The sequence below is a fragment of the Pinus tabuliformis genome, chromosome J (genome assembly GCF_031772625.1).
Source record: "Pinus tabuliformis cultivar Carrire ecotype Pingquan chromosome J, CPIR1, whole genome shotgun sequence".
Taxonomy (NCBI): domain Eukaryota; kingdom Viridiplantae; phylum Streptophyta; class Pinopsida; order Pinales; family Pinaceae; genus Pinus; species Pinus tabuliformis.
In genome coordinates, this window is record NC_142295.1 from 428,848,356 (window position 1) to 428,992,534 (window position 144,179).

The following is a 144,179-nucleotide window of genomic DNA, read 5'->3' on the forward strand; positions in this document are numbered from 1 at the left end:
TATGTGTATCTACCATTACATCTTCCATGCATTATTAAGAGTCTATTTGCAAAAATTAATTTTACATGATTAAAACCTATAGTTCCTTTCATTTAGGGTATTTTTTAAGGATTTACTATTTTGCCTATATATAGTATTGTAGGCAACTATTGTGGTTTGAAAATTCATACATATAGAATGTAGGTGAATATTCAATAAAAAACATATAATTTAATATTAAAATCGGTAAGCTTTTGGAAAGTTTCATCCATTTAATCATATATATGTAAATATTATCATATATGTATGTAAAAATAAGAGAATTTTGAATGAAAATGGCGAATTTTTTTTTCAAAAAATGTCCTAAAAATAGCCCATTTGTGAAATTTTGCTCCTAAAATTTTCCCTGTTTTCACTATAAAGGAGAACATATAGTTAACTAGGTATTTATTTCTACACTCCTAATTTCATTTCAATTTTGCATCTCAACCCTAGGGAAAGATAAGTAGGATTATTTTTCTTTCTCTATTGGTGAGCTCAACCCACTAGCAATGGTGGTTTGCATTAATATATTTAGATATCCCTCTAATAAGGTGGGTGAAGTTGGTAGTAGCACTTTTTGATTCAAATATTTTTCTTAATATTTTGGTTGCAAAAATATCGATTATTAAGGCCATGGTTTCATTCAAGTTTAATTTTAACCACCCCCAAAAAAGATGCTACTAGTAGCACCACTTTTCAATTTAGGGGTTAATATTAAGGTATTTCTTAATAACATTATAAGTATTTAAGGCCATGGTTGCAAAATGTTGTAATTTTAACCTAAAAAAAGGATGATTATGGGAGCACCACTTTTCAATTTGAGGATTGTTAGTTAATAATTTTTGACTTGAAAATATGAGTTTTTATTGCTATAGTTCTCATTTTGGGGTCATGTTGATAGTGTTGGACTGCCAATAGCCAAAGGATATCCCCAATATGAAGTTCCAATTAGACCTCACACCATTTGGTTTAGGAGTCCCATCCAAAATACGGCTCAGTTTTTGATGAAGTGAATTTTAATGATGTGCCTTGGCTACAATAACACATAGAGTGGTGTATGGTGACTTTAGTGGGAACAAGTGTGTGACTCTATGGAAATTCAAGTGCAGTGCATGAAGGTTCTAACACACAAAGGGAAAATGAATGAGTCCCTTAGAAGCCTATAATATTACACATCTTGGAAGGAACACGTGAGCATAAATATATCACAAGCTAATATGTGAAATACCTCACAAGTTAACAATGACGGAATTAAACAACATCACACATTCAACAAGATTCATACCAATGCAAACAAAAATATTTCATAAGCATAAGTGTAAGTTAAATAACATACATTGAAAACATAACAAGAATATTCCTACTATATTCACAACATATGCATTAAAACATGTCAGCTCTAAGCCTTGATTAGGTGAAAGTTCCAATCATGCATATACCATTGATGGACCACCAGCCACAATAGTGGAACATGAAGTCAACACCTGGTCATCCAAATAAAGATACTCCCTCTATGCTACGGAGAAACAAAGTCTCTCATAAACTCCCAAGGTCTTGATTCTAAGCCTAAGCCTGGCCAAAATCTTGGCTCCTTGAAAGCCCTTTACATGAGCTATGAGGGTCTATTTATAAAAAAAAGGGTGACTATTCACTTTCCCTTGTGGCTCTTGGACTTTCCTCATGACTCTTCAACTTCCTTACAAAATGACTTTTTACATTCATTACATCATGACTCTTCGCATTCCAATATTGACACTTGGAATTTCACGTACAAATTAATTACAAAAGAATATTATAATACACTCGTACTCATATAAGAAAAAAAATTGGGTAGAGACAACTAAACATCCTAATAAGAAAAAATAGTTAAGCTTGTTTGGGGAAACTCTAGCTCAATAAATTCCACTTGATGTTTCTCGGTTACGTAAAGGTGCCAAGCTTTGTAATGCATGATGACATCCCCAAAATGTGAGATGGTGTCATATTGGAAGCAGACTATAGACTCCATGGCATCCAAGTATACTCACTTGGAACTGGTTTGTGTTTCCTTCTTGAGCAGGAACAACATTTTGTTATTTGGACAGGGCTACCAATGTACTTATGCATATTCTTCTTGTTTACTTCAATATTTTCCTTGATGACTACATGTCTTAACTATTCCAAGTATTCTTTAATCTCTTGCGTGACTTGATTCCTGTGCTTGATCTTTGTGAGTGCGCTGACTGATGGGATCCCATGCGATTTCACCAAGAAGTATAGGTTGATGTACAAACGTGCATATTAGGCCTAAGTGTTGGAAATGAACGAGGAAAGTTGTTTTTTATTCTAGATGAGAACCCGAACCTTTTCCTTATCCAACTCTACCTCTTGCCTTGTCTTCTTTCCCAATTTAAGCAGTGCCCCTTTGTATTGCATTGACCATTCATGCATGACAAAAATAGATGATTGCAAAGCCTTGAGAGTTTTGACATAATATTTACACTTCTACTACAACCCATGCAAGTGGATAGCTGCCTTATGCATGGTAACAAGCTCCTCATAAATATTCTTCATGGTCTCTCCCAATGTTGATACTTCATCAAGTATCGTTGCCTTTAGTTCTTATATATAGACTTGTGCAGGAGCTTCATTTTGTAACTTTGCTCGGATTTTTTCAACCTCTTTCCTAGAAGCCTGCAGTTGCTTTGTGGGTTGTTTGTTCTCAACCATCAAATACTCTTTGTTTGACTTTGAAGCAACTGTGAAGGCCAAGTTGGTTGCAGCAATGGCACCTAGATTTATTCTTGTGTCTACCATGATCACTCTTTCTCTAATGAATGCAGGAGATGCGAAGTTATCCAAAAAATGATTATTCCTTGCTGGTACAATATTTTTCAGAAGCTTGTGATAAGTTATATTGTATGTGTACATAACCAAACCATCATCAAGAGGAACAATTTTTGCTTCCTCGTTTGAAGCTTGCTTTGCCAGAGGATGGGGAGACTGAATAGTGATCTGCTATGTACTTGGAATTAGGTCAACATATTGATTTTGTGTCTATGGTTCCCCCTCCATGTCTTGGGTTTCAATCAATTCCTCAATTTCTTGAGCAAGCTCTTTTTCCAACATCTATTTTCTCTCCTCTAGTTGTCGGTTATGTTCTTTTTCTTTAGCTTTTCTTCGTGTTGTTTCTTTTTCTATTACTTTTCACCTTTCCTCTCTTCCTACTTCTACATTTATTCCTCCAATCACTTCTTCTCTCGTTCTTCCCTCTTCTTTCATTCTACTTCCTGCACCCTCTATTTCTTCCTCTTCTCTATGGTTATGGTCACTCTCATAATGACTGAATTTTCTTTCATCATGCAAATTTTCTCTCGTCCTGGACTGTGCACAACCTTCCTCTTTCCATTCTCATGCATTGGGTTGCACTCTTCCATTGGTGCTGCATATGGAGTGACTTCTTGCTGTGGAGAAACCTATGAAGTTCCTACAAAACTGACCAACTCGCAGGATTTGGAGCCATTGTAACAATTCATTCATGGTTCCTCTTCCGACCAGTGAAAGGTATCACTTAGCCATTGGAAATGGATCCTCGCACAGTGGTCTCTATAAAAATTTTGAGGATCGTATGGATTGAAGTCTAGAGTAAAGAATATAAATTTTTCTACTCCCTTCCCTTCGGTATCCATGACTTTCATATTTTTGATCTCGTATAATCTTATTTGCATAGGAAGAGTTCACCAATATGTTTTATTCTTCTTGTGAAAAGCTACTGAAAACCATGTGGAGAGTTGATGCACAACCTCTTGCATGACTAACTTATCAGTGGCACACTTCAGTAAAAGATGTAGAGACTTTTGTCCACCAAACTCCCTGAGTAAAGTGCCATCTGATGAGGCAAACCAATCCACTATCTCTGACACTACTTCCATTTCCCTACGTGACATTCAAGGTGGCACTTCCTCAAAGATAAACTTATACAAAAAAATAAGGAAGTGGTTAGTTGGCTTCTCCATTACTCTTCTATGGTTGCACTCTGAAAGAATATTGCAATAAACATACAAGGTAGTCTCTCATGGTGTCCAAGTCCAATTCATATGAGGGAATGCATTGTGTGCAAATTGCATCCAATAGATATGCAGAAATGTAAAATATAGCTTGCCCGCCCTTGGGGGGACTAAGAGTGTTATATACATGGATCCATAGCTACTAATACAATAAATATAACTAGCTGAATGGTTTACCTTTGTTCACAACCTAATCCAGTAAGAAAGCCCACCCTTCATGAAAGGTCTCAGTGTTGGAAATAATACTAAGAGAAGGGGGGGGGGGGGGGGGGGGGTGAATCAGTATTAGCAAGTCAATAATATTTCATTTCCATAATCAGATTCATATATGCTACTTTAGTTAATTAAACTTGTGTGTTTACGCAACTGTATGTAAGGAAACTAGCGTATACTCTTCAAACTTATAACTCAGTTAATTCATCATATGTTGATCTTTAATCTGTGCATCAGAACCATATAAACAGTAACCAGGTACAGTAAAACAGAATAGACAATCACATACATGAACACAAGATATAAGGTGGAAACCCAATGTGGGTGAAAACCACCTGCTGCAATCGTCTCTATCTTCTTTTAATAAGAATCTTATTTTTACAATTTTTGTACTAGTATAGACTTATACTAGTACGTAGGCTTCTACACGCAGAAGGCTACAACCTTGTCTCGTTCTCCAAATTCTCCTGGAAGGAAGCTATAACCCCCCTAGCTCTTGTAATAATTGTTGTGTTTACTAGTACGTAGGTGCAGGCCTACAGAAGGCTACAACCTTCTCTTTTCTTCCAGGGACCATGTTTCATAAATTTTCAGAATGGATCCATCAATAACATCAGTCAACCATGAATTATATCTGCATCAACCAATCTCCTTTGCACCAACCAAAACTGAATCAATCAATCACTTCTCAGAATGTTGTAACTAGAATATAGTAACATTAACCAGAACCCAAGCTAGAACCAAGAACACTGCAACAACAAACAGAAGTAGCTAAAGCATATTTTATTAGGTATATGCTACTTCAATGTGTCGAACCTGCGTAGATATTTCGTTATCTCAAGGCGAACCTGCGTATATGCTGTTTTGATATGCAGAACCAACGTGTATATGCACCTTTGATAAAGTGAAGCTGCGTACAGATCTATAAATGATGACTTAAACTTTACAACAATTCCAGACGTCGTTATACCCAGATCATCATATTTACAGATTCTATACATACATCATACATGACCTTCCTAGCACTAATGACTCATACATACATCCATCTCCCAACCAAGTGGGGATATACCAAGTTTGACTCATCCATCCAACCAAGTGGGTATATACCAAATGATTATACATGTCAAAACAAGAGCATTACATCATCCATCCCATGCATAGTGGGGAAACAAAATAGGTCATTTCATGACCTTGACAATAAAAGATATACATGACATAGAGACCAAATATCTAAAACAAGACTATGATAGTTATGAACAACTATCATCAACAACATCTGTCAATCACCATGATCTCCCCCTGAACCTGTGCCGAATGATCACTGTCAGATCCATATCAGACTCCTTTCATCCATTGTTTTTCTTCAAACCAAAATATACGCGACTGCATCCACAGCAATCAATGTATGTACACGGATACGCTTCATGAAACTCGCGTACAACCACTTTTCTCTGAAATAGATGAGTTTTAACAGCAAGATGATGCATCAACTACTCCCAGATTTTGTTTGAGATATTCAAATGTCTCTCTGGGCAGTGGTTTGGTAAATATATCAACAACATGTTCTTTGGAGGGAACATACTCTAAGTTTACCTTTTGTTCAAGCACTTTGTTCACGTAGAAAATGATATTTGACGGGTATGTGTTTGGTCTTGGAATGCATGACTGGATTCTTTGAAATACTGACTGCACTTGTATTATCACATAGAATGGAGATGGGTGGAGTACATGTGATCTGAATGTCTTGCAACATTTGCATCATCCAAAGGAGTTGTGTGTAGCAAGATGCAGTAGCCACATATTCTATTTCAGCTGTTGATAATGCTATTGAACTTTGTTTCTTGTTGAACCAAGACATTAATCTGGAACCCATATAGAATGCACCACCACTAGTGCTTTTTCTTTCATCCACGCTTCCTTCCCAATCTACATCATTATATGCATGAAGTGTAAGATATGTATCCCTAGGATACCATAAACCAAAATTCTGAGTTCCTTGAAGATATTTGAAGGTCCTTTTGATTGCCTGAAGCCATGATTCCTTTGGATTTTCTTGGAATCTTCCAACTATTCCCACTGCATGCATGATGTCTGGTTCGGTACCTATTAGATAAAGCAAACTGCTAATAATGGATCTACAGGTTGGTTGATGTACTGTTGTTGATTCATCATTTGAACTGAGACTACATCCTGCTACCATGGGGGTACATACTGGTTTAGAATCTTCCATGCTGTATTTTTTCAAGATCTGCTTGAGATACTTGGTTTGTGATAGAAAAATAACATCTTTATTTTGTTGAACTTGTAGGCCGAGAAAATATGTGATCTCACCAAGCAGGGACATTTCAAATTTTTGCCGCATTACCAAAGCAAAGTTTTGACTCATGGCTTCTTCATTGCTACCAAAAATGTTATCATCAACATACACAACAAGTATTATCAATTTTTTCATATAGATTGCTATCAACTGATCCTTTTGAAAAACCTTGTTGATAGAGGTATTTGTCAAGATGGTAATACCAAGCTCTTGGAGCTTGTTTTAGACCATAGAGAGCCTTTCTGAGTCAGCATAAAAGTTTTGGATCATTTCCAAGGATGAATCCGTTTAGTTTCTCAATATATACTTCTTCTTCTAAGTCTCCATTAAGAAAGGCATATTGTACATCCATTTGGTATACTTTGAATTTCTGAAAGCTAGAAAGAGCAAGGAACATTCTTATGGCTTCAAGTCTAGGAACAGGTGAAAAAGTTTCTTCAAAATCTATACCTTCTTTTTGAACATATCCTTTACAAACAAGTCTAGCCTTGTTTCTGATAACTTCACCATTTTCATTCAGCTTGTTTTTGAATATCCATTTGGTTCCTATGATATTCTTATCATGAGGTCTAGGAACTAATTCCCAAGTATTATTATTTTCAATTTGCTCAAGTTCTACACTCATGGCCTTGACCCAACATTCATCTTTGCATGCTTCATTTAAATTTTGAGGTTCAATGGAGGAAAGCAATGCTAGATAGCTTGAAGCTTCTGTAATAGTTCTTCTTGTCTACACGCCTACCTCTTTCTGTCCCAAAATTTGAGTCTCTAGATGATTTTTCTGAACATACTTGTATGGAGTCTTTTCTTCTACCGTTATCTATTCTTCTGGTGCTTCATTGGTTTCTTCTTCTTCTTCTTCAGAATTAGTCTGATTTGATGTGGAAGGATAATCCTCATCTTCTTCACACTCTTCGGTTTTTACCTGCTTTGGATTTTTGCCTACTTCATCAACCACAACATCAATACTTTCAATAATTTTCCCAAGTCTTTTATTATAACACTTATATCCTTTACTTCAGGAAGAGTAACCAAGGAGAATGCCTTCATCTGCTCTAGGTTCAAACTTGCCAAGTTTTTCATCATCCCTTTTGATGTGACATTTGCTTCCAAAAACTTTGAAGTATTTTACAGTTGGAGTCTTATCATACCAAAGTTCATGTGGAGTTTGAGTGCTATTTACCCGAACGTTTTCTTTGTTGAGGATAATGATGGAAATAAATGCAGCTTCACCCTAGAAGGTTGTAGGAGTTCCAGACTCATCTAGCATGGCATGAGCCATTTGTTGAACAATTTTGTTCATCCTTTATACCACTCCTTTTGGCTGAGGAGTCCTTGTGGTGGAGAATTCTCTTTTTATTCCATGTTCTTCACAGAAGTCGAAGAATTCATCCAAGGTAAATTCCCCTCCTCGATCAGATCTGTGGCATTTGATTTTGCGATATGATTCATTTTCAACCAAAGCTTTGAAGGCTTTGAACTTTTCAAATGCTTCATCTTTATGCTTTAGAAGTCCTATCCAACACAATCTAGAAAAATCATCAATGAACAATATAAAGTATTCTTCTCCATGAGGTGACTTTTTCCTTGATGGACCACATAAATCAGTATGAACAAGTTCAAGAGGCTTGCTAGCTGATCCTTCCTTCTTAGGGAAATGTGCTCTGGTTTTCTTACCAAATTGACATGATTTGCATATTGTATTTTCTGGAACGTTGATATCAAGAAGATCACGAACAACCTGGAATTTGCATGCTTTCCTTAGTTGAGGGAAGCTCAAATGCCCCAATCTTTTGTGCCATAGCCATTGTTCATCATTTTTGCTCAGATAGCACTATTGTTGTCCTCACTTGAGTATGTATAAATTATTTGGAGTTCTTATGCCTTTAATCATGGTTTCTCCTGTATCAAGCTCACGAAAAACACATCCATTTGATCAAAATACTACTTCGTTTCCTTGATCACACATTTGACTGACACTCAATAGGTTATGCTTTAGACCATCAATATACATAACATTCCAAACTTTAACCTTTTCTTTTAAGAGAACAAAACCTTTACCTTTTACGACAGCAAGAGTGTCATCTCCAAATGAGACCTTCTTTTGCTTTTCTAAGGCATTGTATGTCTGAAGTTTTTCTTTATCACCTATCATGTGTTTTGAGCATCCACTGTCAATGTACCATTGATTTTCTTGTCCTTCTACATACAAGGGTATACCACATCTTTCTGTTTGCGGTTCTTTCTTTCTCCATATTTTGGGACTCAATGAAGTTTGCTCCTTTTGAGATGTTCGCCGAAACTTACTCCTCCATTCAGAATCTTCATGAGTGAAGTTGTTACAGATAGAGCATTCTATTTCATTTTCAAGAAGTGAAAAGTTAGTGTAGGTCCTTTTTATGATCCCTATCACATTCCTTTGATTTCGTGCTTCTGTAGTCATGATGGTCCTGTAAGCAACACATTGAGCAGCTTTGTGTCCAAAGTTATGACATGAAAAACATTGGCCATTAAAGAAGTTCTTGCGATTATCGAATTTACTGACCTGGTGATTCATTCTTGAAGCAAATTGAGTATGATTTACCTGAGGTTGGTTGTAACTTCTTTTCATCCTTGAAGTAGATTGAACCCGATTTACTTGGTGAACTGCTTTATGCATTTGCTGACAATTGTCAAACTGTTCACTGCGCTTTGCTGTGTCAAGATAGCTTTTAGTAGAGGTTGATGACTTCTGTGCTTGATATGCTTCTTCAGTATATCCAAGACCTATATTTATTAGAGGAGAACGCTGCACTTTGATAATTTCATCTAAAGTTTCTTATCCTTTAGCAAATTTGAGATTGAGAGCTTTTGTTTTCTCAATATCTTTTCTTAGACCCACAATTTCACATTCTAGTTTTTCATTGTGTTTTTCTCTTTCAGCAAGTTGGAATGTCAAAGTATATATAATCATACTCTTTTCTTCTAAACAAGTTTTGAGTTTATAAATTTCTTCATAAATATTATCTTCATATAAAGCATCCAAGAAATCATCATCTTCAAAATCCATCAAAAGTGTATAGTCATTATTATATTCATCACTGTTTGATAAACCATCACTATCTTCATGCATATAGTAGCTCTTCTTACTTACACTTTGTTTTCTATTCCATTTTGTTGTTTCCTTACCTTTATCGAGCTTATCTTTATGCAAAAATTTGGTAGCATAGTGACCGAATCTTCCACAAGCAAAACATTTGAAAGGTAGTTTACCTCTGAATCTTCCAAAACCCCATCGAAGGTTTTTGACAAAGTTTGCTTCTTCTTCTTCTTCTTCTAAAATATGTCCTAATTCATTGAGTTATTTTCTTCCTGAAGCTTTGAATGTGGCTTCTCTCATGTTTGATGGACCTCCTTTTCTCATTTCAAAAGCAGTTAAGATCCCGTGCAGCTGTGTCATAGTGATACTTTGAAGATCCTGCTTTTCTTCTATGGTAGAAACTTTTGATTCAAACTTAGAAGACAAGGATCTTAAAACCTTTTCAACTAAGGTAACTTCATTTATCTCTTCACCCAAGTTCTTCATGCAATTAACAATCTCATCTATACGTAAGAAGTAATTAGCTATACTTTCATCATTATGCATTTTGAGAGTTTCATATTGAATTCTGAGAGATTGCAGTTTTGCACATTTTACCTGATTGTCTCCTTCATAGCTTAGAACAATCTTGTCCCATATTTCTTTGGTGGTTTTGAGCTGCATAAATTTGACAAATTCTGATTGTGACAGACTCCCCAATAATGTATTGAAAACCTTGGCATTGGTTTCATATTGCTTTTTACCTGCCGTATCTGTAGGAATTGCTGATGGAAATGTATATCCTCCTTCCATGATTTCCCATACATCTATTCCAAGAGATTGAAGATAGGTTGTAGTTCTTACATTCCAATAAACGAAGTTTCTCCCATCAAAGATTGGTGGTCTAATGGATCCCCCTCTTTTGTAGTTACTCATGATGATAGATCTTCCTTCAAACGATTAAGCTTCTTCTGAAGGACCTACTTTGCTACCAATTGTTGGAAATAATACTGAGAAGGGGGGGTGAATCAGTATTAGCAAGTCAATAATATTTCATTTCCATAATTAGATTCATATACGCTACTTCAGTTAATTAAACTTGCGTGTATATGTAGCTGTATCTATGGCAACTAGCGTATACTCTTCAAACTTATAACTTAGCTAATTCATCATATGTTGATCTTTAATCTGTGCATCAGAACCATATAAACAGTAACCAGGTGCAGTAAAATAGAACAGACAATCACACACATGAACACAAGATATAAGGTGGAAACCCAATGTGGGTGAAAACCACCTGCTGCAATCATCTCCATCTTCTTTTAATAAGAAACTTCTTTTTACAATTTTTGTACTAGTGCAGACTTATACCAGTACATAGGCTTCTACTTGCAGAAGGCTACAACCTTGTGTCGTTCTCCAGCGTCTTCTGGAAGGGAGCTACAACCTCCTTAGCTCTTGTACTAGATGTTGTGTTTACTAGTACATAGGTGCAGGCCTACAGAAGGCTACAACCTTCTCTTTTCTTCTAGGGACCATGTTTCATAAATTTTCAGACTGGATCCATCAATAACATCAATCAACCATCAATTATATCTGCATCAACTAATATCCTTTGCACCAACCAAAACTGAATCAATCAATCACTTCTCAGAATGCTGTAACCAGAATATAGTAACAGTAACCAGAACCCAAGCCAGAACCCAAAAGACTACAATAGCAAATATAAGTAGCTAAAGCATATTTTATTAGGTATACGCTACTTCAATGTGTCGAACTTGTGTAGATACATCGTTATCTCAAGGAGAACCTGCGTATACATTGTTTTTATATGTAGAACCAACGTGTATATGCGCCTTTGCTAAAGTGAACCTACGTATAGATCTATAAATGATGATTTAAACTTTACAACAATTCCAGATGTCAGTTATACCCAGATCATCATATTTACAGATTACAACATGTGCTAGTTATTCAGATAAAAAAAACCACACAAAGATACTTCTCTTCAAGCCTTAAGATCTTGACCCATCAATAGAACTTATCCTTCATCAAGCACTAAGCTTCATCCTTGATTCAGATCCAATTGTGCACCATAACCCAATGCCCTATATTCTATATCTTGCTCTTCATTAGATATTCAATGCTTGAGTGCCTTTGCCTAATGATCTTCTCCTCCTTTTATAGTCTTAGGCCTTACTGAATACCATGGTCCAAAACCACTTAGAACCAATACCTTGGACCAAATACCTAGGGTCAACACTTCAGACAAGATACCTTGGACCAATACCATGGATCAAAATACCATGGACCAAATACCACGGACCAAAACTAAGTTTTCCAACATGTATGCAACTTTCATTCAGTGAAAGTGCATGTGTATTCTATACGCACCTTTTGGTATGTGAACTCATGTGTACACGTGGCTTTGTCAATGGGGAACCTACATATACCTCTCTTTCTTCATTCTGTGAGCCTGAACTGTGATCTGTCATTTTTGTGAGTTGCCATCAAGGACAACAACTTTGTCATAGTGCCAAATCTGTATCATAATGCCAACACTCAGTGCACTACTGGCTGTAGATTCCGCAACATAAAAATATCAAGAATTGATAGTCCCTCTTGAGAGATTTTGTCTTGTATGTGTTGGTGGGTGCCCAGTGGAACTTTTTTGGCTCTTTCACCCAACCTTTAACAATCTACTTGGTGCTCAAGTAGGTAGTTTTTGCATAGAACTACAAATCCATGACAAATTCTGGCTCAGGAAAATTGTACATGAGATGATAGTCTACTGCTAAAAAAGAAGTAAGCCTTTGTCCGATGGCACTATTGAGAATCATAGTCTTTGGATTTTCATGGGATATTATTCATCTGAAAACGTATGTGCATGGAAAATCTAAATATTTTCATGCAAGCCTGTTTAAACCTGACTTCTACACATTGGCATACACCTGTCAGTCTTCTATATCTACTTTGAAGGTTCTTGCTGAGAAAATTTCGTTCACCTTTTGTCATGTCATATTTGATTCCTTTTCTAAAAATAATTGAGTGTCTGAGTAAACTAGAAAGTAAACTAGTATAATCTCAACTTCCTCCCCGATGCTGCTCTTTGTGGTCTCCTTTGAAGCAGTTCTCTTGTGTGCCATGATAATAGTGACTGATGAAGGGAAGTGCTCAACACCTGCAATACCTATGGGAGGAAAAGGAACTCATGTAAAACATAAATTAGCTTCAACAAATCAACTTACAAAGCAAGATCAAAAAACAAATCAGTGAATTGATGAGGAGGATTGCACAATTCTTGAGGTCAAGGGAGGGAGACTGGTTGGAGGAAATGCACATTGCATAGTCTCAGCAGCCTATGGATAGAGACCATGCAATGCGTAGTTATTCCTGGGAAAAATGAGGTTGAGACTACTCATTGTGTAGTATCAATGGACAAGGGTGAGGGTTTGAGCCCTAGAACTTTGCAATGCATAGTTGGGTCAGCCTAGTACTCTGCATTGTGTAGTCTCGAAGGCCAAGCTAAGATCTTCAATGTTAGACTTGTGCAATGTCCAACTAGAAACGATGATGCATGGCCAAGGGATGAGCAGATTTTCTTTGCAAGTGTGTGGAAAATAAACATATCTAAGTGATAGTGCATGTTAAAGTGTATATCTAACTAAGTATGGATAGATCAGTGTAAAACAAGTGCGTAATATCAACATGAAAAAGGGAAAACAAACATGCATGGATAGTCTCCGCAACATCAACCACTAATGGGAAAAAACAAGAAAACTAATGTGACACTTGTGAAAGGAAAATGACAGACCGAAACAACACTTGTACAAGCTAGTATATATTAAAAATCCAACAACCATGAAAAGAAACAAGAAAAAAAGCACTCACAGAAGCCGAACAACAAAAAACGATGGAAAAAGCTACAAAAGATGACAAAGGAAAAACTCACCTAGAAAGCATCACAAACTCCACCAAACTCTCCTTAATATCCTTGGGAATACTAGAGATCCATGATCAAATGTACAAATGAGATATAGGGGAATCCATTATATAGATCTAGATCGATTAGTGTTTATGACGCACATGCATAAATCAAGGAAAAGGTGATACTTGGTAGATAGTTCCAAAAATAGTAAGTGCGGCACCTTTGGGAAACTAATTAATGAATCCCTATTTTCTTGGGATGCTGTTTTATTTTTTAGGAAACTTGCATGCACACTGCCAAGAAGGATTGTGCAATTCCTGAGGACTGGGCAACTTCTTGACTCAATGCATTGCATAGTTTCTAAGCTCAAGGGATGCTTTGCACAGTTTCCATCAACAAGGCTAGGCTGCTATATAGAATTACATAGTTTTCATGCTCAAGGTTTGGATGCCAAGAAGAATTGTGCATTTTTTAGAGGAAAGGATGGCGTGCCTTCCAAGATTGCATAGTTTTTGGAGGCAAGCCCAACAATGCTGCAAGGTCAAGTTAGAAGTTATCTTGTGTTTGAAAGATGTCAAGTCGGGATCATTACATGACAAGCAAAGCACCAAAATATAAGTCTTGATCACAACATGAATACTTGATGATAGTAAATTTAAGTTCCCGTGGACAAAAGGAAGGCTCCAAAATCAAACCATAGGCAAAATTTTGGAGGGTGGTTGTAGCAGCTACAACACTTGGTGACACACTGGTAGAACTCCAACTCTCTGTATGGATCTTGTCTCATGCAAAATAGGTCTAACTCTTTAGGAAGTATCATTCAGTTCATTGATCATCATAACTTCTTCACTTATCTTGCATTAAAGATATAGTCCCTACCATTGACTCCATCAGCAACACACTTAACCAAGCCAAGTCAAACTAATTCTTTTCGATTGGGGATGAGGAGTATATAGATACACAAGTGAAAAGAATTGTGAGAGTCTTAGTTTTCATCTCTGGTGTTGTTTTGCTACCAAGAGGCCTGGACAGTGTTGTTGGGAAAAGTATCCAATACGGAATGACCCTATCCCACTCTAAGGGTGATAGTACCTCAGCAACAACCGAATGCAGAGCTATTTGAAATTACTTCTTTATGAGATGTGAGAGAGGGGAGAAAGAGATCCACTAACCGTTGTCTTCTGCTAATGATTGATCCAATCTTCTCTCTTTACTGCTTGCTCCCAGCTCCTTGCTCTTTCACTAGCCCAGCTACACCAAGATCCTGTAAAACGACAAGAGAGGGAAACTACAAGAAGCATACATTCATAATTGATTCAAGGATTAGAATAAATCAAATATACAAGTATCAATACGCCATTGAGACACATGCATATAGAAGAACTTCAAATTCTTTATTAATGGAAGAAGTAAAGTTCTGAGAGTGTTACAACCATAAGAGGCCCAATCCAGCAACACCTCCCAGTAGAAAGAAATCTCCTCTTCACCTCCTTCAAGCAAATCACCCAATAGTTCTATACTCAAACCAACAGCACTTCCTTACATTCACAAGATTCCAGCCTCCCTAGACCTCATGAGAGAGTTCTATATATAGGAGTTTTGGAGAAAGGATGAGTCAGCTTGAGGCTGGCATGAAGCTGACTAGTGTCCTCTCCCACTTCAGTTATTCTTTAGTTCTTGAGTCCACTTGGAGGTTCTTGCTTCCACTTGGAGATCTAGATCCTCTTACTCATCACAAGGCGAATTCCCTGATCCAAGTGTCATTTTGGAAGCTTCCTGGGCATTGACACATTGAGGAATCACTGTGCCACTTGGCCAATCTCGCACAGTGCAGGTAGCCTTCATTGGAGTTGACATTCAGCGCAGGTACAGAGTGGAGTAGTTGACATTCAGCGCAGATGCTCAGTGGAGCAGTTGACATGATCCAGAATTAGCTTGTTTTTGAGTGTTTTCAGGTGGAGAACTGATATTTAGTGCTGTGGTTTGCTGACCTTGTTCCTCTAGGGGTAGGAACAACATGTTTAGGGACTTTGGATCCCTTGGATTATTGACATTTCATGCTTCATGCTGTAAGGCACAAAAATGTCTATAACAGTTGCCCCCTAAAGTATGAGGTCATTTATCGGGTGAAATGCTTTATCAGGAGGATCCGAAGTTCATTCAATCGCTGAGAGGTGACCTGTAATAAAATACAATACAATACATTATTTTTCATTCTGCTTTCGTGATCTAGCTGAGGCGGGCATTCCCATGCCCAGCTTTATAAATTCATTTGGGTACATATAACAGACGATCATCTGATGGTAGACTGATAATTCTCTGCTGAAATTATCATCCTTTGAGTAGGATGATCATCTGCTGCAATAATGTACATATCAAATGTCTTTATATTTCCTGAATATATATCGCAGCCCGGATGGATGAAACTAGATCCGGGGTCTTCAAACTCGTTCAATCTTCACTCTAAGTACAAGTCGATCCATGTGAGAATTACGCTGAAGTCGAACATGGAAAGACATCGCTTGATTACCGGCCAATAATGTAAACCGTTAACAAGCGCGAGAGGAATCACCGATAATGATAATGACCCTCAAGGTATTGCAGTACAATTCATGTGGTGTGAATAAAAGACTTGGCGTCGAACACCACGCAAAATCTTCTGGTCGAAGGTCATTGATGTATACCTGTCGCCGGAAGTGAGAAACTTGCCATTGAGGCATGCAAGCTTCAAAGTACTGAGGGGGGTGTTCCTAGATCAACTTCTTGGATAATGAGCTGAAGTCAACAAGAAGCGATCCGTCAAAGGAGGGCCTTAATGAATCCCACATCAGTGACACAGAACAGAGCTAATGATTTTAGTGGAGGTGAAAACAATCTGTGAGATATGATTCAGGGTGGCGATCATGGGTGGATGAAGGATAATGTATGGCAGTGGATGGGACACGGTTGACTCTTTCTAAACAACATCTCTTGAACATATAACGACACTGATGCGATGGATCGGTAGCATTACCCCAAATGTGGATGGTTTGGCGAAGACCATGGTGATGAGACCGGTGAATGAAACAACCCAACCCGATGTGATACGGAGGAAAAGTGTCATGTTCAAGAGCGACTTGCTACCATTAAAGCTTTGAGGTTCTCCCAATTTTTCCCCAGTCATTTCTGACCAGTACCTCTTTATTTTTGTCAAGCTTGAGGAGGATAACATATGCTTGTTCTATAACCTGCCCTTCGGGCAAGCCCATCGCTATGTTTTAACGAGCCTAGCGATAGGGAAACTCGTTCTCATCTAAAGACAAGTTTGTCGCTATTTAATCATTTTAATGAGTCTAACGACAAAGAAAACTCGGTCCTTTTCATTTTTAGAGAGTCTGAAAAGGTACAGAAAGTTAACTCCAAAATTCCTTTTTCGTCATCTAATCCCTTAAGTCCAAAAAAGTATAAAACAATACAGAAGGGATGAGTTTTCGATAATTTTAATGAGCCGAATAAAACAACCGCTCGACCTTTTTGTGTAATAATCCCTCAGGTCCAAAAAGATTAAAATCTAGAGGAGGGATAGCTCTTCCGGTCACTTTAACGAGCTGGAAGGCCAAAACTCGGCAAACTTTTCATATTTTACGAGTCAGGAGAAAAGAGCTCAAAGAAGACTCGTCTTTTGAGGAACGAGTGATAAACAGGGATAGCAGCAGATTCCAGGTACAGGTTGGAATTTTCCAATCACGGCAGTGTCATAAGGATGGCTAAGTAAAATCACTCTTCGCAGCTGTTCCTCAAAATGGGTAAACAATCATATGGGGGTGAACGATCGGCCAAATGGAATGGAGGTGGCAGGTGCAAACACGACCAAGGCTTTTATGGCTAATAAATTTACAATCACAATGGTTATTTACCGGAATAGGTTCATTTTTTAATGAGCTTAAACTCTGGAGGAAACTCTTGCTCAATCTTATGTTTATTTTTTAACGAGCATGAACTATGTGCTAAAACTGCTCGGATCTTCGCTTTTCTATTTTTTAACAAGCATAAATTCCGCGGTAAAACTGCTCGATTATATGGTCAAATTTTGATTTTTTACCATTACTAGCTTTTCTCTTTTCAAGTATAGTACTGCATTTTCAATTGCTGCAACAAACTTTGTTAGAAATGAATAATATTTGCATGAAAATGAGATTATAACCCTAATATTTCACTTTAAACTGCGTAAAAAGCTATTAAAAGGTGTTTTTACCTCTCATTTACCATTTCATTTGCATTTGGTTTGTTGGAGCTTTGGAGGTGCCTCTTCCCCTTTGATTTTCACCAGCTGATTCCGGGAGATTCTGCGGACGATTTTCGGCGCCGTCTGGACCAGGTAGGAGCTAAACCCTAGCTCTTTCTTTTCACGGTTTGCGCTGCGGAACTGTGGCCTGCTGAAGTTCTTCCGTATCTCTAGCATGAGAGCACAGATTTCTTTACTGCAGTATATGCTTGATGCTTGGGATCCTGTTAACCAAGTATTCCAGATTAGGGGAAAGTCCATCCCCTTGACCATGGAGGACATGTACTTCTTGACTGGGTTGTCAAGACGAGGTGCCCCCATTTCCTTGTCGGGTACGGCTCGGGGGACCGATTCCACCAGAGATTATGTCCGCCAGTATTGTAGGGAAGGTTCTCAGCCGAGCAGAGACGGCAAGATTGTTATCCGTGAGATTACTGATCAGGCTCTCAGGTGCATTCTGTACACTATTGGTAGGATGGCCGGTAGCGCAGCTCTACATGTTGCCAATAGATCTTATATTCAGTACGCCTTGGAGTGTCTCCAACCGAAATTATTCAACTGGTGTGATGCAGTACTTGTTCAGATGAAAAGTCAATTGACCAAGGTAAAGGACGGGAAGCTGAAAAACTTTGGATTTGGTTCTATTCTGACTGCCTTTGCCTTGGAGAAAATCCCACTGATGCAGCCTCAGTACATCATACTCGACTTGCCTTCTCCGACCGAGCCACGCATGCAGAGGTGGGTTGATCACATGTCTAGGCATGCTGGTCAACCTCAGATTACTTTTACTGAGGCCTTCTTCAGGTGGTTCGAGTGCCAGGAGATGGCGTTTTCCGAGTATCCATATGTGGGTATGGATTTCCGAGGTGATCCGGATTTAGTGCTACCGGATGGCGAACAGTGGGGCGCCATTGGTAAACTCTTTGACCATATTACTGTTTACTGTTCTTATTTATAATGTTGTTGTGCTTTATTCTATCAAGACTTTTAATCGTACTCTTGGGTGCATGCAGATATTGGTCCTGTTCGTCCAGCAGTTCGTCTAAGATCGCCAGTTGCTACCCCGGCAGTGGAGCCTGCTAGGAGAGCTGTTATTCGCGATCTTGACGATACTGAGACCCTTACAGCTGTGCAGGAGCAGGTTGAGAGCCTTACTCTCGGCATTCGCGATGTGAGGATTGATGAGTTACCTTTACAGCTGCAGCGACACACCACTGGTGTACCTAGACGATGGACTCGTCTCTTGCGCATGATTGCACAGGCCGTGACGTGCTATCACGAGCACCACTAGGCTAGGGTGCCCCCTAGCATCTTTTTGAGTTTTAGGTCACATGACCAATTTTGTCTTGGTTACAGAACATTATGTATGAACTTATATAAACAGCTTATATATTTTGATTTTTGAGTTTTATTCTGTTTGAGTTATATGATCCATATGTACAATATTTGATGATGTGTCCTTTTTATAAATGTTGCAAATGTCTATCTAACACATAGTTTGCTAATGAGTCGGTTAATGTGTTTAAGTTTCTCGAAATATGCTGATATTGAATTGAATCAAATCGTCTTTCCAAGATCTTAACCCTTAGGAACATGCGATAAATAGCTAGATTGTGAACAGAATATATACCATTGAGTTGTAGTATTACGAGCTGTGAGTCTAGCCTGACAATTAGTCGGCGTATGCCACGTGTGATGGCATCAGAGAGTAGTTCTATCAACGCGCTATACTCAGCGATGTTATTCGTTGATTGCCCAATACATACACCTCTGAAACTTACTAACTCGCCGCTTGGATCAAAAATGACCCAGGCTGCGGAGGATAGGTTCCGCGAACTACGACTCGCTCCGTCGGCATATCCAACACATGTCTCCAAAAGGTTCGACATCTGCAACAAATGTAAAAGGTGGATCACTCGACCAGAACAAATACTTTAGCGAAAACAAAATACAACAAAAGCATGCAGGTTACTATTCAAGCATAGTAACGCTTGAGGTACAGCCCGTTGCGGGGCTGCGCCAGTGGAATTCCGTCGTAATCCATTAACTCGTAGGCTCCTTTTGCTAACACCCTTTTAACAATATAGGGGCCCATCCATAAGGACTTGAATTTACCTGCTCCCAATTTATCGGATTCTTGGTCATAAAGCAAGACCAAATCAGCTTCTGAGAAGACACGGGGTTTGACATTTTTGTCGAACTGAGCCTTGACTCGTTTCTTATGGGCCTCGTTAGCCAAAGCGGCATCACGACGGGTTTCATCCAACTGGATTAATTCCAAGAAACGAGCCTCTTCTTCTGAAGTTCCGGGGAGGAGATCGATTGCGAGTTTAAGCAACGAAATTTCGCACTGGATTGGTAAGACTGCTTCTAGGCCATACACCAGTTGAAAAGGTGTGAACGCGGTTGCGTTCTTTACCGAGGTTCGGTAAGCCCACAAAGCTGAGTACAGGATTAGGTGCCATCTTCTTTTATGAACCCCGATCATCCTTTGCAACATACGCTTCAGGACCTTGTTGATTGCCTCAACTTGTCCATTGGCTTGCGGATAATATGGGGTAGAGCTGTCGTGAGATAGCCCTAGCTTGGCAGCTAATTTGACCATCATGTGATTGCGAAAATGCGACCCATGATCTGTAACTATAGCCTGTGGTACGCCGAACCTGGCGACTACATGATTGAAAAAGAAAAGGGCAGCTTTTTCACCAGTGTTATCCAATGTAGGCATCGCCTCGGCCCATTTGGTAAAATAGTCAACAGCGACTATAATATACCCATACCCCCCGGTCGAGGTGGGGTTACATTGCATGAAATCGATGCCCCACTTGGTGAAGGGCCCAATAGCAATTATCGGCTGTAAAGGTGCGGGTGGTCGTCTGGTTTTCCTATCAAAAATTTGACAAGCATGGCAACTTCTGACTGCGGTTATGCAATCTTTGAACATGGTTGGCCAGAAGTATCATGCTCGTAAGATTTTTTGTGCTGTTGCATATCCAGATTGATGCCCCCCACACGCGCCTGAATGACATTCATTCAGGGCTTTTTCGGCCTCCTCATGGGTAAGGCACCTCCTCAGAACTGTATCGATACCACGACGGTAAAGTGTATCACCGACGATCATGTAGTCTTTTGCTTGGTATCGTATACGTTTTTGTTCGGAGCGAGAGCTGTTTGGCCTGAAATTTTGGGTTTGGAGATAAACTATGATATCTCCATACCACTCATCGCTTACAGATATCAGAAACAAACTTTCGTCCACGATTGACTCTTCCGATGTTTCATCGTTGGACGACGACGTGAGATCGCACAATAATTCTGCGAAAACTAGAGCTTTCTTTGATTTGGACTTTACAAATTCCAGATCAAACTCTTGAAGGATCGCTATCCACTTCGAATATTTGCCCCCTAGCAACTGTCGCGACAGTATATAAGTCATGGGGTTGCAATCTGACAAAATGGTAGTTTTCCGAAAGAGGACATAATGTCGAAATCTTTGAATCGCTTGAACAGCTGCAAGCGCTAGTTTTTCAACATACGAATATTTACTTTCTGTATCATTTAAGTTTTTACTTAAATAATAGATAGGATGTTCAATTCCATCGACTTCTTGAACTAAAACCATCGCAATGGTTGTATCCGCTGCAGCCAGATACAGGTTAAAATCTCTTTGATAGTCCGGGGCGTACATTAATGACGCTTTTACTAGATAATCTTTCAGAGCATCAAAGGAAGCTTGCGCCACCTGGTCCCAGACAAAAGGTACATCCTTTTTCAAAAGACGAGTATAACCTTTAGCAAGTTCTGCGTAATTTGGAATGAACCTCCTCAGGAAGTTCGCTTTCCCTTGGAGTTTCTGAATCTGAAGCAAATTTGAAGGTGGAGGAAAATTAATGATTGCCTGAACCTTGCAGGGGTCGAGATGAATCCCATCCTTAGAGACTACAAAGCCAAGTAAACGACCAGAACCGACGCAAAACACACATTTGTGTGGATTGAGTCTTATCTTGTAGTGTCGGCAACGTAGAAATATCTCTCTTAAATGCTGCGGATGATCAGTCCGCTTTTGCGAATGAGCCGGAAGATCGTCAAGATAAGGTTGAACAATGTTCTTGATGTCATGGAAGGCATAATTCATCGCCCTCTGAAACGTCGCCCCTACGTTGTTTAAACCAAAGGGTAATTTTCGATAAGCGAATGTGCCCCACGGACAAATAAATGCAGTCTTTGACTGGTCCTGTGGGCGGATATTTATTTGATTATACCCGGAAAATCCATCCATAAATGAAAAGATTTCACATCCGGCGCATTCATCAATTATCTGGTCGATGAAGGGTGTAGGGTAGTTGTCCTTCGGACAAGCTTGGTTTACATCCCTATAATCGACACACACTCTAATCGTCCCTTGTTTCTTCATAACAGGGACAATATTCGATACCCAATCGGTTAGAGGAACTGGGTAGATGAATCCAGCATGGAGGAGTTTTTCAACTTCCGCCTTAATGGCAGCGGCTTTCTTGGGGTGCACCTGCCGAAGCCGTTGTCTTACTGGTTTGACATCAGGATACATTTTAATTTCATGTTCAACGATACTCGAGTCGATGCCTGGCATTTCATCATATGACCAAGCAAAGACATCTCTAAATTCGCGAAAAAGAGCGTTATATATTTCCAGTTCTGAAGGGGAACAACCTTTTCCGACATAAATATTCTCTACAACATCTGTTTTAGTCGAGATATTTATGGCTATGGTCTCTTCAATATTGGATAGGTTTCGCTCGAAATCCACCGTGTTTACAGTATTTGTTAGGAATTCAAAAACTGAAGGGTGATAAAGGTCACTTTGAGTATCTTCTTCATATTCTGGAAGAAGGGAACGATGGTGGTGATCATTCCATGGTGCCCCCTCAATCATCATTGATTGTAAGATTCCTTCGTCAGTCCCATGTACTTTCGACCAAGGATCTAATGGGGTTCCATATTCTCTAGACCTATCTACCCAAACGCTTGATGAGCGTTGATTTGGGTTCGCCTCCCATGCTTGAAACATTGATTGCTACAATATTTCTAAAGGGCTTAGGGGCAAAACCATTGAATGATCCATGTTGACCTTCGTGGAAGATATCATGTTGCAGGTTGCTACAAACGGTATATTTCCCATATTAATAGGAGGTGGTAGCGCGAAAGTTCCCATCAATGTGGGGTCTTTCAATAATCCTACTCCGATATCTTGAATTGAATGGTTGCTCTCATGGATCATGGGAATGCTTCCTGTAACTTGTGAACCATTAGGGAGGAAATTCTGTTGGTCGACGATCGTAATCCCTCCTTCAAACGGGAATGCGATCTTCCTAAAATAAGTCGACACAACAGCTGCCATGGCATATATCCATGGTCTACCCAGTAGGATGTTATAGTCAAGATTCCCATCAATGACCTCAACATCAATTTCTACTGTCTTTCCTCCTAGTTCAACTTTCAAGTTATTAAGGATACCGTATGGGGTATAAGTCCTTCCATCGAAAGCTTTTAATGTCGTCGAAGATTGCGACAAGGTCGGAGATCCTAAAGTTTTCCAGCAACTCATCGACATAATACATGTTGATGCTCCCTCATCAATAATTGTTCTGTGAATAGTTTTGTTGAGGGCTTTCACTTGAATAAGGAAAGCTAATTGAGCTGGTAACTGAGGATTATATCCCTTGTGATCAAAGGATACAAGATTGGAATCCTTAGGATCAACCCCACCAATTGCTGATAACAAGGCCTGCCTTTGGGTTGGACAATTTTGTAGCACCTCAAGAGTCGACATAGCGGATGGCGATTGTGCCAAATCTTCCACTATGTTATAATGCTGCGCCGCTCTGGCGCGAGGATTAAATGTCGACTTGTGTACTACACCCTTTGGCGGTTTTATTGTTAATTCAGGAATGATGGGTGGTACAACTTCTGTCGAAGTTGTTGTCGAACTACTTGGTTGATCTTTACCTTTTTCGTTCGACAGCTGAGGATTCCCATAATCTTTGTTCCTTGTCGAAATCAAAGCATCATTCTGCTATTTTGAAACCGACAACATAAGGACTTGCGACGGGGAAGCATTTCCACTATCAACCAGATTTTGACCTGGGTTGGGAAATGGATCAGTTAGCACAGTTGAGGTTTGGGAACTTTTAAAGAACCTCTTTAACTCAGCTTTGAATGGGAAATTCTTTGTGCCATGATCCTTATCATCACATATTAGACATGGATAATTTTGTTTCCCTTTCCCAGGAGGGTTTGAAGAATTTTTCCCAGGGGATGACTCACCCTGTTTTTTCTTCTTCCCTTTGTTTTTCTTTTTCTTGCTTCCTGGTTGATTGGTTTCTTTGCCCTTATCTTCTGATACGGCATTTACTTCCGAAGCAAGAATTTCTTCTTTTGCATTTTGATCCGAATTCTTACGGGCTTTCTTGGACGAAGCCTTTATCGATTTCGTGTTTGCCGTGCCAATCACGCCATCACCAGCATGAGAGTCACTATTCGATTTAGGAGGGGGAGGAATTGAAAATTCCGGTCTAGGGGCGTCAGGTATTTTGTCGTAGAGCATGCCGGACTGGGTATAAACTAAGTCCAAATACTGTGCACGAGCAATGACTTGCTCCTCTGTTACGACTCCCCCCCTTGGCCACATCTTTTGTAATAGCCGGAAGTAACGACTTTATAAACCATTCAGCTAATAGCTGATCGGGAACGTATGTTTTCACCATCCTACGACGACGACGCCACTCATGTATATGATCAGATATACGGGTGGTAGTTGTCTGCTTGAAGTTGGTTAATATTTCTGTTCCCGTTTCATACCTTATCGGTAATTGAAAATGGGTTAAGAAAGTCGTGGCTAGGGAACTAAAATTGTCGAAAGAGGCTCTTGATAATTCAACATACCATTTAGCCGCTGGACCTGTCAATGTCCTCTGAAAAAGGCGAAGCCTTATCGAATCGTCGTTTAGGGTGTTCGACTAACACCATAGATGAAAAGTCATCACGTGATTCGATGGGTCTTCACCTGGATTTCCATTGAATTTAGGAATGTCAGATGGAAGTTTATGAGGAATCGCTGGCCACCAAGGGGCATAAGCAATCGGATCGTTGGTTAACCGGTGAAGGTCGGGTAACTCTAAAGTTGCCACGAATGGTAACTGTTGATTCAGGTTAGGCGAAGCGTAACCAGGGTATGATGGAATCGCTTGAGCAGTGGGCCTTTGCATACCAGCATAATGTAATTGATGTTGGTATGACTGATACGGTTGGTGGACTTGACCACTGTAAAGTGGTTGGTTTTGACCGTTTTGGATATACGGTTGTCCACTGTTCGCAAAGATCTACTGCTCGGAACCTTGATACACTTGCTGGAATTGCGGTTGTTGGTATTGCACAAGCCATGGTTGTGAAGCCATGTTCTGTTGTGCCATGCTAACCATTGGACCGAGGTGTGGGGTAATTGTACCCGTTTGGACCTGTGTCGCCCCACCAGTTGGCGATTGTGGTTGTGACCCATGATCAAGTGGCTGTTGCATTACAACCTGAGAAATCTGAGGTTGGCATGCAACAGGTATCGCTTGAACTTGTGACACTGTTACAATAGCCGGCGTGGTTGGGATGTTTTTCATAGGTACACACTGTTGCATAGAATATACAACCCTTGGTTGTTGAGGTAGCATAGGTACCCAACTACTTGATGCAATTCCAGTATAACCTGAATACTGTTGTGAACTCACGTATGGGTACCCTCCCGGAGGGGGTGATGAAAGGGCATATTGCCCCCCATACGGTATCAATCCTGAACTCAAGGGGATTGATTTCCCAGATTGACCTCCAAATGGATCAATTTGGCGAGTTTCAACATAAGAGTTGCCGGGTATTACTCCGGATGAACAAACTGGAACAGACCACACTGTCGAAATAGTCCCCTAGTGGACTCCTTCTAGCGGTTGAGAGCTAGTTGGGACAGTTGGTATGCCGGCAAACATCGTCGGAGTGACGGCAGGGACTTCTGCTGTCGCCGTGTCGTTTGACACAGTCCTAGATGATGACGGTTGTTCAGACATCTTAAGTCTATCCAATAGATTTCCTAGCGATTCTACAGGGACTTCTACTTGTGGTGGATTAACTTCTGATGAAGGAAATAGAGTGACCTCGACTCCAAAATGAGTTGGAGTACTTGCTTGCGGATCCTCTGCAATTTCCTCTATCGCAATCAAACCCGGTGGAAGAGGAAGACCGTCAGGTCCGTAAAATATTTCTGGTGCCGAAGAAGTGGTCGTTTCGACAGCGACAGTTGTTTGAGGAACAAAACTCTCTGGACCGGTTACAGATGGAACAGGTTCAGTTATACAAGTATTTTCCCCCAGACTAGGATCAGTATTACTGTCCTTTTGTGGCTGTTGAACTTCTTCTATAGAGGCAGGGTTTCCAGAAATGTTAGGAGTAACCGGAACCTCAGATGCAGTTGGAACACTTGTTCTAACTTTTATAGGAGATTTTGAACAGGTTAAACGAGTTCGCTTTGTCCGTACTGTTTTCGATTCCGGAGACAAAGACGGTTGACTCGTAAGCCTCCGCGAACGACGGGGTTTCAATTGACTTTCTTCCACGATTGCGGATTACTCGATCAACCAAAATATTAAAAGGGGAAATTTGTGTTTCCAAATTGAATGAATTTTATTAGACGCTTTTAGACACAACTTGCTTTTTCACTTTTTAAGAGTCGAGAAAAAGCTAAAGATGACTCTAGTCTCCTTCGATGTATTAACGAGCCCGAAGTGACAAATGCTCGGTTGGACTTTTTCAGTTATAGAGTTTGAAAAAGGCCAAAATAAACTGCTCTGGAGATCTAGGCAGAGGGTGTGCCAAACCTTTCGCAAAACCACAGAATACGTTTTACGGTACGGGTGGTCGATCTTCGTGAATGCTGTGTTCACTGCATTGCGATCAGTAGGGCGGCCGACACGGTTTCCTATGGATAAAAGATATATGCCTATAGGGGTCTCCCAATATATACGCGACGATACGTGGGAGCACAAATCCGTATTAGTGCCACCGACTCTCAGGAGGAATCACCCACCTTCGTCGAGATCGACAGTCACTATGTTTAACGACGCCGGAACACGTCTCTAGCTTAGACCTCTATGTGTTTGCGTTATGTTTCAAAGCGTTGTTAGGTTCATTCAATATATTTTAAGTTGATCTTTTTAAAGTTTGCCTTTCAAGGTTCACCACGAGATGTTTTTGATACAAATTCCTAAATGCAGTCTAAGATGAGAAGCAAGCTTTTTCAATCTTTTCGACTTATGAAAATCTTAACTACTGAGGGAAAAGAAAGACAACATCTTTTCACACAGATCAAAGAGCATACACTAATGCACTTTTTCCCTAAATCAACATACAAACTTATATGCAAAATGCAAAATGCAGGTATTTCTTTTCTCTTTCTTAATGTTGGTGCGATACAAAAAGAAAGCTGTTGTATAATTTCGAATTCAATTTCAAGTGAAAGCAAACAAGCTTGTCCAAAATCAAAAGACACCTTAAGATTTACTTGTTTCGACACTAGAAATATATAAATTCAAACCATATGATGAAAGCAAAAGCTCAATCAGCTATGAACAACAAATAAACTAACTCTTAAGATCAAAACGACACTTAATCACAGGTCTAGATCTAAGAGGCCACAGCAAGACTAGTTCACTTTTGTTATGGGAAACTGTAAATGATACAAGAAATACAAAAAGAACAAACACAGTTTCTTTATACAACCGAGGTGGAATAGTGGCAAGGAAAGTTGGTTTCAGATAGGTACATTGACTGGTAACAGGCTGCAAAAACAAGAGTGAAAACATGGCAAGAAACAGCAGGAAACCCTAGTAGCACAAGGCAAGACTGGTTCAGTGTAGGTGGTACACTGTTAGTTTGACCTTCAGCGCAGGTAGCCCCTTCGGGAACTGCACTGAAATGCAGACAACCTTCACACAGCCTGCACTGAAGAACGAAACTTTCGTTTCTCTCAGTTTCCGGGTCACAGATTGCTCAAAAATTCACAGTTTTTGGCCAAATCAGAAGCTATTAGTCAAGTACACACTAAGGGATGAAAAGGAGGATGAAAAGCTATCACTAAGAGCTATTTAGAGTCCTTGTGGATCAGCTCTTTAAATCATAAACTTGCCCAGAAACTGAGCTAGAGTAGTTGCCCTCTACTTTGCATTTGAAAGATCCGAATGCAGTTCGATTCGGTACTCCCTCGGTACTTGGCCAATCTCACACAGCGCAGGTAGCCTTCATTGGAGTTGACATTCAGCGCAGGTACAGAGTGGAGCAGTTGACATTCAGCGCAGATGCTTAGTGGAGCAGTTGACATGATCCAGAATTAGCTTGTTTTTGAGTGTTTTCAGGTGGAGAACTGATATTTAGTGCTGTGGTTTGCTGACCTTGTTCCTCTAGGGGTAGGAACAACATGTTTAGGGACTTTGGATCCCTTGGATTATCGACATTTCATGCTTCATGCTGTAAGGCACAAAAATGTCTATAACAGACAGTACCTTGACATAGTCACTTCGGGAACACAAACATTTCTTCGTTTCCAGCAAGCCTGGATAGTACCCTGGTGGAGTTTCTTGCTTCACCTCTCTACGCAGGACTCCTTTCTCTTCTTTTTCCTTTTATTATATTTCTTTTATTTTTCATTTTGTTCAAAGAACTATGCATGGGTGCTTATTGATTAAATGAGGTGGAAGAGGGATCTCAACTTATTGAGAGAAAAAGAGGTTGTCCCTTCAGAGAAGGATATTTATATACCTCTAACATACTTGTTAAGGTTTCCTCCCCTCCTTACTCTACTTGAATTAGTCGACATGGAACCAAACATTATAAAATACTAATTAGAGTAGATGGTACTAGTTATATATTCAAGCATCATGATTCCACTACAGGTTTCTCTTAAAATAACATATTTTCCATCAGGGTATCATCGAATGAAAGATGCAATATTCATGCAAAGAGAGGGAATAAATAGGTAACCAAGCGTTGACAGTATCACAACTTCCTCGTGAAATTCACCATGCTTTCTTTGAAAACCAAATGTGGTAGCATGCGAAAGATATCCTACAACTAAAAGAAATGAAAAAAAGAAAGGAGGAAAGTAAATCAAAACAAAGAAAACAAAAAAGTACCCCTACTCCTACACTAACCTAGAATAGGCCAAACCTACGTAAGATGAAACTTCTAGTGTAACCATTGGTGCATTAGATGACCTATATAGGCAAGGGAATATATGTCAAGAAAGTTATTAAACCATATAAAAAAACCAGAAAGATAAAGCGATGCATAGCGTAACATTCAAAGTTTAAAACTACACACAAAGAAATACAAAAGACAAGCAGAAGCAAGACAATTTGTAGAAGAATTATAGTGTTTGAACACATTACAACAGTCTGACACACAAGAAAAATCTTTTGAACTTATAAATTGGAAAAACATAAAGAAAGAAGAAAAATTATGTTTCACAACAAAGCTCACCACGTATGACTCCTCCAAATATTGAGCCACATGATCATACAAAACTTATGGAGGATGAGAAACTTTAGATACAGGCTGATTTTTAGTTTGTGTGGAGGAGTGATGGGGAGCCTTGAAAGATACATCGTTATTTTGATCAGAATTAGAACTGGCCTCAAGATTGTGAGAACCTGACATAACCATCAACTCGAGCTGAAGTGCCTTGACAACTTGTGGAAGTTCTAAGACATCAGAAGATAGATAATAAAAGTTCAGTGGCTTAGAAATATCAAACATTGCAATATTGAGGTCATGGCGAGATGAGTCAATGAAGAGATCATGATAGCCATGATTAGAAAGTTCAAGGTCAAAAATAGAGGCATCCTCATGATTTGATGAATCATAAAGAGGGGAAGATTGAAAACAAGAAATTTCACCCTCTAATTCTTCACAAAGATCAGATGATGGATTGGAGAGATCAAGAAGAGAATATTTTTCCTCTCCACATTCATATGTAAAAATGAAATTTTGCAAGTTATGAGGGCGATCGGAAATAACATCATCAGAAACTGATTCTTTGAAAGATTCAATAAGAATGAAAAATTTTTGGAATGTGTCAGGATAATGAGGGAGAGGCGTAGAAGGAGAAAAATCAAACTACATCACAAATTCTTGTTTAGAGATAGACTCCCACAGATAGTCATCATAAATGATATCACATGTTGGCTTCCCAACATTAACTCCATCCTGAAATTGATCCTCATGAAAACCAACAACTATTGAAACAAATGAACTAGGCAATTCACAATCAAGAGGACAAAATGAATCAATGGATAAAGGAAGAAGAGATAACACACCATCACAAACATCAAATTAACAGTCCAAACATGTGCTGAAATTTAGAGTATGTGGGGTAGGAGAAGATGGAGGTAAATTAGCGAATGAACTCTCAAGTTATCCCACATCAACTTGCGGAAATGGAGCTGTTAGATGAGGAGAAGATCAAGAGTCACTTGGAACAATAACTTCATTTGTCATAGATTTACGAGCTCTATAACCGAGGTATGTTGGGAGATTTTTGAAAGAATGATATGCTTATGGATTCATTGAAATGAAAACAAGAAATTTGAATTTGTATTTCATTAAATTCGAATCGATATCATCTTCAAAAAATTCAAAACAAAAATGAACGAAACGATCGTGAAAATTATCAAGAGATTCATTAGGTTCTTTTCGCAATCACATGATTTTCTTGAAAATAGATTTATAATCATACATGTCAAATGCACGGTAAAGATACTTGACAAGATGGTCAAAAGAGCGTATGGAGGTGGTTGGAATTGTGTAACACCAGTCCTTTACGTGCGCTTCAAATGTGAGGAAGAACAACCTTCACACAGTATCCTCACAATGAATATTGTGTTTAGTGAAAATTTCAAAAAAAACAAGCGGTGTGCTCGAGAATGGTTGTTCCACCCTCACCATTGAATTTTAGATTTGACAAGTCATTGATTATTCCCACTCGCACTTTCAGATTAGTGGTTATGGAAAAATATGTCGAGGTTAAGATTTGGGAAGAAGCCATTAAAGATGCAAAAATGTAAAACAAATTTCATGGGATCAACTTTTTATTTGGACCACCTTCTAGCACTAGAAATGTTGACAGTTGATGAGCCCCAAATTTGGTAACATTTTGGGCTCATTTGGCCTAATTATCCTTGTTCAATCCTTCATTTTTCATAGCTTATGCATTATTTTCCAGTATGTTTATGCCATTTGTACGAATAAGGATAGTCACTCTTCCTAGGTGGCTAACACGTGCTCATTTCAGGTTTTTTGACACATGTTGGAGCAAAACCGAGCAATCATGGGCTAGACGACAGCCAAGCTTGGGTTGAGGATTCGTAGGGGGGTTGTCTATGGCATTAAATAGCCTTTCTTGGGATCCTCACCCCCAACTCCGAGCTCCAAAGGCCACCAAAATCGGATCTAGAAGGCAGCCAAACAGATTTTGGAAGGAGCTGTTCACTCACAGTTTGGGCAGCCAAGTCCCATAGATTTAGGAGTCCAGCTAGGGCCTCGTGGTGTATAAATGCTAAGTCCTCAGCCTTCGTGAGGGACTTTTGGAAACTCTTTCATATTTTGCACTTAGTGCTGCTAGCTTTATTTTGTTCTCTTGTAGCCATTTTTGGCATAACTCTTGACTTATGATTATTTTTTGATAATGAGAAGAAGTCCGATTTGATATCAGCTCTGAGTTTTCTATAGGAGCCATAGCTCTCGGGGTTGGGCCCAACCTGAGAGCCTAGGGCCTCCTTCTTTTTACTGTTATCTTTTCTTTATGCATCGTGATTTTCCTTTTATGCATTTGAAACATGTTTCTGTTGAGCAGATTTAGTTGTGTTGGTTAAATAGGTCACTGGTGATAAATAGAATTGTTGTAGATGTGTAGAATAGATTGGTAGGATAGTAATAGATAAAGCTCCAAGAAAAGGGTCGACAACACTCTCAGTTTCACCTCATCCTTATTGGATCAGGGGCTGGAATTGCAGAAATAGTGCTGCCCCAACAAAAACACTAGTTTGCTTGACCATGCAATCCTTGGTGTAATGTTTTCATTTGTAGAAGTTAGTTATTCGTTCAGACCTCTAAAATGTTTCTTTTCTTGAGTGATGTACATGGTTCTCTTTACAAATAAAGCTGTTGTTCATTTTTTTCATTGACAATTAGAGTAGATTAGCCAAGACTTTGATTGTGTGCAGGACTTTGTTGATTCGGTTAAATGTACACCGTGCAGGGCATCTCCACCACTCTCTCATCCGACTAAGCTTCGTCATGGCCAGCTGCTCCATCTCCTAGTTAGGTTCCTCGTCTCACAACTGTTATTTTGCCCACGTAACCCTACCTTCTTGGTCCTCCATTGTCTTAGCCTTCTTTAAGCCAAGACAACCTTCTACACCCTCTCACCACTCCATCCATTAGCCCCTGGGTCACTTCAGACCCCTATCCTACCTCCATATCCATCCATGCATCTTCCTTCACTCACCCCTCCTCCAAAATCCAATTCTTAAACATCCTGTAGAAATTTCTGAACATCCTGGAAAATTCCTGAAACATCCTGTAGAATCCCTGTAGACTTCCTGTAGAAGCTCATGAACGAGGTTTCTTGATAGCCAAACTTTGTGGGACTCCCTGGAAGGGTGTTAGGGACTCCTTAGACCCTCTCTGAACCTTCCCAACCTTTCCCAAGCATTTCTCCTCCTTGATCCACCCCTGCACAGCAAAAATCCAGTTAAAAACACATGCATGATAATTCTGAGAACTTATTCAAAAATACAAAAAGATGTTTTCTTCAGATAGAGGTAGTCTAGAAACATGCATTTTACCTTCATAGAAGTAATGGCATCTCTTTTAATAGTTTGCATCCTCTCCTTTGCATCAATAGGAATAGCTGGTAGAATTATGGTTTGCTAGGGTTTGCATTACTTTTTGGCTTTCAGTTTCTTTCCGCAAGTAGATTAGCTTCCTTTGAGTTAACTTTCATCCATCAGTTAAAAAGCTTCTTCTAAGAGCTCATAGAAGTTGGCTTAAGCCCCTAGCAGACTTGTGCCAGCTGACAAGTGACAGCTGCAGCAAGAGCTAGTACTTGTGCATACAGCACCGTCGCTTCCAAGTTTGTTACAAACTACCGGGTTGATAAAAGTAAAGACGTGAGTCCCAGGAGTTGCAATATTATTGCTGCAATACTGAAGCCCACCATATTTTTGGTGCCGTTGCCGGGGAAGCGTCAGAGTATTGGTGATTGTTTCTTTTCTTCTATTTTCCTACTCTCGCCTTCTGCTAAATAGTTTATTTCATTTCCATTCTGCAATTTCTTTTCCGCAAAAGTAGAGTAGATATTTCTTGCTTTCATAGAATAGAATTTCAATTCTGCAAGCGTAGATTAGCATTTCAATTCTGCAATTTCAATTCTGCAAGCGTAGACTAGCATTTCATTCCTGTAATTTCATTTGAGCAACATAGATTAGTCCTTTCCTGCTTTCATTTCAATTCCGCATTTTCATTTTAGCAAGATAGCTAGTTGCAGTTCAATCTATTTCAGTTTTGCAGGTGCCAGAAGAAAAAAAAACAAAAGCAATCAAAATCCTTTCCATTTCATGCCTCGTAGGAACAGAGATAAAACCGACAAATTCTTACCCAACACCCCCACCACTTCACTGAGTCACCCTTCTCTCTTCTTTGGTGACAGGGATCCAGAAGAACCTATAGGTGAACCTCCCGAGATATACAAAGATCCTATAATAGAAGAAGAGATAGAGAACACTCCATCTGAAGCCATGGCTAAAAACCGAAACGGTAGAAGAGAAGATGAGAGAATAGAAGGTGCCTTTCCCATCCGAGAGACCAATGGAGACATGAAAATGAAAAGCATAAGCCCCTCCGCTTTACCTCACTTCCATGGATTGACTACTGAAGACCCTGATACCTTCCTATTTGAGTTTGTTGTCCTTTGTCGAACCTATGACTATACAGAAGATGAGCTAAAATTGAAACTCTTTCCCTCTACCCTCAAGGATGCAACATTACGCTGGTTCATGGGGTTACCTGGAAACAGTATCATCACTTGGGCTCAGATGCAGCAAGCTTCCAATACCAAATACCGAGACTACTGTAGGTCTAAGGAAGCCAAGGGAGAAATCTTTCAGATGGCCATGGGAAACGATGAGTCTTTAGAAGATTACGAGGAAAGGTTCCAACTTAGCTATAAACGGGCCAGGTACACACTTGACCCCAAATCTCTAAAGTTGGTCCTGCTCCAAGGAGTCCCTAAAGATCTTCTAGATACCCTTCACATGCTAGCTGGAGGAGATATTTACCAACTACCTTATGAGGATATAAAGACTGTGTTTAGAAACCACTCTAGGGCAGCCCAGAAAAGAGGTAGGGGAAACCCACTTTCAGCTAGTACTATCTTCTCCAAGCATGAGTTTGCTAATCAGCTGGAGGACCTCAAAAGTGAGGTGAGACAGACCATTGCCATGCAACTAGATACCTTCCGAATCCAGCAGAAGAAAGAGGAAGCTGAGAGGGCTTTGGCCATCTTCTGTCCTAGGTGTATGAGGAAGCACCCTAAGAACGAGTGTCCATTACACTCGGTAGAGGTATGTTTCGTTTGTGAGGAGGACCACCCCACAAATCAATGCCCAACCTTACCTGGATTTAAAGCCATATACCAAGGGACTGAGGCACCCACTGAACCTCTCTACTTCCTCAACCAAAGGAGGCCGCATGGACCTAGACCTTACCAGCAGGGGATGCAAGGGACATCCCAAGCTTATTATAGCCCCAACCAATCTGCTCCTATGCCTTCTTGGGGTCCCCCTGCTCATCCTTCCTGGTCTGTGCCTCCTCCATGGTCTTACCCACCTCAATACCATACTCAGCCCACTACTCATTCGTTTCACTCACATGTCCAGCCACAGCCTCAGTGGAATGCACCTCAACCAAGGTGGAGGCCCCAGTACAACACTCCACCCGCCATTTTTCCTCCACCACCGGATCAACCACAACCATTACCTCCTGCTCCTCCTAGACAACCCCAAATGTCTGCTCAACCAAACCCGAACCCCAATAACCGACAGGCCCAGCAGGTATATACCGGGGAAACAACATGCCCTACCTATGCTGTGGAGATCCAGGAGATCAACCTGCGATCCGGGAAGACTCTTCTAGATCGCCAACCTCCTCCTCCAGAGGACGAGGAAGACAAACAGGAAAGTGAACCAAAAGCCATTCCACCCTCTCCTGAGAGACTAACAGTAACCACACAACCCAACCCAGAAGAGAATGAGCTTCTGGGAGAACTCAAACAGTTGTGTGTGAGCATACCACTTCTCCAGGCCATCAAAGATGTACCGATATACAACAAATTGGTTAAGGAAAAGTGTTTCAGGCACCCAGGTAGGCGAAAAAGGGATGCCTCAACTATCAATGTCATAGGACAACTGTCTGATCTTATGTTGGGGCAAGTAATCTGTCCAAAGTATTTGGATCCTGGGAGTCCTGTAGTTGATGTCCACATCAATGGAACCATCATACCCCACACCTTGATTGACTTAGGGGCTGCCATTAACGTGATGACCAGGGACACCATGCTCAAAATCAACCTTCAGGTTCCTTAAGGAAGACCTCGACAGTCCTGCAATTGGCAGATCGCTCCACCGTGACTCCCGAAGGGATTGTGGAGGATGTCTTGGTCTTTGTTGACTCTTGGGAGTATCCTACGGACTTCTTGGTTCTTCAACCAAAGGCAAAGCTTACTGGATACCCCCTCATTTTGGGAAGGCCTTGGTTAGCCACTGCGGATGCTTACATAAGCTGTCGAGCAGGAAACATGGCCATAAAAAATGGTCCTATGTCCAAGCAGCTAGTCCTATACCCTCCTACCCAACCTCTATTAGAGCATGACTTACCACTTTGGTTGGGAGAGGAAGAAGAGGATGAGGGGTACTCTGCACCCTTGTGCACCTTAGAAACCACCAGGGGAGGTCCTCAAACCGAGGATTATTTGATTGAGACCTTGATTCAGAATCCGCCTCCTAGTGCATTGTCCTTCGAGGAATTGGTGGAGGATACTCAAGCCAGTACCTTAGTGGACCTCTGTGTGACTGATCCTACCTCTCCCAGAGTTAAGAATGTGGAGTTTGGTCCTGAGAGAACTTTAAAGATCAGCTCCTCCCTATCTCCTTCCCAGGAAAAGGAGCCGTGTAGCTTGCTGGCCAGTCATCTAGATGTTTTTGCTTGGAGCTATAAGGAGATGAAAGGAGTCCATCCTTCGGTCTGTACCCATCACATGTACATTAAAGAAGATTTTAAACAGTTAGGCAACCTCAGAGGAGAATGAATCCAGCCCTTAAGGACATTGTCAAAGAAGAATTGCAAAAACTGTTGGATGCAGGATTCATCTACCCCATTTCGGATAGCGAATGGGTTTCCCCTTTCGTGTTGGTTCCCAAGAAAAATGGGAAGTGGAGAATCTGTGTGGACTACAGAGAACTGAACAAAGCCACCAAGAAAGACCACTTCCCTCTGCCTTCCATAGATCAAGTGTTGGATGGACTAGCGGGAAAGAAGTTTTTCTCTTTCCTAGATGGGTTCAGTGGGTATAACCAGATCCAAATCAGCCCGGAGGACCAAGATAAGACCACCTTCACTTGTCCTTGGGGTACCTTTTCTTACCGAGTCCTTCCCTTTGGGCTATGCAATGCTCTTGCCACTTTCCAGAGAGCAGTATTGAGCATCTTTTCTGAGCTGGTCCATGATTTGGTGGAAATCTATATGGATGACTTCACTCCTTATGGGTCCAACTTCCAGGAAGCATTGTCCAATCCGAGAAAAGTTCTAACCAAGTGCATTGAGATGAACCTGTCCCTTAGTCCTGAAAAATGTGAATTCCTGATGACTGAAGGGACCATGCTAGGACATACCATTTCTCGCCAGGGATTACAGGTGGATCCTAATAAAATTGCTCTCATCAAAAAGGTTCCACCTCCTCAGAAGGTAAGAGATGTTTGAAGTTTCTTAGGCTTAGCAGGATATTATAGAAGATTCATTAAAGACTTCAATAAGCTAGCCTCACCATTGTTTGGCCTCTTAGTAAAATATGTTGAGTTCAAATGGGCGGACGACTGTCAGAGGGCTCTGAATGAATTAAAGGATAAGTTGGTGTCCGCCCCGATCTTGAGAGGTCCAAACTGGGCCCTACCTTTCCACATCCACATTGATGCCTCGAACAAAGCCATAGGGGCAGCCTTAGGAAAACTTGAACAAAAACTTCCATATGCCATATACTTTGTCAGCAAAAACTTATCCAAGGAAGAAATGAATTATACTGTAACTGAGAAGGAATTCTTGGCCGTGGTCCATGCCCTGAACAAGTTCCGACACTACATCACTGGCTATCAAACATTTGTACATACTGATCATGCTGCAATTAGATATTTAATGAATAAACAGGATGTGAATGCTCGTATTATTAGATGGTTACTTTTGTTGCAGCAGTTTGATTTGACTATCGTTCACAAACCAGGCAAAGAAAATGTTGTTGCTAACTTCTTGTCTAGATTGGATTTACCTGCAGGTGAAGAAGGAACAGTGGATGACCAAATGCCAGATGAACATCTGTTCACTATCTCAGTACTCTCTCCCTGGTTTGCTGACATAGCAAACTACCTGGTCTCAGCACAGTTCCCTCCGCATCTATCCTCCAAAGAGAAGAGCAGAATCGTGAGGAAAAGTGCCTCATTCACTTCGATCGGGGGTAACCTATTCAAACTTGGCCTCGATCAGATCTTAAGGCATTGTGTAAGGGAGGAGGAATTCTTTGACATCCTCCTAACCTGTCATGATGGGCCTTGTGGAGGAAATTTTGCAGCCAAGAAGACTGCCTTCAAAATTCTACAGGGAGGCTACTATTGGCCCACGCTTCATCAGGATGTCAAAAGATATATCAAGACTGCCTTCAAAATTCTACAGGGAGGCTACTATTGGCCCATGCTTCATCAGGATGTCAAAAGATATATCAAGACTACCTTCAAAATTCTACAGGGAGGCTACTATTGGCCCACGCTTCATCAGGATGTCAAAAGATATATCATCCAATGTGATCGATGCCAAAGGATGGAGAAGCCGACTCCAAGGGACGAAATGCCTCTCCAACCTCAAGTGACTCTTGAACCATTTGAGAAGTGGGGTATGGATTTTGTGGGTCCTATCAATCCTCCTTCAAGGCAAAGGTCTTACATCATTGTGTGCATAGACTATCTGACAAAGTGGGCAGAAACCAAGGCAATCAAAGCAGCAACAGAAGAAAAGGTGGTTGAGCTTTTAAGAGAAAACATCTTCTACAAATTTGGCTACCCAAGAGAGTTAGTCACCGATCAAGGAAGCCCGTTCATCTCCAACTTAATTGAAGACTTGCTCGCTCATCACAAGATCAAGCATAGGACTTCCACCCCATATCATCCTCAAGCAAATGGGCAGGTGGAAGTCACCAATAGAGAATTAGAGGGGATTTTGACTAAGGTGGTGAGCAGCAGCAGAAAGGATTGGACAGATCGCCTGGTTGAGGCCACTTGGGCTTACAACACCACTTGGAAGACCACAACCAGCTTCACACCTTATGAGTTGGTCTATGGGAAGAGAGCTTTGTTGTCCATTGAGTTCGAATACAACACATTGAGGATGGCAGCCCTGCTAGACCTAGATCTCAGCCATGCTCAACAAGAAAGGTTATTGCAACTGAATGGGTTAGATGAACACCGAATGCATGCCCTCCTTCACTCAGAAGTGGTTCAAGTTCAAAGGAATATATGGCATGACTGGCACCTCAATGACAAACAGTTCCAGCCGGGAGATTGGGCGTCGCTATATGATTCCAGACATAAAGATTTCAAGGGGAAGCTGATAACAAGATGGCTAGGACCATATGTAGTGGGGAAGTGTAATGACAAGGGTTCTGTCCTTATCTGGACCATTGATGAAGAAGCCATCCCCATGCTCGTCAATGGGCATCGACTAAAGATCTACAGGAAACCTCTCTCGAGGCAAGAGTTCATCAAAACTGTGGAAAAATCAGTGCTGGTAATAGAGAAGGGTTCTGCCTCTGTTTTGGGCATACCCTAAGCATCATAAAAAAAAAAAATGCAAATAAAAAAGATCCTTGGGTGAAAACCTTTCTGAGGCACCCAAGGCAGATGGTAGGGGTGAAAACCTCATTGAGGTGCCCCTGCCGTCTCTCTGAAAAAGAATTGGAATAAAAATACCCTTGGGTGAAAACCTCTTTGAGGCGCCCAAGGCAGATAGTAGGGGTGAAAACCTCATTGAGGCACCCCTGCTGTCTCTTAAAAAAAAAAAAAAAAAAAAAGAGAGAAAAAAAAAAAGAGAAAAAAAAAAGAAAAAGAGAGAGAAAAAGAAAAAAGAAAAAGAGAAAGAGGCAGAAATAGAAAAAACAGGCTTAATCTTTGGAAATTGTTGCAGGTTGCAGGTATTCGATGCAAAAAGGAGGCCTCTCAACTCAAGGACAAGGGTCCCTACCATGCTACCAAGCAACCTCACAAACACTCCCTCCATAAACACTCATCTCTTCCAAGGTTTGGACGCAATCTGGTCATAGTTTAGCCTTCTACAGGAAGCTACAGGACTTTCTACAGGAAGTTCTGTATTTCTACAAGAAACATCCTGTAGAGCCTTTGGACGGGCCAGCACTGATTATGAAGAAGAATTTGAAGCTCGAAGTCCGATGAGGAGGCGTGCAACCACTCTTTTTTTTCCATCCTCCACTTGTGTCGCCTCCTTTCACCACCATTGCTGCCATATGATCGAAATACCTGCACAGTCATACCAGAACGTTGGTTTCTCAGAAAAAAATATATTTTTTAAGTGGGAAATAAAGCATGCAGAGGCTCAACGCTTTACCTGTCAAGGCAATCTCAGGACGCTACACCTGTGAATGCGACTCAATTATTTCAGCATGCACCCCAGGAGGAGAAACAACTACAGGATGTCCTACAGGAATCCTGTAGCAGCTGATCCAGCTATAGCACATCCCATGGAGACACCAGTAGCTCATGAAGCCAGTGCATGCAATATTCACCACTAGGAAATCGAGTCTCAAGGTCTCGTAGCCACCAACAGCCAAGGAAGAGGAGCTCCAGCGCCCGTGCACGAAGCAGCAGCAAGCAGATCCAGTATTCCTCGTCCTGAAGCCTGAGAAAACCACGTCCACGGCCGCACAGGTAAGTGCCTAACCTTATTTCGTCAAATTACATGAGCTATACTCTAAAATGTGCATAACTACGAAAATGAACGGATTTAACAAGTCGGATAGCCATTCAACTGGCCACCACAACCAGTCCGATGGCCTCGTCTGATCCGAAAGGCTTTGGTTATGTCGAAAAGATAGGAAATGGACATGTGGGAAGCATCCAGTCGGAGAGAAGCGGCAGTCTAACAGGAATGGTGGCGGTAGATACAAAGGGAAGGATTCGACGGTCAGGAATACATGCAGCGGAATGATAGCGGTGACGTCGGCCAACGGGTCGACGAGGACAGCTCACCCCTGCGCCATGAATTCCGCAGCAATTCAAATTGGCCAGCTAAATCACTTATGATGCACTGCAGTCATTTATTCACAACCGTTTTGCAGCCGAGTACGCGTCCTCAATTCTCTGAAGGCTATTAGCCCGAGTTCTCGGCCTATTCCAACGTCCTGTTGCTGCACAGAGAGTCCAGAACCACTGAAGCATTCCCCAGAACTCGTGCACGACTCCTACAGGGAGCTGTGCTACAGGAAGCCCAACATTATGAAGGGATTTGGACTGTTCACGTTGAAGGTGGCAATTCTGGAATAAGGTAAGCCTGAACATAATTCTCCCATGCAATCGATTCAAAAGGTGGTGAAGTCGACGTGTTGAAGGGGTAGGAAAATGTGAATAAAAGTCTGTTCATGAATTTACAAGCCGTTTTCTTATCGCTGCATGAGACTTGTTGTCATAGTATGTATGCAGGATTTTTCTTTGGGGTTTTGAATTACAATTGAGCCACTGTCAAGGCTCACTGGTAGAAAGTTGTGAATTTTATATAATTGTGTGCATAACAGAGACATAGCTCTACACTCTGTAGAAAAACCCCGAAGTTCTCCTTCTGTACACGAGCAGGCAAGCTCAGAACAACCAAAAACAATTTTTTACCATGCTGGGAGGGTTCATTAGAAAAAAGCCTTCGGACTCCAAGAAATTACGGGAAAACCCTGAGGTGGTGGACTTGTTTTCCCGTACACAATGGATGTCATTCTGTGACAAGCTACAAGGTCACAATGACGAAATTACAGAAGAATTCCTGAGGTCTTTAAAGCCGAAGTCATAGACATTGGCCGTTGTTAACTTCAGAGGATTGACCCTCAGACTCACCCCACAGCTCATTAGCAGAGTAACTGATCTACCGATGGGGGTACCCTGGGATAAGGAGGAGAGAAAACTCGGTCAGAAAGCTAAGAAGGAGTTCTTCTTGCCAGAGGAACAATTTTCAGAGGACAAGAATGGAGTTCGAAGAACTAGCCTACAGCCGCTCTGGAGTGAAGTTAGCCTCCATATTATGAAGTATATTACATGTGAGGGGCGATTTAGCATCGTGTATGGCTATCATTTTCAGTTGCTCATAGAACGCAGGCACCAAATGGACCTACCCTCAGAGCAAAAGTTGAGCATTCCTTACTTCCTCCTGCAATCCATGATTGAGTGTGCCACCAAACTGAGAGAGGGGACACCAGACCAGCTAGCCCATCATGGGCTTGTCAAGCTCCTCGTGGAAGATGCACTCCACACTTACACCGTCCCTCTCTCCTGAGAAACTTTTTGGAATCTGTCTAAGGATGATGACATTCGAATTTTGGCCGAGGAGCTCACTTCCTCCAGCAGCGAGGAGAAGGAGCACACTCAAGCAGAGAAGAAAGTTAAAGGACAAGAAACCCTGGGAAAAACACCAAAGAAAGAACAGAAGGGAACATAAGAAAAAAACCAAGCTGCCAAAATAGGGGGTGGTAAAATTACACCAACACCTAGGGAGAAAAGACTATAGAGCAGGGTAGAAAGGACTGAGAAATTCCAAGCCAGTGAGGGCACCTCTAAGGCAGCCTCAGCCAAGTTAAAAGAAAAAGCACCCTCAGCCAAACAGGCTAAAACGGTGCCATTTGTTTCTACAGGAAGTTTAAAAATGGCTTCTACAGGAAGCCATAAATCAGCCACTACAGGACTTTCTACAGGAAGTCCTGAAAAAGGGAAGTAGAAGGAGAAATCGGCCGAAATTCTAGCTAGGGAGGCAGCAGCTGTGCTGACCACCCTAGGTACCTCTCCCAAGCCAAAGGAAAAACGAAAGAGGGAGACTCCTCTATATTTCAAAGCGAGAAGAAGTGTAAGAATTAAAACCGGCAGGCCCCAACCTCCATCCAAAGATCCAATTACCATTGAAGACACCCCTACCTCGCCAAAGGAGAAGTGCCCCTCCAAAGTATTAGTCACTTATGAGTGGGGGAGCCTGAAGACATCTACCTGGAGGGAGAGAATGGAAATATTGAGTTCACAAGCCTCTCTACAGGATGCTGAAGCCGTTCTACAGGAAACATTAGCTAGGCTCAAGGAGACCGAAAGAATGGAAGGGGAGGCAGCCAAATCACCACAAAGGGAAGAAGAGGTAGAGCACATCATGGAACCTAGCCCCTAGCCCAGCTTTGGCTCTTATTATAACTTTTTGGAGGCCAGAAAAATCATCCCACAGAAATTCACAGTGCTGCTTTTCATTGCACTAGAGGAAGAAAGAGTGAGGACCCACACATGGATGAGAATAGCCAAGTCTAAAGGAGTAGCAGATATAGGCCCTTTGGAGGAACAACTTAAGGAAGCAAGAAGAGAATTGGCTATGGAAAAACATGTGGGAAACTGCCAGCGAGTATTTCTACAGGAAGAAAATGAGAAGCTCAAACTATAGCTACTAGGACAGAGGAAAGGAGGGGACACAGCACCAGAGGACACCACAGCATAACCTCAAGAAAAAGAAGGAATGCAAGCTGGTCTTGAGGAACTAAACCAACAACTACAGGAAAGAGAATTGCAGGCAAGCATAGAGATGCAAGCTCTAAAACAACAGGTGCAAGAAAAGGAGGCACAAGTGTCCTGCATGGCCAGTTGGGCAATGGACGCTCTGCAATGTAGGCAGCCGGCCAAATCCTATGGCCTATACCTCAGGGATCAGTTGTTGCAATTCCAAATTAATACATTGGCACAAAGGGGTATCTCCCAAATCCAAAACCCCCAGCAGTTCATGGATTTATGTAACAACAGGTCATTAGAGGACAAGGCCAAGCTATCAAAGTTCTACCTTCATAATTTGGCCCTTCCAAATGTAACCTCATGGGACCCCAACACAGCAGTAGGGGATATGCAGCTGATGGCAATGACCTCATGGTTAAACCATGAAGAAAAGAGAGTGGCAGAGGTAAAAAATGTCATGAACCGAGAACTCCATGAACCACTGCTGATTAGACCAAAGCCAGGGGACCCCACAACATTGATATCAGCCCACCAGCACTTAGCGACCAACTCTCAGGCTTTATTAGAATACATGGATCGGCAGGCTCAAGCCATAACACACTTCGAGGATATGGAGCAGTTGTTAGGGGACAATTGTGTTCATGCTTGCACCCGTAGGTGGAACACATTGTCCCACAGCCTCAAAATCAGGGAATATCATACTCCAACTAGAATGAGGGAGGCCTTGGCACGGGTGCCTCTCTACAAGAAGTCTATGCAGAACCTCCAGGCAAGCTGGATCGGCCTCAAGCTAAGTCCACCTTTGCTTTTGGGATTGTTAGAAGGAACCATAGAAAAAGAAGAGCATAAGCAGTGGGAAGAGGTGGAAAGGAAGGCCGGATTCCATGACAGTGAGGAGGATACTACTTCAGAAGCCTGGGATGTGAGGGTGGTGATTAAAGCAATGAAAGATGAGGAGATGGACTAGTTTCTCAGGGATGAGCAATCATTTTAGCAGGGGGGTGATGATGAGCCCCAAATTTGGTAACATTTTGGGCTCATTTGGCCTAATTATCCTTGTTCAATCCTTCATTTTTCATAGCTTATGCATTATTTTCCAGTATGTTTATGTCATTTGTACGAATAAAGGTAGTCACTCTTCCTAGGTGGCTAACACGTGCTCATTTCAGGTTTTTTTACACATGTTGGAGTAAAACCGAGCAATCATGGGCTAGAAGATAGCCAAGCTTGGGTTGAGGATTCGTAGGGGGGTTGTCTATGGCATTAAATATCCTTCCTCGGGATCCTCACCCCCAACTCCGAGCTCCAAAGGCCACCAAAACCGGATCTAGAAGGCAGCCAAACAGATTTTGGAAGGAGCTGTTCACTCACAGTTTGGGTAGCCAAGTCCCATAGATTTAGGAGGCCAGCTAGGGCCTCGTGGTGTATAAATGCTAAGGCCTCAGCCTTCGTGAGCGACTTTTGGAAACTCTTGCATATTTTGCACTCAATGCTGCTAGCTTTATTTTGTTCTCTTGTAGTCATTTTTGGCATAACTCTTGACTTATGATTATTTTTTGATAATGAGAAGTAGTCCGATTTGATATCAGCTCTGAGTTTTCTATAGAAGCCATAGCTCTCGGGGTTGGGCCCAACCTGAGAGCCTAGGGCCTCCTTCTTTGTACTGTTATCTTTTCTTTATGCATCGTGATTTTCCTTTTATGCATTTGAAACGTGTTTCTGTTGAGAAGATTTAGTTGTGTTGGTTAAATAGGTCACTGGTGATAAATAGAATTGCTGCAGATGTGTAGAATAGATTGGTAGGATAATAATAGATAAAGCTCCAAGAAAAGGGTCGACAACACTCTCAGTTTCACCTCATCCTTATTGGATCAGGGGCTGGAATTGCAGAAACAGTGTTGCCCCAACAAAAACACTAGTTTGCTTGACCATGCAATCCTTGGTGTAATGTTTTCATTTGTAGAAGTTAGTTATGCATTCAGACCTCTGAAATGTTTCTTTGCTTGAGTGATGTACATGGTTCTCTTTACAAATAAAGCTGTTGTTCATTTTTTTCATTGACAGTTAGAGTAGATTAGCTAAGACTTTGATTATGTGCAGGACTTTGTTGATTCGGTTAAATGTACACCGTGCAGGGCATATCCACCACTCTCTCATCTGCCTAAGCTTCATCCAGGCTAGCTTCTCCATCTCCTAGTTAGGTTCCTCGTCTCACAAATATTCTTTTGCCCACGTAACCCTACCTTCTTGCTCCTCCATTGTCTTAGCCTTCTTTAAGCCAAGACAACTTTCTACACCCTCTCACCACTCCATCCATCAGCCCCTGGGTCACTTCAGACCCCTATCCTACCTCCATATCCATCCATGCATCTTCCTTCACTCACCCATCCTCCAAAATCCAATTCTTAAACATCTTGTAGAAATTTTTGAACATCCTGGAGAAATTCCTAAAACATCCTGTAGAACCCCTGCAGACTTCCTGTAGAAGCTCACGAACGAGGTTTCTTGATAGCCAAACTTTGTGGGACTCCATGGAAGGGTGTTAGGGACTCCTTAGACCCTCTCTGAACCTTCCCAACCTTTCCCAAGCATTTCTCCTCCTTGATCCACCCCTGCACAGCAAAAAGCCAGTTAAAAACACATGCATGATAATTCTGAGAACTTATTCAAAAATACAAAAAGATGTTTTCTTCAGATAGAGGTAGTCTAGACACATGCATTTTACCTTCATAGAAGTAATGGCATCTCTTTTAATAGTTTGCATCCTCTCCTTTGCATCAGTAGGACTAGCTGGTAGAATTAGGGTTTGCTAGGGTTTGCATTACTTTTTGGCTTTCAGTTTCTTTCTGCAAGTAGATTAGCTTCCTTTGAGTTAGCTTTCATCCATTAGTTAAAAAGCTTCTTCTAAGAGCTCATAGAAGTTGGCTTAAACCCCTAGCGGACTTGTGCCAGCTGACCAAGTGACAGCTGCGGCAAGAGCTAGTACTTGTGCATACAACACTGTCGCTTCCAAGTTTGTTACGAACTACCGGGTTGATAAAAGTAAAGACGGGAGTCCCAGGAGTTGTAGCATTATTGCTGCAATACTGGAGCCCACCAACAGTGCTAGACTCGCCAAAATTTAGGGGATCTTCCTGATATGAAGTCCCAATTAGATGTCACATCATTTGGTGTAGGAGTCTCATCCGGAATACAAACTAGTTGCTGATGAAGTTTGTTTTAATGATGTGCCTTGGCTACAATAACGCATAGAATGGTGTATGGTGAATTTTGTGGGAACAAGTGTGTGACTTTGTGGAAATTGACGTGCAATGCATGGAGGTTCTAACATGTGAAGGTAAAATGAGTGAGTCCCTTAGAATCCTATAATAGTACATAGCTTGGAAGGAACACATGAGAATAAAGTCATCACAAACTAATGTGTGAAATAGTTCACAAGTTAAAAGTGATGGACTTAAACAAAACACACATTCAACAAGATTCATTCAAATACAAACAAATTAGTTCATAAGCATAAGCTTAAGTTAAATAACATACATTGAAAAAATAACAAGAATAATCCTATTGTATTCACAACATATGCGTGAAAACATGTGAGCTTTGAGATTTTATTAAGTGAAAGTTCCAATCATACATATACCATTGATAGACCACTAGCCCCAATAGTGGAACATGGAGTCAACACCTACTCCTCCAAAGAAAGATGCTCCCTCTATGCTCTCACAAGCCCCTGATTCTAAGCCTAAGCCTATCCAAAAGCTTGGCTCCCCAAAATCCCTTTACATGAGTTATGAGGGTCTATTTATAGCAAAAGGGGTGACTATTAACTTCCCCTTGTGACTCTCAAACTTCCCTCATGACCCTTCAACTTCTTTACAAAATGACTCTTTACATTCATTACATCATGATGCTTCACATTCCAATATTGACACTTGGAATTCCACTTACAAATTAATTACAAAATAATATTATAATACACTCGCACCCATATAATACAAAATTGGGTAGAGCCAACTAGACAACCTAATAAGACAAAATGATTTAGCTTGAGTTTGGGGAAACTCCAACTCAACAACTTCCACTTTATATCTCTCATTTACCTAACGGTTCCAAGCTTTGTACTACACGATGAAATCCCAAATTATGCGATGGTGTTAGGCTAGAAGCGGACTCTAGCTTCCATGGCATTTGGGTATACTGACTTGGAATCGGTTTGTGATTCTTTCTTGAGTAGGAGCAACATTCTATTGATTTGTACAAGGCCACCAATGCACTTATACATATTTTTCCTATTTACTTCAAGATTTGCCTTGATGGATACATGTCTCAACTGACACAAGTATTCTTCAATCTCTTGCTTGACCTAATTCCTGTGCATTATCTCTGTGAGTGCGCCGATTGATGGGATCTCATGCAATTTCACCAAGAAGTCGAAGCTATTGTACAAAAGTGCATATGAGGTCTGAGTGTTGGTAATGAATAAGCAGAGTTTTTTTAATTTTGGATGAGCATCCAAACCTTTGCTTTCTCCAACTCTGCCTCTTGCTTTTTCTTCTTTCCCAATTCAAGAGGTTCCCCTTTGTATTGCATTGACCATTCATGCACAAAAAAAAGTTGATTGCATAGCATTGAGAGTTTTGACATAATATCTACACTTCTATTGCATCCCATGCAAGTGCATAACCGCCTTATGCAAGGTAACAAGCTCCTCATAAATATTTTGCATGGTCTCTACCAATGTCACTCCCATAATCTTTACACTTCTTGATCTTGTACAACCTGATTTGGATAGGAAGAGTTGTCCAAGGTACTTTCTTCTACCTTTGCAAAGCTGCTGAAAACCCTTTGGAGAGATGATACACAACCTCTTGCATGAATTGCTTATTGGTGGCATATCTCGGTAAAATATGCGGAGAATTATCTCTATTGAACACATTGAGGAAAGTGCCATCCGATGAGGAAAACCAATCCACTATCTTTGACACTACTTCCATTTTCCCACGTGACATGCAATGTGGCTCTTCCTCAAATATAAACTTGTACAACTGAATGAGGAAGTGGTAAATTAGCTTCTCCATTACTCGTGTGTGGTTGCACTCTGAAATCATCTTGCAATAAATATACACAACAGGCTCCTGTGGTGTCCAAGTCTAATTCATTCTAGGGAATGCATTGTGTGCATAAATTGCATCCAGTAGATATGTAAACATGTAAAATATAGCTTCCCCACCCTTGGGGTGACTAAGGGAATTAGATACATGAATCTATAGCTGCTGAGCCAACAAATTTGACTAGTTGAATGGTTTACCTTCATTCACAACCTGGTCTAGTAAGAAGCCCCACCCTTCAGGAAAGGTCTTAGTTTTCTATTGGTCATGGATTTTGCAACATAAAAATATCAAGAGTTGATAGGCCCTCTTGAGATATTTCGTCTTGTATGTATTGGTGGGTTTATGATGGAACTTTATTGGCTCTTACACCCATGCTTTAATAATTTCCTTGGTGCTCAAGTAGCTAGTTTTCACATAGAAGTAAGAATCCATGAGTGATTTAGTCTCAGGAAAATAGTACATGAGATGATAGTTTGCTACCAGAAAAGAAGCAAGCCTCTATCCACTTGCATTATTAAGAGTTATATTCTTTGGATTTGTATGGGATAGTATCCAACTGATAACGTCTAGCATGGAAAAGTAGGATATCTACATGAAATCCTATGTAACCTTAGATTCTGGACATTTACATAAACCTACTAGTCTTTCAGATCTGCTTTGAAGGTTCTTGCTGAGAAAATTTCATTCACCTTCTACCATGTGATATCTAATTCCTTTTCTACAAATAGTTAAGTGTCCACGTAAACTGGCATACTCTCAACTACCTCCCCAGTGTTTTTCTTTGTGGTATCCTTTGAAGTAGTTCTCTTGGGTGCCATGATAATAGTGATTGATGAAGGGAAGTGGCCAACACCTACAATACCTGTGCAAGGAAAAGGAACTCATGGCATACATAAATTAGCTTTTAGAAAATCAGTGTACGAAGCAAGATCAAGCAACAAATGAGTGAATTGATGAGGAGGATTGCACAATTCTTGAGGTCAAGGAAGGGAGACTTGTTGGAGGAACTACACATTGAGTAGTCTCAACAACTAGTGATGCAACTTGAGGCTAGAGACTGTGCAATGTGCATTTATGCCTGGGCAGACTAAGGTAGACACTACACATTATGTTATCTTAGAGGCCAAGTTGAGAGCTTGAGCCTTAGACTTACGTAATGGCCAAGTAGACAAGGTTATGAATGGCCAAGGGATGATTAAATATGCCCGGTAAGTGTATGGGAAACAAATAGATCTGAGCAATAATGCATGTTAAAGTGCATATCTGACTAAGCATGTACAGATCGGTGTAAAACAAGTGAAAAATATCAACATCCAAAAGGAAAAACAAACATGCATGGAGAGTTGTCGCAACGACGGCCACTAATGGGAAAAATAAATAAAACTAATTAATCACTTGTGAAAGGTGAAAAAAAGTCCAAATAAACACTTGTACAAGCTAATATTAAAACGCCATCAACCATGCAAATAAACAAGAAAAAAAACACTCACAGAAGCGAAATGACAAAAAGTGACAGAAAAAAAGACAAAAGATGACACAAGCAAAACTCACCTAGAAAAGTGCCACAAACTCCACCAAAGGCTCCTTGATCTCCTTGAGAATTCTAGAAGTCCAAGGTAAAATGTACAAAGGAACTCTAGGGGCATCCATTATATAGATCTAGACCAGTTAGGGTTTATGATGCTCATGCCTAAAATTAAGGAAAAAGTGACACTTGGAAAAAAGTTCCAAAAATAGTAAGTGCGCCACCTTCGGGAAACTAATTAATGAATCCCTATTTTCTAGGGATGATTTTTTTATTTTTTCAAGAAACTTTCATGCACACTTCCAAGAAGGATTGCACAATTCCCGAGGATTGGGCAACTTCTTGACTCAGTGTGTTATGCAGTGTGTGAGCTCAAGGGATGCTTTGAGCCGTTTCCATCAACAAGGTTGGGCTTCCATCTAGAATTGCACAGTTTTAATGCTCAAATATGGCCTGCCAAGAAGAATTGTGCATCTTTTAGAGGCAATTTTGGCCTTCCTTATAAGATTGCCTAGTTTCGCGAGGCAAGCCTAGCAATGCGGCAAGGTCAAGTCAGACGTTAGCTTGTGTTTGAAAGATGTCAAGTGGATATCAGTACATCACAAGAAAAGCATGAAAAGATAAGTCTTGATCACAACATGAATAGCAACAAAATATAAGCTCTTATGGATAGAAGGAAGGCTCCAAAATCAAAGAATAGAAAAAAGTTTGGAGGGTGGTTTTAGTTGCAATAGGTCACAATTCTTGGAAATTGGGTAGCTCAGAAGATATTTATGAGAGAATGAAACTCACCAACATGATTTGGTTGGGAAATTTACCCAATGTTGGGGTTTTGGACCCAAATATGTGGGTTTGTGACCTAAATAAATTGATAGTTTATTTTAAGGGGTAAGAGGGAGAAAAACCTAAATATCTAGAGTTTTTCTAAGATACCCCAAAAAAAAAGTATAAATAGAGAGCCTAAAAAAAGGTTCATTGTACACACATGAGAAGGATTTCATGTGTGGAGAAAATAAGGCCATAATGTGATCTCCTGAGAAAAGAATATCTAAATTGATCCACAACTAGAAGAGATTGAATTAGTATGCTCTGGTTTTGTTTTGGAAGATGAATTCTATCTTAGGGAAGAGGTCAGGTATCTTTCCTCAACAAGGCCGAGGGATCAAACCTATTTAGTTGGTTATTAGTGTAATCTAAGGGTTATATGAGCCTTAGAAGAGGGTAAGATGGACCCTTGTCTAGGCCACATAAGGATTATGGAGGGTCGAGGCTTTAGTGGAAAGGAGAGCGATAACATTGGTAGGTCGCAGCCATAAAGGAGGTATTTTTGTGTTTGAGAGTGGTCGTATACTAAACAAGTAGTTGGATAGGAGAGGATGAGGGTTCTTGCTAGTAGGTTGAAACCAACCACAAAGGATAGTCGAGGCTAGAACAAGAAATCTATCCTTGAGAGAAAAAATCTCATAAATTGAGCGATAAAATGCCAAGAAGAAGTTGAGCTTGAGAGAATATGTCTCGTTGAATGAGAAAATAGTTGTCCAAGGAAGGACGAGTGATCTCTGTGGTTTTGCGTTGAGAAGAAGGGTAATTTTTGTTGGTCATAAGTCTGTTGGTATCCTAAAGGAGGGCCAAAGCCCTAAGACTGCAATAGGAGGTTTGAAAGGGCCTCTTATTTGCTACAACAAGGACAAAACATATTAAGTAGAGTACAGAGAGGTCCGTTAAGGCCTCAACCTTGTCATATAGTAGGGCTGAGAGGCCTCAAGTGGAAGATAAAGAGGCTAAAAACCTCAGACCAATAGAGAAGGAATGCCAAAGTGAATTTGGTCAGGAAGGAGGCTAGCTAGTGTGCAAAATAGGTTATTGTTTTATAATAAGGAGGTTTGTTGAGCTATTATGTCAAGTCTATTCATCAAAGGAGTGTTTGAAAAACAAGTGTTGATGGTTGATATATAAATTTGGGTGAAGGAAAAACCCTACTATGAGCATCTCATTGAAAAGAGAAAGAAAGGAGTCATCCTATACAATTTTTGGAGGCAAAGGACAACTAGAAGCAATGGGAAAGAGGACTAAAAGGAATGAAGATGAAGGAATTCCTTCAATAAGTAAGTCAAGAATTGTCTCTATATTTTTTTTGGCCAGATTATAGATCTGATGGATCAGATCTCAATCCCTAGTTTTGTATACTATGTATACTAGTTGTATCAAGGTTTTATGAAGGGCCATGATCCCTCGTATGGGAGCCCAAATGATTATTTATTAATGGACAAATAAATGTTGAGATTTGGGCTAAATAATTCTATGTACTATATTGATTTCACTGTTGTAGATTTCCACCATGCAAAGTACTGTTTGTTGGGGCTTGTGAGTTTATGTGCTAATATCTAGTCGTAGACCAGATCTAGGGCCTAAGGAAAATTCAGCAACAATTCTCATCAAATTGGTAACTATGTTAACAAATAAGATGTTGCAACCAATACAAAAAGCAACACATGAGTTATTTAATCAATGCAGAACTGGAAATAATGTGAATTGGATTTCTAACCATAACCATGTGACTGCAGTTTTTCTTATAGTGAAAGACATGAACTACCTTTCCTCCACTTGGATTAGCCCTTTCTAGACATGTAATAAGTTAGATGCACAAACTTCACAATGAGAAACAAAATAATGAGTGCAATAAAAACATTGCACTTCACTTGAAACTAAATGGAGCTTTCTTTAAGCACCAACATCTCTATGAGCTCCTTGCCATTATTGACAACTTATCATGGATACAACTCAAACGAGAAATAACTTCATGATTAGGAATTTTATAGAGTATAGCTACTATCTAGTCCCTTCTTCCTTTGGCTCAAGTTACTTCATTTAAAAGGGTGGAATGAGGTTCAACACTTAATACATCATTCAATCCAATTAGTACAGTAGAGTTAAGCAAGGGAATAATAAAGTGGAAGAAAACCATGAATTTGACCTTATCATTAGACCTAACTAAACTCAGTGAACATGATTCCATCACTTAGAAGACATTCATAGCCTAAAAGTAAAAATATGCATGAAACAGTGTTAGTGTACCATATAAAGTGAGGGAAGTATACAAGGCTCCAACAATAAGTGTTCAATGGCTCTTGTATCATCATTACTTTCATACTTTGAGCTATGCTTCCAACGTATCCTAACAATTTACAAAACTTGGCATGTGTGGATGACTTTGACCAAATGGCATCTTCAAACTATCCACTCCCTTCTTCCTTTGGCTAAACTACTTCTTTTAAAGGGGTGGAAAGAGGTTAAACACATAAGGCATCACTTAACTTAATTATTAAATAAGAGTTAGGTAATGAAATATTAAAATACAGCATACCCATGAGTTTGACCTTATTATTAGAACTAACTAGACTTGGTGAACACGATTCCATCACTTTGAACACATCCATAGCCTAATAGTAAAACTATGCATGAACCATTGTTGGTATGCCATATAAAGGGAAGGAATCATACTAATTTCCGACAATAAGTGTTCAATGGCTCTTGCGTCATTATTATTTTGATACTTTGAGCTATCATTCCACCATATCCCAACAATTTATAAACCCTAGAATGCGTGGATGACATTGACCAAATGGCCTCTTGAACTCTTGGCATGTATTTTCCATAAGACATAATTGTTCGACTATATCTTTTTAACTAAAAATTTTGTTGAAGCTAATAAGGCAGCCCACAAATCAATATCAGTAAAAACTTATGACTTAGCAAAAACCAAAACATCCAAAAATTTTGTTAACCATTCTTCTAAAGTTAAGAAAACAAAGAAAAGCCTTTCCATTTGTAAGAAGTGTAATGGTTTCCCAATGCTCGGAGGGGAAGGCTTTTTTCCTTTTTCACCATCTCAAGCCAATACTAAGTATGGGGCAAATAAGTTGGCTGGGAGTCAAAGGCACTTTCTAAACTCTAAGGCCCAACTCAAGTCGAGTTTTTAATGACCAACTAGTACTCTTCCTTTGACTAGCTGGCCATTAATGGCCATGATCGATGAGAAAACAAATCCGGAAAATGCATTAGTTTTGCATTACCAGATATCCCTTGAGTCATTACTTGGAGCTCAAATTCAGTGGGTATCCTGAAAATCCTAATTAAGTGAATTGTTCATTAATGAACCTGAGCTTCGAATCTACATTCCATTAAAAGATTGTTTGATTGATTAGAAAGTGACGATTAGCGGATTGCTACGAAAGTTTCCAGATTTACTGTTCCAAAATTCATAACAATTATCAATTCAACAAAACCGTTCTCGGATTTTGACTCTGGCATCGCTTCGATTTGCAATTGAAACTTGAAAGTACCCAGGCCACAAATCTTTTGTACCCATAACTGGAAATATCCCACATTCAAGAGAACCAAGAAAAAGAAATTTGAAGCTTCATATAAGCGGGCAATAAGATTTAGTTAATTTTAAATGAAACGAGTTAAGGGGTTTGCGATTGTATTCCAAGCAATACAGAAATGGATGATCAAATGAGCATTATTCCTTAAAAATATCATGTGTGTGAAGCATATTTATATCAATAGAATGTAGTTTCATATATGTGAGGAATGGATTATTGGAAATTAAACTTGAAGTAATATAGAAATGGATGATCATTACTTAAAAAATTAAGTAAATTTATATCAACAAAATGTTAATAAAGTAATATTTATTTATTTATTTTTCAGTTGTCCAATAAAATATTATTTAAAAATGTAATAGTTTTCACATACAAACTTATAAGTAATATTTAATATTTATTTATTTATTTTTCATATTTCATAGGTTTAAATATGTATTTGTTTTTCAGGTTTATTTATTTATTTTTCATATTTCATATGTTTAAATATGTATTTGTTTTTCAGGTCCAAGTGTGTTGTCCAATAAAATATTATTCCAAGTGTGTTGTCCAATAAAATATTATTTAAAAATGTAATATTTTTCACATACAAACTTATTGTCTAATTAAAAGATTTTATTTAATAATGTAATAATTATTATATTTAAATGAATCATATTTATATAAACAAAATGTTAAACAATATAATACTTTTCATGTTTAAGTGTTATGTTATCTAATACTATAATATTTTCCATGTTACATCAATTTTGTATTTTTGTGGATAACGTAATGTTTTCTTATGTCCCAAGTAATATAGAAATGGATGAACATTATTCAAAAAAATATCATGTCTGTTACACAAATTTATATCAAAAGAATGTCAATAAAGTAGTACTTTTCATGTCGAAGCATGTAATTGTTTTTCATGTCCAAGTATGTTGTCCAACAAAAAATGTTGTCTAAAAATGTAATGTTTTTCATGTACGATTATGTTGTCCAACAAAAAAAGTCATAAAATAATGTAATGCTTATTATATCCAAATGAATCATATTTATATTAACAAAATGTTAAATAATATAATCCTTTTCATGTTTAAGTGTCATGTCATTTAATAATATAATATTCTTATGTTGAATCATTTTTGTATTTTTTTGATGATGTAATATTTTCTATATCCAAGTGTTGTGTCATCTAATAATGTGATACTTTTCATGTGTCATCAAATAATGTAACATTTGTTTATACCTAATAATGCAATGTTTTTCATGTCGAAGCATCGTCCAGTAGTGTAATACTTTTCATGTGTCATCTGATAAAGTAATACTTTTCATGTCAACAAGTTACCCAATAATACAGTAATACTTTTCACGCCAACAAGCTATCCAATAACATAATAATTTTTAGGTCCATGTGTTGTCTAATACAATAGAATTTTTCATAATGCTTTTTATGTCCACCTATCATCCAATAATGCCACAATTTTCAAGTCCATGTATTGTCCAATAATGTAATATTTTTTAATATTTTCATATCCATGTGTAGTTCAAAAATATTATATTTTCATTTCCATGCATCTTCCAATAATGTTATACTTTTCATAATATTTTTCATGTCTAGTGTTTTCTAATAATATAAGCATTTTCATGTCCCCAAAATATAATACCTTTTATATTTTTATATAATGTAATACTTTTCATATCCATGGAGTGCTTATATATTGTAATGTTTTTCATGTTTACAAAGTATTTGTATACTGCAATAATTTTTATGTCCAATAATCTAATATGTGTAATCGAATACTTTCATGTCCATAAAGTATTTGCATAATGGAATACTTTTTATGTCCAATAATGTAATACTTTTGACATCCAACAATGTAATATGTATAACGCAATACTTTTCATGTCCACTAAGTAATTTCATGGGTGTCAGTCATATCAAAACTAGAATGATGAAATATGTTTAATGTGAACATAATGCTTTTAGAATGTATACTTCTCATGTGAGTCATTTTGATACTGGAATAATGTAATATTTTTCATGTCCACAAAATGTTGATATAATGTAAGACTTTCCATGTCCAACAATATAATATATATAATGTAATACTTTTAGTGTCCGCTAAATCTTAGTCTAATGTAAGAAATTCCATATCTATGTAGTACTTGTATAATGTAATACTTCTCATGTGAGCCATGTTGGCACTAGAATATGTAAAACATTTCATGTCCATGGGTGCTTGTGTAACATAATATTTTTCACCATTAGCAAACTTCTTCAATAATTGAATGCTATTCATGCCAAAGAAGTCCTTGAATATTATAATGCCATGCGTGTGAGCCATATAGACACTAGAATAACATAATACTTTTCATTTTCAAAAAGTTCTTATATAAAGGAAAACTTTTCATGGCCAAGGATTACAATGGATATTCATGAAGGCCTTGGCTTCTTGTTCATTTGTCAAGTGCATGTGACATTAAATCTCAAGCAATTTCTACACCAATCCACTATGCACCCTCTTTAGGTAGTATGCATGTATCGTTTCTAACACTAATCTTGTTATCTTCTAATAGTTGTGCCATATACTAAAAGTATATTTCCATCCATTTATTTTTAGGAAACAATTTCCTTAAATATGTTCATTTCATAAGATTCAAGACATTCATAAGTGGTAGGACCTAGGATGACCTCAAGCCAGCTAAGAAACCTACATTTAGAGTAGAGTATGGTTGACCAAGGACATGTACATCTAGGTAGGGCTTTGGAATCTTAGGAAAATAATTAACTGTAGAGGTAATCTGACAACGCTTTGTCAATAGTTTTTTGCTAACAAAGATGGAGGTTAACACCTTAGTAGTTAAAACACTTTAAATATAACATATGTACTAATGCCATATGCATTAGTTTTTATTATTATCAAGCTTCCTAATGGTGTGTAAGTAACATGATGCAATCCTTATTACAAAAAATACTTTGTCTCAATGAAGGTTTCTATAGTTCCTCTCAAAACACCAAAGAAATTAGTTTAACATTTTCTCTAGGGTTCACTACAACACTAAAAACATCCTCTTCCATGATTAATGTAAGGATTTTAATTATTTCTTGTCAACCTTCCTAATGTTCTGAACGTAACATGATTTACAATCCTTATTACAAAAATACTTTGTTTTAATGAAGGTTTCTATAGTTCCTCCTAAAACACCAAAGAAATTAGCCTAACATTTTCCCCAGGTCCACTACAACACTAGAAACATCCCCTTCCATGATTACTATAAGGATTTATAATTATTTAAAAAAAAAAAAAATTAACTTACCTAAACAACTTTAGAGCCTCTTCTTTATCTTTATTAACACGATAGAAATTAAAAAAAATCGTTAATTTTCTTCGGAGATTGTTTTGGGATAATTATTTTAGTTAATCAATCAATTATTTCTTTTTCATTTCTTATATCTTGGGTGTTTTCATTGCCTCAGTCTCTTCTATATCTCTCATTTTCTTTCATTTTATTTCCTTTTGGGAATGTTGATTACAAGGATACATCCACATATACTTCCTTTTTGAATTCAAAGTCAATGTCATCCTCATTATGTTGTTCTTTTTCATCACATTACCTTATAACATATCATTTAGGTCTTGCTCCAATATAAATAAAAGTTACTTTTCATGCTAGTTCTCTTTTTGTTTATATCATTTTGCAACTTTTTTCCTTGATATTCTTTGGTGGTATTGGACAATGTTTACGATCATAAATACTTACTACTCATGGTATGTTTGAATGGATTATTACTCATGGTATGTTTTATACGCAATTGTTTTTTATATGGCCCCATATATTTCAAGCATAACATTTGTATCATATTCTTCCTCTTGATTAGGTTTGAACATTAAGGTGGTTATAATTATGGTCCTAGGCTCTGAATATATTTTGGTTTTGGTATTTTTTGAATCATTAATTTTTTAATATTTTTTCATTTCCTTCACTTAGATATCTTAGTTGAAAGGTTCTCATTAGTTCCTTAGGTTTTCAAGGCAATTCTAGTAGTAATGTTTATATGTAGTGTAGTTCTTCTCTTTTTTCCTTTTCTTTTGTTTATTGTATATAAGCATTTCTCCTTCCATTTTTATTATTACTTGTACACATTGTTTTGTATGTGCTTTGAAAGTATTTAATAGTCAGATTGTAATGATTTGACCTATCATTTTAGCTTCTAATACATCACAAATGTCATGTCTAATTAATTCTATGTTTTTAGCATAATATTGAATGACACTTTCTCCTTTTATTTGTTTAATTTATATCATTCAGTTATTCGAATGCCTAGGATTTTTCTTTTGGATATGCAAAGAAATGGATAAAGTTTTCTACCAAGATTTCCCATGTGTTTAACATTTTCTATTTCTCACACCTCCAATACTAGGAAAGTTTTACTCCCAATTTTTCTTTGAATATGGCCCATTTATTTTGGATTCACCTCATTGTATGCTTTCCATAGTAGTTTTAGAATGAACATGTGATTGTCATTATTTATTGATCTGTTAATAAATTTTCTCATGTCTATATATTTATTTATGATGGTCATATTTCTTTGATTAGAAGTCTAATCATAGATTACTCCTATAATGTCTTAATGTTTGGCTATTTCATGGGATGCCTTTGATGGTTCATCAAAATATATCACTTGCTTTTAGAGTTGGGAATCACAATGTTGGTCTTCATGGTTATTTCTGCGATATCATTCTTTGTGTTGACTTTAGTCCTTATTATGATCTAACACTTTGCTTACTTGATACCAGTCATAAATTTTCTTATTGGAATTTCTCTTGAAGTCTATTTTTTGTGGTGAAAGATCTATTATTTTTTTCTTGTGGTGTGATTTCTTCCCATAACTACTATCATTTTTTGTCGGTGAAGACAAAATTTCCCAATACTATCTAGTGTTATGGTTCCCTTGGCTGCAATGAAGGGTGAAAATATGACAGAATCCCCCTAAATGTTGGTTACAAAAATAATCATTGCAATCAAAATTGATACTTTTGCTAAAATTTAGTACTAATACATCATAATTGTCATAATCATTGGAATATCATGGTATGCAATACAATGATAAAAAATATGTTCTTTTTTTTTCATTAAAACATAAAGAAATCATCGTAATAAGCAACACAGTACTTTTACATTAGAAAATGATGCAAGAGGACGTTACAAAATGTACACAACCACTATAGAAATTCATTCTCTTCCCACAGAGTGCACAACTACTGATATGCTAGTGCAAAATAAATAAATTCTAACACACAACGAGGAAGTTGAGGAAAAATCATAAGAAAAAAGATAAGAGATAACACAAAATTTTCATTTCTTATTGACATACACAATAATTTGTTCTTACAATCATTGTACAATTTTATTCCATATTATGCCATAGCATACACACCATCTATTTCACAATAGATTCCATAGTTGTTCTCTTCTCCCATGTTCCAATCTCCTTTTCTAGTTTCATAAGATCCATCTTGTTTCAGTGTCTCGAGCACTACCCCCATTTTTTTAGTATTTGTATATTGCAATAACTTTTATGTCCAATAACCTAATATGTGTAATCGAGTACTTTTCATGTCCACAAAGTAATTTCATGGTGTGAGTCATATCAAAACTAGAATAGTGCAATATGTTTCATGTGCACATAGTTCTTTTAGAATGTATACTTCTCATGTGAGTCATTTTGAACTGGAATAATGTAATACTTTTCATGTCCACAAAATGTTGATATAATGTAAGACTTTTCATGTCCAATAATATAATATGTATAATGTAATACTTTTAGCGTCCAATAAATCTTAGTCTAATTTAAGAAATTCCATATCTATGTAGTGCTTGCATAATGTAATACTTCTCATATGATCCATGTTGGCACTAGAATATGTAAAAAATTCATGTCCATGAGGTGGTTGTGTAACATAATATTTTTCACCTTCAACAAGTTCTTGAATAATTGAATGTTATTCATTCCAAAGAAGTGCTTGAATATTATAATGTGATGGGTGTGAGCCATATAGACACTAGAATAACATAATACTTTTAATTTTTGAAAAGTGCTTTTATAATGACAGACTTTTCATGGCTAAGGATTACAATGGATATTCATGAATGCCTTGGCTTCTTTTTCATTTGTCAGGTGCATGTGACATTAAAGGTCAACCAATTGCTACAACAATCCGCTATGCACCCACTTTAGGTAGTACACACATTGTTTCTAACACTAATCTTTTTATCTTGTAATAGTTGTGCCATATACTAAAATTATATTTCCATCCATTTATTTTTAGCAAACAATTTTCTTAACTATGTTCATTTCATAAGACTCAAGACATTCATAAGTGGTGGGACCTAGGATGACCTCAAGCCAACTAAGAAGCCTATGTTTAGGGTATAGTATGGTTGAGAAAGGACATGTACATATAGGTAGGGCTTTGGAATCTTAGGAAAATAATCAACTATAGAGGTAATCTACAATGATTTTCCAATAATTATTTGCAAACAAAGATTAAGGTCAACACCTTAGTAGTTAAAATAGTTTAAAGATAGCATATGTACTAATTCCATATGCATCAGTTTTTATTCTTTTTAATCTTCCTAATGGCGTGAAAGTAATGTGATTACAATCCTTATTACAAAAATACTTTGTTTCAATGAAGGTTTCTATAGTTCCCCCCAAAATACCAAAGAACTTGGCTTAACATTTTCTCTAGGGTTCACTACAACAATAAAAACATCCTCTTCCATGATTAATGCAAGTATTTTTAATTATTTCTTGTCAACCTTCCTAATGGTGTGAAAGTAATATGATTTGCAATCCTTATTACAAAATTACTTTGTTTTAATGAAAGTTTCTATAGTTCCTCCTAAAACACCAAAGAAATTAGTCTAACATTTTCTCCAGGTCCACTACAACACTAGAAACATCCTCTTCCATAATTACTACAAGGGTTTATAATTATTTAAAAAAAATTTATTTAACATACCTAAACAACTTTAGAGCCTTTTCTTTATATTTATTAACACTTAACAGAAATTAAAAATTTTCTTAATTTTCTTCAGAGATTGCTTTGGGATAATTATTTTAGTTGATCAATCAAATATTGCTTTTTCATTGCTTATATCTTGGGTGTCCTTGTTGCCTCAGTCTCTTCTATATCTCTCATTTTCTTTAATTTTCTTTCCTTTTGGAAACATTTATTACAAGGATACATCCTCATATAATTCCTTTTTTAATTAAAAGTCAATGGCATCCTCATTATGTTTTTCTTTTTCATAATATTACCTTATTATAGTATATCATTTAGGCCTTGCTCCAATAGAAATCAAAGTTACTTTTCATGCTAGTTCTCTTTTTATTTATATCATTTTGTAACTTTTTTCCTTGATATTATTTAGTGGTATTGGACAATGTTTACGATCATGATTACTTGGTCCAACATTTGAATGGATTATTACTCATGGTATGTTTTATATGAAATTGTTTTTCATATGGCCCCATATATTCCAAGCATAACATTTGTAGGATATTCTTCCTCTTGATTGGGTCTAAACATTAAGGTGGTTATAATTATGGGCCTAGGCCCTGAATATATTTTGGTTTTGGTATTTTTCGAATCATTAATTTTTGAATAATTTTCTATTCCTTCACTTGGATATCTTAGTTGAAAGGTCCTTGTTAGTTCTTTGGGCTTTCAAAATAATTTTGGTAGTAATGCCTATATGTATTGCAGTTCTTCTCTTTTTCCCTTTTCTTTTGTTTTTTTGTATAGAAGTATTTCTTCTTCCATTTTTATTATTACTTGTACACATTTTTTGTATGTGCTTTGAAAGTATCTAATAGTCTTGTAATGAGTTGTCTTATCATTTTAGCTTCTAATACATCACAAATGCCATGTTTAATTAATTTAATATGTTTAGCATAATATTGAATGAAACTTTCTCCTTTTATTTGTTTAATTTATATCATTTATTTATTCAAATGCCTAGGATTTTCCTTTTGGATATGCATAGGCATGGATAAATTTTTCTGCCAAGAGTTCCCGTGTGTTTAACATTTTCTATTTCTCACACCTCCAATACTAGGAATATTCTACTCCTCCCAATTTTCCTTTGAATATGGTCTATTTCTTTTTGGATTCACTTCATTGGATGTTTTCCATATTAATTTTAGAATGAATAATGTTGGGTGTGTGTTATATTCTTTCCACGACTAGTCACATGCGCAGGGTGGGGGGAGGGGGTTACAGGGGAGGTAATAGTCCCCCCTGTTTGTTGCATCAGGTGCATCCCCCCCCTTGTTGGGGGGTTTCAGGGGGGTGGTACCCGCATGTACAAGGTCTAAGGTAGCACTCCAGGAAAAAAAAATTGGACCCTATATTAGGTGGGCAGGTCTACCTATGGTTTTTTGCATGGGTTTCACACATGGTTTTGGGCATGATGGTTTCTGCCCATGGTATTTTGTATATTTGATCAAAGGAACTATGATTATGTTCTAATCCAGGGTTAATGGATTAGGGTTTGTGAATGCTTCGGCATGTATACATATGTATTGTAACATTGAAAGGAACATAATGAAAAAATCAATCTGGTAGTCTTGGTTTTGGGATCCATGGGAAATCTCCATGTATATATGTTTTATGTTTTATGTTCTTGCCATTGTTTATTTTATGTTTTTAGAATTCGTATGTAGGTAATTTCTGTACACGGTTAAAACCTACAAATAGATAATCATCATTATTTATTAATCTGTCAATTTTTTTTATCGTGTTTATATATTTCTTTATGATGGTCATATTTCTTTGATTAGAAGCCTAATCATAATTATTTCTATCATGTCTTAATGTTTGACTATTTCATGGGATTTCTTTGATGGATCATCAAAATATATCACTTTCTTTTAGTGTTGGGACTCACAATGTTGGTCTTCATGGTTATTTCTGCAATATTATTGTTAGTGTTGACTTAAGTCCTTATTATGATCTAATAATTTGCTTACTTTATACCAGTCATAAATTTTCTTATTTCCATTTCTCTTGAAGTCCATTTTTTGTGTTGTGAAAACTCTATTCTTATTTTCTTGTGGTGTGATTTATTCCGACAACTATAGAAAATCCTGTAGATTCACAAGCTCATGCAATTTACTAAAGCACAGGACAAGAATCTACTTCTACTTTCAACCAGCTAAAGCCAATAAATCAATGAAAACAAATAGAAAAAGAAGAAGATAAATTAATGCCACATAACACAAGATGGATCTGGGGAAATTGACTGCTCAAAACCCCATTATCTGTATTGCATATATCAGAAATACGAGTGAAGATAGCTTGTTCTCTCTAGAACAATTCCGCACAAGTATGTTCAATGCTCTTAGCTCACAAGCAAGCTCAAGCTAAATTCTTAGCCTATTCTGCAGCTCTCCAAGCCCCTATTTCATTGCGTAATTCCTATGGCTGAATAACCCATTTTAATGGGAATCTAGTGCATACAAAACTGCACAATCCAAACTAGGTCCAGTTCTTGACTGCATGCATGATCTATACAATTCAATAAATCATACAACTAATAGTAAGTACATTGTTCCTGCACTCTAGTCTCAACTGGGTATTTCTCTGAACTAACATGCATTAGTTTCTCATGAGGAAATATAAAGTTAACTGGAGTAGCACTAGTGGATGCATTAGTGCACCAACTAACTGTTAGTCCTTTATTAGTTCCAAAAACAATTTAGAACTAATTTAACTGAACTTAACTCAATAAACTAAGTGATCTAATTTTCAACTCAATTTAAACTTATATTGGACCCCTAAAACTTAGGGAGAACATATACATGACTACAGTAAGACTTCCAACTCGAATTACTAAGATAATTAAGTTAATTAAACTTAATTAACTATTTACAAGTTGCTATCAAAATAGATTTCAATTTTAATTCTCAGCTTAATTCAAGGACACATTAAATTGGAATTTCTTATTTCCATTTCTCAACACTCCCTCTCAACAAGAAACGGATTATCAACTACCCTGATCTTGTCTCTGTGAAACTCGAATTTACATCTTGACAATGCCTTTGTCAAATTGTTAGAATCTTTCTCCTCCGTGGAAATGTACTCTAACAACATAATCCACCTCAATACACAATCTTTGAGATGATGATATCGGATATCAATCTGCTTGGATCGATGATGAAAAACTGGATTTTCATAGAGTTTAATGATATAACTCTGATTATCATTGTGAAGCATAGTTGGATCCATATGATGACCAGACAAACCAACCAGGATCTTCCTCATCCAGATGGCCTCACATGTTGCCTTAATCACAGCCATGTACTTTTCCTCTACCGAACTAAGTGCAACCGATCTCTATTTCCTGTTTTACCAAGAAACTATCGCTGACCCAATACTAAAGATCCCTCCTGATGTGCTCTTTCTATTAGATGGACTCCCTGTCCAATCTACATTAGTGAAGCCTTGAAGCTTCACTGCCTTTGTCTTTTTGTACCATAATCCATATTGAGAAGTGCCCTTGAGGTATCTCAACACATGCTTTGTCATCTTCCAATACATCTCTATACACCTAACCATCGCTTAACTAAGCTCGTTAACTACATAACACATATTCAGTCATGTGTTCACCAAGTACATGAGTGAACCCACAAACTTCCTGTAAACAATAGCTTCCACTACTTCCCCTGAAGTAGCATTCTCCTTCCTCTATTTACCTGCTAGAGGAGTCTCCATGGGTATACTTCTCTCCATGTGGAATCTCCTGAGTATCTTGTTGGCATACTTTCCCTGAGACATGAACAACTCGGACCCATCTCCCTACTATACCACCATGCCGAGAAAGTAATGCATGAGCCCCATGTCCTTCATCTTAAACTCTCTTGCAAGGTCCTCCTTGTAAGATTTGATCAGCTGATCATCACCTAGCAGTGTGAGATCATCAACATAAAGTACAATGATCAATAACATACCTTCCACCACTATGTGGTACAGACTCACATCCACTTTACTCTTCGTGAAGCCCAACCCAGTGAAGTAGCTATCTATCCTTCTGTACCAAGCACGGGGTGCTTGCTTCAGCCCATACAACACTCTCTTGAGTTGGCACACATGTGACTCATGGTAAAAGGTTTCAAAACCTTTAGGCTTCTCTATGTACACCTCTTCCTCAATCATGCCATTAAGGAAGGTTGTATTCACATACATCTGATGTATCTTCCAAACCATCTGTGTTGATAGTGCCAATATATATATGATTGACGAGTACCTTGCAATAGGAGTAAAGGTCTCCTCATAGTTGATCCCCTCTACCTGTGAAAATCACGGGCCACAAATATAGCCTTATGATTCTCCACACTACCATTTGCAGCTTTCTTTACCTTGTAAAGCTAATGAGAGCTCACCACTAACTTGACCTCCGGTCTCGGGACCACATCCCAAATGCTGTTACGAACTATGGAGTCATACTCCTCCACCATGGCATCAACCCAAATTGGCTGCTACCCTGCTTCCTTAAAGGAAGATGGCTCTGTCACAACATATTTTCCCATAAGAGCCATGTAACTAGTGTACCTCTCAGGTGACCTCCTCTGCTTGTGCTGAGAAGTGGGTGCTCCCACATTCTCCCATGCATCATCCAACAATCTATCAGCCTCTCTTGAAGATTCTACTTGAGTACATGTATCCACTCCCAGATACCCTGCATGTGGTTTCTCCACATCAATCTTAGGTTCCTCAACCTTAGGAGATAAAATCTCCTCATCTGCATGTACCTCGAGCTCCCTCTCAAGGGAAACTCACACGACCTTCTCCTCATCGAATCTGACATCCCTGTGAACCATTGTCATTCTGTTGATTGGCAAGTACACCCGATAGTTGTGAGGTGTATAAATGTACCCCACAAATATCCCCAACTATGTTGTCATCTCAAGCTTCTTTCGTGCATCTTTGGTCACATGGCAATATACTGATGACCCAAAAATCCTGAAGTGATAAAAATTTGGCCTCTTACCAGAATAAGCCTCCTTTGGTGTCTTCATCTCAAGTATCTAATGTGGGCTACAGTTCTGAACATAAAATACTATGTTGCATGCCTAAGCCCACAAGTGTAGTGTTAGGCCCTGATCATGCAACATTGCCCTCACTACCCCTACTATGATTTTTTTCTTCCTCTCGGCCACCCCATTCTGTTGAGGGTTATGGGGTGCCATCAACTCCCATTTAATCCCTTCCGCTGCACAAAAGTTCTTAAACTCGTTTGAGACATAGTCACCACCATTATCACTGCATATAGCTTTAACCTTCTTGCTCGACTCTTTCTCCACCAATGCTTTAAACTCACAAAACTTTGTGAAATTTTGATCCTTTTTCTGCATGAAAAATATCCAACATTTACAAGAATAGTCATCAAAAAATATAACATAATACACATGTTTGGCTATGGATGTTGTCGAGAATGGTCCACACACATCTGAATGGACTCTCTCTAGAATAGCCTTTTCTCAACTGCCTCTGTCGTGAAAGGAAGACTTGGTGTACTTTCCCAATGTACACCCCTTGTATGTATCAACTTGCTCAAGTGTATCTTTGGGAAGAGCAGTAGAGATCTGTTGCAATACCTTCATAGAGCCATGATGCAAGTGGCCCAATCACCTGTGCCACAACTCGCCAACTTCTCAACTCTGTAGCCTTTCTTCTTTTGTGCTCAAAGAAGCACACTCCTCTACCTCCAACTTATAGAGATTCTTCACTCAAATCCCTATCTTATTTACCTGACCAGTGGCTATGTGTCGAAGGAATGACTTCCTTTCGAGAAGATCACATCATAGCCTCTATCCTCAAGTATGGCAACAAATACCAAGTTATTATTTAGCCTGGGCACATACATAACAATCTTCAAAGTGAGTGGATCCCCATGCTCCCTCTAAAACGTAATTGTGCCCAATCCAGTAACAATATACTTCCCATCATCACCCATCTTGGTATGCATCTAGAGATATTTCTCCTCCAGGTCATTGAATAACTCTTTGCCGCCAGTCATGTGGAATGAAGCTCCATTGTCTAAGTACCATACACTTCCCATCATTGATGAAACCATGCATACAATGAGGGAAAAGTCCAATTCAAATTGAAAGGCCAAAGCCTCACCCATCGCTCCTCTTGAGGACTTCCTCTTGGACTTCTTGAGTGGCAAATTTGTAGCAAAATGACCCAGCTTATGACAATGAAAGCAATTAACTTTCATCATGTCATTCTTCTTACCTCCATGATAAGAATCTGATTTGGAATGGGAATATTTCCCTTTCCCCTCCTTTGCCTTAATCGCTAAGGCATAGTTATCTTCATCATCAGTATTTAATGAAGAGCCATCCATGATGTTCCTCCTAATATCCTCCTACATCAAATCCAACCACAATCGTTCCCATTCTGGAAGCTTCTCCCGACCATTGAAAGAGTTCTGATAACTATGCCAACTCTATGGGAGTCCTAGAAGAGCAAGAATCACCATATCATCCTCAGAAACCATGATTCCAACACTTCTAAGTTCATCACGACATTGAGTGAACTTAGTCAAGTATTTTGGAATAGTCTCGCCTTTATCCATTATTATTTTTCGAAGTTTGTCCTTCAGTGCCAATTTCCTTTGGTCATTGCTATTCTAATACAAGTCTGTGAATTTTTTCCACATAGCATATGGAGTTTCCTTGCCATGGAGACTCGAGACAATGTGGTCTCGAACTCCCTCAAGGATTATCCGCCTTGCCTTCGCCACACACTTCTGCCATTTAGCCAAATTATGTGCATCCGATGTTGCTAGCTTAGGAATTTATTGATAAACAAATTCCTTCAAGCCATTATCCTCTAGCACAACCTCCATTCTATCCCTCCAGGCTATAAAATTTGAGTTGCCTTCCATGGCATACTTGAGCCGCAAACGATAGAACACCATTTGCCGATCCTGAAGTATGTATTTCAAATTCGAATTTCACTTGTAACCCAAAAATCAAAACTTCAAAATTTCCTCTAGTATATTGTTCTATGCGTTGATACCATGTAGAAAATCCTATAGATTCACAAGCTCATGCAATTTACTAAAGCATAGTACAAGAATCTACTTCTACTTTCAACCAGCGGAAGCCAATAGATCAATGAAAAAAATAAGAGCAAGAAGAAGATAAATCAATGGCACATAACACAAGATGTATCTGGGGAAATCCATTGCTCAAAACCCCTCTATTTGTATTTCATATATCATAAATATGAGTGAAGATACAAAGCTTGCTCTCACTAGAACAATTCCGCACAAGTATGCTCAACTCTCTTAGGTCACAAGCAAGCTCAAGCTAAATCCTTAGCCTATTCTGCAACTCTCCAAGCCCTTATATCCTTACGCAATTCCTATGGTTGAATATCCCATATTAATGGGAATCTAGTGCATCCAAAATTGCACAATCCAAACTAGGTCCAGTTCCTGATTGCATGCATGATCTATACAACTCAGTAAACCATACAACTGGTAGTACACTGTCCCTTCACTCTAGTCTCAACTGGGTCTTTCTTTGAACTGACATGCATGAGTTTATAATGAGGAAATCTTCGGTTAACTAGAGTAGCACTAGTGGATGCATTAGTGCACCAACTAATTTTTAGTCCTCTATTAGTTCCAAAAACAATTTAGAACTAATTTAACTAAACTTAACCCAGTAAATGGAGTGATCTAATTTCCAACTCAATTTAAAATCTTACTAGACCCCTAAAACTTAGGGAGAATATATACATGACTACAGTAAGACTTCCAACTTGAAATTCCTAAGATAATTAAGTTAATTAAACCTAATTAACTATTTACAAATTGCTATGAGAATAGAATTCAATTTTAATTCTTAGTTTAATTCAAGGACAAATTAAACTAGAATTTCTTGTTGCCATTTATCAACAATATCTAATATCATTTTTCATTGGCCAAGAAATTTGTTCCCAATACTATCTAGTGGTTTGCTTCCCTTGGCTGCAATGAAGGGTGAAAAGATGGTAGAATCCCCCTAAATGTTGGTTACAAAAAAATCATTGCAATCAAAATTGATAATTTTTCTAAAATCTAGTACTAATACATCATAATTGCCATAATCATTGGAATATCATGGTATGAAATAAAATGATAAAAAATATCTTTCTTTTTTTCAGTAAAACGTAAATAAAGCAACATTAATAAGCAACACAATACTTTTACATTATAAAATGATGCAAGAGGACCTTACAACATGTACATAACCACTATAGGAATACATTCTCTTCCCATAGAGCGCAAAACTACTGATATACTAGTGCAAAGAAATAAAATCTAGCACACGCGGTGAGGAAATTGAGAAAATAACATAAGAAACAAGATAAGAGATGACACATAAATTTCATTTCTTATTCACATACACAATAATTTGTTCTTACAATCATTGTACAATTTTATTCCATGTTATGCCTTAACATACATACCATCTATTTCACACCAAATTCAATAGTTGTCCTCTTCTCCTTTTTTCCAATATCCTTTTCTAGCTTCATAAGGTTCATGTCATTTCATTCTCTCGAGCACTCCTCCCCATTTATTCAACTACCTTGGCTCTCTCTTTCTCTTATCTACCCCATGCCCCTAAATAGTGGTTGGAAGGTTGAATGGTCATAGTGGTTTGCCTTCCTTAGTTGTTTCCAAATCCACCCATCATTCCTTCAAATGTTGAACACCCATGGTGGTTTGACTCCCTCACAAACATTCATTTCCTCATTTGGTTCCACAATGAATTATTCCTTCTTTTCCTAGTTCTCCGATGGATCATTTCTTCTTTGTCTGATTCCTCAACTAAATATTACTTCTTTGCATAGGTAGTCCATTGATTCACCACAAACCCTTTGACACACATGGAATCATTGTAAGTCAAGATCCATAGTATTTAGCAAAGTTGTCACACATAAATGACATTAGGTTTGCAACAACATAACTACAAGGTGGTGTTGTAGCAACAATGTCACAACAATGGTGTCATGGTAATGTAACCACAATGTGGTGTTGTACTAATGATGTTGATCAATAGTATAATACTTTCCATATTAATAATGAAATATTTTTTATGTTGAACTATATTTGTATCAATGAATATTTGATAACCTAATGTTTTTCATATCCATGTGTTGTTCATATTATTGTAATTTTCATGTCCACATGTCATCAAATAATGCGATATTTTTCATAATACTTTTCATGTCCATGGATTTTCTAGTAATACAATATTTTTCATGTCATTTAAACATAATACCTTTCCTCTTGTCTAATAATATAATACTTTTTATATCCATATAGTACTTGTATGCTTTAATATTTTTTCTATATCTAGAAAGTACTTGTATAAAGTAACATTTTTCGTGTCTAATATTACAATATTTTTTATTTCTGTGACCTTAATATTTTTTATGTCCACTAATATATATATATATATATATATATATATATATATATATATATATATATATCTATATATCATTTCCATGGGTTAATGCCATGGGTGTGAATCATATCAACACTAGAATAATTAATATGTTTCATCTGCACAAGTTCTTTTATAATAAATATTTCTCATGTGAGCCATATTGACACTAGAATATGAATACTTTTCATTTCTATGAGGTATTAAAGAGTGCTAGAGTAATGTAACACTATCCATGCCAAAGGAGTGCTTAAATATTATAATTCCCTGGGTGTGATCCATATCAATGTAATAATTTCTTCCAAAGAGTGCATCGACATTATAATGCCATGGGAAAGATGAGTGTGAGCCATATTGACACCCGAATAATGTAATACTTTTTCATGGTTAATAAGTGCTTGTATATGTCAAACTTTTCATGTCCAAAGATTATAATGGATATTCATAAAGGCCCTAGTTTCTTATTCATTTAATAGGTGCATGTGATATTAAATCTAAAGCAATTTCTACACCAATACATTGTGCATATTTTTTAGGTGCTATGCATGTATTCATTTTGATACTAATCTTGTTAGTTTGTTAGGAAACAATTCCCCTAACAATGTTCATTTTAGAAGACTCAAACACATTCTTAAGTGATGGGACCTAGGATGACCTTAATCTATTTAAGAAACCTAGGATTAGAGTACAATATGGTTAAGAAAGGACATGAAGATTTAGTTATGGATCTTGAACTATTACGAAAAAAATTCAAGTGTATAAGTAGTTTGATAATGCTTTGCCAATTACTCTTGTTGAAAAAAATGGAGGTCAATAGCATAGGAGTTGTAACACTTCAAAGATAACATATGTACTAATACCATATACATTAGTTTTTATTCTTTCAACCTTCCTAATGGTTTGCAAGTAGCATGAATTACAATCCTCATTACAAAAATACCTTGTTTCAATGAAGGTTTCATTAGTTCCTCCTATCTTCTCGAGGATCCACTACAACATTGGAAAAATCCTCTTCCATGAATAATGCAAGGATTTGTAATTATTTAAAAAAATATAATTATTTTACTTACCTAAATAACTTCACAGTATTCTTGTTTATCTCCATTAACACTTAATAGGAATTTTAACAAATCCTTAATTTTATTAAGAGATTGTTTATTTTGGGCTAGTTTCTTTAGTTGATCAATCAACTATTGTTTTTTTTTTATTTCTTAGGTCATTGTTGTTTGTTTTTCCTCTTTCTCTTCTAGATCTCTCATTTTCTTTCATTTTATTTCCAGTTTGAAACATCAACTACAATAGTACATCCTCATATACTTCCTTTTGGAATTCAAATTTAATGTCATTATCCTTATGTTATTCTTCATAATAATATTATCTTCTAGTATAACCTTTAGTCTCACTTCAGTATCAATTAAAGTTTCTTTTCATATTCATTCTCTTTCCACTTGTCTCATTTTGCAACATTTTTTCCTTGAGATTCTTCAGTGGTACTGAACAATGTTTACTATCATGATCACTTGGTCCAAATTTTGAATGAATTGTTACTCATGGTATGTTGTATATGTATTTGTTTGTTATACGGCCCCATATACCCTAAGCATAGCATTTGTAGGATAATTTCCCCTTGGTTAGGTTTGAACATTAATCTTGTTATTATTGTGGCCCTAGGACCTTAATATATTTTGGTTTTGGTAATTTTCTAATCCTTAATTCATGAATAATTTTCTATTTCCTTCTCTTGGATATCTTATTTAAAATGTCCTTGTTAGTTCCTTGGGTTGTAAAGATAGTTGTGTTAATAATATTTGTATGTTTTGAGTTCTCTATAGAAATTGAATTTGTTTAGTTTTCTCAAATTTAGAACTTTTTTATTATCTATACTTCTCTATCATGTCATTGTTTGGGTTAATGACTTTTTATGTTCTTGTATTCTTAAGCTTAGATTTCAAATATTGTATTCTCTAACATTCTCCACTTTTTCCCTTTTCTTTTGTTTGTTGTCTATAAAAATTTCTCCTTTCATTTCCATTGTTACATTTACTAATGCTTTTTCATGTGCTCTGAAAGTATTTGAAAGTCCTATAATGATTTAGCCTACATTTTTAGTTTCTAATACATTACATATGCCATGTTTGATTAAGTCTATGAGTTTGGCATGATACTAAATGACACATTCTCCTTTTATTTATTTAATTTATATCACCTAGTTGTTCAAATTCCTAAGACATTTATTTTAGATATACATAGAAATGGATAAAATATTCTACCAACTCAACACAACAGAAATGAACCACAAATGTCTAAAATCCATAAATATCTCCCTGTATGGATGGGATGCATGGAGTGAGATAATTTTACTCGAAAAATTTAGGATGAAGATTGCAAGAAGAGTAGTGGACCTCGAATTAACTACTTATCCTCTTCTTAAGCTCTTCCATTATCATCATTCAAAAGTCTTGATGGTGGATCCCTATTGGGATTTGAAACATTGACAAAATATGGTTATTATTGTGGCTACCTCGAAGCACACCTCAACAAAAATGAACCACAGATGTCTAAAATCCAGAATTATTACCCTATATGGAGGGGATGCATGGAGTGAAAATTAGAATGAATATTTCAAGAAGAATAGCGGACCTCGAATTAACTACTTATATTTCGCTTAAGGTCTTCTATTATCATCATTCAAAAGTCCTAATGATGGATCCCTATTGGGATTTGAAACGTTGAAAAAATATGGTTATTACTGTAGATACTCTGAAGCACAACTCAATAGAAATGAACCACAAATGTCTAAAATCTAGAATTATCTCCCTATATGGAGGGGATGCATGGAGTGAGATAATTTTACTTGAAAAATTTAGAATGAAGATTGCAAGAAGAGTAGTGGACCTCAAATTAAATACTTATCCTCTGCTTAATTTCTTCTATTGTCATCATTCAAAAGTCATGATGATGGATCCCTGTTGGGATTTGAAGCGTTGACAAAATATGGTTATTACTATGGATACTCTGAAGCAAAAATCAACAGAAATGAACCACCGATGTATAAAATCTAGAATTATCTCCCTATACGGAGGGGATGCATGGGGTGAGATAATTTTCCTCCAAAAATTTAGAATGAAGATTGAAAGAAGAGCAACGGACCTCAAATTAAATAATTATCCTCCGCTTAAGCTCTTCTATTATCATCATTCAAAATTCCTAATGATGGATCCCTGTTGGGATATGAAACGTTGACAAAATATGGTTATTACCATGGATACTCTAAAGCAAAACTCAACAGAAATGAACCGCAAATGTCTAAAATCAAGAATTATCTCCCTCTATGGAAGGGATACATGGAGTGAGATAATTTTACTTGAAAAATTTAGAATGAAGATTGCAAGAAGAGCAACGAACCTCGAATTAACTACTTATCCTCCACTTAAGCTCTTTTATTATCACCATTTAAAAGTCCTGATGATGGATCCCTGTTGGGATTTGAAACGTTGACAAAATATGGTTATTACTATGGATACTCTGAAGCACAACTCAACATAAATGAACCACAGATGTCTAAAATCCAGAATTGTCTCCCTGTACGGAGGGGATGCATGGAGTGAGATAATTTTACTCGAAAAATTTAGAATGAAGTTTGCAAGAAGAGTAGCAGACCTTGAATTAACTACTTATCCTCTGCTTATGCTCTTCTATTATCATCATTCAAAAGTCCTGATGATGGATCCAAGTTGGGATTTGAAACATTGACAAAATATGGTTATTACTATGGATACTCTAAAGCAAAACTGAACATAAATGAACCACAGATGTTTAAAATCCGGAATTATCTCCCCGTATGGAGGGGATTCATGGAATGAGATAATTTTGCTTGAAAAATTTAGAATGAAGACTGAAAGAAGAGCAACAGACCTTGAATTAACTACTTATCCTCTGCTTAAGCTCTTCTATTATCATCATTCAAAATTCCTGATGATGGATCCATGTTGGGATTTGAAATGTTCACAAAATATCGTTATTACTGTTGATACTCTGAAGCACAACTCGACATAAATGAACCACAAATGTATAAAATCCATAATTATCTCCCTGTACGGAGGGAATGCATGGAGTGACATAATTTTACTCCAAAAATTTAGAATGAATATTGCAAGAATAGAAGCGGACCTTGAATTAACTACTTATCCTCCGCATAAGCTCTTATATTATAATCATTCAAAAGTACTGATGATGGATCCCTGTTGGGATTTGAAACGTTGATAAAATATGGTTATTACTGTGGAAATTCTGAAGCACAACTCAATAGAAATGAACCACACATGTCTAAAATCCATAATTATCTCCTTGTATGGAGGGGATGCATGGAGTGAGATAATTTTACTCGAAAAAATTAGAATGAAGATTGAAATAAGAGAAGCGGACCTTGAATTAACTACTTATTCTCCACTTAAGCTCTTCTATTATCATCATTCAAAAGTCATAGTGATGGATTCATGTTCAGATTTTAAACGTTGACAAAGTATGGTTATTGTTGCGGATACTCCGAAGCACAACTTAATAGAAATGAACCACAGATGTCTAAAATCCATAACTATCTCCCTATACGGAGGGGATGCATGGAGTGAGACAATTTTACTTGAAAAAAATAGAATGAATATTGCAAGAAGAGAAACTGACCTCAAATTAACTAGTTATCCTCTGCTTAAGCTCTTCCATTATCATGATTCAAAAGTCCTAAAGATGGATCCGTGTTGGGATTTAAAACTTTGACAAAATATGGTTATTACTGTGGATACTCCGAAGCACAACTCAACAAAAATGAACTACATATGTCTAAAATCCAGGATTATCTCCCTCTATGGAGGGGATGCATGGAGTGAGGTAATTTTACTCAAAAAATTTAGAATGAAAATTGTAAGAAGAGCACTGAACCTTGAATTAACTACTTATCCCCTACATAAGCTCTTCTATTATCAGCATTCAAAAGTCCCAATGATGGATCCTTGTTGGGATTTGACACGTTGACAAAATATGCTTATTGCTGTGGATACTCCGAAGGACAAGTCAACAAAAATGAACCATAGATGTCTAAAATCCAGAATTATATCCCTGTATAGAGGAGATGCATGGAGTGAGACAATTTTACTCAAAAAATTTAGAATGAAGATTGCAATAAGAGAAACTGACCTCTAACTACTTATCCTCCGCTTAAGCTCTTCTATCATCATTCAAAAGTCCTAATGATGGATCCCTGTTGGGATTTGAAACATTGACGAAATATGGTTATTACTATGGATACTTCAAAGCAAAACTCAATAGAAATGAACCACAAATGTCTAAAATCCAGAATCTACCAAGAGTTCCCATGTGTTTAACATTTTCTATTTCTCACACCTCCATTACTAGAAAAGTTCTACTCCTCTCAATTATCCTTTGAATATGGCCCATTTCCTTTTAGATTCACTTCACTAGATGATTTCCACAATAATTTTAGAATGATAGGTTATAATCATCATTTATTGCTCTATCATACTTTTTTCATGTCCATTGATTTCTTTTTTATGGTAATATTTCTTTGATTGTGTTGACAATGTTGGAGTTGCCAACATTCAAGGGGTCTCCCTGATATATGGTCCCAATGAGACCTCACAACATTTGGCATAGGAGCCCAATCCAGAATATGGCCTGGTTACCAATTTCTTAAAGGTTTTCTTGGCTCTAACTATCAGCAAGAGAGAAGAGTGCATATGTGCCTTTGAAAAGAAAGTAAGTGTGCATGGTGAGTGTTTAGTTGTAGGTGTGTCAAGATTCTTCTACCGCAGAGGGAAAAAGAAAGGGAGCCTTTAAGAGACAGGTAATAGTACTTCTCTAATAGAAACACACACAAACAAGATATATTCATTTAACATCTAGCAGAATAGTCCACAAAGATGCGATGGTAATTGCAAACATTACAACACATTCACAATATGATAAGCACTCAAATAAAAGAAATAGTTCAACTACTTTAGTACAGGTGGAAACAAACATGAATCAAAAAAATTCACAGAATAGCATACAAACATTCATAATCCATGCATGAATAATGTTCTATCCATTAGGCTTCATATATTAAGTAAAATTCCCAAGATACATGTATACAATGAACACCACTGGCTCCAATATTGGAGTGTTGGAGCCACTACCTGCTCCCCAAAGGAACTAGCTTGTCTCTTCGATGCCTTGCGGAAGGAGCTAAGGTGAAAATTCCTTTGATAATATAATGAGGGTATATATATATATATAACCAATGGGGTGATGCTTCACCTCCCTTGTAACTCTTTGACTAACATCATGACTGCTTGACTTCCTATGACTTTTTGACTTTACATGACTCTTCATATTTTGTGCATGTCCTTTAGATTTCCATTTTACAATACATTTTGATTAGGAATTTACATAATCAAAAAAATTGATGTGGCATATGGTGACTCATGACATGACATGACACTGATGACATCGACTGCGTGATGACATGGCAATGTCGAGCCATTCTTACAACTTTTTGCTGTGTGTATTTTTTAGAATTCTCTTGTGTCCACCTCCATATGGCTTAGAGATGAGGAGTCTTTAGTGATATAAGATCTTGAGTAGTGGTCACAAACTAATGCCCCTTTTCTTGCTTCTAATCAACCTGCTTGCATATTCAACTACAAAGGTGTCTTCTTGCATCTTCCCCTTATCCATCTCCTTCTTCATCATCCTATCATGGTATGATGGAGCACCTACATATGAAAATCACTCATGACAAGATAACATCAATATGATAAACCCATAATCTAACCTGTTGCATGATAATCCACTAACTAAGCCAAAACTGGGTGGTAGGATAAGGGAGAGGCTCAGTGGCTGCGCAATCATGTAGCTTAGGTAGTCAGGGGTTAGGCTTGATCCTTGAAACTACACAATGTGTAGTTCAGGCTGGACTAGGCATGATGATTATGCAGTTTGGCGGCTCAAGGTACCAGGCTGAGGGGCTGATGGTTGAATTTTCCCACTTTTTAGTTATGGAAGGCATAGGAGGCGAGGCGATTGCTCAATTGTGCAGCTCAAGAGCTTAAGGGATGGGCTTGAGGATTGATACTATGCAATCCGTAGTTCATACCTAGCTGGAGGGTAGGGTTGCACAATTTTGGAGCTTAGGGGTTGGTCTTGAGGATTGAGACTATGTAGTGTGTAGTCTTAGGAGGTAGGAACTACACAATACACAGTGTTAAGAGGCACGGTTTCAGCTTGAGCGTTGTGATTGCACAATGCATAGTTCAGTGAGGCCATATGAGGCTAAGTTTCTTGGTCGGGGGTTTTTTCGAATTTGACTAAGTGTGGGATTGATGAAGCTAATGTGAACAGTGATAATACTTGATGATACAACATAGATCATCCAGAACACATGAACAACAAACTTTCCTAAGTGTAACAACTTTGCGATGACAAGTGCAGCACCAGAGATACACTTTGTGATGACCATGACGACACTTGTGCGATAGTGCTTAAAAATTTGGAAATGAGTGTGACATATGTTTACATGGTAAGATCAACTGATTTATGCAAAGATTACCCCTTGAAAACATCAAAACAAGCTTTTGTGCAATGTATGAAACTTGACATGCACAAATATGATACTTTGATTTTATTGAAAATGGGACCAAAACACTTAGAAAAAACACATGCAATGAGTCTCAATGTTTTCCACGACAATATGCAAAATCAAGGTAGGCTCTAAAATTTGGGTTTAGGTAACAAATTTGGAGGTTGTTGTAGTAGTGACTACACTTGGAGAAACAATGGTAGAATTCTAGCTTCTCTTTCTTGGTTGATTCTTTTGTGCAAGGTCTTAGTTCTTCGGGGAGTATTGATTCATCATGGAGATCACTTTGGCTTCCCCAATTACCTCATGAATAAACATGGTCCCTTCTTTGCCATGTTGGTTGAATACAAACATGAGATAAACAATATCATAATGTTTCAAAATGGAAAGGGTAGTTCACGAGCTTTATATTTTCAGAGTATATTTTTTCATATCTAGTATTTCTTCGTTGCCAGAAAACCTTGACAGTACCCTTGTGGAGTCACTATAGGAATAAGAACATTGCTCTTCTTTGAGCAAACCTGGACATTACCCTGACGGAGTTGCTTGCTTCACCTCTTTGTGCATGAATCCTTTCTCTTCTTTCGCCTTTATTTATATATTTATATAGGGTTGTGCATAGACACTTATTCATTTTAGGGGCATAAGAGGGTTCTTGACTTATTGAGAGCAAGAGAGGGTTTTCCTTCATAGAAGAATATAAAGACCTCTGATTTAGGTTTGCTCATTTGGGTTTTTCCCCTTTTCCTCCTTTATTGATTAGATAAGTGTGAAAACACTGAAACATAAGGAATCGAGTGTGGTCTTAAGGTTTCCATAATAAACACAGGTATCATCATGTTCGACACAAAACACTCCTTACAGATGGATCATATTTTCCATCAAAGCATCATTGAACGAAAGATGTAACCAACACAAAGAAGGAGGATCGAAGGTTAGACAAATGTTGTAGTGCCACAAGACTCTTCTGAAGTCAACCATACACAAAGACGTTAGATAACATGTTCACACATGAAGCTTATTTACATGGCGGAAAAAAATGTAAGACCAAACAAAAAAACAAAATAAACTATGTACATAGGGCAGGGCACAACCCCAGATCATCATTGAAAATATTGTTTTAAATATTGTCCATTAATAGGAAGAGAATCAATCTTCCCATCTAGAGATTGAAGATGATATGTGTGTTGGCCAAGATTTTCGTGCACAGTGAATGGTCCAATCCATAGGGATTGGAACTTGGTGTGTTTTCGTTTGTCATCGTGGGCCTTGTCCCACTTTTAGACTAGGTCACCCACACTGAATTAATTCTTCCCTGTAGAATTATTATCGAGCCACCTCTTGATATGACTTTGGTGAAGAGAAATTTTTTCTTTTTCTTTCTTTCTTTCTTTCTGCAACTTGCAGAGGGTGTCTATCCTACTCTGATCCAATAAGCATGAATTTCCCTGGGATTCTTGTGAAAGCTGAAGGGTAGGAAAGTAGATGTTCAAGGGTAGGATGACTTCTTTTCCATACACCAAGAAGTAAGGAGATGTATTTAGTGAGGGTTTTGGCATGACTTGGTCAACCCATAAGGTATTCACCAAAGTGGAGTGCAAATTCCTCTATTTAGAGAAAATAATCTTCTTGATAATGTGGATAAGGTTCTTATTAGTGGAATTAGCAAAACCATTTCCCTGCGGATAATAATTAACAGAAGTTTCTATACAATTTCATTTTCCAATGCAAAATCATATAATGTTAACGATGAGAAGTATGTTTCATTGTCAAAAATAAGTGAAGTTAGAACGCCAAACCTAGAAATGATATTTTGATTAAGGAAGTTGATGACTTCTTGATCATTCACTTGTTTGAGTGGAACCAATTCTACCCACCACGTGAAATAATATGTGGCAGTGACTGTATAGAGGTGCTGCTTTGATGAGTGTGGAAAAATCTCACCAATAACATCTACACCCCATTGTTGAAATGATTCTTCCACAATGATAGGCTCCAATGGGGCAACTGACTTCTTTCCTCAACTGACACACTTCCGATAGACCAGACACTTGCAGGCATATGCATGAGCATATTTGAATAGTGTGGGCCAATAAAAACTATCCCACATAGCTTTATGTGTCCTTGTGTCACCTGTGAAGTGTCCCCCGGCTAGTCCATCATGGAGATCATGCACGAGAGCCTTCACTGGGGGAGAAATACCATACCACGTGCATTCATATTTGGGGATATATATTGAGGAGAAAATGACATAATATATTGAGCATATAATAAGGGATAAAGGGTTTTTACATTGGTAGGTATAAAAAATGGAGCTCAAAGTTAATGAAAAAATATAAAGGGGTATATAAAATGTTAACGAAAAAATGGATACCTACAATATCTAGTGAAAGTAGGGTTTTTTTAATTGGGAAGATGTATTGGGTTCATATTGGTAGGGGGTTAAATAATGTGATTTTTATAGGTATTTTCCAAGAGTTAGTCAAATTAAGGGTATTTTTTAGTATGCCACTAACACACGTGCTATGACATAGGTTCATTGAGTGAAGCCCCCATGAGATCATGCAAAAGTTTCTCTAAATCATGTGCTTCCAAGCATCTAAGTAGTGCTCCATTATGGTGATTTCTGAAAAGTACACCATGCACCAACTGGTAAGATAATGCTTTTAATCTAACCACCCTCTTCTATTGTGTGGATAAGTGAGAGGACAAAGTGCCATGCTTGATATATTGGTGCAAATTCGTGTATGAATAGTTAGAGATAGAAGTGGGGGAGGTTCACTCAACATTATACATCTCGATTTATTGCTCCCATCCATATGGATCATCTTCTTTTGCATCCACTGCTTCTGCTGTTAGCCAAAATAGACCATGGCCCTTGATGGTGTGAACTGGTTTGAATTATAAGTCATACTCTTGCAGACCTGTCATTCAGTTCTCTCTTCTCTCACCCATCTCTTGTTGGACAGATAGTGATCTAATTGTTGGGTATGGAACAAAGATATTGCAATGATTCTTCAAGAGATAGGGTTGAAAGTGCTTTACCTCCTTATAGACTACATATGTTTTTTTTAATCAATGGAGGGACAGTTAAGTTCAATTCCTTGTAGGCTGGCACTAATAAAGGATATTAGCTTTTCATTGTTTTGATTACCTTTCTATGTATGCACAACGACAAGTGAAGTATCAGAAGCAAAGGTGTAGAGTAGAAAATATTTGATGAAATATGGGTTGTATATGGTTAGTGCTTTAGCAATAGCTTGCTTAATATGGAAAAACACATCCTTTTCCCTATTATCCCACTTATAGACTACATCCTTCCACACCATCTCCTACATGGGTTTCACAATTTAAGCGTAATTATAAATGAACTTGCAAATAAAGTTGATTTTACCCAGGAAGGACTGCATGGATTTCTTGTTCACTAGGAAGCAAATATGTGTAATAGCTATAACCCTTTCAAGGTCCACTTTAATCCCACTTTTTGCAATAATATGGCCCAAGAGGTTTCCCTCAGACACTGCAAAAATAATCTTCTTGGGATTAAGTGATATCCCATACTTTTGACATCACTCAAATATTTTCTTCAAATAGGTGGTCAGATCTCTTCTTTGAAAACATCATGACATCATCAAGATACACCACCATGCATTGTTTGATTAGTCTGTAAAATGTGATGTTCATCGAACATTGAAATTTCACATGAGCATTAACTAGCCCAAAAGGCATTCTTCTAAATGTGAACATGCCCCACTATGTTAAGAAGGTAGTCTTAAGTCTGTTAGGCTCCAAGACCATAACCTGATTGTATCTATAATAACCATTAAGCAAAGAGGAAATTTCTGACCCTAATACTATCTACAATATCTGTTCCATAGACGACATAGGGTAGTTGTCTTTGTCCGAGGTGCGATTAAGATTTTAGAAATATATACACAAGCGTATTTCCACAAGGGCTTAAGCTCTTGGGTTTGGGCCAACCCCAGTAGCTTAGGTCCCTCTTATGTATTGATATTTCTTTTAGCTTAGAATGTTTTATTAATTGTTTCATCTTAGTAGAATATAATTCCTCAAAAAGGTTGTGACAATGTCCTCTATCTCATCTCTCTTATGGGAGCATGATTAGAGGACTCCACCATCACAACCCAAAAACATTATGTGATTTCTTGTTTATGATTTCTTGGAAAAGTCTACATTTATTACCTTTCTTTAAATATGATTGTTGTAGCTTAGAAGTTAATTCATTGCATAGATCAGAGTCCTTAGCAACAGTTAGATAGTTTCCAAATTCAACTCATCTTTCCACCATTGGTTGTAATATTTTGTAAATGAAAAGAAGAACAAGTGCATGTGATGTTGTAGGATTGTTGGACTTGTAGGCAAGGGATCTCTTCACCATCTACATCCAGGGCTTCTCCACTATTTTTTGATGAATTCCAACCAATGTTCTTGTTCTCTGTTTTTAGGTGATCATCAGCAGCCTCCTAGTCCAAATCCCTCCTTCCTGAAGTGTCGATATTGGATATGGTTGTTGGTCACCTTCCACCCATCCACCATAACCTTCATCCATATTTCCATCCCTTGCATCCATCATTCTTACCTTCCAAACCCTCTCAGCACCCTTCCTGTGGCCTTCATGACTTCTTGTAGCAATACAGGAATCCAGTAGCATCCTGTTTTGCCCTTGTTTTGACATGTAATCCTAGTGTAGCTTAGTTTAGGAGTAGGCTAACCCCGCAGCTTGGACTCCATGATTAGAGGTATAACCTAGTCCATTCACTCAATTACTTTTCCTTTACTGCAAGAGAAAATAACATTATTTTCTTCATCATAGATTTGGGCATTACTTAGTCTGTAAGTGTGAAATAGATAAATGATGAATAAATTCTTGAGTTGTGAGTTGGTATAATAATCTTTTGTTTTCAAGTGAATTTGATAGGTAGATGGTTGATTTAAATTAGTGTAGTTTCCTTTATTTAGGTAACATAATTCTTGTGTTCTTTCATGGATTGATTCAGTAGCATTTACAAGTTAGAGTTGAAAAGCATTTACTTTTTTTCTGTAGTAGGACTAGCTTTTGAATCATGTTTTCAGTAGTTAATCTCCCCTAGTTGAGTAGAAGAATGGTATTGGAGCCATAATGATCAAATGACCTAGTTGAGGGTGGCATGAGTATAATTCCATCTACTATGTATATAGAACTGTCATCTCGAAGTTTCTACGAACCCCAGGTTGATAAATAGAGTTGAGGAGCCTCTAGGAGTTGCAATACCAGCAGTCACCACTTTTTGGCACCGTTTCTGGGGAGGTGTCTAGGCAGATGTTATTTCTGCTTTCCTTTTTGTTTTTCATTCAGTTTTAAAAAAATCATATAAAAGAAAAAAAATTCTTTCATGCCTAGAGACACTCTAGGAAGATTCTTTCCAAATACCCCCACACCATGAAACGGTCAACCTTCACTCTTCTTCAGTGACTGTCAACTTCCCTCTCTGACTACAAGGGAGTTAGAAGACTCCTTAGGTGAACAAATTGAGATATTTGAAGAACCTATTGGGGAAGAAGAAGAACCCATTCCACATACCCTCATGTTGAAGCCCCAAAAATCGGGTCGACAACAAGGGGGATACCCACCCGGTCCGGACCTTGGTTGGCAGCTCCTTATCCGTTTGGTATAGCGGGTCCGACTGGGGATAATGGGACCAGTTTCCCAATCTAAGGGTGTGTGTGTGTGTGCAGAGTTGGATGTTTGCTGATCTACGAATACTTAAAGCTAATCTAATTCAAACTTTTAAACTAACTCTATGCTATTGTAATCTACTGAGAAACAGCACATCTAATCTATGCTACCCCGGGGTGTATTTCTTCTATTATGCGATCTAAAAAGATTTCAGACAATAACTGGTAATAAAGATCATTCAGCTATCATAAGAATGGAAATCAATTAAGATAAACCACTTTGCATAAAAAGTTAGGCAAAACAGTTGTGAACAACATATCGCATAATAAGTTATTCATATATCAGACATAAATAAATGGCTCCACCGTACAAAAGTGCCAAATGGTAACTCACACATTCATGCAATAACATATAAACAACTACAGACTGTATATCACTTCAGGAATATAAGCAGAAATGGCCAAGAGATAAAAGTACCATTTATGACTGGTTCTACTCATAAGCTTCAAGCAACAATGATCTATCTCGCCTTGCTCTAACATCTACTAAGAGTACATAAGTGCAACATCAGTAGCAGATACCAAATGCAAGCATTAATAAACCTTGATCCATCCATTCATCAAAACCCTCTCCGAGGGTGCAAAAGTGCATGTTCTAAGGACAAGTTTTTGACAAATTTCTGGACCTTTCTCCAAATGCATGAGAATGGTTTAAATACTGCTAACTAAAATAACTTAATTACATAAATTTCGGATACGGTTTAAATGACCACCCTTTTTCTTAAGCAAAACTATTTCTAAAAATTGAATCTAATTCCTAACTATTTCTGTATTTGCTCCTTAGTGCTGCGAGCATGCAACATTCGCCTGGGAAGAGTCGGCCGGTTGTCTTCTGCTTTTGTTTGAGCTATAAAAATAGAAATGGCAAGCACTGGCACCACTTTCTAATAAACTAGAAGATATTTTTGAGAATCTTCCTTTGGCTGGGTGGATTTACTGTGTGTATACTTGGTAATAACCCAAATTTCTCTCAGACTGCTTTTGCTTTTGCTATTTTGGTTTCCAGCCTTGCGAATGACTAAGCAAGTTAGGGACTTTTCTTTCTAAATAATTTTCTTAGCGATGCGCTAATCGCGCATCGAAAACTTAGCGCTAATCGCGCATCGAAAACTGCCTCCGTTCTTTGTTCCGGGCTTTTCTGGTGTATTTTCCGCCTTTAGCGCTTTTTCCTTTACCGGGTAGAAGTTTCAGGATTTTTCGTAAACATGCTGCTTTTGTGAGCTTTCCAACTCTGAATGTTGAATCACCTATCGACATCAGCATCTGTTGAGTGATACTCTGGAATCTGCGGTTCTGTTGCATGCAGCATCCGTTTATGAAGGCATCTCTTCTCTGTTCTCCGAGCATTGACGCTTTCCCCTTTTCCTTAGATGTTTCCTGCTCATTGCTTCATCTTGTTTCCTGTTTTTCATTCCTGCAGTTCATGCAAAGGAAAAGAGTAATGATAATCAATAATGATACAAAAGCTCTAACCTCTATGAATGTATAAAATCATGACACTCATCGTGAACTGACTCTTCAAAAAACACAAAACTGTCCTTCTTGAATACTTTGGCGTATATTCATTAAGTTCTTTTAAGGCGCGCGCCCAATTTTGGTTTATAGACAGCTTTTCTTGAATGTTGAGCCGAGGAAATATGCGATGGGCGATAGCAGCATCGCGTCATCGCATTACCTAGATGTGTCATCGCAACTTTTTCAGATTAGATTATCGCAGATTGCAGATCGCGTTTATCGCAGATCGCAGATCGCGACGAGTCGTTAAATCATTGGGTGCTGCTTATGCGATATTGCGATATGCGATGTCGTGCATCGTCCGTCGGAGATTTCTTAAGATTTTCATTTAAGAGCGCTTCATAATGTATGCGATGCGATGAATTTCGCGTCGCTTCTTTGCAGTTTATTATGCTCATAAGGAAATTCTTTATTCTCTTCTCGCGATGCGATATAGTTTTAAGGAGTTAAATACAAAAGTTTTTATAAAAATGTTTTTTGGATTTTTTATTAAGGGTCCCCATTTGCTTAGTGTTATTGCTAATACTAAACAAAGAGGGGGGTTGTTGGTGGCCACAACAATGGTGATTCACCTGGAAGAACCAGTTATCTCTGTTTTTCTATTGAATTCTAACTTCCAAAACAGAAAAATTTTCATAAGTCTAAATTTCGTTATGGACAGATAGAATACATTATGTCTTATCCTATTAATGATATTTTGTTTCAACCTTTTTCTATTCTAATTTCTTGCTTCCTCAGGCTTTGTCCTTGTATTTACATCAGCCATTACTTGGTCTTCTAAAGGTAAAATAAAGTCTTCTCTGTGTGCCGGCTTTTAAAATATGCTCATTTGTCGTAGGTAGAGCCTCTGCTGCCAGCAGGTGTCCATAGCCTCGACAGGGTTACCTGTTACCCAGCAATGATCCTTTATCCTGCTTAAGGCTATCTACAACGTTCGAAGAAAAATCCACATTGACACTTTTTCCTTTTTTATTCTCTAAAGAACAATGTCTTGGTTTGGTAGCCAAATTATGACACAGTCATTCACTCGATTTACACTTTTGCTGAAAAAGCTAGCTCGTGATGAGACCCCTTGTCTTTTGATTGCAACAATCTTGAGTCATTGCCCTGTTTTGGTAGACAGTATTGGCAAAGTCAGCAAGTTATAATATCTGTGATCATGATAAGCCGGCTCGTGATGAGACCTCTTATTTTTTTAAGAAATAGTGTTTCTTGGATTGTTCCTCTGAATGCTGCGATTTTCTTTAGTGGGGAGGAAGTCATTGTTTTTTTCCTTAAGAAAGCTCTGGACGACAATAATAGAGTTTGAAAACAGCAGTTTTACAGAGAACCCTTATTTTGCTATTGATACCTTTCATTGTGCTGATATAAAACAATTTCTTCGCTAAAGGTTGCTTTCATCAAATTTTTGAAGTTGAAACTAGCATCATATCTAGGCTAAAGTTTTTTTAACTCTATCTGTCTATAATAAAGATCAGATTTATGAAATTTTTTTGTTATTTATACAAGCGAAAAGCTCAAAATCTGAAAGAGAATTGGTGTCTTTTCCGTGAATACCTGTAGTAACCATTTACAACTGGTTTTATTATGAAAAAGAAAAGAAAAACCAAAACTATTCTACAAAATAGAAGAATAATCTTCTATGGAAAATATTTTTTGAGGATTTGTCCATTAACAGGCAAAGAATCCCTTCTACCTGCTAAATCCTACAACACAAACGTTGATGAACCTATGACTTCAACAATCTGAAAAGGACCAAGCCACATATTTTGAAATTTCGTATGTTTTCCTTTTTCTTCATGAGCTTTATCCCATTTCAAAACTAAATCTCCCATCTAAAAAAAAATTCCGGTCATTATGCTTGAACCAAAAGAGGATTTTATCAGTGCTTGGTGATGAGCATGGGTTTTCTTAGCTTGTTCTCATTGTTCTTCTAATTTAATTATTTCCATTTGTCTTAGTTGTATGGAGGAAGTAGATACTTCATCGATGTATTGTACTAAAAACAAAGAGGGGATGACTAAGTGAGTTGGAAGAACCACTTCCTTCCCATAAACTAAATTAAAGGGAGAAGTGCCGATCGGAGCTTTCTTTGTTATTCTATCTGCCCATAAAGCATTTACCAAAGCTTTGTGCCAATTCTTTTGGTTCTGGTCAACTGTCCTTTTAATAATCCTGATTAGGTTTTTATTTGTTGACTCAGCTAACCCATTACCTTGCGGATAGTAGTTGGCCGAATATTTCAGTTTGAACCCTCTTTTAAGTGCAAAATCAGTCATTGCATTCCCAGAAAAGTATGATGCATTATCAAACATTAAAGCCGTTGGCAATCCAAACCTAGTGATTATAAATTGATCTATGAATTCAATAATATTTTCAGAATTAGCTATCTTGAGGGGAACTGCTTCTACCCATTTAGTAAAATAATTTGTTGCCGTGAGGATGTATCTATGCTGCTTAGAAGAGTGAGGAACGATCTCACCTATTATGTCCAAGCCCCACTGACTGAATGGTTGCTCGATGTTTACTGGCTGTAGTGGCAGGGATGGCTTCTTTTGTCTTACAGCAGTTGTTTGGCAGACTTGACATTTCCTTACGTAACTATGTGAGTCTTTGAATAGCGTAGGCCAGTAATATCCTGCACGTAAGATCTTATGTGCAGTAGCATCTCCAGCATAATGTCCACCTGTTGGTCCATCGTGGAGTTCCTGCAAAACTTTTTCAGCTTCATTTTTCTCAAGACATCTAAGAAGAACAGAATCATAATTCTTTCTGAAAAGAACATCATTTATGAGCTGATATTGTTTAGCTTTCAATCTCAGAGCTCTTTTCTTAGTGTGATCTAGGTGTGATGGAGCATATCCGTTCTTAAGATAATAAATGATGTCAGCATATAATGATTCTGCATCGTTTAGGCTTACCTCATATAGTTGTACCTCTTCATATGGGACTTCAGGAATTTGAGATGCTCCAGCCAACATTTTGCAGAAGCCTTGACCTCTTACAATGTTTGCTGGTTTGATCTCAAGGTCGTATTCCTGTAAAGAAGTGATCCAATTTGCTCTTTTCTCACCCACATCCTTCTGTACTAGAAGATTTCTTACTGCTGGAAACGGTACTATGATCTTAGTATGGGTTTTAAGTAAGAAAGGTCTGAAATATTTGACCGCTTTGAAAACAGCATAGGCCTGTTTCTCCACGTCTGAATAATTGAGTTTAGCACCTTGTAAATTTGAGCTAAAAAACGCAATTGGAGCTTCCGCTTTTTCTTGATTTGCTTGAGTTAGAATCGCAGCATAAGATTTCTCTGAGGCAAATGTGTATAAGATAAAAGATTCTGAAAAATTCGGGGTTGCTAAAGATGGAGCATTAATAATAGCTTGTTTGATCAGGTTGAGTGCTTCATGTTCATCTTGACCCCATTTAAAATTTGAATTCTTTTTAATCGTGGTTTGCAAAGGAGACACAATTCGTGAAAAATCTGGGACAAATCTCTTTACAAAATTGATTTGACCAAGGAAATATTGCATGGATTTTTTATTATGAGGTAGGGATATTTCAGAAATTTCTTTGATTCTGTCAGGCTCAATGTGAATACCGGATTTTGACACTATGAATCCTAGAAGTTTTCCTTCACTTAATGAGAAAAACGATTTCTTTGGGTTAAGTGAAATCCCATACCTTAAACATCGTTGAAAGATCTGTTTTAAGTCTTTGAGATGGTCGCTTCGCTTCTTGGAGTACAATGTTATATCATCCAAATAAATTACTACGGATTTATTGACTAAACCCTTGAATGCGATGTCCATGGCTCTCTGAAATGTAGTGCCGGCATTGATCAAACCAAATGGCATCTTCCGATATGCGTATGTGCCCCATTTAGTTCTAAATGTGGTTTTCAACTGATCATCGGGATGTACCAGCACTTGATTATATCCTGAAAATCCATCTAAGAAAGACATCAGTTTTGAGCCTGCTACTGCCTGTAATATCTGTTCCATAGGTGGGAGAGGAAAATTGTCTTTTTGACAGGCTTTGTTGAGATTCCGAAAATCGATACAGATTCTAATATCTCCGATTTTCTTTCTAACGGGTACCATATTGGAAACCCATTTGGAATGTCTGACGGGGAAAATTATTCTGGCTTTCAATAACTTGTTTAGCTCAGTTTTTATCTGATTTTCTAAATTGGGGTGGATCTTTCTCAGTTTCTGTTGGACAGGTTTTTCGTTGTCAATCATAGGAATAGTGTGCTGAATGATAGAAGTGTCGTACGTCTTCAATTCATTGTAATTCCAGGCAAAGACATTTTTATATTGTCTCAAAAGACGAATATACGCTAGTTTTTCTTCCGGAGCCAGGCCTATGCCTAGAGTAACGTTTTGTGGTTTATCATCGGTCCCTAGGTTTACTAATTCGTAGTTTAGAGTTGAACTGTAGAGCTTTGAATTGGCAGGCCTTTTAAACCGATTTTTCAAATCGTATAAGTCTTCTAACTTAACCACCGATTTAGGTATAGCATTATCAGTGCCATTTTGTTGTATTTGTCGATCGTGATGGTCTTCGTCAATTATCTGATTGGAGTAGGATCCTTCGCAAGTGAGGAAATTTACAATATCAGGATCGTCGTTGAATACTCTCCAATTTGTAATGTTGTCAAGGATGGATGGTCTAAAGATCAATTCTATTGAGAATCTATCTGGACTAAACTCTTCGGAGGGAATAAGCCTAGAGGCTACGTTAGCCAAAAGGTCTGCGCTTGCGTTTTGGAGTCTTGGGATTGAAGAAATATTGAATTCTATGAAATGCTCAGTTAGATCTTGTACTAAAGATTGATAGTGTTTTAAATGACTTGATAGGCAATGTATAGTATTACGTACCTATTTGACGACAATCTCAGAGTCTCCGAAGACTTGAAGATAGTTGACATTCAACCCGATTGCTTTGTATAGGCCTTGCACCAAGGCTTCATATTCTGCTGTATTGTTTCTGCAATCGAATTCGAGTCTGCACGTAAGCATGGTCTTATTTCCTTCTAGACTAGTCAGAACGCATCCTGCTCCTGCTCCTACGTTAGATTTAGAGCCATCAAAATATAATTTCCAAAACAAAGATGTATTTACAGGTTTATCTACAAAATTAACACACTTTGAATTATCAGTTTGGGAAAAATTTTCGACTTGGGATAAAACTGAATTTTCTAAGTAAGGCGATGTATGAGCATTGAAATTGCCGAGAAAAGAATCTACCGAGTAATTGCCTATGATACTGCTGTTATACGCTATCGCTTCATTTTCTCCCTCCAATTCCGTTACTATGTACTTCTGGTGTAATTCTCGTTCAACCTTTATTTGATTTGGTTTGCCATTATAGGGTAACCACATGTGTGACCAGTCGGTTGAAAAGTATCCATGGAGTTTCTCGGACCAATCCCTGCTAAGAATCAAGCCATAGAATTCTGGGATATCAGCCACTAGAATGTCAATAACCTGACATACCTTTGGGTTAGATGACAATCTTATGTTTACTTGATTAAGTTCACCAATCACTTCTACTTGAGATCGATCAAGCTGAACTATGTGCACTGCGAATTTTTGTGGTTGGACATTTAACTTGGCACATATTGATCTGGGTAAAATATTCATTGAAGCACCAGAATCTACCAAACAATTGTGCACATTCTTATTGAAAATTTCATAAGTGAGAAGAAAAGGGGGAGTGTGAGATCTTGATCTTCCTCCAATCAAGGCGATGTCATTTGGATCAATCTTATTGATCGTGTTGGTTGGAGGTCTTCCCATGTTGTGGGAAGCTACAGCTGTAGGCAAAGATGTAATAGGCATGGCATGTAATTCTTTCATCATTATCTTCTGTTGATGTTTCAATTTGCTCAATTCGTAAAGGGTAATATTAGCCCTAGTCTTTTTCATGTCGTCAATAATATTGTATTCCATTTGATCTGACACTATCAGTGTTCTTGATGGAGTTGTTTGATCTGGTTGGACTGGGCTAAATTGAGTCGCTTTAGCAGTCATTTTCTTTGTTGCAACTTTATCTTTTATTGCAGAGCTTGCGCTCTTCTGCTTAGGGGTAGTTTGGGGAGGATCAAGTTGATTTTTGCTTCGTGTGCTAACCAGAAATGCTTCTTGATCTTCTTCTTGTGGGAGGATGAAATCCCACATTCCTTGTAATTCCACAACTTCATCGTCATCAGTCTGTCCTTCAGTGGCACTGTCTTCTTCTTCCTCTTCTTCGGATTCGACATTTGAAATAGCATTGGGTGGTTTCACATCCATTGAAGGACCTCTTTTAAAAGCTCTGTAGGGCTTTTTTGAAGAAGTTTCTGCTACTTGTTTTTTTATGTCAATCATCTCATTGGACATGGTCTTTAATACTTTCTGCAATCCTTCCAAATCGAAAGGGTCTTTTGTTTGTTTCTTCTTGGAGTCTTCTTTGAAGGTGACTTTTTTAGACTTGTGTTCCTCTAACGCAGATCTTTTTTCCAGGGCTATTACGCGTTTCTCTACTGCTATCACTTCTGTAAAGTTTTCAACTAAGGTTGTTTTATTTTCCCTATCCACGAAGATTGCTAAGTTTGATGGTAAGGCCGTAATATACCATTCACATCGTACTTCTTCGCTGGGTTGGGAAGCAGTGGGAATTTTGTTGAGGATCTTATTGAACCGTAAATTGAAATCTTTGATGGGTTCTCTAGCCTCGGCTTTAAGGTTGGATAGGTCATTGATTAACGTTGCTGTTGATCTGTCATCACCAAATTTGGTGAGGAATTGACTTTGAAAAATGTCCCAACTTGTGATAGACCCGGAGGGTAATGAAAAGTACCATGACCCGGCTGTTCCTTGCATTGTATAGGGAAAAAGCCGAACAACAACATCTTCGTTAGTAACTCCGTTGAGATTGACAGAAAGCATGAAATTGTTTATGTGTTCTTCTGCTAGCATGCCTGCTTCTGGATTGAATTTGGGTAGCCATTTCTCAGGATGGGCCGGTATTTGACTCAAGGGTGGAGGCATTAAAACTGCCCCAGGATTATTCCATGGAGACTGGGCCATCGTTGAGTTGCTAGTGAATGAAAGTGCAAAAGATGATCCCTGTGGCTGGGAAGATGAGGATACTATGATCGTAGATGATTGAAGAAGGGTTGTGGGAGTTCCGGTAAGCGGATGAATGATGGTTTGGAATGAAGATGTGGGTGGCTGACTTCGCGGTGAGGGAGTTGAAATGGACGATGTAGATGAAAGAGTCTCACAGTTAGACTCTTGTGGTGTTTTCCTCACTCTTTTCCTGTTGGAGAGAGGGAATTCAGTTGGCTGGATGCCAAATTTTTCACTCTTTAATCTGGTCAGGGGATGAGCACGATTGTAATGCGAAGTCACGCTGCTTTGAGATTTATCAGACCTCTGAGTAGAAATGGAAAATCCCTGGAGTTTGTGAATCAGAGTTTGAACTTCAGGGGGTTCAATGGTAGATTGGTCTGAAATATTAGGGTGTGTAGCAGCGGTTAATACTCGAGCGACTTCTAACTCAGGATTTAAACTTGCTGGGGAAGTCGGGCGAGTTGATGAGGGTGATTTACTCTCAGAATGGTATTTAGATTTTGACTTAGGTGCCATTCATAGTTTGGGCCCTCCTTCTAGCGCCAAATATGTTGAAGCCCCAAAAATCGGGTCGACAACAAGGGGGATACCCGCCCGGTCCAGACCTTGGTTGGCAGCTCCTTATCCGTTTGGTATAGCGGGTCCGACTGGGGATAATGGGACCAGTTTCCCAATCTAAGGGTGTGTGTGTGTGTGCAGAGTTGGATGTTTGCTGATCTAAGAATACTTAAAGCTAATCTAATTCAAACTTTTAAACTAACTCTATGCTATTGTAATCTAATGAGAAACGGCACATCTAATCTATGCTAACCCGGGGTGTATTTCTTTTATTATGTGATCTAAAAAGATTTCAGACAATAACTAGTAATAAAGATCATTCAGCTATCATAAGAATGGAAATCAATTAAGATAAACCACTTTGCATAAAAAGTTAGGCAAAACAGTTGTGAACAGCATATCGCATAATAAGTTATTCATATATCAGACATAAATAAATGGCTCCACCGTACAAAAGTGCCAAATGGTAACTCACACATTCATGCAATAACATATAAGCAACTACAAACTATATATCACTTTAGGAATATAAGCAGAAATGGCCAAGAGATAAAAGTACCATTTATGACTGGTTCTACTCATAAGCTTCAAGGAACAATGATCTATCTCTCCTTGCTCTAACATCTACTAAGAGTACAGAAGTGCAACATCAGTAGCAGATACCAAATGCAAGCATTAATAAACCTTGATCCATCCATTCATCAAAACCCCCTCCGAGGGTGCAAAAGTGCATGTTCTGAGGAAAAGTTTTTGACAAATTTCTGGACCTTTCTCCAAATGCATGAGAAGGGTTTAAATACTGCTAACTAAAATAACTTAATTACATAAATTTCGGATATGGTTTAAATGACCACCCTTTTTCTTAAGCAAAACTATTTCTAAAAATTGAATCTAATTCCTAACTATTTCTGTATTTGCTCCTTAGTGCTGCGAGCATGCAACATTCGCCTGGGAAGAGTCGGCCGGTTGTCTTCTGCTTTTGTTTGAGCTATAAAAATAGAAATGGCAAGCGCTGGCACCACTTTCTAGTAAACTAGAAGATATTTTTGAGAATCTTCCTTTGGCTGGGTGGATTTACTGCGTGTATACTTGGTAATAACCCAAATTTCTCTCAAACTGCTTTTGCTTTTGCTATTTTGGTTTTCGGCCTTGCGAATGACTAAGCAAGTTAGGGACTTTGCTTTCTGAACAATTTTCTTAGCGATGCGCGATTAGTGCTAGGGGCTAATCGTGCATCGAAAACTGCCTCCGTTCTTTGTTCCGAGCTTTTCTGGTGCATTTTCTGCCTTTAGCGCTTTTTCCTTCACCGGGTAGAAGTTTCAGGATTTTTCGTAAACATGCTCCTTTTGTGAGCTTTCTGACTCTGAATGTTGAATCACCTATTGACATCAGCATCTGTTGAGTGATACTCTGGAATATGCGGTTCTGTTGCATGCGACATCCGTTTATGAAGGCATGTCTTCTCTGTTCTCCGAGCATTGACGCTTTCCCCTTTTCCTTAGATGTTTCCTGCTCATTGCTTCATCTTGTTTCCTGTTTTTCATTCGTGCAGTTCATGCAAAGGAAAAGAGTAATGATAATCAATACTGATACGAAAGCTCTAACCTCTATGAATGTATAAAATCATGACACTCATCGTGAACTAACTCTTCGAAAAACACAAAACTGTCCTTCTTGAATACTTTGGCGTACGTTCATTAATTTCTTTTAAGGCGCGCACCCAATTTTGGTTTATAGACAGCTTTTCTTGAATGTTGAGCCGAGGAAATATGCGATGGGCGATAGCAGCATCGCGTCATCGCATTACCTAGATGTGTCATCGCAACTTTTTCAGGTTAGATTATCGCAGATCACAGATCGCGTTTATTGCAGATCGCAGATCGCGACGAGTCGTTAAATCATTGGGTGTTGCTTATGCGATATTGCGATATGCGACGTCGCGCATCGGCCGTCGGAGATTTCTTAAGATTTTCATTTAAGAGCGCTTCATAATGTATGCGATGCGATGAATTTCATGTCGCTTCTTTGCAGTTTATTATGCTCATAAGGAAATGCTTTATTCTCTTCTCGCGATGCGATATAGTTTTAAGGAGTTAAATACAAAAGTTTTTATAAAAATGTTTTTTGGATTTTTTATTAAGGGTCCCCATTTGCTTAATGTTATTGCTAATACTAAACAAAGAGTGGGGTTGTTGGTGGCCACAACACCTCACCATGGCTCAAAATAGGAATGAGGAGGTTTTCCCTCTTAGAGAAACTAATGGAGATGCTAGAATCAAGAATATGAGCCCTAATGCCCTTCCTCACTTCCATGGCTTAACCTCTGAGGACCTTGATAATTTTATGTTTGAGTTTTCTACTATCCGTAGAACTTATGACTATACTTCTGATGACTAGAAGCTAAAGTTATTCCCATCTACCCTTATGGGTCTACCTAAGGATAACATCACTTCCTCGCCTCATTTGCAGCAAGCCTTTAACAACAAGTACAGGGACTATTGTAGGTCCAAAGAAACCAAAGATGAAATATTTAGAATGACTCTTTGACATGATGAATCCTTAGAAGGCTATGAGGAAAGATCGAGGTTAGTTATATGAGGGCCAGATGCACCATTGATCCTGAATCACTCAAGTTAGTACTTATCTGAGGAATCATAAGGACATGCTAGAAACCATCAACATGTTTTCTGGGAGAGACATCTATCATCTACCCTATGAGGACATCAAAACAATGTTCAAAAACCATTCTAGGGCTGCTTGGAAGAAGGGTAGGGCTAGTCAAGCTTTGGTCAGTTCCTCTCCCTCCACAACATCCACCAAGAATGAAATTGGAAACATGTTGGAGGAATTTAAAAGTGAAATTTTGCATACCTTTTATTTTCAAATGGATACCATATAGATCAAGAGGAGACAAGAGGAAGCATAGAGGGCCTTAGCTATATTTTGCCATAAATTCACTAGAAGGCACCTCATAAATGAATGTACATTAAATGTTATAGAGGTTTGCTCAGACTGTGAGGAGAACCATGCCATAGATAAGTGTCCTTCTTTGCATGGATTGAAAGTTATATACCAAGGGGAAAAAGGTGGGGCTAAGTAACTTTGTTTCGTCAATCAAAGAAGGCCTCAAGGACCTCATCCATACCAATAGGGCATGTAAGGTGCATCCTTCTCTTATAACCATGCCAACCAAAATGCACCCTTGCAACTTTGGTACTCTTCCACTCATCCATCATGGTCCACGACTCCTTCTTGGCCTTATGCACCTCAATATCCTCCCCAACTTATCAATCAACCATTTCAGCCATATACTTCTCCACATCCTCAGTGGAATAACCCATCACAAGGGTGGAGGCCTCAACTCAACCAACCTCCTACTTTACTACCTACACCTACATCTCAACCACAACTCATTCATCTTGCTCCACAGAAGCAACCTCATATGTCTGATCAACCCAATCCAAACCTGAATAAAAAGCAGGCACAACAGGTCTATAGTGGAGAGACATCTTACCTTGCCTATGTTGTAGAGATTCAAGAAATCAACCTCAAGTCTGGAAGAGTGCTCATAGATAAGAAAGCTCCATCTCCACCTAAGGAGATTAAAGAGGAAAAGGAAGATAGTAACCCTCAAATAAATCCACATCCTTTTCCTGAGAGATTGATCCATTCTAACCAGCACACCCCATAAGAGACTGAACTTCTCAGAGAATTAAATAATATGTGTGTTAAAATTCCCCTCCTCCAAGCTATCAAGGATGTTCCCATCTACAATAATCTTATCAAAGAGAAATGTTTCAAACATCATGGGAGGAGAAAGAAAGATACCCCCACCATTAATTTTATTTTTCAATTATCTAATTTGATGTTGGGAAGAGTGATTTGCCCAAAATACATAGACCCTGGAAATCCCGTGGTAGATGTACACATTGATGGCATCATTGTCCCTCACACCTTGATTGATTTTGGGGCTACCATAAATGTGGTCACTAATTAAACCATGCTAAAGCTAAACCTCCAAGGATCCTTGAGAAATACCACTATAGTGCTACAACTTGCAGATAGGTCTACTATGGCTCCTTAGGGAGTTGTTGAGGGTGTAATTGTCTCTATCGACTCTTGGGAGTATCTTACTGCCTTCCTAGTTCTCCAACCTAAAACAAAATTCAATGGTTATCCTCTCATCCTTGGAAGACCATGGCTATCCACTATTGATGTTTACATAAGTTGTAGGGCAAGGAACATGACCATTAAGAATGGACATTTGTCCAAATAGTTGGTATTGTACCCTCCTATTCATTCATCCATTGAGCATGAATTACCCCTATGGTTGGAGGAGGAGGAGGATGATGAAGTGTATCATACAACATCCCATCCAATCTATACCCTAGATGTTGTTATAGGAGGGGGGAAACCTGATGAAGATGACCTCATTTACTAAATCCTCCAGAACCAACCCCCCAATACCTTGCCTCTTAATGAGCTTGTGAAGGAATCTGAGGGTAATCCTTGGACTGAGTTATGCCTAGTTGACCTAATTCCTGCACATGGCAAACTTGTAGATTTTTTCCATCTAGAACCTTGAAGATTAACCCCTCTCTCTCAACCACCCAAGAAGATAAGTTTTGCAAGATGTTGAGAGAGCACTTAGATACATTTTCTTGGAGCTATAAATAAATGAAAGGGGTGCATCCTTCGGTTTGTACTCATCACATGTAAATTAGGGAGGGATGAAAACTTGTACACCAACCTTAGAGAAGAATGAAACCAACCCTCAAAGGCATAGTAAAGGAAGAGTTGCAAAAGTTGTTGGATGGAGGGTTCATATACCCCATCTTAGATAGTGAGTGGGTGTCCCCTCTAGTTTTTGTCCCAAAGAAGAATGGGAAGTGGAGGATCTATGTGGATTATAGAGAGCTGAACAATGCCATCAAGAAAGACCATTTCCCTTTACCTTTCAGTGATCAAGTTTTATATGGCCTTGTAGGGAAGAAGTTCTTCTCTTTCCTAGATGGATTAAGTAGTTACAATTAGATCCAGATCAGCCCTAAGGACTAAGAAAAAACTACATTCATCTATACTTGGGGTACCTTTGCTTGTAGGGTCCTTCTTTTTGGATTATGTAAGGCCCCTACCACTTTTCACAAGGCATTTTTGAGCATATAAATTGAGTTGGTCCATGCCTTTGTAGAGATCTACATGGATGATTTCACTCCCTGTGGGTGTGACTTCCTCTCACTAACCTGGAGAAAGTCCTAAATAAATGCATTGAAATGAATCTCTCTCTTAGTCCTAAGAAGTGTGAATTCTTAACGAATGCAAGGACTAGCCTTGGCCATTCAATATCTCAGGAGGGAATACAAGTGGACCCAAACAAAATTGTCATGATAAAAAGGGTCCCTACTCAAAAGTAGAGGGATCTTAGGAGTTTCTTGGGCTTAGCTAGAAATTATAGGAGGTTTATCAAGGACTTCAATAAAGTTGCCTCACCAATGTTTGGATTGTTGGCCAAGGACGTAGAATTCTATTGGACAGATAGCTACCAAGAGGCCCTATAGATCTTGAAAGACAAATTAAACACTGCACCCATACTTAGAGGCCCAAATTGGATTCTTCCTTTCTATATCCATGTTGATGCATCTGAAAAATCTGTGGGGGAATCTTTAGGTGAAATAGATGCTAAGTTACTATTGTAGTGGCTACAAACACCCTCTAGAAATTTTCCTTAGCTTCGTTTTGGAGCCTCCCTACAAACCATCCTAGCAGCATGCCTTGCACTGTCAATTACATGAGCTTAATTGGTTTTTCCACAACTTTCTAGCCTGTGCATGATTTTTTATTTCACTCCCCTCATAGGCTACCATACCAGACTTGGTCAAGCTACCAGTTGAGCAGCTCCCTCAGAAATTTGTGCAATTCTAGAGGGGAACCAACCTTCCCTCCATAAATTGCACAAATCTGACTAGCAGTCTACTGGGTTCAGAAAGTGCGCAATCCTTTCAAACAACCTTCCTTTGGAAAATTGCGTAATCTGACCCAATAGTGTAGCCTAGCCTAGAAATCGCAAAATTCTAGGCAACAGTCAACTTATCCTCCCAAAAATTGCGCAATCCCTTTGGACAGCCAGCCCAACTTCCTCCCACAAATTGCGCAAAAATCTCCCTCATTCAAGCAGGTTATTGCATGTGCCTTCAGGTTGACTAGTTCATTCGAGGACCGAGAAAACTTAACTTGCATGCATGGGCTACCTTTTCCTGAAATAGAAAAAATAAACATGCAAAAAGCATCCCTAGATTTTAGGGAGCTATTTTTAGCAGTTGGAGGTTACATGCAAAAATTGTTTTAGAAACTTTCCTCCAAGTGTCACTTTTTCCTAGATTTTTGGCATGCGTATCATGAGCCTCAAAATTATTTATGTGATGCTTCAGAGCTCATTCTTCACATTGATCTTGGAGCTTTGACATCCCACAACACATTTAGGAGTCCTTGACACATCCATCTCAATTATTTCCAGGTAAGTCTTCTTTACTTCTCTTTCGCAACATTCCTGTCGCTTTTTGTGTTTTGGCTTGTGTGAGCTCTCTATGCTTGATTTCTATGAACATTTGCTGTCATTTTCATGCCTGTTAGCATGTACAAGCACTGTTTCATTTTTCATTTGCATCTCACTGCTGTCACACGCATGAAACTATTTTGCATGAATATTCGTTGATTCGGTGACTCGTTTCACACGCATGCATGTTGTTCAATTTTTTGAATCTTGCATTCACTATTTGCATGCATGATTATTCACTCATTCTTACACTTAGTATCGCCATGCATTCACATCTTCATTTGCTTTCAGTTGCCCATCAGTGGGGCTGGGCAACCTTGGCCCTGACTCCGCCTTACCCAGATAGAATTGCGTAATTATGAGAAGGAAGGCTATGCCTTCCTCCCAGAAAATGTTCAAATCTAGCCTGTTAGTGCCTTCTAGTCTTGCTTTGCACAATTATAAGAGGAAGTGACTGCTGGCCTAGAAAATTACATATTGAAATCCTTAGGTCTGCATCACTTACCAGTTGATATTGCGTATTGTGAAAAATTAGCACCTAGCAAGCTAGTATGGATTGCACATTTCACAATTCCAGCAGTCAACTAGCCTCCCAATAGTCTGGACTACCTTTTGCAGAGTTTCAATAGTCAGTCTCATGGCCTACCAATGAAAATTGCGCAATCCTTGCCAGCAGTTCCTTGAGTATGTTGCATGTCATCCCTCAAGTTTGCTTTGTTTTTAACTGACATATTTCTTGCCATGCATGTCACCATGTCTCCAGATATAGCAGGTGTTTGTCCATCTCTCAGCAGTTTAGGATCAATGGACTCCAAGAGAGCTGTGTCAAGGGACACCGATGGAAGCGCAACTAGAATAGTAGTTGAGCAAGTGTCTATGAGTTTGCTGATTTATGAAGACACCAAGCTAATCGTAGACAAAAAAATCAAGTTGAAATGGAAAGAGGTCAAGGATGCATTGTAGACACATTTGGGGAAGATCTCGAAGACCGTCAAGTCTATGTGAACATTCACAAGTCCGGCTTGTATTGGATTGCGTGCAGGTATCCCGCGTTCCCATTCATAGGCATGATACATTAGATCATCTCACACAATGCTCTCGAGACGATGACATTGATCAATGTCAATGGGACATAGATTGCTACCTTTAGGGTACATTATTATTAGTAGATGTGATGGGTCTCACTATTGCAACAAGAATGCTGCAACTCCCAAGGCTACCGACTTTAATTATCAACTCGGGGTTTGTAAAAACTTAAGAGGCGTCGAGACTATATGTGCGGCATACAATGTGTCCTTTCTTTTTTTTCATGACGTAATGGAGTGCATGTACTAAAGTCAAATCCTAAACTAATTGCAATAAATGAAATGTTCAAAATGGAACCTTAACCTATTGCAAGAAAGAAAGTACAAGGAAAGAGACGGAAATTCAATGCTAAATCACACCATTTCCTAATTAACTTCCAAGAAATTATGCTTTGCAATAATGCTAAATTATTATGAACTAAATGCTACTATCTAATAATGGAAGTAAGAAGCATCAAACATCACTAATGTGCAAGTAAAGGGACTGAAATAAATCTATTTTTGTCTTTTTGTCTTTTCATGCAAAATCAAGTATGGAAACTAATTTCCTTTGGTGATGTGGCAGGCGAATTAAGGACGTTGGAGGTTGGATGGAAGGGTTAGGAGGTGGTTGGATGGTGTGGGACACCCTTTGGATTTTTTTGGTAACTTCATAGAGGTTTTCCATCAATTCGGCCTTAAAACGGCCATTTCAGGAAAACCTATAGGATGTACTAGAAACCTACAGGATGATTCTGTAGGAATTACAGTGAATCTATAGGATATAGCCGAGAGCAAAATGTGAGGTGTTGGAGGTGATGGGAGGCCTAGGGAAGGTGTGTGATGGGTGGAATGGAGTGGAAAAATTCCTAGGATCACTTAGAACTTAGAACCAAAGTCGGGAGATGGATGGATTCGCTCAAAACGCTTGAAGAAGTTTCCTTGTGAAATGATGAAAATAGTGAGGGTTTAATGACCAAGAAAATCAAATCCAAATTCAATGGGACAAATTTTTTTATTAACTAATATGTCTTAGGTCCCTATTCCAAGTGGAATCACTCAAAATACCTATGTTAACCCATGCAAAAATAAAAATAAAAAACATTACTAGTCAAAAATCTAGAAATTTAAGAACTAGTGAGCTAGTAAATCTAGGAAATGCCTAACCAAATCAAGTGAAAATGCAATGGGGTAATTTTTGTTATGAACTAGAATATTTTTTTTATCTAATTCAAGTGGAATAAATTTGATTGAAGCTCGTTAGGATGCTCTAAAAGATAGCATAAATTTACTGTTTTTTGCTAAAAAGGAGGTCCAACAATCTAGATCTGGGAATAAGAAGACTAATCCAAGCAACTCAATGATTCCTATGAACTTACAAAGCTTTTCCAAGGATGAAATAATTCTTTTGATCCTGTAAAAGAACTTACATCAACCATTTAACTCAAACCTACTATAAGAAATCATTAATTCTAAATGCATAAATAGAAAGAAATAAAAACAAGAGATGCATGTGAATAAGCAACGAAAAGAGGGAAAGAAAATGATACAAAAGGGCTATGAGGTCCCTAGGCTGGCCAAGCCCAAGGAAAATCAGAGACCTACGGAGGAGAACAAGATCTATAAGCTGAACATTACACCAATCTTCATTATTTTCATCAATAGAATTACATCCCTGTAAGAAAATACAATGGAGATGCAAAAATACAAGCTCTCTCCACAATAACACTAATCAAAATCTATTCCTAGAGGAAAATTAAACTTGGTACTTATAAAAAATGATTAGGAATCATTCCCCATGAATGGAGGAAGCTTTCCCCACTAAAATCCCTTGACTAGTGGATCTAGTCCCCAGTACTAGGAATTTGCATTAAATGGCATGGAACACATTCCTAGATTTTCTCAATCATTCCCTAGAGGAAAATTCGACTTGGTACTTATACAAAATGATTAAGAATCATTTCCCATGAATGGAGGAATCTTTCCCCACCAGAATCCCTTGATTAGAGGATCTACTCCCTTGATTAGTCAAACACATTCCTAGATTTTCTCAATCATTGGAGTTCCAAAATTTGTGCCATAATTCCATAATATCTTGTTGACTTATTATTTATTATTGATCCTCTAGTAGTAGGGAACAAGTCCCTAAATGATCTCCTCTTCCAACACTTCATAATTTGCACAATATTCTCATAATATTCCACAAAAAATAAATAATATTAGGCACAAATATTCAATTATTCGTAAACCTTCCTAATGAATATATTAAAGTTAAAAATAAATTATCTAATGCAAAAAGAGAGGTTTAATGTGCCGAAGGGAGGTCATAGGCATTAATTTATGTTTTAAATTAGAGGCATGGGACTTAATTTATGTTTAATTTAGAGGCCCATCATAACCCCCTGCTGAAAGTGTTGCTCATCCTTTGAGCAGCTTAGTGACCTCACTGGGTCTCATCCATGACCCTGGTGGCCTCTCTCTTGTGCATTAAGAATCATGGTTGTAAGCTCTACAAGGACAAGCCCAAAAACATATTTGTTCAAAGAAAAATCATTGTTTCTTGAGATCATTAGCTTGATTTATTTCCCTTATTTAAGATGAGTTCTTGAATATTTTTTAGTTTGGCAAGGTCTCACACACCCTTATTTGCATAACAGTCATTTATTTACCTTAGGAATGCCTCCTATAGGATTTTTGGGTTACTGTAATTCCTACAGGATCATCCTATAGAAAACACAATCCCTTTGCAAACTGAAGTAAAGGAGTGGAAAAAATAACAGAAATGGTGGAGGAATGAATGATAATGAGTGGTAAAATAAAAAAGTGAGTGACAGGGGTCTCTTTCTAATCCTCCTTTTCTCTTTTACCATCCTTCTTGTTGATCTGCAAATGGAAATTTCATGAAAATGGAGAGGATGTTTTCTTTGTTTTTTTTTTCAAAAATGAAATGGGATGGATGAATGATGAATAGATAGTGAATATGAAGTGGATGGAGGGCTTGGAGTGCTGTGGTGAACTTGACCTTTGCAAAAATTTCTTCTTTTAACTGCTGTCATCATTCCTTGAAATCATCTCCCTTCATAATTTGACTTTTCAACATTGCATGAGTGAAGGAGTGAGCTGCAATCAACTAGTTGAATGCAGCTAAAACTGCTGACCTATCCTTAGCTTATAAAACCCCATGTCTAATGCATTGACAACAAATTTCTAACTATAATATGCTCAAAAGAAGAGGTCAAGAATATTGCATACCTGTACCTACCTGATATTTGTTGGAGATATATTCATCCTGTTGCTGAGTTGATGTTGATGTGCAGGTATTGGATGGTGATGATGATGATCCTGATGCTGCTGCTAAGCTCCAGAGGAGCTTCTTTGACCTCTGGATCTCCTTTAAAATATCTCACTGCCAATCCTGTAGGTGTTGTTCTATATCTTGTAGGTTTACAGGAAAACAACTTGTTTTTTCCATATCTCCTGAACAGTAGATTGGATTGAGCTGAAACATTTTGAACATGTTTCCACCATTATTATGCACCTCCCCATAGAAACATTTTGGTCAATGGATGCATGGATCTCGAGAAAAACTAAAAATGGCTGAAGGTGATGGAGGTTGATTTCTTCGAAACTGTGCACTAAAACTTGGTGAAATTGCTTGAGCACGTTACCATCATTGATATGCATCTCCCCATGAAACAGTTTTTTAAATGGATGCACGGATATCAAGAAAATGAAAAAATGGCTGAAGGTGATGGAGGCCGATTTCTTGGAAACCATGCACCAGAATTTGTTGAAATTGCTTTAGCATGTTACCATCATCCATATGCATCTCCCCCTGAAACAACTTGGAAAATGGATGCATGGTTTTCAAGTTATAGAAAAAACAAATTTATGCTCTATGTATTTTTGTATCCTGTAGCAAAACAGAGCATCCTGTAGTTTTGTAGGACAACGGGGAAAATGAGTGGTAGAAGCTTGAGAATGATGGGTGGATGGTGAAAATAGATGAGGGTAATGGATTGTCATGGCCTTGGCCTTGTTGGAGCATTTGAGCGAAGTAGGAGAAAGTCAAATTTGACTTCTTTTGACTAGGCTTGACCAATTTTCCTTTTGGTACCAACTTGTTCTTGTTGCTTGCAGATGTTGGAGAGTACATGCATGCGTGGAGCACAGATTCTTTTATTTTTTTTATTTTTTTTCTTCTAGGCCTACTAGTCGCCTCAATGAGGTTTTCAACTAGTAGGTCTACCTAAGCGCCTCAAAGGAGGTTTTCACCTAGGATTTTTTTTTTCTCATTTTTTCTCTTTTTTTTCCAACCCATTGACTACCTCATGTAGGTTTTCAATCAATGAGCCAATCTAAGGTGCCTCCAAGGAGATTTTCACCTTAGATTTTTTTTTCCTCTTATTTTTCACTTTTTGTTTTTTGTTTTTCTTCTACCCTACCCTAATTGAAAAACAAAATCACTTTCAAATATAAGAATGCTTCCAATGGAGCAATGCGCACATCAAGATTACAAAAAAAATGATGTGGAGGCTTGAAATGTATGCTTTGACATGTTCTTGGATTTCAGAGACCAAATGATTTTACTTTGAAAAGATCAAGCAGATTTGAGGAAGAGAGTGATGCTACAACTTAGTGACTATCTGGAACCATATTTCAATATAGTTGTGATGTCCTTGGTCGTTTTATTGATCTAGATCATTATTCATGTCTTCTTCTACCATGAAATTAAAATTTTCCTCTTTTTTTTTTATTGTTCTCTTGAATATATGGAGGATTTGATGGTAACCATGAGGGAGTTCTCTCGATCTTTGATTTTGATGTCTGCCCTTCATCAATCGCAGCCCATGGTTCTGTAGTCTTATTATTTGAATCCTCTTCTTCTGGATGTGGTCCTTCAATGATATCAAGATAATATCTTTTTTGCAATACTCTTCCTGAGCTATGGTGAATAGCATTGAGCTTAAGAGGAGATGTTTGGAAGTTTTGTACCTCAGCATTGTAAGTGGGTTGAGCTACTTCAATGTGTGGGTTTGGAAATGGTGATATAGGTAGTTGAGTGGGAGTGTATTTTTGAGATGGATGTGGATGGGGTTGTGGTTGTGGTGGAGGTGAATGGTAAGGATAACATGGAGTTTGGTATGGAGGATATTGATGAAAATACCGAGGATATTGTGGATGGCTCCCATAAGTTCCTTGCCAACCTTGTTGCCAAGATTGGTTTCGTGGTTGAGATGGACAATGTTTCCAAGGAAAGGGTGTGTTCCAATTACTTTGAGGTGGATATGCATAACCTTGAAATTGTGAATTAGGCTCTTGCATCATATTAGGCTGAATAGGTTGCCTTGGTCCTCTTGGAGCTACATAACATAGCTGCATTGGAAACTGACTTGCTCCATTGTCCTTTTGGTAAACTTCCTTCAACCTTGGTAATGATGGACAATGTTTAACATCATGTGACTTTTCAAAACAAATATTAGCATTTTCTTTTCCTTCATATTACATTCTTAACATTTCTACTTGTTTTTTTAGATTGTTAAGAATTTTTGCTTTAAAATCATCAAACAAATTTCCAATTTTAGCTTGACTTACCGGTCTTGATGTTGATTTACCTACTCTTGCATTTCCTCTTGATATGTGTTTGCATGTTTCACAAATTTCCTCAAATTATAATTTATATACATCACCTCTACTTATGAGATTGTGAAGATCAAACCACTCATTCCTAATTGTTCTAAGTAAGAGAGTTTTTAGTGTGTCGGATCCTAAATGATGTCGTTTTCCCCTCTTAAGATTATACATGAACTTATCTATTAGATCCTCTAGACTCTCATCTTCTCTTTGATTCATTCTAAAGATTTCTTCTTTAAGATCATGATCTTTATATGTTTCTATAAATATCTTTTGTATATCATTCCATGATCTTATTGAATTAGTCTCTAAACTCATGAACCATCTAAGAGCTCTATCCTTCAATGTTGCCAGAAACAATCTCAATTTTTGAGTTTTTAATAAGTAACCATAAGATCTACAAACAATCTCAAATTAAAAGAGAAAGGTTTCCATATCCTCTGACCTTAGACCATGAAATTTTGGAAGAAAAGATGGAGGGATGTTCTTCATGTGCACACTTCCATCAGTATCTTGAAAGGGAGATCTAATAGGATCTTCCTCATTGTCATCATCGCCATCAATTTATTCTACATTCTTCATCATCATCTTCTTCTACCTACAAAAGTCAATGGTGATTTAGATCTTACTACACCATGTGATCAAATGGGGGGGGGGGTGGGTTGGTGTTGGAGAATTTTGTTTTTGTTTTTATGATTGAATGAAAACTATAATGCAATGCAATTTTCTACTTTTGAAATTAAATATGTCTAATGAAAATATTTTTTTGTTTTTGAAAAAATTAAAAAGAAATGAATCAACAAGGGAAGAAAATAATGCATAATTTGACACCTCCCCAACAATGGCACCAAAAATTGATGAGCCTCAGTATTTCAATGAGAACGCTACAACTCCCAAGGCTACTGACTTTAATTATCAACTTGGGGTTCGTACAAACTTAAGAGGTGTCGACACTATATGTGTGACATACAATGTGTCCTTCCTTTGTTTTCATGATGTAATGGAGTGCATGTACTGAATTCAAATCCTAAACTAATTGCAAAAAATGAAATGTTCAAAATGGAACCTTAACCTATTGGAAGAAAGAAAGTACAAGCAAAGAGACGAAAATTCAATGCTAAATCACACCATTTCCTAATTAACTGCCAAGAAACTATGCTTTGCAATAATGTTAAATTATCATGAACTAAATGCTACTATCTAAGCATGGAAGTAAGAAGCATCAAACATCACTAATGTGTAAGTAAAGGGACTGAAATAAATTTGTTTTTGTCTTTCTGTCTTTTAATTCAAAATCAAGTATGCAAACTAATTTCCTTTGGTGATGTGGCAGGTGAATTAAGGATGTTGGAGGTTGGATGGAAGGGTTAGGAGATGGTTGGATGGTTTGGGAGACCCTTGGGAGGCTTTTGGTGACTTCCTAGAGGTTTTCCATCAATTCAGCCTTAAAACAAGCCATTTCAGGAAAACCTACAGGATGTACTAGAAACCTACAGGATGATCCTGTAGGAATTATAGTGAACCTACAGGATACATCTGAGAGAAAAATGTGAGGTGTTGGAGGTGATAGGAGGCCTAGGAAAGGTGTGTGATGGGTGGAATGGAGTGGGAAAATTCCTAGGATCACTCAGAACTCAAAACCAGATTTGGGAGATGGATGGATTCAATAAAAAAACTTGGAGAAGTTTCCATGTGAAATGATGAAATTGGTGAGGGTTTAAAGACCAGGAAAATCAAATCCAAATTGCATGGTACAATTTTTTTTTTTTAAATAGGATGTCTTAGGTCCATAGTCGAAGTGGAATCACTCAAAAATACCTATGTTAACCCATGCAAAAAAAAAAAAAAACATTACTAGTCGAAAATCTAGAAATTTGAGAACTAGTGAGCTAGTAAATCTAAGAAATGCATAACCAAATCAAGTGAAAATGAAATGGGGTAATTTTTTTATGAACTAGAATTCTTTTTTGATCTAATGCAAGTGGAATCAATTCGATTGAAGCATGTTAGGATGCTCTAAGAAATAGCAAAAAATTATTGTTCTTTGTTAAAAAGGATGTCAAACAATCTAGATTTGGGAATAAGAAGAGTAATCCAGGCAACTCAATGATTCCTATGAACTTCCAAAGATCTTCAAAGGATGAAATAATGCTTGTGATCCTGAAAAAGAACTCGCATCAACCATTTAACTCAATTCCACAACAAGAAATCATTAATTCTAAATGCAGAAATAGAAAGAAATAAAAACAAGAGATGCATGTGTATAAGCAATGAAAAGAGGGAAATAAAATGATACAAAAGGGCTTTAACATTCCTAGGATGTCCAAGCCTAAGTAAAATCATAGACCTATGGAGGAGAACAAGATCTAGAAGTTGAACATGACACCAATCTTCATTATTTTCATCAATAGAATTACATCCCTGCAAAAAAATACAAGCTCTCTCCACAATAACACTAATCAAAATCTATCCCTAGAGGAAAATTCGACTTGGTAATTATACAAAATTATTAGGAATCATTCCCCATGAATGGAGGGAGCTTTCCCCACCAAAATCCATTGATTAGTGGATGTAGTCCCCAATACTAGGAATTTGCATTAAATGGCAGGGAACACATTCCTAGATTTCCGCAATCATTCTCTAGAGGCAAACTCAACTTGGTACTTATACAAAATGATTAATAATCATTCCACATTAATGGAGGAATCTTTTCCCACTAAAATCCCTTGATTAGTGTATCTGCTCCCTTTATTAGTGGAACACATTCCTAGATTTTCTCAATCATTGGAGTTCCACAATTTGTGCCATAATTCCTAATATCTTGTTGAATTATTATTTATTATTGATCCTCCAGTAGTAGGTAACAAGTCCCTAAATTATCCCCTCCTCCATCTCTTCATAATCTACCAAATATTGTCATAATATTCCACAAAAAATAAATAATATTAGGCACAAATATTCAATTATTCATAAACCTTCCTAATGAATATATTAAAGTTCAAAATAAATTATCTAATGCAAAAAGAGAGGTTTAATGTGCTGAAGGATGGTCATAGGCCTTAATTTATGTTTTAAATTAGAGGCATGGGCCTTAATTTATGTCTAATTTATAGGTCCATCAAGATGTACCACTTGCCAAATCCAGTGATCACCATGGAGACACCCTTCAACATACCAAGAAATAATGCAAACTCTAGGGATATCTTGAAGAAATGGGTTAAGGAGCCACCCAAATTCAGGATGACACCCAACCAGATTTACAAGATGAAGATACTGTAGAAGGCGTATCAGTACTTGGTCATCTTTGCATGTTTCTTGTATGGCCAAGAGAACACGGAGACTTTCTCGCAGAGTTGGGTGATCGCGTTGGACCAACTGGAAAGTGAAGGAAAATCATGCAACTAGTCCAACTTGTTGGCTCACAGGCTGAAGGAATAAGTAATAGGAGCTCGGCAGCCACCCAAACGTCAACAAGCAAAAATATACATGTCTTCTTACATCTTGGATGCAATTTGTGCCTGTCAAGAGTTCCTGAGCTTGAAGTGGGCATGGACACCAGTGGAAACCTTTGTCAACACTTATTATAAACTGTTTTGTAAATGCAACTTCTGTGGGTTCATCACATAGTTGTCAAACCATTTTGTCACCCTGGTGTACAAGATGATATTTGAGCAGGATCCACCTTGCATGTCAAAGGCAGGAATGGAGGCAATGATCGGTATAGTGGATTGGTATGCCTCACCGTTTGGCACCTTCATACGGATGTATAGCGTGGAGAAGCCTCCACATGTTTTGCCTAAGTTTTCCATGGACAAGATTGTCATGCAAGAATTAACATACCACATCTTGGTAGGATTGTCAGCTAGGCTACACCGGAAGAAGAATGCACCTTAGCCTAATCTTCTGTTGTGGATAGGGTTGTACGAGATACAAAATCTTAAGCATACAAATGTTGAAATAGAGTAGATCAAGAAATATCCTTTCAACACCCGAAGCTTCAATCCGTATTACTTGCATTGTTTTGTGAAGGATCATTGTGCGAGAGTACAATTTCTGTGGATCCAAAGGGTGTGTCATTGGGCGGAGGAAGACCCATGGAGATATTTTCACAGCTTCTCCAGGCCCAATGAACCAGTTAGCATCACTATGGAATGGTTAGAAAAGAAGTGTGGAGTAGCATCCAAGAGAGCACCACCAGCAGCAATAGAAGAGGTAAACATACCAATGCGCGACAAAGGCAAGAGAAATTTTTTCGACAACACAGAGATAGAAAAAAGCTGCAAGTTCAGAGTAGGATGACTTGTGTAGAAATAGTCTTTGGTAATAGAGGTGAAGAGGCAACAATGCGATAGGAGGACCGCACAAAGGAAGAGTGAGAAAAAGAGGATGGAGATAACAATGAAGGAGTTGCATGAGTTGAAGGAGAAACTTCGGAAGGAACAAGAGTTGCACAGATACAAGAAGGAAGCGCAGAAAGGATAGGTACATTAGGGGGTGAAACATGTATAGACATATGAAACTATGCCCGTATAGGTAGTAGACTCATCTGAGCAGCTAGCACAAAGAAAACAGGGTGAGCAATCGCAGGAGCAAGACTTTTCTCAAGAGATTGAACAAGTACTTGATCATATGGATACGGAGATAGAGCAACCAGAGTTAGAGTAGGACATTGGCCTCATGCCTTACGACCAAGAGGTTTACCCACTAGCTTCACTAGACTCAGAAGCAGAGCAAGTCCCAAGCGACCAAGGAGACACTGAGATCCTTGGAGACAATCTGAAAGAAGAGATGCACAAAATATCATTTGATGATTTGCGACAGAGAGGTCTGAAATCATGCAAAGTGTCTACTTTAGATGACAACACATCTCCTGTGCAGTTTGAGGAACGCGTGATCATATCGAACATGCGCAAGCATCCAGTAGCCTTGGCCGGTGCTACTGGAGCATATGCTGAAGCCACTAGCTCGAGTGTTTGCTTCTTGATAGCTGAGAACGAGTGAATTACTAACGAGTTACGGATGACCAAGCAAGGAGGAGAACTGGTTACAACATCCACCTTAGCCGAGTTGAAGAATGTGATACTAGATGAATTATCATCCCCTGAGATAGTCATGTGGGCATTGTATTCTAAGTTTGGTACCGTGCATAAGGCAGTTGTCCATCTCAACGGTTGGCAGTAACGATGTACTATGAGAGCACGTATCTTATCAAACTGCACACTACTATTGACTATATGAAAACATGGGCAATGAGATATAAGGGAGCCCCGTTACATTTGGCCAAGATGATGAAGCCCAGAGCGGTCGAGTTGAAGGCATGCATCTGGAGTTAGCTTCAGAACTATGAAGAACTCCTGCATATCATCACTAGTTTGCAGGCTTCCCATGCACGAGTTTTCAGAAGAATGGATGTTGTTGTGCACACACATGAGATCCCATCTATTGGGACACTCACCGAGGCAAAGACAAAGGCACAAGTCTAATTGGAGCTTGACTCGTACTTTGACAAGTTGATGCACATAGCCACCAGTGCAGACTTAGCGATTAGTGTAGACAACATGCATCAGTATGTCGCTAGTCCAGCCGCACTCAAGACAATTATGTGCATGTTATTAGATGAGTTGGATAGAGGAGTGAGAGTAGTGTACCTGGATGCATTGGAGGTAGGAGTTCATTTCCAAAAATATGTCACCACATAGTACATAGACACCATCATGGACTACCGAGCTTGGCATCGATTTTCCATCGTCGACCATCATGAGGATGTTGAAGAGTTGGTCTTCCCATAGTTGTCTGAATCATATTGATGTCTTGCATGGCATTCTCAAGCCTATTTTGTCTCACATGGGTACATGTGTAGATTGTATGTAACATCTTGTCAAGTGGAAGTTCAAGTGTCGATAGTTGAATGTAATAGTCATAGAGTAGTTGAAGAGTCATGAAGGTAGATGAAAAATCACAAAGGGGAATGTGAAGGGTCACCCTAGCCTTTGCTATATATAGTCCCTCATAACTCATTATAGAGGCTTTTGGTCAACCAAGTTTTCGATAGGAGTATCTTAGAGAAAGCTTGGAGAGTATTGAAATGAGCCTTGGCTTATCCACTGTGCAGAGCTAGTATATCTCATGGAGGAGTAGGCGGTAGTGACTGTAACGTTTCGCTGTCGGGATTAGTGGTTGGTCATGGTTGTATTGTATGATTGGAACTTTCACTTCTTAATATAACAGAGCCAACACGTTTCATGCATATGTTGTTATTGTATTTCAGCTAGCTTGTTTACTCTAATCATATATGTATCTGTTTGCTTACGTATGCATGTAGGGACTTTTCTGTATAAGTATGTATGAATCTTACTGAAATGTGTTGTTGGGTTAACCATCACTTTGGATTGCTAGCTTACTTGCCTTCTAGTTTGTGATGCATATTTTCTCGTGTGTTCCCTTCTTAACCATGTGCTTCCACAGGTTACCCAAGGGGCACACTCAACTCACCCTCCGTGTGCCAAAACCATTCATGCACCTACCTTTACTTGCTGCATATGTCACACCCTTGCTACAAATAGGGACATCTTACTTGCCTTTGCACACAACTACAGTAAAGGTGATACAGTATGGCCCACTACTAGGACTCCCACACCAAATGGTCTGAGGTCTAGTTAAGACTTCTTAGCGGGGAGATCCCCTAACATGTTGGTGGGTCCAGCACCATCAACATTTCTGGTGTTAGAAGGAGGGCTAGATGACAAGTTGTGTCCTCTCATCCTGTTTTGAACCTTTGCACATCTATCATGGACTCTATTACACTCATCCCTCCATGATGTCTTTCGCATACCGAACCTCTCAACATCACGAGGGTGTTTTTTTATCTCTTTTCTGAATTCACGTATTATGGTGAAGGAAAAGTAGCCTAGCCTGAGTACTTAGAATACTTCTATGTATTCCTTGAGAATGAAGACGAATTCTATGCAGAAGAGGTCATCTTGCTGCTTTCATACACACTTTGCGCATCCCCATAATGGTGGTGCTGGACTCTTCCTTCTGGCAGCATGCACTCACTTGACCAGTTCTGTGATCTCATTGAATCTACTTTCCATCATTTTGATCCAAAACCTCTTGACAAAAAACTATTACAACAATAGAAGGCCCTGCATGAATCACTTATGGAATTTTGGGACCGCTTCCGTGTGTTGCAGTTTCAAGCTCTGAAAAGTAAAATGAAATTCCAGTATCTCATGGACAGATTTGAGTACTATCTTACAAAATCTATTAATCCTAAAAGAAAGTTCAAGCCCAAGCCCTGCTAAGGATACTTCAGTGATGAAGTTACATAATCACATATAGACATTGTCATTGGCACAAGTGACTATCCAATATCCCCTAATCAAACATCCCCATCACTGTAGAGTGATGTGGGAGAACAGACACATACATCTGTACAACTGTCACATCCTCCCAATGTCACTTCTCTCAATTTTTGCACAGATCTAGTTCCGAAGCCCATGGGTTGTCACATGTCTATTTTACCTCAATCTCCGTCTTCATGTTCTGTTGATCCTCTGGATTGCACTATCTTGTGTTCTTCCATTCCAGACTCCACACTTGTTTTGAATGAGGATCAAGCCATCATTGGATTTGGTGTTGCGCAACCAACTTGCGGTGTCATTCATGAAGACTATGACTGGGAGCTTGAGCATCAATCCTCAGCAAGGGATGACTCCCTTCTATCCGAGCCTCGTCCATTTTTTCTTAACATCTTTGGTGATTCTACCATCCATGATTTCGCATGTGTATCTCCATCTATGGATGCACCCATTGTTGATCATTCATAGAACAGACTGGATATCAGTCCATCATCTGTCAATGAAGAGGACAAATTATTCATTGAAAGTCCTCTTGATTTTTCATCTCTACTTTTTTCTAAAAACATAGAGGGTTATTTTTTCCGCTTCTCATCTAACCATTTATTTGATTCATCATATCATGAGGATGTTGATTAAATCATTGATTTTTTTTATCATAGCTATCGTGATCTATTTACCCCTGTATTCGATCACGATGATGATTCTATCGCAGTTGATTTTTCGAAGCCACCTATTTATGATGATCTATCTATTGACGAAGTTGAAATCCCACAGACTATCGAGGCACTTCAGTTCGAGCTGATGGTTATGTCAGGTCCTTGATGTCCTGAGGTTGGTTTCACTTCTGATAAAGAAATTGTTGGAACACCCAAGGCTCCTCATCACTCATCTGTATGCATTAATATCAATCTCACTCACATATTAGGCTTCCTCCACTCAAACTACATGATCCCATCGCTAATTCATTGGAGGAATCTTTCATAGAAAGCACACGTGCACGATGCAAGTTGTCTTTGTTTCTTTTTTTTCTTGCATGTCGCAATCAAGAGTATGTGTATGCTTAAAAGCTGCACGCAATGTCACACAACATAATGATAAGTCCACGAATTTCATGTCACGCACTTGCACTCACTTATGTTTTGTGGACACGTTTAAACTTGGAGTGTGTTTTTCTTCATTGTTATATCTTTCTTGTTTGCTGGTTTGCACAGTTGTGTTGTTTCCGAACCATGCCTTCACCAACATGGGTTGACCAATGTGCCAGTGGCTACATTAGAAGTATCACTTCACGTGAGTAGATCCATGCACTGTTAGCTTAGGAGTAGGAGTAGTGTTTGCTTTTGGTTTGTTTACTTTCATGTATGTTTGCTTCTTACCTTGCATGTTTGTTTGCTTGCATCCTTGTTTTGATATTCTCTTTTCTTACGCATTCACTTCTACTTTTTTATTTGTTTTGTTGTTTGTTTGATTGTTTGCACTCATAGGTTAGTTTCATGTGAAACTGTGTGCAACTCTTGAAAAACGTTGGGTAAAGTATAAGAGGACTTGTACAATTATCAATACTTGGTTCGCTGTCCTCCTACCTCTGTATGAATAACTTTTTATCTTCAGTCCATGATACACCAATGGAAAATACGTATTGTTGGAAGTGAACCTTGGTGAAAACACAACACTTGCGTGCTAACTAGTGTCACCTACTCTAGTCTGTTGTTTTTGGGTTAACCCTTGTCAGCTCAGTCAAGTAGAGTAAGGTGAGGGGAAAACCTTAAAAAGCATGTCAGATATATATATAAATTAGTTCTCTGAAGGAACAACCTCTTATGCTATCAATAAGTCAGGATCCCTCTTCCACCTCTGAAATGAATAAGTGTTATGCATAGTTATGAAAAATGAAAAAAATGAAAAGTAAAAAATTTCGAAAAAATGAAAATGAATAAAGAAAAAGAAGAGAAAGGCTTCCTACGTAGAGAGGTGATGAAAGTAACTTTTCTAGGGTACTGACCAGGCTTGTTGGTAGTAGAGTAATGCTTGTGTTCTTGCATGACTTTGCTAGGGTACTGTTCAGGCCTGTTGGCAGTGGAGCAACACCGGAGATGAAACTAAAACTCCGACGACCATAAATCTTGTGCACCAATATACCCCTCATTCCCAATCGAAACAAATGTGTTGGCTTGGCTTGGAATGTGTGTCGACCGACCAAAATCTTGGTAGATGCTACATATTACAATCAAGAAATTGTGGAAACCAAGACTAACAGAGAATTGAACAATATCTCGAGAGGTGTTAGACATTCTTTTCATGAACAAGGTCCATTCAGAGAGCTAGAGTTCTACCAGTGTTTCGCTAAGTGTTGTAATGGCTACAACCACCCTCAAAATTTTTTGCTTAGCGTCGTTTTGGAGCCTCCCTACCAACCATCCTAGTAGCATGTCTTGCACTGTCAAGTACATGAGCTTCATTGGTTTTTCAGCAACTTGCCAGCCTATGCATGATTGTTTGTTTCACTCCCCTCATAGGCTACCACTCCAGACTTGGTCTAGCTGCTGGCTGACCAGCTCCCTCAGAAAATTACGAAATTCTAGTGCTGAACAAGACTTCCCTCCAGAAATTGCACAAATCTGACTGGTAGTCTTTTGGGCTCAGAAATTACACAATCCTCTCAAACATACTTCCTCTGGAAAATTGTACAATTTGGCTAAGTAGTGTAGCCCAGCCCAAAAATTACGCAATTGTGGACAATAGTTAGCTGTTGCTCTTAGAAATTTCACAATCCCTCTAGACAACCAGCCCAGCTTCCTCCCAGAAATTGGGAAAAAATCTCTCTCAGTCAAGTAGGTTGTTGCATGTGCCTTCAGGTTGACCAGTTCCCTCTAGGACCGAGAAAAATTGACTTGCATGCATGGGTTGGTTTTCCCTAAATAGCAAAAATAAACATGCGAAAAGCATCCCTAGATTTTAGGGATCTATTTTTATAAGTTGGATGTTACATGCAAATATCATTTCAGAAACTTTCCTCTGAGTGTCACTTTTTCCTAGATTTGTGGCATGCGCGTCATGAGCCTCAAAATTATTTATTTGATGCTTAATAGCTCATTCTTCAAATCGATCTTGGAGCTCTAACATCCCACTGCACATCTAGGAGTCTTTGACACATCGAGCTCAACTATTTTTAGGTAAGTCCACTTTACTTGTCTTTTGTAGCATTTATGTCGCTTTTTGTGTTTTAGCTTGTGTGAGTGATGTCTTCTTGGTTTCTGGGAATGCTTGTTGTTGATTGCATGCATGTTAGCATGTACAAGAATTGTTTCACTTTTCATTTGCATCTCACTATTGTCACATGCATGACACTGTTTTGCATGAACAATCACCAATTCAGTGACTCATTTCACACACATGCATGTTGTTCCATTTTTTGAATCTTGCATTCATTGTTTTCATGCATGATCATTCACTCTTGCTTACACTCAGTATCGCCATGCATTCACATCTTCATTTGATTTTAGTTGCCCATGTGTGGGTCTGGACAACCTTGGCTCAAACTCTGCCTTACCCAGACAACATTGCGCAATTCTGAGAGGGAAGGCTCTACCTTCCTCCTAGAAAATGTGCAAATCTGGCCAGTCAGTGCCCTCCAGTCTTTCTTTGCGCAGTTCTGAGATGCAGTGACTGTTGGTCCAAAAAATTGCATAATGCAGTCCCTGGGTCTGCATCACTTGCCAGCAGAAATTAAGCATTGCGAAATCTCAGCACCCCGTAGGCTAGTCTGTGGATTGCACATTGTGCAATTCCAGTAGTCAACCAGCCTCTTGACAGTCCAGACTACATTTTAGTCTCCCAGCCTCCCAATGAAAATTGCGCAATCCTTGCTAGTAGTTCCCCGAGTATGTCGCATGCATCCCTCAAGTTTGCTTGGTTTTTAACTGACATATTTCTTGCCATGCGTGTCACCATGTCTCTAGATATAGCGGGTGTTCTTCCATCTCTCAACAGTTTAGGATCAATGGCCTCCAATAGAGCAGGCTCAAAGGATGTTGACAGAAGTGCAACTGGAACAGCAGTTGAGCGAGTGTCTACAAGTTTTCCGATTTACGAAGACACCAAGCTGATTGTAGACAAAAACATCAAGTTGAAATGGAAAGAGGTCAATGATGCATTCTCAGTCACATTTGGGGAAGATCTTGGAGATAGCCAAGTTTATTTGAACATTCACAAGTGCGGCTTGTACCGGATTTCATGTAGGTATCCTGCGTTCCCATGCAAGGACATGATACATTAGATTATCTTGCACACTGATCTCATGACAATGACATTGAGGAGTGTCAGAGGGACAGAGATTGCTACCCTCATGGCATAGAATTATCACTAGATGTACCACTTGTCGAAGCTAGTGATCACCATGGAGACACGCTTCAGCATACCAAGTAGCAATACCAACTCCAGGGATATATTGAAGAACTGTGTGAAGGAGCCAACCAAATTTAGGATGATACCCAACTAGATTTATAAGACGAAGATACTGCAAAAGGCATATCAGTACTTGGTCATCTTTGCATGTCGCTTGTATGGCCAAGAGAGCACGTAAACCTTCCAGCAGAGTTGGGTGATCGCGTCGGACCAACTGGCCAGTGAAGGCAAAGCATGCAACTGGTCTGACTTGTTGGTTCATGGACTGATAGGAATAGGTAACAGGATCTTGAAAGCCGCCCAAAGGTCAGCAAGTAGAAATCTATGCCCGTTAGGGGTTCCCGGGCTTGAAGTGTGGATGGACCCAGTGGAAACCTCTCTTAGCACTTATTGTAAATTATTTTCTGAATGTAGCTTTTGTTCAGTCATCACACAATTGTCAGACCATTTTGTCACCCTGGTGTACAAGATGATATTTGAGGAAGATCCATCTTGCATGTCGAAGGTAGAAATGGAGGCATTGATCGACATAGTGGATTGGTATGCCTCACCGTCTGGCACCTTCATACGGATGTATAGCACGAAGAAGCCTCCACATGTTTTGCTGAAGTTTGCCATGGACAAGCTCGTCATGCAAGAAGTATCATACCACATCTCAGCAGGACTGTCAGCTAGGCTGCACCAAAAGAAGAAGGCACCTTGGCCCAATATTCTATTGTAGATAGGGTTGTAAGAGATACAGAATCTCAAGCATGTGGATGATGAAACAAAGGAGATCAAGAAATATCCTTTCAACACCTGAAGTTTCAATCCATATGATCCATATTGTTTTGTGAAGGATCACTGCATGAAAGTACAGTTTTTGTCGATCCATGGGGCGTGTCATTAGATGGAGGAAGACCCATGGAGATATTGTCACAGCTTCTCTAGGCCCAATGAACTGGTCAGCATCATTGTGGAATGGTTAGAAAAGCAGCATGAAGCAGCATCTAGGAGAGCACCAATAACAACAGAGGTAAACATACCGGTGCACGACAAGGGCAAAAGAAAGATTCGACATCGCAAAGGCATAACAAAGTTACAAGTTCAGATCAGACCCACTTGTATAAAAAGTATCTTTGGAAATAGAGGTGAAGAGGAAATAGTGTGACAAGAGGACCACGCAAAGCCAGAGAGAAAAATAGAGGATGGAGGAAAATGTGAAGGATTTGCATGAGTTGAAGGAGTAACTCTGGAAGGAACAAGAGCTACATAGATAGGAGAAGGAAGTGCAACAAGGATAGGTACAACAGGGGTGAAACATGTATAGAGAGATGAAACTACACCCGTATAGGTAGTAGACTCATCCGAGTAGTTGGCGCAAAGCAGACAGGGTGAGCAGTCGTAGGAGCAGGACTTCGCTCAAGAGATTGAACGAGCACTTGAGCAGATGGATACAGAGATGGAGAAACTAAAGTTAGAGCAAGACATTAACCTCATGCCTTACCACCAAGAGGTCAACCCACCAGCTTCACCAGATCTAGAAGCAGAGCAAGTCCCAAGTGACCAAGGAGACACTGAGATACTTGGAGACAATCTAGAAGAAGAGATGCACATCATATCATTCGACGAGTCGCAGTAAAGAGTTGTGAAATTGCACATAGTGTCTACTCTAGATGAACACACATCTCCTACGTAGTTTGAGGAATGAGTCATCATATCAGACATACGCAAGCATCCAGTAACCTTGGTCGATGCTACTAGAGCATATGTCGAAGCCACTAGCTCCAGTGTTCACTTCGTGGTGGAAGAGAATGAGCAAATGGCTAAGGAGTTACAGATGGCAAAGAAAGGAGAAGAACTGGTTACAACATCTACCCAAGCTAAGTTGAAGAAGGCGATACTAGACTAAGTATCTTTCCTTGATATAGTCATGCAGGGATTGTATTCCAAGTTTGGTACTGTGCATAAGGTAGTTGTCCATCTCAATGGTTAGCAGCAATGATGTGCTAGGAGAGCACATATCTTTTTAAACTTGCATACTGTTGTTGACTATATGAAAACATGGAAAATGAGATACAAGGTAGCCCCATTACACTTGCCCAAGATGATGAAGCCCAGAGCAGTCAAGCTAAAGGCACACATCCAGAGTCAAATCTGGAACTATGAAGAACTCTCGTAGCTCATCACTAGTTTGTAGGCTTCCCATGCATGGGTATTTCAGAAGCATGGATTTTGTTGTGTGTGCACATGCGATCCCATCTATTGGGACACTCACTGAGGCAAAGACAAAGGCACAATTATGACTAGATCTTGACTCGTACTTTTATGAGTTGATTCATATAAACACCAACACAGACTTAGCAATCAGTACAAACATGTTGCATCAGTATGTCACTGGTCCAAACACACTCAAGACAATGATGCGCATGTTATTAGATGAGTTGGACAGAGGAGCGAGAGCAGTGTACCCTGATGTAATGGAGGCAAGCGTTCGTTTTCCAAAAATATGTCACCACAGAGTACACGGACACCATCACGAACTACTGAGCTTGGCATCAGTTCACCACTGTTGACCATCAAGAGGATGTCGAAGAGCTGGTCTTCCCATAGTTGTCTGAGTCATAGTGATGTCTTGCATGGCATGCTCAAGCCTATTTTGTCTCACATGGGTACATGTGCAGATTTTATGTAACATCTAGTCAAGTAGAAGTTTAAGTTTCGATAGTTGAATGTAACAATCATAGAGTAGTTGAAGAGTCATGAGGGTAGATGAACAGCCATAAAGCGGAATGTCAAGGGTCACCCCACCCTTTGCTATATATAGTCCCTCATAACTCATTGTAGAGGCTTTTGGTCAACCAAGCTTCTGATAGGAATATCTTAGAGAAAGCTTGGAGAGTATTGTAACGAGCCTTGGCTTCTCCACTATGCAGAGCTAGTATATCTCTTTGGAGGAGCAGATGCCATTGACTATAATGTTCTAGTGTTGGGACTAGTGGTTGGTAATGGTTGTATTGTATGATTGGAACTTTCACTTCTTAATATAAAAAATCCAACATGTTTGATGTGTATGTTGTTATTGTATTTCAGCTAACTTGTTTATTCAAATGATATGTGTATATGCGTTATAGACATTTTTGGGCACTGCAACCCCAATCATAAATGTCCATAAACCAAGGGCTCTTAAGTCCCTAAAAGTGTTGTTCCAACCCCTAAAAGAACAAGGTCAGCTGATTACATCATCTCCCAAAAGTTCTCCATGAAAAACTACTCAGAACTGGTCAAAATTGGACCATCTCACCTGCTCCATGGTCAAAGTGCACTGCATCTGGTTGAGGGGAAAGTACCCCTAGGGTCCTTTGGGTTAAGACTCTACCAGACTGAAAATTGCTTATTCAAAGAAACACACACACAGCCATTATCTTTACTATAAGCAAATTCTAATGTTTTAGGGTACGTACCTAAGGTCCTACGTTCAAAAAGGCCTTTAGGGTCCAAACCCTTCTTGGAGTTCCCTTCTTCTCCTTTGACCTGTAAAACAAACAAATCAAAGAACACAACAGTACATGGACAAATACTTATACATAAACCATCTTCATGCTATAAAGTTAGTTATAAAAATCTTTAAGTAACTACTTGCATAAGAATTCAAAACATGAATCTCATAAGCATAAAGAAAGATTGTTTCGGGAACCAAGACGTGTTTCTTTATATAAAGGCAAATAAAGTACATATAACGGAAAGATTTCACCTGAAACACCTTCAGCAGGCTCCAAGCAAAGCTTCCTCCCGGATTCGTTCCAGCCTCAAGCCTCCAACAAGAGCTCCTTCCAAGCCTTACTCAATGGTGATATAAAGGATGCATGATCACCAATACACATGGAAACAAGGGTTTCCTATGCAAAGTGGGGGAAGTGAAGAAAGCACCAAGGACTTCAGACCTGGTCTAAGGGGAAAATCTCAGCATAATAATCTTGCTCTCATTTCTCTCTCCCTTAGGCCTTCCCTTTGATGTCTTTTTATACCATCTCCAAAGTAGTTTTTTAGTTAGGAGTTGGTTGGGAACAGTTGGGCCACGGGCACTAACAGGTGATCAGCAAGTAAAACCCGCGATCTACGCCTGAAAATAAGGAATTATTTATTTTTTTAAGTGTTTTAATACATACACGCGGGTTGGGTATACACAGACCCACGTGTACACGCGTTTAACTCAGGGCAATGTCGCGTATAAGGGATAACACACTGTTTTTTAAATTTTAGGACCAGGTCTGGAAGGAGGGGTTGCCCTAGGCCATGAGTGCAGCATCACAAACCATAAGAGTGAGATTTGGAGCTATAACAGCATCCCACCTAAATGCACACGGGAGGTGCGATGCATACTGAAATGCCCTTCTATGGGGTGCGATGGGCGAGAGTGGACAAATGGAAAGGTCAATCTGCAAGGTGGAGAATCATGGAATCTTCTAGAAACTTCTCCTGTGACACTTGCCTCTTTGCATTCGCCCAGGGATGAGTAAGAGATCATCAATCTCCAAGTGGAATCAAGAACTATCAGAGAGAGGACATTAATCAAATCTCAAAAGCTGACTCACCCCCCTTGCAAACATCTATATATGGATCCCTCATCCCAGAGATCCAGAGGCTAGAATTTTGTATCTTGTAAGGAAGTGCTGCTGGTTTCTTGGTGTAACATCTTAGTGTTGGGTGATCTAAGCTTTTCATGAGGTGAAGAAGGGATTTCTTGCTGAGAGGATGACATTGGGTTGGAACAATTGGTTGTAATCCTCTTTGCTATTCTTGATTATTAATAAATCTATTCAAGTTTTCCTCCACATTCTTGTATGATTGATGATATATGCATTTGTGTGGTCAATATATATCTAGTCATATATTGTTTATGATAGTAGATCTTTGTTCTTGGATAGTGTTATGCTGCTTTGATTTTACAGGTACTCTTTGAAGCTGGGTAAATGAGGAAGCAAGTGGCAAAGGTCTATCAGAAGGGAGAGGAATTAAGCAAGGAACCAAGCGTAAGACAAAGGTTGGTCTCCTTCTTTCCCCTCTTATTTACTTCTCATAAAGGAAAACGAAAGTGGTTTTAGTTTGTTTGTTTCTATGGTAGCTACCAGCCTTAGTGGGACTAGCAGCTCTGCATAGACACTAGATTTCCCGATAAAAATATCTTTTCTTACGCAAGCACGCATGAAATTTTCTGTATAAGTATGCATGAATCTTATTGACATGTGATGTTGGGTTAACTATCACTTTGAATTACTAGCTTACTTTCCTTCCAGTTTGTGATGCATCTTTTCTTGTGTGTTCCCTTCTTAACCACGTGCTTCCATAGGATTCTAAGGGGTGCATTCACCTCACCCTCCATGTGTTAGAACCATTCATGCACCTTCCTTGTCTTGCTGCATAGGTCACACCCTTGCTACCAACAAGGACATCTTACTTGCCTCTGCACACAATTGCGGTCAAGGAGATATTGTACGACCCATTGCTAGGACTCCTACAGCAAACAGTTTGAGGTCTAGTTGGGACTTCTTACTAGGGAGATCCCATGACATGTTAGCAGGTCGAGCACCATCAACATTTACCTTATGCCACTTACGTCATTAGTAAAAAATTGTCTAAGGTTGAATTGCAATACACTATAATTGAGAAAGAAATCCTAGTTTTTGTACACTCTTTGAACAAATTTAGACACTACATCACTCGATACCAAAATTTTGTGCATATTGACCATGCAGCTATCAAATTATTGATGGAAAAGCTTGATGTGAATGCTAGAATCATTAGATGTTCACTATTATTACAACAATTTGATTTAACTATCATTGACAAGCGAGGAAAAGAAAATGTAGTGCATATTTTCTGTCTAGAATTTCTTTTCATAGAGGTGATGAAGGGATGGTTGATGATAAACTTCCAAATGAGCACTTATTTTCTATGTCAGTGCTCTCTCTGTGGTTTGCTGAGATAGCCAACTACCTAGTTGCTGCAAAATTTCCTCCAAATATGTCATCCAGGGAGAAGAGTAGAATTGTAAGGAAGAGCGCCCCTTTCACTTGGATTGGGGGAAATCTCTTCAAGATAGGACCAGATAAAATCTTAAGAAGATGTGTCTGGGAAGAGGAATTCTTTGAAACCCTCTAAGTCTGTCATGATCGGCCCTGTGGAGGTCATTTTTATACCAAGAGAATAACTTTCAAAGCTCTACAAGCTGGCTATTACTGGCCCACTCTCCACCAAGATGCAAGAAGGTATACTAGTAGATGTGATCAGTGCCAAAGGATGGAGAAACCCACACCCAAGGATGAAATTCCCCTACAACCTTTGGTGGCTTTGGATCCATTTGACAATTGGGGCAGGGCCAATTGATACAGCATCAGGGAAGAAAAAGTACATCATTATGTGCACTGATTATTTAACAAAGCGGGTTGAGACAAAGGTTGTCAAGGAAACAACATAGGAGAAAGTGTTTGTGTTCTTAAGGGAGAATGTGTTCTAAGAATTTTGGTATCCCAGATGTTATCACCTAAATCTTCCTTAGGCTGAAGGAAGGCAAAAATTAGGGTAACCACAAACCACGCTCAGTCTGGTAGCTAGCCCTACCAGAGCAGGAGAGGGCTCTCTCCGAGTCACGCTCAGTGAATGGATAAGAAAAATGGTCTGAGATGACTTACAATGCAATATTTACCTTAGGCTAGTAAGTGAAAATGGATTTTGAAAACAATTTTATGAATGACCGAGCTTCTGGGATGTATATGGGACTGGCGCTCAGCAAAGAACAGAGAATTGAATATGAAGGCACAGATTATTCCGTGAGGCAAGGTAGGTGGAAAGAGCAACAATTTCGGTTTAAGGTAACGTGGAATGGAAAGATTGCTGAAGAAAGTGAAAAGGGCATAGTCGCATGAATCCTTTTCAACAGAAGAATAACACTGCACATGAAATTTTCCCACAGGTAGAGCAATATAAATTGAATTCTACCTAATCTCACTTAGAAAATTTCACTGAAATGAAACGTGAATTGAATTATGAAACATAAAAAGATACATATGGAACATAAGAACACATTTTCTACACTCACAACCACAAGAATCTCATGAAACAGAGCTGCTGCCTTTCATTAATTCTCTGTCAAAATTACACAATGTAGAAAGAGAGTTTCTTTCCCACAGTCTCCCAGAAGTTACAAGCCAGCCAACCCTTTGCAAATAAATTTCATACAATATATAGAATGTGTGAGGAAGAGATAGAATTCCTAGGGGTTGGGAAGTTACTCAAATCATTACGAAATGGAGATGGAGAGCCAACCATCAACTACAGGTGCAGCGCTCTCAAGCATGACATTTGGCTGGGGTGACCCTTTGCATTCCTTTGCCATTTGGATAGATGCCCATCTGGAGAGAAAAATCTTTAAATGCCACCTTTGGTGCCAAAAAACCGAAGTGTAGACGACTGGGCCCACTTGGAGAAGTCACAACCCGAAATTTCGTGAAACGGGAGCAAATTGGCAGTTTTTTCCTCTGTGCGCCACGCCAAATTATCTGTGTGTTGTGCCACTTTGGAGCCTGTTTTGGGGCACTTTCAGGTGTCCAAAATGTGCCCAAATGGGCTTGTTGGAATGCATATCCTATCTACTTTCTAACCCCACTAGAATTTCCAAATTTGGTGCTCATTTGCCCCTCCAAATATTCATTCTCCCAAGACTGCTTTCTGTGTGTCAAAAAGTGGCAGAGAGGCCATTTTTGGGTGTTTTTTGACCTTTAGGAGACCCAGATCTTGTCAAAATTTCTTGCCCAGACACCAGTAGTCATAAATTTTTATGCTGAATCCAAAGATGCAAGCTGTTCTTCGATTGGAGCCCTAGAATTTTAGCGTTGCCCCAGTGGCGCGGCGCACAGGGAGGAATTTCCTATTTTTTGTCCAAAAAATTTGCCTGTGACCAAAATTTTCCCAAATTTTTTGAAATTTGGGCTGGAGGTTCCCTATGAAGTTCTGTACTATGCCAAGGAAGCCTTAGCCAAGATTCAAAGCCGATCTTGCTCCTTTGCATCCTTTGCCTCCTTTGCCTCTTTTGTCGCTTAGCTCAATTTTGCCTTTAGGCTCCTGATTCTTGCTTTGGAACTCATGTTTCGGGCTCGGTAGTGGTGAGTCATGTGCCTCAACATATCTTTCTTCCTGTTAGCTTTATCCAACTACTGCTCCAAGTGAACATTCACTTTCTCTAACACATACTCCCGGTCCTCGTCTCTTTACTCCATCGGTCTGCCTTGTGCTGCTAGGATGTGTTGTTGGTTTTCCTTGATCATTTGCAACTCTATCTCAACTAGCCAATCCTCAAGTTTCTTGTTCCTCTACTTCAGATACTACACATTCAACCTGGCCCTCTCCAAGTCCAGGGATAGGTTCTCAATCACTGATTGTTGCTCCTGAATGATCTCTCCCAGTTCAGCATTCGTAGGTTCTGCATCTGTCTCATCATCCTGGAGGAGAACAAACTCGTTCTCTTGCTCACCTGATGGCCCTTCCTCCTGCTCTGGCTCCTTGCCCTTACCATGATATTTTGGTGCTGATGTGAAGGACCCCCCACCTCATGCTCTGCCTCTTATACCACCGGTGGAGCGCTGAAGAAGTCACAGGAAATGAAGTCCTCCCAAGCAATACCTTGCAATCCCAACTGATGGTCCACCAAAATCCGGATGAAAGAAAAATGATAGACACTGTTTAGCTACTGTTGAGGGGTCTTGCGCTGCATGAAGTTTTTCATCTTCTCAATGTTGTTGCAAATGAAAAAAGGGAGGTTCATCATCTGCACCCGAGTGAAGTGCATGAGCAACCTGATGTGATATGCATAAAGGCGTGAAAACCTCCCCTCACAACTGAAATACTTCATGATCAATCTCATGAGTGGGGCATACTCATCTCTCAAAAATCTGAATGGAAAAACTCTGGTGAGCTGGCTCAAGCAGCTGTTCTTGATGTAAGGCTCATAATGATGCCTCTCCACCTTCTTTTTCTTATGCCACTTTTCCCCAATGTCTGGTATTCCTGTTGCCACTGATATGGTTTCCCGTGTCAATGTGAAAGTGACCCTAGCCAGGACAGATTGACCTCCCTGTAGATGAAGTGCAAAAAGGCGGGCCAGCTCATGATGGACTCTAACATTTGCCACCCTTTGACAAAATTCATAACATGCCAAGTGCTGGAAACAAGACATGGCAAGTGGGCATGCCTGCAGCTCAGTGAGGGTGTTTGGATCATCTCTAAGATGTCTGCCACTCCGGTGATGTCTCCTATGGGCCCTCTCTCCTGAAGATGTGTCACTGTGGGTCCCCTCCTCATACCCTGATGAATTTTCTGATGCCATTACTGCTGCTTTGCACCCTGAGTTTTATGCTGCCCTCTGAATCCAATGAACTGGTAGATGCTCTGAAAATCTGTCACAAAGGGGACAATAAAATAGGGAGTGTTAGGAGGGGAATGATGAAAAGGGGAATAGGGGTTTAAAAGGAGAAATCTATCAGGGATTTGGGAGCATTTTGGGTATGGTGTTGATGGGGTAGGGTTTGGATATTTTGAGCTATAGGAATAAAGGGAACAAATGGATATGATTACAGTGGAGCTAGGGTGATTATTAGGGGAAACTGCTATAGGGGAATTAGCTGATAGAGGTAGGGTAGGAGAATACTTTAGCAATAATGTCACTGTAGCAAAACCCTAGCTTCTTGAACTTCTTTGTGTCATCTTTGTTTTACTTTTTTTTAAAATTTTACATTTGATTCATGGTCATCGAAATCACATTCGTCTTCAAGTTTAAATGCCAATGGTGAAGGTAGTTGGGCTACCTCTCCAATCTTGAGGGTTATTCACAAAAATTTTGGGCAATTTAGTAAATTTTTGGGCTTATAAGTCTGTACGCCGCGCGCTCTGCCTAGTGCGCCGCGCGTCGGGTATGCGCTACGCCAGTGGCGATTTTGCATTGTGGCCGGGCTCCTAGTGCGCCGCGCCACCTCGTGTGTGCGCCGCGCACTGTAAATTCACCTGAATTTGCTTGAAAAATAGGGGAGAGGGTTTTAGTGGCAGTTTTAGGGTGGTTTCCTTAGGAAACATGATGGAATGGAGGTAGGAACGATGAGGAGTGAGGGGACAAGGGGAGGGGAGCAGAACCTTGGTGCTTATCATCACATTTTTGCAACCCCATTTCTCGTTTTTCTTGATGACTTTTTCATGGTTGATCTTGTGCTTTTGGGGTACCATTTAAATATCTTATGCACACCAAATCGTTGAAAAATTTGAGAGAGGATAGGTGTCAATAGGGCCTACCTCTTGATTTGCTAGCCTTCATCGAGATTTGGAATGATTAGCACTGTTTTTATGCCCTTGGCTGTGTGCGTCGCACGCCAAGCCCAGTGCGCCACGCGTTGGGTGTGCGTCGCTCCCTTGAGAAAACTGAATGGTGGGCAGGCTGTGTGTGCGCCGTGCCCTCTGTGTGCACCACGCTCCAGGGTGTATGCATCGGGCCTCCCAAGCCAACTCTCACTCACTCACACTTTCACGATTTCGCTCTCCCACCTTTGTAATGTCTCTCCAAGTCTTCAATGGCACAATGGCTTTGCTTTCGGCCAAAACTAGTATATATATAGGCTTGAGAGAAATTGGTTTGATTTTTTCTTCCTTGAAAACCCATTTTCTAATGTTTGTGTTTGCACTTTTTTCATTGACTTTAAACCCCCTGATTTTCATTTTTTCTTTGAAATTTTGGCTCTCATGATGGGATTTTCGGCATTTCTTTGCGGGGACTGTGTGACTAGGCATTTGGCCATAGAAACCATGACTGTACCTGAAAAAGTCAACTGTCGATTTTTTGGAAAATTTTGTCATAGTGGACCTTGTTTGACTTTTCTTCAAAACAGAGTTTTGAAGGAGAGTCGATGTCTCTTCAGGTGATGATGAAGCTTTATGAACCATAGCTGTATAAGGTCTCCCTCTAGCCTGCATGGCTTGTCCTAGACATGTTTTTTCAAAGACCACATTGATGATTTCCTAAACCCAAATATAAAAGATGACTTTGCCCTGTAATATGACCAGACCTTGACTATCATGAATTTCAGTGATTATGGACCAAGACCTGAACCAGCAGGGGCCAGACATGAGGGAAAATGACTAGCATGACTTTCTCCATCAGATCATGGCATGTCCCTAGCAAACTGCAGATGAGTGAATGGAGCGGGACACCTAAAATTGAAATGCACAAAGAGTTTTGATCTCTGACGGAGCGCTGACCAAACCGACTCTAACATTGGCTCCAATGGGGGATGACAACTCCTTGGAGGTGCCAAGAACAACCGATCTCTGGAGGAGCTAGACAATGCCTTTTTTCCATTGGGCTATGGAGTCATCATTTTGATAAATAGCACAGGACTCTGACTTATTTATAAAACTGGAATAACCAAGAAATTGACTCAAACTTGACATTGAAATAACTAAAAAACTGACTTTACAGACTGAAACCAAACTGAAATAAAAATGGTATTTACAATGACAGTGGAAGCAGCGTTAATAGATCAACAGTGATACCACTTGAGAAGCTGACCATTGATCGGCCCTCCAGGACAATCTTCCCCGTTCATTTCCTTCAAAAAAAGGGCATTCTGACCCCTATATGCTGCGATCTTGAAAGGACCTTTCCAAAGATTTTCGAACTTTTCGTGCTTGCCTTTCTCTTCATTCCTTGCATCCCACTTTAGCACCACATCATCCAACTAAAATTTATCCGCTTTTGCTTTTCTGTCATAGATTTTCTTTATCTTCTCTTGCAACTTGGATGTGTTTTTGAAAACTTCTTCTCTTGTTTGCTACAAGTGGATGATTTGATTCAACCTCCTCTGCATGGGATCTTCCTCACTGCCAGCCTCCTGAAGAAGTTTGACCATCGGGGCAGCAAGAGAAGTGGGAAATACTGTGTCCACTCCATAAACAAGCTCAAACAATGACATGCCAATAGAATTTTTCTGACTGATCCGATCTGCCCAAAGCGCATGGACCAACCTCTTGTTCCAGCTCTTCTTATTTATTTCCAGCAGCTTCTTGATGATGTTGACCAAATATTTATTCGAAGATTTTGCCAATCCATTGCCTTGCGGATGATAGGCAGTTGAGTGACCCAAAATTATGTGATATTTATGACAAAATTCTACCATCCTTTTCGATTTGAAAGCTGCTACATTATCAGTGACTAATTTGTTTGGACAACCAAAGCGAGACAAGATGTTATTTTCGAGAAATGAAATGATTACCGTGTCTGTCGCTTGTCTGGTAGGGGCTGCCTCAATCCATTTTGTGAAATAGTCTGTGGCTGTAAGGATCCACCTATGTTGTCTGGAAGAGGCGGGATGAATTTCCCCAATGAAATCCAACCCCCACTACTGGAAGGGAGCGCTCACTTCAATAGGCTTAAGTGGTAAAGGCTGTAATTTCTGTTTTCCTTCGAAAATTTGGCACTTATGATAGTGCTTGACCATCTTATGCACATCAGCAAACAAAGTAGGCCAGTAGTACCCTGCTCTCAAAATTTTGTTTGTTGTAGACTTCCAAAAAAGATGACCACCACACTCTCCTCCGTGGAAATCCTCCATGACTTTCTTTGCCTCCTCTTCCACCAAACAATTTAACAAAATGCCATCGGGATCTTTCCAATACAGTGCAGAATTCAAAATACAAAACTGGGCAGCCTTCAATTTAAGTGTTCTTGCTTTGTTTCTAGTCATGCCGGGCAGTGGTGATAGATTTTTCAGCACATATATTATATCTGAATACCATGGGGACAAAGCAAACATTTCGGATACCTGAATTGACGTTCCTTCCTCATTCTCATCGGACATGGCAGCAATCAGATTTATGTCTAATGCATGCAAGTTCGATTCGGCCATTAGCTTCGCCAGCCCCTGTCCTTTGACTAGCTTTGTAGGCTTTATCAGGGCCTACCAATGCCAGGGCTTGCTTCTCAATGATGTTGTACTTCAAAGCTGCATCCCTTATAGCCTTGCTGAAGAATGCAATGGGTCTTTCATGATCATCCCTCTTCTGCAATAATACCGCTGCCATAGTGTGCTCAGAAGCAAATGAAAACAATATGAAATCTTGAGTGTAGTCTGGGATAACTAGAACTGGAGCTGAAGAAAGGGCCAATTTGACCAAGTTGAAAGATTTTACAGCCTCCTCTGTCCATTTCACTTGGCTGTCCTTCTTAAGCATGTTGGTCATTTCTTTCAAGTTTTCTGCAAGATTAGGCACAAAACGACGCAGAAAATTCATCTTACCATTGAATGATTGTATTTCCTTTTTGTTCCTGGGAAGATCGATTTGCTGAATTGCTTGCACACGTGCTGGGTCTATACGAATGCCATCTTTTGAGATGATGTGCCCAAGTAATTTTCCTTCCTCCATGGCGAACAAGCTCTTCTTAGGATTCAACGATAGACCATATTTCCTGCAGTTTTGAAAGACAATTTTTAGGTGATGCATGTGTTCTTCATCAGACTTTGAAAACACCATCAAATCATCCAAGTACACCACCAGAAACACATCCTTCTCATTCGCGAACACCAAGTCCATTGCCCGCTGAAATGTGGCACCTGCATTCTTTAAACCGAATGGCATTTTGGCATAGTGAAAGGTTCCCCATGGAGTGGTGAATGTTGTCTTGTCCCTATCATCTTCATGGACAGAAATTTGGTTATATATGGAATAAACATCAAGCAGCGACATATGAGGTGCCCCCATTACTCGCTGATGTATATGGTCCATCTTGGGCAGCAGATAGTTGTCCTTCAATGAGACCTTATTCAGATTTCTAAAATCAATGCATAGGCGGATCTCACCAGTCTTCTTGCATACAAGCACTAAGTTAGATATCCAATCTGAGAATCTGATAGGCACAATGATACCTGACTTGTACAACCTATTTACCTCTTTTTCGATGGATGGCAGCAACTTTGGATTTATCCTTCTCAGCTTTTGTCTAAATGGTTTTTGATTGGGCTTGATAGGTATTGTGTGCTGAATGATATTTGTATCAAATCCCAAGCAAATACATCTGCAAATGAAGCCATCAAACTGATATATTTGTCCTTGATCTTTGGCGGTAGTGCTTTGGACAATTCTACCAACTTTGGATTTGCAGCTGTACCGATGTTGACCTCTTCTACACCCTTCTCTGTCGGCTGCAATGTTGGCTTGCAGGCTACATCATCCTGATCAAAAAGTTCCTCTAGGGGTATCAAGCCTTTAGGAATGATGTTATTCTTCAGCTGTAATACGTCCATTTGATTGATCTGCACTTCATTTGTACCATTCCCTTTGTCCTCATCATTTTCCACATCGATTGAGGTTTCTTTGAAGTTGCCTTTGTTGAGTAGAAAATATTTAATCTCCTCATCATCTTGAAACACTTGCCAATATCGCTGATTGTCTGGAATGGTTGGACGGTGCTTGACATGGATTTCAAATTTATTGCTGGAGTTCATGGGGATCTTCAAGCTGCTCGCTGCCTTGGCAAGAGCATCAGCAATACTATTTTGTATTCGAGGCACACATGTCAAGGTGTATTCTAAAAATAGCTTCAAGATGTCTAAAACTGCATTACTACAGGCCCGCATCCTAGGATGTTTTGCTTGATATTCACCTCTGACCTATTTTATTACGAATTCGGAGTCGCCATATACCGAAATCCTCTTTGCATTCAGCTTTCTAAGAATCTTCAGGCCAGCAATTAGAGCTTCATATTCAGCTTCATTATTTGAACATTCAAAGGCCAGCTTGTAAGAACAAACTCTCACGCTGCTAGGCACTTTGTTTGGGGCGGAGAAAGGACTGTGTACCCAAATACCAATACCAGCGCCATCATTCCTTACTGCTCCATCAAAATCCATGGTCCACAAGCCTTCTTCCTCCTCTTGTAAGTGCTGGAAATATGTTTGTCGTGCTTTGTCTGCTTGTTGTCCATCGTTTTCAGCTGATTGCCCAATCTTTTGCTGCTTTTCTTGTCCTTCTTTCTTCAAGATTTCTCTGAAATTTTCTGTTATTTTCGGAATGTCATCTGCTTCTACTATCTGACTATCTATCTCATTTAAACCATCTGAAAACAAAACAAAAGACTCCAAATCTGTATGTACGTAGTTAATAGGATGATTTATCGGTTTCTCCTTGCTTGTGATCACATATTTCATCTTTTGTTCCCAGTATAACTTCCTCATTTGTCCAAACACTGGGATTGTTGCATAGGAGAAATCCAACTGTAGTGTCCCTTTTAGTTTCACTACCCAAGACCTTGAAAGAAGCATGCCAAACCTTGGAGGAATGTCTGCTACCACTACATCCATCAGAACATTTTTCATAGGAAGCTGATCTAAACTCACAACCAAGTCTTTGATGAGTCCTATACATCTTACTCTACTAGAATCAAATGAATAGAGATCATGATATTGTTGGGTGATGTCCAGACCAAGCTTATCCATGATAGCCTTGGGCATGATATTGTGAGAAGCTCTGGAATCGAACATGGCGTTGTGTAACACAAAATCATGCAATCGTAAACCGATATAGAAGGGTGGCACATTGCTATCAGGAAACTCACCATTTGTTGCTGGGCCAAAAATAATTTCAGGTTGATCGTCTTCTACATTTACCATGTCGGGCATTGGGTCCAAATTCAACATTTTAGAAATCTGTCCTCTGTAATTGTTGTTCTTCATTATTTCAGTCAAAGGGATGGATACCTTTAGCTTAGAAATATCATTCTCTAGGCTGAAAGTGGGAGCTTTTTCTACCTCTTTGACTAGGATCTCTCTCCTTCCCTTCTCTTTTGATGTGGCTGGTTGCTATGATTGCTATGCTGATTTTCATTTGTTGCTCTCCAGACCAACCACCTCCTTTCCTTTTCTTTGCATAGCTGATGAATCATTTTTTGTTGTTTCCCCCTCCTTCTTTTTCTAAATTGGTTTGGCCGGCACATCTCTGTTTCTAAGGGAATATCGCTGCTGTTGTGCGGTCAAAGCATTCATATACCCTCTTTGATATTCTTCTGATTCTTCCTCCAACATGGTGTCGCTAGCTAGAATAAAATCAGTGTCTTGGTGTGTAGCTGAATTTACTGCACATTCTTCCTCTTCGGTGATGTAAGTAGGCATCTCATTTGGAGTAAAGAAATGGTTTTCTTCGCCTATTACATTCTCGTCCTCATCTAACTCCGGTCCATGCACAAAATTCTGCTGTAAAGGTGTTTTTACCGGCTGTTGTGCTGTCTGCTCTTGAGTTTGAGGATATCTTTGTCTTATTCTATATTGGGGCTGTTGTTGGCCACGAAAGTTAGGATTCCTAACTTGTGGCTCTGGCTTATCAAGTTTTACCCTTTCAAGCATCTGCTCTACCTTTTTGAGAAGCTAATCCATTGAAGAAGATTCTTCTTTCACCGTGGTTTTCTTCTCTGCTTTCGCTCTAGCTCTTTTGGACAACAGATTTGCCTCAACGCTGACCGCAATTTTCTGCATGTCTTCCATTGTAGCCGGTTCTCTTTCTCTTAATTGGTACGCCATGTCAGCATCAAAACCATCTAGAAACTTCATCATCACTAGTCCCACAGGTGGCTTTAGAAGGTCTGAAATTTCATTGTAGACTGCATTAAATCTAACACAATAATCTTGGACCGACTCACCGGCATTTCGTTTGATTTTCTCGTATTCAGCCAGAATTTGAAGAGGATTCTTTTTCACTTCCCACCGGTTCAAAAATTGTCTTTGTAGCTCAGCCAAGGTAGTGATACTTGCAGCCATCAAACCTCTGAACCATTTCCTCACATCACCTGCAAATGTTTGTACAAAGAGCCTCATTGCCACGTTCTCCGCATTGATCTCATGGAGTTCATAGAAGTCTTCCATTTTGTCTACTAGCTGTTGAGCAGTAATGCTGTTAGGAGTGCCATCAAAAAACAAAATTCTACTTTGATAATCATTTGGCATGTCATCTAGGACTTGGGTCAGAATAAGGGGTGCGAAACGGGCAGCCATCATTCTCGGTGGATTTGGCCTTGGAGGTGTTGGAGGAGTGTGCACAGTTTGCAAGGGGCTTGCAATTGGAGTTCGGGGTTGTGTAGAAATGTAATTATCAATTAGTCTATTGGCTCTTTCTGTTTCAAGGTCTACAAGAAATTGTGGATTGGGGACGGTATAATCAACAACCCTTTCGGATTTAGATTCAAACAGTGATATCTCAAATCGTTCGTCAAACTCAAGCTCTTCAAGATACTCAAAAATGTCAAGACATGAATGGGATTTGAACACGGGAGTTATGGTGCTTTCTTGACGAAGGAGTCTTGGGATCAAATTGGGATTTTCGTAAATATGAGGAGGGTCCAAGTCTGGATTCGCTCTGGTATATCGTCTTGAAGCCAACGTGCTATTGAGAGAAATTACGGGACACAACCAACTTACTCAGCGTTTCCAATCCTAAGCTCATCATCCGGAAGCCTAGAATTCTTATGAAACAAGGGGATTTGATTTTCAACTATCCCCAGTATGGTCGCCACTATGTTAGCACCTAAATCTACCTTAGGCTAAAGGAAGGCAAAAATTAGGGTAACCACAAACCACACTCAGTCTGGTAGCTAGCCCTACCAGAGCAGGAGAGGGCTCTCTCCGATTCACACTAAGTGGATAAGCAAAATGGTCTGAGATGACTTACAATGCAATATTTACCTTAGGCTAGTAAGTGAAAAGGGAATTTGAAAATAATTTTATGAATGACCGAGCTTCTGGGATGTATATGGGACTGGCGCTCAGCAAAGAACAAAGAATTGAATATGAAGGCATAGAATATTCCGTGAGGCAAGGTAGGAGAAAGAGCAGCAATTTTGGTTTAAGGTAATGCGGAATGGAAATATTGCTGAAGAAAGTGAAAAGGGCATAGTCGCATGAATCCTTTTCAACAGAAGAATAACACTGCACATGAAATTTTCCCACAGGCAGAGCAATATAAATTGAATTCTACCTAATCTCACTTAGAAAATTTCACTGAAATGAAACATGAATTGAATTATGAAACATAACAAGATACATATGGAACATAAGAACACATTTTCTACACTCACAACCACAAGAATCTCATGAAACAGAGCCGCTGTGTTGGGTCCCTATAATACTAGTGATTACCCCATTACTATTGTAGTTATACCCCTTATTTATATTTTTGTGCCCCTATTACCTGCATATTATTATTTCTGTGCCCCATAGAATCCCTCTATTGTTATTTTTGTGGCTTTATATTATTATTGTTAGGTCGGCTGGATTATATTGTGACTCCTTAGACTCCTATATATAGAAAGGAGGTTTTGTCATTTGTATCATCCAAGAATTGTTCATTTATGTAATGTAAAGGAGGTTTCCCCCTCGAAGAGGCTGAATTCTAAGGCGTTGATCTATCTTTTCTATCTTTTCTTGAGCTGGTTTCATAACATTTGGTATCAGAGCTTTGGATTCTAGGATTTCGCTGCTCCAAACAGGTCATCGTGGAATTTTCGCTATAACTTTTTTTCTGTGACGTTTCAGAAGTCGCAAAAAAAACCCATTTGAGAAGAATTGGCGCTGAACCTTGGGTCCGAATTTCAGAGCTTTTAGAGTGATATTTTCGGAGATATAATCTAAGGAAGTTGGTCTTTTTGCAGACTTTTGAATTACATTCAAAACAGGTGACCTAGGGAAAATCGTCATAACTTTCTCTCTGAGGATCAGATTGAAATTTCATAAAAAGGTATAGAAAGAGGATGGACTTTAGTTTCTTGTGGGTGTTTTTTAGATCCAAAGGTTGAAACAGTGAATCACGGCACGTCCTACAAGTTAGCTCTACTGAACTAGTCTATAATCAAGTCACTGTGGGAGATTTCACATAACTCTTCCTTGGAGAATCCAATTTGGGTCAGACTTGTGGAATTGGAAAGAGGACACAGAGAGATACTATAGGTCACAAGTTTAGAACTAGATGACTGGAAAGTACAGAGATACATCAGAGGCAATATCGAGCTCCTACAAAGTGAAAAAAGGTGTGTAGATTTTTTAAATTTTTGCTTAAGCTTGGTTTGAAAATTTATTTTGAAGGAATTCAAAGGGCATAGTAGAGCATTATTATCTATAACTGATGCCCTGAGGAAAGAAAATGCAAACACCTAGTAAGGAACCTGAAAGCTCTAGCATGACTCATGAAGAAGAGGAAGAAATGCTACATGATATATCAAAATTACAAGAACAAGTGCAACAAATGTCACGCTCACAAAAGTTAACAAATGCTAAGATAAATGGCGTGGAAGCTAAGATGAATGGCATGGAAGCTAAGATGGACAATTTGAAGATAGATTTGAACACAAATTTGAAGACAGGCATGGCAGATTTGAAGACAGATTTGACTAATTTTCTACAAGAAATACTTACTAATGGTGAAAAGGTAGTAAAGGAAACTCATGATGAGAACAAAAGAAATGTTAATCATGATTCCATAGATGCTAATGTTGGATCGAAGAATCACCACATTCCAAAAATAGATATGAGGAAGTTTGATGGCAAGGATCCCACCACATGGATATTACAGATGGAGCAATTCTTCGATCTCAATAATGTGCAAAACACACAAAAGGTACGTATGGCAACTTTATATTTGGAACCAAATCAGTTTGTATGGTATCAATGGCTTTGTTCTCGTAAACAATTTATCACTTGGGCAATTTTTACGGAAGAATTGATAGCACATTATGAGGATACAAAAAGCAACACTTTTTTTAGCCAATTGATAAGTCTCAAACAAAAGGGTTCAATAATGGAGCACATTGAGGAGTTCCAAAAATTGAACATAAGGGTAAAAGATATTCCAGAGGAGCATAGGATTGATGTGTTCATAGGGTCTTTAAAGGATAATATCCAACATGATGTGCGCCTTTGGGAACCTGATTCATTAGAGAAGGCATTCAGGTTAGCAAGAAAAATGGAAAGCAAAATTATGGCAACTAGGAAGCATACCATTCACAACTATAAAGACGGAAGTGTTGTTGCCCATAGTCTTCCACAACCTACAAGGTTGACACCACAACAATTGGAAGAAAAAAGAGAAAAAGGGCTTTGTTACAATTGTGATAGCAAATACACAAAAGGTCATAAGTGTGCTGAGAAGAAATTATTCTACATAGATTGTGAAGAGGAAGAAGAAAAGGAGCAAGAAAGGTCAAAAGAAGAGAATATATTCCAGGAACAAAGCCTAGATGAAGAACAAATAAATCCGACCATATCTTGTAATGCATTGGCGGGAATTACCACTCCTCAAACCATCAAGATAGAAGGAAAAATCAAGAAGAAAAAGGTAATAGTGTTGATTGATTCAGGAAGCACCCACAATTTTATTCATTGTAGGGTAGCAAAAGAATTGAATTGCTTCCTATATCCAGCACCAGAGTGTCAAGTGATGATTGCAAATGGAGGAACAATAAATTGTTCTGGAAAGTGCCATAATATCAAGCTATCCATGGGAGAATATGTATTGACTAGCCCAATGCTTTCCATTCCAATGGGAGGTGCTGATGTTGTACTAGGAGTCCAATGGCTACAATCCTTGGGTACAATAGCTTTTAATTTTCAAGAACTTTTCATGAAATTTTCTGTGGAAGGAAAGGAAGTTGAATTAAGGGGTATTGCAGGGAAACCAGGAAAGATAATCAGCTCTAATGGCATGACAAAGCTTCTAAAAAAGGAGCAAAGAGGTGTAATTGCACAATTATGTTCGCTAGATGTTTCCACATTGGAATCATCTATTTCTCCAGATCTCCAAAAAGTCCTGGACAATCATTCCAAGGTATTTGAGACTCCCAAAGGTCTCCCACCTATGCGTGATCATGATCATGCTATTCATCTGATTCCAGGAAGTGTTCCTCCAAACATCAGGCCGTACAGATATCCATATGTCCAAAAAAGTGAAATTGAACGTATGGTTGCAGAAATGCTAGAGGCTGGTATAATTCAACCGAGTCAAAGTTCTTTCTCAGCTCCAGTAGTATTGGTGCACAAGAAGGATGGATCATGGCGCATGTGTCCAGATTATAGGGAGCTCAACAAGCTCACTATTAAAGATAAGTTCCCCATTCCTGTCATTGATGAATTACTGGATGAATTGCATGGATCAATTTACTTCACCAAGTTGGATCTTCGTTCGGGATATCATCAAATCAGAATGAAGATTGAAGACATTCCCAAAATGACATTTAGAACTCATGAGGGTCATTATGAATTTTTGGTCATGCCTTTTGGCCTTACCAATGCACCTTCAACATTTCAAGGTTTGATGAATTCAATTTTCAAACCATTCCTTAGAAAATTTGTGTTAGTATTTTTTGATGATATACTAATCTACAGCAAGTCTTGGAAGGATCATGTTGAACATGTTGACAAGGTGCTACAACTATTGGAGGAGAAACAATTATATGCAAAAAGATCCAAATGTTTCTTTGGAGTCCAGGAGGTGGAATATTTGGGTCATATTGTATCTCATGAAGGAGTTAAGGTAGACCCTAGCAAAATTAAAGCCATTAAGGAATGGAAAATCCCCACATCCATAAAGCATCTGCGAGGATTTCTTGGGTTGACAGGGTATTATCGCAAGTTTGTTAAGAATTATGGGAGAATAGCAGCACCTCTAACAACATTATTGAAGAAAGATTCATTTTCATGGACTTCGGAAGCAACAAAGGCCTTTAAACATCTTAAAGAGGCAATGTGCCAAGCACCGGTCTTAGCTACACCGGACTTCACAAAAACCTTTATTGTGGAATGTGATGCTTCAGGAAATGGAATTGGTGCTGTTCTAATGCAAGATGAAAGACCCATTGCTTTTGAAAGTCGTCCAATCAAGGGAAAGTTTTTAAGCAAAGCTATTTATGAGAAGGAAATGTTGGCAATACTCCATGCACTTAAGAAATGGCGACCCTACCTAATGGGAAGACACTTCAAGGTAAAAACGGATCATGATAGCCTTAAATACTTTTTAGAACAAAGATTATCCTCTGAAGAGCAACAAAAGTGGGTCACAAAGATGTTGGGTTATGACTTTGAAATCATCTACAAAAAAGGGAAGCAAAATGTGGTGGCAGATGCACTCTCAAGAAAGGATGAGGATGTGGAAGCATTGTTGTGTGCCATTTCTATTATCCAACCAGATTGGATAAATGAAGCAAAGGAGGAATGGAAGAATGACGAAGAAGTGTGGGCACTTATTCGAAAGCTACAACAAGATTCCAGTACTTGTGATACATTTAGCTGGCAAAATGATTCGTTATGGTACAAAGATCGCTTATACCTCTGTAAGAATTCCCAGCTAAAAAAAAAGATTCTTATGGAATTGCACACTTCTCCCTTAGGAGGGCACTCAGGATTTTTAAAAACTTACCACAGGGTTAAGAAGGAATTTTTTTGGGATGGCCTTAAATCAGATATTCAAAAGTTTGTGGCAGAATGTTTGGTTTGCCAACAAAATAAAGTTGAAACAATTAAGACACCGGGTCTATTACAACCTTTATCCATTCCAAGCCAACGTTGGGAGGAGGTTTCAATGGATTTTATCACAAGTTTACCCAAGTCTGAGGGAAAGAGTGTCATCATGGTGGTAGTTGACAGACTTACCAAGTATGCACACTTTTGTGCATTATCACATCCATTTAAAGCCAGTACAGTTTCTACTGCATTTATGGAAACAATTCAAAAGCTACATGGAAACCCAAAGATTATTGTAAGTGACAGAGATCCCATTTTCACTGGAAATTTTTGGACAGAATTATTTTCTTGTCTGGGTACTCAGTTAGCTCATAGCTCATCTTATCATCCTCAATCTGATGGGCAAACTGAGATAGTAAACAAATGTTTGGAAGGATATCTTCGTTGCTTTGTATCTGATAAACAGACACAATGGGTCAAATGGTTGCCTCTGGCTGAATGGTGGTATAACACTTCCTTCCATACAGCAACAAAAATGACCCCATTTATGGCACTTTATGGGTACCAACCACCATCAATCACATCATATTTAAGAGAAAATTCTAAGGTTCAAGCAGTGGAACATCACATCAAACATCAAAAACAAGTCCTCCAACTCTTAAAGGATAACCTCGTGTTGGCACAAAATAGAATGAAACAACAGGCAGATCAACATCACAGTGAAAGAAGTTTTGATGTAGGTGATTGGGTATTCCTACGGCTACAACCATATAAGAAATGTCCCTAAAGCAAGCTAAGAAGGATAATAAATTATCACCAAAGTATTATGGTCCGTACAAGGTGTTGGAAAAGATTGGTACTATGGCATACAAATTGGAGCTTCCTGCAGCTTCTCGATTGCACCCAGTTTTCCATGTTTCATGTTTAAAGAAGGTTATAGGCAACAAGCTCCCAGTTCAAACAATATTGCCAGAACTTGGCGAGGAAGGAAAAATTATATTGGAACCGGAAGCAGTCACAGAAACAAGAACTCGACAGCTACGAAATCGATCAATTTCAGAGTATCTTATCAAGTGGAAGAACTTATCCGTTGAAGATTCCACATGGGAGGATGAGAATTTTATGCAGAAGTATCCAGAACTACTCAAGCGTTGAGGACAACACTTTTTTGATGGAGAGGGGCATGTTGGGTCCCTATAATACTAGTGATTACCCCATTACTATTGTAGTTATACCCCTTATTTATATTGTTGTGCCCCTATTACCCCCATATTATTATTTCTGTGCCCCATAGAATCCCTCTATTGTTATTTTTGTGCCTTTATATTATTATTGTTAGGTCGACTGGATTATATTGTGACTCCTTAGACTCCTATATATAGAAAGGAGGTTTTGTCATTTGTATCATCCAAGAATTGTTCATTTATGTAATGTAAAGGAGGTTGCCCCCTCGAAGAGGCTGAATTCTAAGGCGTTGATCTATCTTTTCTATCTTTTCTTGAGCTGGTTTCATAACACGCTGCCTTTCATTAATTCTTTGTCAAAATTACATAGTGCAGAAACAAAGTTTCTTTCCCACAGTCTCCCAGAAGTTACAAGCCAACCAACCCTTTGCAAATAACTTGCATACAATATATAGAATGAGTGAGGAAGAGATAGAATTCCCAGGGGTTGGGAAGTTACTCAAATCATTACGAAATGGAGATGGAGAGCCAACCATCAGCTATAGGTGCAGCGCTCTCAAGCATGACATTTGGCTGGGGTGACCCTTTGCATTTCTTTGCCACTTGGATAGATGCCCATCTGGAGAGAAAACTCTTTAAATGCCACCTTTGGTGCCAAAAAACTGAAGTGTAGATGACCAGGCCCACTTGGAGAAGTCGCGACCCGAAATTTCGCAAAACGGGAGCAAATTGGTAGTTTTTTCCTATGTGCGCTGCGCCAAATTTTATGTGCATCGCGCCACTTTGGAGCCTATTTTGGGGAACTTTCTGGTGTCCAAAATGTGCCCAAGTGGGATTGTTGGAAAGCCTGTCCTATCTCATTTCTAACCCCACTAGAATTTCCAAATTTGGTGCTTATTTGCCCCTCCAAATCTTCATTCTCCCAAGACTGCTTTCTATGTCAAAAAAGTGGCTAAGAGGCCATTTTTGGGAGTTTTTTGACCTTTAGGAGACCCAGATCTTGTCAAAATTTTTTGCCTGAACACCAGTGGTCATAATTTTTGATGTTGAATCCAAATATGCAAGCCGTTCTTCGATTGGAGCCCTAGAATTTTAGCGTCGCGCCAGTGGCGCGGCACACAGGGAGGAATTTCCTGTTTTTTGTCCAAAAAATTTTCCTGTGACCAAAATTTGCCCAAATTTTTTGAAATTTTGGCTGGAGGTTCCCTATGAAGTGTTGTGCTGTGCCAAGGAAGCCTTAGCCAAGATTCGAAGCTGATCTTGTTCCTTTGCCTCTTTTGTCGCTTTGCCCAATTTTGCCTTTAGGCTCCTGATTCTTGCTTTGGAACTCATGTTTTGGGCCTGGTAGTGGTGAGTCATGCGCCTCAGCATATCTTTCTCCCTGATAGCTTTATCCAACCACTGCACCAAGTGAACGTTCACTTTCTCTAACACATACTCCCGGTCCTTGTCTCTTTGCTCCATCGGTCTGCCTTGTGCTGCCAGGATGTGTTGCCGATTTTCCTTGATCATTTGCAACTCTATCTCAGCTAGCCAATCCTCAAGTTGCTTGTTCCTCTGCTCCAGATACTGCACGTTCCACTTGGCCCTCTCCAAGTCCAGGGATAGGTTCTCAATCATTGATTGCTGCTCCTAAATGATCTCTCCCAGCTTAGCATTCGTAGGTTCTGCATCTCTCTCATCATCCTGGAGGAGAACAAACTCGGTCTCTTGCTCACTTGATGGCCCTTCATCCTACTCTAGCTCCTTTCCCTTACCCTACTCCTGTGGTGCTAATGTTGGAAGCGAGGCCCCTTCCACCTCGGGTGGAGATAACACTCACTTTGCTGCTGCAAATAAGGGTCGACTGCCCTTCTGGTATGTGATGTATATTGGCACGGTGGCAGTCTCATGGCGCTCAAACTGATGTGAAGGACCCCCCACCTCATGCTCTGCCTCTGATACCACCAGTGGAGCGCTGAAGAAGTCACGGGAGATGAAGTCCTCCCAAGCAATACCCTGCAATCCCAACTGATGGTCCACCAAAATCCGGATGAGAGCAAAATGATAGACACTGTTTAGCTGCTGTCGAGGGGTCTTGCATTGCATGTGTTAACACCCAGGTTATTCCCTATGACTCCCAAGGGAATACGGCCGGGGTAACCACTAACCAATCTTTGGATCACTGTTTCTAGCCAAACTGTGATCAGAGAGGGCTCTCTCTTTATGATTTGTAACTGTTTATGATAGGGTTTTAGGCTAGCTATTATGCACAGGTTTTGTTTATGTTTTGGTTGAAGAATATCCTTCAGATCTCTTGTGATGTGATTTTCAGAGAGTCAAGTATCATTGGGCAATGGAGTCTGCGGCTGTAGGTGTCTAGAAACTTTGAGATGAACTGGTGAAACTTACAGGGCCATTTGGATG